Source organism: Anomaloglossus baeobatrachus, chromosome 6 (genome assembly GCF_048569485.1).
Source record: "Anomaloglossus baeobatrachus isolate aAnoBae1 chromosome 6, aAnoBae1.hap1, whole genome shotgun sequence".
Taxonomy (NCBI): Eukaryota; Metazoa; Chordata; class Amphibia; order Anura; family Aromobatidae; genus Anomaloglossus; species Anomaloglossus baeobatrachus.
The window spans coordinates 581,864,892-582,009,070 of NC_134358.1; the positions used below are offsets into that span (position 1 = coordinate 581,864,892).

Below are 144,179 nucleotides of genomic sequence, written 5' to 3' on the forward strand. Positions count from 1 at the left end.
ACAGCCGTACAACTGGCAGAACTCGTGGAACACCTCTGCTTCAAAAGCCGGGCCTTGGTCAGTAAGCACCTTTTTGGGATATCCATGCGGTCGGCAGAAATAAGCCTGGAACGCTCGAGCGGCTGTTCGACCAGTTAGGTCCTTGACGGGGACAACCACCATGAATCTTGAATAGTGGACTACGATGGTCAACGCGTAGGCGTACCCACTTCGGCTGGGGGTGAGCTTGACATGGTCTAAGGCGACCAGTTCCAGCGGCTGATGTGTGATGATCGGGTGTAGGGGCACCCTCTGGCTGGTCTCGTCCTTCCTCCTCAGCATGCAAGGACCACACTCCCGGCACCAGGCTTCTACCGACTCCCGCATCCCACTCCAGTAGAACCGCTCTCTCAACAGCATCTCCAGCTTTTTCCACCCGAAGTGCCCGGCACCATCATGGTATGCCCGCAAAACAGTAGCTACATCAGCTTGGGGAATAACCAACTGGCAGATTTTCTCATGAGTCTTCGGGTTGATCAGCTCACGGTACAGCTTCCCTTGATGTAGATACAGCCATTTTCGTTCTTTCCACAAGCGCTGGGCTTCAGCTGGGGCGGCAGGGTCCATTCCAACAGCACCTTGTTCCACCAGGGTCTTGACGAGGCGGACAGCCGGCGCCTGGTTTTGAGCTTCCTGCCACTCTTGACTGGGCCGTGGGTCCAAGTCCACCCGTTGTTGGTGTACCTGTACCTTCTCAGTTGATGGCTGGTGAAATGCAGGCAACTCGATCTCCTCGAGGTCGTCATCCTCGCACCCTTCCTCCGACAAATGGGGCATTCGGGAGAGTGCATCAGCATTGATGTTCACACGACCAGCACGGTACTTGATGGTGAAGTCATAGTTGGCTAGCCGGGCCACCCACCGCTGCTCCAACGCGCCCAACTTGGCCGTTTCTAGGTGAGTCAACGGATTGTTGTCCGTGAAAGCGGTGAATTTTGCTGCAGCCAAGTAGTGGCGGAACCTCTCTGTGATAGCCCATACCAATGCCAGGAGCTCGAGCTTGAAGGAGCTGTAGTTTTCAGGGTTCCTTTCAGTTGGCCGAAGCTTCCGGCTAGCATAAGTAATCACTTTCTCCTTCCCATCCTGGACCTGGGACAGGACTGCTCCTAGTCCCACATTGCTGGCGTCAGTGTAGAGGATGAACGGACAGCCATAGTCAGGATACGCTAGGACCTCTTCTCCGGTCAAGGCCGCTTTCAGCTGGCAGAAGGATTCCTCATGCTTTTCTTCCCACACCAGTGGGGCTCCGATGGGTCTACCACCTTTGGTCTGTCCCACGAGGAGATCTTGCATGGGGGCAGCCATCTTCGTGTACCCTTTGATAAAGCGCCGGTAGTACCCCACCAGACCCAGAAACTGCCTTACTTCCCTCACAGTGGTTGGTCTCGGCCAGCCCTGGATGGCAGTGATCTTCTCAGGGTCGGGGGCGACACCTTCTGCACTTACTACGTGCCCCAGGTACTGCACTCTGGGTTTCAGCAGGTGACACTTAGAGGGCTTCAGCTTCATCCCATATTTGGCAAGGGACGCGAACACCTCGGCCAGGTGCTCCAGATGGGCTTCATACGTCTGGGAGTAAAAAATCACATCATCCAAGTACAATAGGACGGTCTAGAAGTTTAGGTGTCCCAGACAGCACTCCATCAGCCGTTGGAAGGTTCCTGGGGCATTGCACAGCCCGAACGGCATACTATTGAATTCACAGAGCCCCATCGGGGTGGTGAAGGCGGTTTTCTCCCGGTCTTCTGGGGCCACGGCCACTTGCCAGTACCCACTGGTGAGGTCAAGTGTAGAGAAGTAATTTGCAGTTCTCAGTGCGGCCAAAGACTCTTCAATACGGGGCAGTGGGTAGGCATCTTTATGGGTTATTTGATTAATCTTCCGGTAGTCCACACACATCCGCATGGTACCATCCTTCTTCTTGCCCAGTACCAACGGAGTGGCCCAGGGACTACAGCTGTCCCGAATAACCCCTGCCTCCTTCATATTCCTCAACATATCTTTGGCACACTGGTAATGTGCAGGGGGAATAGGCCTGTACCTCTCTTTGATAGGGGGGTGTTCCCCGGTGGGGATATGGTGTTGGACCCCCTTGATCTGCCCAAAGTCTAGTGGATGTTTGCTGAAAACCTGTTCATACTCCCGCACCACCCTGTATACCCCTGCTTTGTGATGTGTAGGGGTATCATCAGTGCCCACGTGTAGCTGTTGGTGCCACTCATTTACCTCCCCTTGAGGTGGGGAAGTGCTGGTAGTAGGTGGGGAGACTGAAGGACTGGCTTCGTGGATGGTGTGGGGATCCAGGGTGAGGAGCTTGGCTATGGTGGCATACCGGGGAAGCCTGACTTCTTCCTCCCCACAGTTCAGCACCCTTACGGGCACTCTCCCCTTCTTCACGTCTACCACCCCTCGGGCGGCCATTACAGTGGGCCAGTGCTCGGAGGGTATGGGCTCCATCATGGCAGGGTAGTCACGCCCCTGAGGCCCTACTGCTGCCCTACACCAAATCATCATCTCACTCCTAGGGGGCACAAGCAACGGAGCAACATCCATCACCCTCACTCCACCAATCTCTCCTCCTGTTGAGTTTACATGCTGGCGGTACATCAAGGCTCGGATCTCACGCTGCACAGCTCTCTGTTGGCTCCCCGCCGCCGTGGCGGCCAGCTGTTGCAGTAGGGCCAACACATCACCCATACAGTGCTCCATCACATTGGTTCCTAGCACTATCTTCGGGTTATGATCACTGGGTTCATTCATGATCACAATCATACCCTGGTGTTGCAGTTCAGCTTGCCCTACTGTCATAGCCACCTGTTTATACCCCACTTGGGTCAATGGGAGTCCATTGGCAGCAATTAGCGTTATACTAGTATCTGGGGGTGCCAGCTCGTCTATCCCCCAATACCGCTGGTACAATGTGTATGGTATGGTGGTTACCTGTGATCCAGTGTCCAAGAGAGCCATCACCGGTATGCCGTCCACAGCCACGGGGATGATGGGCCGGGCCCCGATATACCGGTCCCGCCAGTCCGAGGGGCCACGGGGTTCTACTCCTGAGGATTGGCCCAGGGCCCCAGGGGTTGCTCGTTTAACGGGCACTCTTGGATGTAATGCCCAGGCTTACGGCACTTGTAGCAGGTGGGAGGTCTGCTCCGCGGGTTGCTATTACTTCTCCGCTGCATCCAAGGGACATCCTCAGGGCTGTCGGCAAGCTGTATCTCTGCTGAAGGCTGAGATCTGGTCAAAGGTTGGAGTGCAGCAAGAATCTTGGCGAGGTCTCCGTCCATGCGACGGACCTGGGCTGCTAGTTCCTCCATAGTGCTGCTTGGGGCTGCAGGTGTTGGAGAGGTTGGTAGGGCAGGGACCACCACCACGGGGGCTGTCTCAATGGGCCACGGGGCTGGCTCCAGGACTTCTGAGGCTGGGGGCTGTAGTGCTTTAATGGCCCGTTCCTTTAACACAGCAAAGTCCACATCAGGGTGTTCCAGGGCCCACAGCCGGAGTTGTTTGCGATCCTCAGGGGATCTCATCCCCTGCACAAATTGCTCTACTAACATCTTGTTGCTGTCCGCCTCATTGATAGGATTCACCCGCTTTAGCGTGCAGAGGGCGGTTTGCAGACGTAAAGCATAGTCCCGAATGCTATCCACAGCCCGTTGCCGGCACTGGTAAAACTGCATCCTCAGCTCAGCTTCAGTCCGGGTCTCAAAGGCAGTCTGTAGCTTCTCAAAGATGGTGGCTACAGAGAGCCGGTCCCCCTCGGCCCAGGTCTCCGCCTCCTGCTCAGCCGCACCGGTTAACTGGCCCAGCACTAAAGCCCGCTACACAAGCTTCAATATATCTCACAATCCGTCGTTGGGGTCAAGTTGTAAGTGACGCACATCCGGCATCGTTTGTGACGTATCTGCGTGTGACAGCTACATGCGATCAGGATTGAACGCAAAACCGTTGATCGCAAACACATCGTATCATTCTCTAGAATTGAGCGTTTTGTTGCAAGAACCTAGTCAATTGTAACGTGTGACATCCCTCATACGATTTTGTTGTCTGATGCTATGTGCGCAGGTGTGCGCTCTGCACTGCAGCTTAAAAAAGGTCTGCTTCAGAGCGCAGCTGAAAAGCTGCGTTCTGAAGCGCCTCACAATGTCTGTCATGCACTAATCTCTGTCGGTCCGTCACTATCTCTGTCCCTCACTCTCAGTCCATGTCAGTCTATCCCCCTCTCTCATATACTCACCGATCCCCGATCCCCGGCGCTGCACGGCATTCACACTGCTCCGGCGGCTTTTACTGTTTTGAAAAAGCCGGCCGCCCATTAAACAATTTCGTATTCCCTGCTTTCCCCGCCCACCAGCGCCTATGATTGGTTACAGTGAGACACGCCCCCACTCTGAGTGACAGGTGTCACACTGCACCCAATCACAGCAGCCGGTGGGCGTGTCTATACTGTGTAGTGAAATAAATAATTAAATAATTTAAAAAAACGGCGTGCGGTTCCCCCCATTTTTAAAACCAGCCAGATAAAGCCATACGGCTGAAGGCTGGTATTCTCAGGATGGGGAGCTCCACGTTATGGGATGCAGCGGTGGCCGCGGGTAACCTCAGTGACAGCAGCTGATCGCGCGGCTGTCTTCATTTGTTGTGTGGAGGTGACCGGAGCGGCTGTGTCTGCTGCGGCTCCGGTCACCTCCATGCAGCTGCGGTGGAAGCGACGCTGGATCATCCTGGATTACGCCGGACAAGGAGGGCTTTTTGGGGCTGATTAAAGTGGTGAACCAGGGTATATGTGTGTGTTTTTATTTCTAATAAAGGATTTTTTCGGGTGTGTGTTTATTTACTGTAACTTACAGATTAATCATGGAAGGTGTCTCATAGACGCCTGACATGATTAATCTAGGACTTATTGGCAGCTATGGGCTGCCAATAACTCCTTATTACCCCGATTTGCCAACGCACCAGGGCAAATCGGGAAGAGCCGGGTACAGTCCCAGAACTGTCGCATCTAATGTATGCGGCAATTCTGGGCGGCTGTTGGCTGATATTGTTAGGGTGGGGGGCTCCCCATAACGTGGAGCTCCCCATCCTGAGAATACCAGCCTTCAGCCGTATGGCTTTATCTGGCTGGTTTTAAAAATGGGGGGAACCGCACGACGTTTTTTTTAATTATTTAATTATTTATTTCACTACACAGTATAGACACGCCCACCGGCTGCTGTGATTGGGTGCAGTGTGACACCTGTCACTCAGAGTGGGGGCGTGTCTCACTGTAACCAATCATAGGCGCTGGTGGGCGGGGAAAGCAGGGAATACGAAATTGTTTAATGGGCGGCCGGCTTTTTCAAAACAATAAAAGCCGCCGGAGCAGTGAGAAAGCCGTGCAGCGCCGGGGATCGGGGATTGGTGAGTATATGAGAGAGGGCTGCTAACTTCAGTTACTCAGGAGATTAGCGGTCACCGGTGAGTCTTCACTGGTGACCGCTAATCAGGACGCGACACAGACAGAGCCGCAGCATCACAATGAAGTCGGGTGAAGTTCACCCGAGTTCATTCTGACAGTGCGGCTCTGTCTGTGTCTGCTGTCATCTGCCATTCAGCTCTGCTACATGGCTGTCTGTGTCTGCTGTTAGCGGCCATGTAGCAGAGCTGAATGGCAGATGACATAGTAAAAACGCATCCCTACACATTACACACGCTTGGCAAGTCAATAAATAAAAAAAAAAAAAAAGGTGCCCAATGCATACGTCACAGAACACATGAATTAAAGGATCGCACACAATAATTGACCAATTTAACATAGACTACTAACGCTCGTGTGACAGCAAATGAACGACCAACGTGAAATCTCATAGATCCCGTATGCAACCTGGGCGTGTCACATCGCAAATGCGATTGTACAACTAATTGCAACGTGTAAAGTGGGCTTAACGCTGCACGTTGCTTATCGGTAAGGGGGTACAGCTCTAGCAACGGGTTAAGCTTTTTCCGGAAGACCTGCAAAGCATCAGGTTTCCCGTCATACTGCGGTAGCCAGGCAGCTCCGGGCGCATAGGGCAAGGAGAACGGCATCACCTGAGCGAGCGCGGGGGCCGTGGCACCTCCCGCCAGCGCGGCCGGGACCTGGGCAGGCCCATTCCCATCCGCGGGTGCCACTGCGGCTGCGACCGCCGCTCCTCCAGCGGCTCCGTCGGGCGCAGACATCTTGTTTCCGTCCCCCTTAGCTTCTTTCCGCTCCTCCTCTATTGGGGAGAAGTTTTGGCCTTCGCGCCTCTGCTACTCGAGAAGACGCTCGAGCGGGAACTTTTCACGCCAAAGATGGCGACTTCCGAAATTTTTCAGCCGGATACCTCCGGCGGTCACAAGGCGCACCTCTACCCAACGACAGAGCGGTAAGATCCTGTTCGTGACGCCAAGTTGTCGCGGGCGGAGGAGGGGACGCCGCGCTCTCCCTTCTGCTCGGGTCCGGCTGGCACCGCGGCCTGCTGCTGCCGCTGCTCGGTGGCTCGAGCGATGGCCCGGATCCCGGGGACTCGAGCGGCGCTCCTCGCCCGTGAGTGAAAAAGGGGGTTTTTTGGGTGTGGGGATTGTTTATTGTCCGTGACGCCACCCACGGTTGTGGTGATTTGTTAGCACCACCGCTGCTCTGTATGGGGATCCCGGGAAGGATGGTATGGAGCAGCCAGTTGTTGTGTTGCCCCTCCGTGGGTAGGGGTTGGTGATCCCGGGGCCCAGTGATGAGTTGGGAGGTGCAGGGCTTGGTGGGCGCAGGGACGCGGAGGCAGCGCTGTGCCTGGCGGCACTGTGGTACTCACTCAGCCTGAGACGATGACACAGTTCTCGGTAAAACACACGGCTGGAAAGACGGTTCCCACGGACGGCTGCACTTGCTTTCCCCGGTAGGTGACGGTCCCTCTGTCCTGCACCTATGATGATAGTGGTTGCGATGGGTTCCCACCGGTAACCCGCTCCCCGGCTTGGATATGGGCCGGAGGAGCCCTACTTTGCCCGCAGGCGCTGGCCCTGAGAAACTGGTGCCCTGGCGGTGGCGGCGTCTCTCCTCAATGGTTGGACTGTTGCCTTCAATCGGGACATGGTTGTTTGGAGACAGACGTCCCCTTCACTGACGGATTTGGCAAATTTACGGCGACTCCTAGCCTTGCCTGGGTCCGAGAGGCCCCTGCCCTGGTGCTGACTGTTCTTCGTATACTGCTCCAGACCGCCGGGTCACTACCCGTCCGCGGTCCTTCCAGCAACCTCCGAGCAGTCCCCCTCCAGACTGTCACCGCCGTTTGCTAACCTTGCTGACACTGTCCAGGCACACAGCCGGACCAACTTCAGGCTTTCTTACTGACACTTTTGCTTTTTTCTTCTGCTCCTCTACTACTTCACTTCCACTTTACTCCTTTACCACTAACTTGCTTCCTCTCACTCTTACTCCCCTCACTTGACTCTAGTCTGGCTTCAACTGCCTGCTTCCTCCCGCCTCCAGGACTGTTAACTCCTCGATGGGCGGAGCCAACCGCCTGGCCCACCCCCTGGTGTGAACATCAGCCCCTGGAGGAAGGCAACAAGGATTTTGGTAGCCTTGGTGTTCCTAACTGGGGTGTAGGGTGTGGTGGGTGATGACCTGTGACCCCTGGCTTGCCCAGGGCGTCACACACACACCCAGCAGCACTGAAGACACGTTCTGAGACAACGCTAGCAGCTGGACACGACAAGATCTCCAAGGCGTAAGTGGAGAGCTCTGGCCATTTTTCAAGATTTGAAGCCCAAAATGAGCAAGGCTCTATTTGCAAAGTCATGGCATCGATGTTCATTTGGAGATACTCCTGTATCATCCTCTCCAGCCGTTGACTATGTGTCAGACTTGTTGTCTCTGGTGGCCTTGCAAAGGATGGTCTAAAAAAATTATGAAACGATTCAATAAAATTGCTGTTCCCAGCAACAGATACGGTGCTACTGGTACGGGTAGACTGTTGATGATGACGAGACCGTCCCATGTTTGTCAAGTTACAACTGGGAGATTCACTCCGTGCACCACGGTTGTTTGGTGGAAAAGCCGAGCTAAGATCGAGTAACAGCTTCTGCTGATACTCCTGCATACGTGCGTCCCTTTCTATGGCTGGAATTATGTCACAAAATTTGGACTTGTACCGGGGATCTAATAGTGTGGCAAGCCAGTAGTCATCATCACTTCTAATTCAGACAATCCGAGGGTCATGTTGGAGGTAGTGCAGCAAGAAGGCGCTCATGTGTCTTGCACAGCCATGCGGACCAAGTCCGTGCTGTGTTTGTGGCATAAAGGTGCTAACCGTTCTTTCTTCCTCTGACATCTCCCCCCCAACCTCTGTCAACTGAAATTTGACCAAGGTCTCCCTCATCCGCTGAGTCTTCCATGTCCATGGACAGTTCGTCGTAGCCAAGAGCTTACAGAGGGATAAAGTCAACCTCTTAGCTTTGTCATGGGTCGCAGGAAATGGCCTTTTATTTGTGCACATCTGAGGGACAGAGATCTGGCTACTGTGTTTAGACGGTGGTGAGTAGGGTGTCCCTGGAAAAATGCAGGTTTGTGAGGAAAGTGCAGGCGTAGACATGATGTTGCCTTCATCCAACATTGGTGCTATCGATGTCTGAGAGAGCTGTACACACGCACTTGTTTCCCCTTCCAAACCAACTGACGACCTACCAAGTAAACTGCCTGTTGCGGTTACAGTGGTGGAAGGTGTGCATGTAAAACCAGGTGTGACAGCTGTCCCCACAGTCCTAGAAGATGAAGAGCGCGCGGATGCACTGGAAGGGGCAGGCGGTGGACGGTCCGCTCCGCTAGGCTGCATTGCAGCACGGTGAGCTTCCCACTGGGACATATGATATTTATTCATGTGACGATTCATGGAAGAAGTTGTCAAACTGCTGAGGTTTTTGCCTCTACTAACAGATTCCTCACATATTTTACAGATCGCATGATTTGGGCGATCCTTTGCAAGGTCAAAAAAGGACCAGGCTAGGCAAGGCTTAGAGCACATGCGACCTGCTGAGCCACCCCGACTAGTGCTCAGAGGCAGAGTGGTGGCTGAGGATGCAGTTGTAGACGTGCTACCAGTACTCCGACTCTGTCCAGGAAGGCGCAAGGTAACTTCGTCGTCAGTTGCATCCTCCTCCACCGCCTCTGTTGACCTCCTCGAGTGCCTGACTGTGGGTTGACAGTAGGTGGGATCTAGAACTTCCTCATCAATTGTTGTGTTTGCACTCCCCTCATCCTCAGACCTAGCCTCTTCCTGCCCTAACCGAATATTTAAGTTCTCATCCCAATCTGGTATCTGCGTCTCATCGTCATCAGTATGTTCCTCATTGTCTCTACCAACAGGTGTTACAGTTTGTGAATAAGGGTCAACATTATGCTCAGAAACTTGTTCATCACGGCCTGAATCTGAGTCACAAAGGTTCTGGGCATCACTGCAGACCATTTCCTGGTCTGTACTCACTGTAGCTTGGGAGCAGACCTCTGATTCCCAGGCTATAGTGTGACTGAACAGCTCTGCAGACTCAGCCATCTCTGTTCCACCATACTGTGCAGCGCGGATGGAGACTTGAGAGCTGGGAGAAAGCAAGTGTGATTGGGATGACAACTCAGAGGACTGGGTTTTTTTGGATGCGGTAGTTGAGGTGGAGGAGAGGGCACTTGTTGGAGCACTTGAGATCCATTCAAGCATGTGCTTTTTTTGTGCATCATCTACCTTTGTTCCAAATGTTCGGGTCCGTAAGAAAGGGAGCACATCGGATTGTCCACGGAAAGTAGTAGACAACTTACTTTTGCGGGTAGATGGCCTATCTTCAGCAGATGTTAATGTAGCTTTGCCACCTTCCCCACGGATAAAAACTTTTTTTCCTTTTGGAACACGCCTCTTCCCCTTTCCACCAGCATCTGTCATTTTGCCACTCATTTTGATAGCGACAAGATTGTCCACTTAAAATGTGGTAGTAAAAATTGAGAGGTGGTGTAGATTGCAGAGGTGGTCTAGCTTTATTGACAACAGAAGAAACAACACTGACTATCCCTGACAATGCAACTATGACTCTTAAACTGGCAGCACAGTTTGCTATTATAATGGCTTAGTAAAAATGAGCTTGAGGGTGCAATGCAGAGGTGCTGGAAATTGCTTGGCACCAGTGGGACACTAATGGAGTCCAACAGCCACTTTTTAGATGCCACTAAGTTTCCTCAGTGTTTGCTATTATAATGGCTTAGTAAAAATGAGCTTGAGGGTGGAATGCAGAGGTGCTGGAAATTGCTTGGCACCAGTGGGACACTAATGGAGTCCAACAGCCACTTTTTGGATGCCACTAAGTTTCCTCAGTGTTTGCTATTATAATGGCTTAGAAAAAATGAGCTTGAGGGTGCAATGCAGAGGTGCTTGAAATTGCTTGGCACCAGTGGGACACTAATGAAGTCCAACAGCCACTTTTAGGATGCAACTAAGTTTCCTCAGTGTTTGCTAGTATAATGGCTTAGTAAAAATGAGCTTGAGGGTGCAATGCAGAGGTGCTTGAAATTGCTTGGCACCAGTGGGACACTAATGAAGTCCAACAGCCACTTTGTGGATGCCACTAAGTTTCCTCAGTGTTTGCTATTATAATGGCTTAGTAAAAATGAGCTTGAGGTTGCAATGCAGAGGTGCTGGAAATAGCTTGACACCAGTGGGACACTAATGGAGAACAACAGCCACTTTTTGGATGCCACTAAGTTTCCTCAGTGTTTGCTATTATAATGGCTTAGTAAAAATGAGCTTGAGGGTGCAATGCAGAGGTGCTTGAAATTGCTTGGCACCAGTGGGACACTAAAGGAGTCCAACAACCATTTTTTTGGATGCCACTAAGTTTCCTCAGTGTTTGCTATTATAATGGCTTAGTAAAAATGAGCCTGAGGGTGCAATGCAGAGGTGCTGGAAATTGCTTGGCACCAGTGGGTCACTAAAGGCTGCTTTACACCAGACAATCTATCGTGCGATAGATCGTTGGGGTCACGGTTTTTGTGACGCACATCCGGCATCGCTGGCGATGCCGGCCTGTGTGACACCTCCTAGCGACGCAGTATCACTCAGAAATCGTGAGTCGTGTACTGGTCGCTAGGTTCCATAATATCGGTTCTGAAATCGGGCGCCGGTTGTTCATCGTTCCCGTGGCATCACACGTCGCTCCGTGTGACACCACGGGAGTGATGAACATCGCGTACCTGCCTCCCGCATCAGCCACCGGCTCTATGTGGAAGGAAGGAGGTGGGCGGGATGTTTACATCCTGCTCATCTCTGCCCCTCCGCTTCTATTGGCCGGCGGTCGTGTGACGTCGCTGTGACGCCGAACGTCTCTCCCACTCCAGGAAGTGGACGTTTGCCGCCCACAGCGTGGTCGCACGAGAGGTAAGTATGTGTGACGGGGGTTACCGACTTTGTGCGCCACGGGCAGCAATTTGCCCGTGACGCAAAAAGGACGGCAGCGGGTACGATCGATTGTGAAATCGCACAATCGGTCGTACCATGTAAAGCAGCCTTCATGGAGTCCAACAGACACTTTTAGGATGCCACTAAGTTTCCTCAGTGTTTGCTATTATAATGGCTTAGTAAGAATGAGCTTGAGGGTGCAATGCAGAGGTGCTGGAAATTGCTTGACACCAGTGGGACACTAATGGAGTCCAACAGCCACTTTTAACCCTAATGCCACTAACTGGCAGCTCTTTTAAATTAAAATGGCTTTGCAAAAATGTGCAGGAGGGGAGAATGCAGAGGTGGTGGGACTTGCTTGCCACAAGTGGCACAATAATGGAGGACAGCAGCCACTCTTTGGATGGCACTAACTGGCAGCACTCTGCAATTAAAATGGCTTTGCAAAAAAGGGCAGGAGGGTACAGTGGCCGGGTTGTGGGTCAGTGTAGAGGAAAGGAAGCCTCACTTTCTATCCCTCCTAATGGTGAAATGCAGCAAGGAATTCCCTGAGCTCAGCTACACAGACGCTATTATCTGAAGCTGTAAAAAGCGTTTCCACGGACCTGACTGTCACCTATGGCTCTGAGCCAGCTGTAATTAGCCCTTAAAAGGGCTGAAATAAACTTCTGTCCCTAATCTGTAGAGCGCTGTGTGTATAGCGTATACAGCAGGATCGGCGACAGGAGCTGCATGAGCGGTGACTGACACCCAGACGCAGAAGGCAGATAATGGCGTGCTGGAAAAAAATGTCCATTTTTATAATGCAAGGACATGTGACATGGACAGCCTATGACACATGCCCCTGCTTCTCTGGCAAAAAGTCCACTTAGCCGTGTGTGTGTCTGGGATTGGCTGACATGCTGGCCCGCCCCACTACACGGGCGCTTAGGGAAGGAAGAAAAAAAAAAATGGCGATCGCCATTATCCCAGCAGCAGTGATCTGAACGTGCTGTCCCCGCACACTATACACTGAAATTTCATAATAGTGTGAGTCACAGAGTGGCTTTTTGCTGATAGAACCGTTCTCGAACGTAACTCGAGCTAACGAACTTTTAGCAAAAAGCTCGAGTTCTAGTTCGATCTAGAACAGCCCCCAAAATCACTCGAACCGCGAACTGGAGAACCACGAACCTAGAACCGCGCTCAACTCTAGTAAGGATGTTACATGGTGGTGATGTCAGAGTCTGCAAATTTAATATGATTGAAGTGATTAATCGGAGGAGGATGAGAGGTGGTGATTGGGATCGCCTATTATTACAGAAAGAGGCAAGGTGGATTCACAGACTATAAACTGTAAACCCAAATGGGCTAAATGAACAGCTCAATTTCGGGTGTTTTCTGTGACTCCCTGTTAGGGGCCATTTTGGCCTTCCCTAAGTGTTTTGGTTACTTGATCTTGTCCTTTTTGGACCTGCCCGTCTGTCCCCACTGTTCCATATGTTTTTGGGTTTATGTATATTAGGCCACCGAACATAGTAGTTAAGCATGTTCCATCATCTTATTTATGTATGTCCATTTTGGAATATGTCTGTTTTTAGGATCATGCTGTATAATAGGGCTATTTTGACCTAAAATTCAAAATTCTTTTCAAAATTTCTATCTATTTTTGTATTACTACAATTTGTAGTAATTAGCTCACTCTAAGCGTGCATATACCGTATTTTTCAGACTAAGACACACTTTTTTCCCCCCAAATGTTGGGGGAAAGGAGGGGGTGCGTCTTATAGTCTGAATGTAGGGATGCGGGGAATGAGGGTGCTGTGGTGGAGCGGGTCATCGGCGGCACGAGCAGGCTGTAGCAGGCTGCCGTGGCCACGTGGACGCGTTCATTTAATATCCCGCCCATCATCCCGCCCATCATCTCTCAGCGCTGAAGCTGGCGCTGACAGGTGGGCGGGGAATGCGCGCATATTAAACAGCCTGCCCACATGATCACCCCTGGCAACTACAGCCTGGAGTGATCACGTGCAGCTGTATTCACTGCCCCCGCGCATCATCATCAGCGCGGGGTGCAGTGAATCAGTATACTCACCGGTCACGATCCCTGCAGCACCGCGATGTCCTCCTGTCTGTGCCAGCGGCGGCTGTGTGGAGACAAGCAGTGCGCACAGCGATGACGTCATCGCTGTGCGCACTGTCCACACGCAGCCGGCACAGACAGGACATCACGAGGCTGCAGGCACAGACGGGAGGAGGAGCGATGCTGCAGGGAGTGAGGTAAGGTGACTATGAACGTTTATTTTTTTTATGTGCCACAGTATGCGGGCCGTTTACTAGGATGGGGGTATATAGCAGGATGGGGGTGTATAGCAGGATGAGGGCATATAGTAGGATGGGGGTATATTATGAGCAGAATGGGGGTATATGAGCAGGATGGGGGTATATGAGCAGGATTGGGGATATATGAGCAGGATGGGGGTATATAGCAGGATGGAGGTATATAGCAGGATGAGGCCATATGCCAGAATGGGTTATATAACAGGATGGGGCCATATGCCAGGATGGGTTATATAGCAGGATGGGGCTATATGCCAGGATGGGGTATATAGCAGGATGCACCATATGCCAGGATGACGGTATATAGCAGGATGGGGGTATACCAGGATGAGGGACATATACTGTATATACAAGGCAGGAGGATCATTACCAGGATGGGGTACCTTAGTAGAGAATTTGGGGACATTACCCCCATAACAGTGTCAGCAGCAGATCCTCGCCCCATAACAGTGTGTCATGACCATATTTTTTGCTTAAAATTTTATTTTCCTCCTCTAAAACCAGGGTGCGTCTTATGGTCCGGTGTATCTTATAATCCAAAAAATACGGTATATCAATAAGATAACGATTGTACAATATATAAGGTCTGTTGGTATATCTGGTTTGTTATCAACTTTATTATTGTTATTATACTAAGCATAATTATGAGGCTGGAATTTTCATGCTGATTAGTGGATAGAACTGGAAGCGATGTGTGTTTCCAGTTCAGTGGCAGCATCTCGATGCTCTGTGCTGAGCCCTTGGACTGTGGATGGACGTAGTATGCGCGTTAGTCTAGGGTATGGGCGTACCTCTTGGTGTCTGCATTCTAATTGGCCCACCCTGGCATGTGATCCTGACTATGAGGAAGTAGGATGAGATTGGGCGGGCACGGCGCATGTGTCACTTGGGAACGCAGGCGGACCACTGATTGAGGGGTAGTCCGTTCCTACCATATGATCTGTACTTTGAGGAAATAGGAAGTGAACGCTGCCTCCACGTGGGTTTACAGAGACCGGGAACGCTCCAAGTATTGCTAGGAGCCCGGGCTATAGGCTGTGTACATGTGAGTAATGTTTCATTTAGTGGGATGTCCCAGCCTTTTATATTAACTGTGGAACCATATATGATGTTTATGGGACCTTTCTGTACCTTCCAGTATGTGGATTTGAGGAATTGATTGGACCGGATATATTCAGCACTTGTCTTCTGGAGGGGTATGATATATATTTGAACGCTATATAAAATTCCTTGTGGCGCTCAATCGGTGCAATATTAATTGTATTGCTTTTTCCATAGGACCTTAGTTCATTTTTCTGCATTGTCAGAGTTTACTTACAAGGAGTTCTGAATGGACAGGTCCAGTGGCGTAACTACCGCGGTCGCAGCGGTCGCGATCGCGACCGGGCCCGGGAGGCTAGGGGCCCGGCGGCCGCCAGGCAGATCAGCAGCCAGCTCCTGTCAGTGTAAGAGGAGCTGCGCTGATCTGCCGCAGACCACGCGGCCGCTATTTGACCCGCTGCCGCCAACACCGGGCCCCCAAGCCTGGTGTCAGCGGCAGCATCGGGGCCCCCTGCCTGGTGTCAGTGGCTGCGGCGTCTCCCCCGTCACCGCACACAGTAATGATGAAGCATAGCGTGGCCGGTGCCGTGCTATGCATCACCATTCTCCCCCTGTGCGGTGACGTCATTCCTGCGCGACTGCTGTGCTGAGTTCACAGAGTGCAGGACGGGAGGACGCCGACCGCACCGCAGCACCGGGAGAACGAGCAGCGGGGAGGACGAGCAGCGGTGGAAGAGGAAAGTGGTGAGGACAGAGCAGCGGCTGGGGATCGAGAAGAGCGGTGAGGACAGCAGCGGTGGAAGGAAGAGAGAAGGTGAAGACTTGTTGTTGTTTTTTTTTTTTTTTTTAATACAAATTAGTGAGTAAACGGTGGCCAGAGGCTTGGGAAGGCAGTTCTGGGGAAGCTGCATTATTATACATGGAAGCCTGAAGAGGCTGCTTTATACATGGAGGTCTGAGGAGGTTGCTTTATACATGGAGGTCTGGGGAGGCTGCATTATTATACATGGAGGCCTGGAGAGGCTGTATTATACATGGAGGCCTGGAGATACTGCATTATACATGGAGGCCTGGGGAGGCTGGGTGCATTGTTATACATGGAGGCCTGGAGAGGCTGGTTGCTATATTATACATGGAGGCCTGAGGAGGCTGGGTGCATTGTTATACATGGAGGCCTGGAGAAGCTGGCTGCTACATTATACATGGAGGCCTGAGGAGGCTGGGTGCATTGTTATACATGGAGGCCTGGAGAGGCTGGCTGCATTATTATACATGGAGGCCTGGAGAGGCTGGCTGCATTATTATATATGGAGGCTACCTTATACATGGACTATGGGGGTGCATTATAAAACATTGGGGACTATGTGGTGCAGTATAATATATGGAGAACTATGGGGTGAATTATAATATATGGAGAACTATGAGAAATTCATTATAATAATTGGAGGGCTACTTTATGCATGGAGGATTATGGGGGTGCATTATAATACATGGAGGACTATGGAAGTGTATTCTAATATATGAAGGGTTATGTGGGACCCTTTATACTATTTGGAAGGCTATGTAGGGGCCATTATTGTATTTGGAGATCTATATACAAGGGGGGACAAAGATACAAGCAGGGGATGGGAACGTTTTGTGCTGAGGGAAAAAGGCTCTTTCCCTCAGCACCCAGCTTTCCCATGCTCTGCTGTACATCTCTCAGCACCCAGCTTTCCCATGCTCTGCTATACATCTTCTCTCAGCACCCAGCTTTCCCATGCTCTGCTATACATCATTTCTCAGCACCCAGCTTTCCCATGCTCTGATATGGGAAAGCTGGGTGCTGAGGGAAAGATGTATAGCAGAGCATGGGGAAGCAGTGTGCCGAGGACAAGATGGATATCAGAACATAGGAAAGCTGGGTGCTGATAGAGGGAATTCAGATCATGGGAAACCTGGGTGCTGTGGGTAAGAGCCAAGTGTCAGCATCATTATCCTGTACCCCGAGTGTCGGTGTATGTGGAGGGGGGGCCCAGATCTGAACTTTGCACCGGGGCCCATCAAACTCTAGTTACGCCCCTGGACAGGTCATAAATAGGTATAGCTATTGGTTATATGTGCACTTTGGTGTTCTTTTTCTGAGGTGATGGCCTTTGATGTGTGGATTTGCTTGTACCCTCTGGAGGTTCATTTCTTTATTAATGTGCCTTGGTTGATTATTGAGTGACTCTGTTTGAAGATTTTTTGTAATTATACCTGAGAACATGGGCTTTATGGAACAAATTTTAATTTTACAGGTGGCATCGTCATCCATTCTGAATCTGCAATTTTGCTCCAGGCGTGATGACAAACAACGTAAGGAGAATTAAATAAGTTGCTCCGTGACATCTATATCTGTATTTTATGAAATTCTGCATCAACTGGCAACGTGGGATATTAAAGATATGATATAGCCAGAGGATACTACATTAACCATATTTATTCCTGCTATATAGTTTGAGGATAATTTGTGTATTTTATTTATCATTTGTATACTGCCTTCATTCTGTTTACAAACGGCCCCTGAAGAATCTCCTGTGGGGAGGGGAAACGCGTTGGGTCGACTAGGGGTATATAGGTTGACAATGGTACAACCTCCTCTTCTATATGGTAATCATCAACAATTTCAGAATTACATCCCAATGTAGAATCAAAGGTTATGGTAATGTGTTGTCCTTAGGGACCTTGACATTAGGACTCTTGACTATTGGACTGATTAGGGGTAATTCAGTAATGCTTGATTGACATTTGAGTATCACTAGGGTCCCCCTCGTGGACTTATAATGTGTTTATATCAATCTAAATGATCAAAACCCTTTCTTGTAGGAGAACAGAGTTATTTATGATACGTTCCTGAACTTGGGGGATTATATAGAGCAATTATTTTAGGGGGGGATACATGGTTCTATTGTGTAGTTGCACAAATTCTATTGGTTGCAATATATTGTGGAAGTATTGAGTATTTATTTGCTTCTGTTAGTAAAACTTATTTCTATATAACAAAGGCGTTCTTAGTCTGTGAATCGGTCCATGATGATTCACTCTCCAAGTGTTCTTTTTCACCGCTCCAAATGCAAACAGCAGCATGATAAGGGGGGGGTGACCCGTCACCAACAAACCCCCAACGTAGGCTATGGGTGTGGCAACAGAGTATGTAATGACCACCTCTTGGTTCTTTGGCCACACCAAACGGGTTCTAACTTTGTGGTCTGTTAATTCTGCTAGGGAGCACTGTAACCAGCGCTAACTATTTACAACAAGTTCAGTTGTTCACCGTCCACAACCTAACAGTCCTTAAAATGTTTATGGGTCAACATTTCTGATTCAATAATTTTTACAGGATTCTACACAACATATTTACACATTTTACACCTTACAAATTAGGCTGGTTTCACACTACGTCTTTTTAACATCCGTTGAAAACGTTATTTTAGCGGAAGTACGGATCCAGTGCAAATGCGTTTTCATTTCAATGCATTTGCAATGGACTCGCGTCCACCTGCGTTCACCTGCGTTTGCGTGCGTTATAGTGCGGATCCGGTGACTTGCAGTTTTTTAACATGTTTCAAAAACGCTACTTGTAGCGTTTTTGAGCTGCGTCAAAATACTGCAAGTCACCGGATCCGCACTATAACGCACGCGAACGCAGGTGAACGCTGGCGTGCTGATAGACAGGATCCTGCTTTTGTACTGAGCATGCCCAGAAAGTACTGAGCATGCCCAGAACCAGTCTCGCGTGATCTGTCTCTCTCTCCTCCTCCCTCCCTCACCCTCTCTCTCTCTATCTCTGTCTTTCCCCCTTCCTCCCTCCCTCCCTCTCCCCCACCTGAGAGCTGCGGACACTCGTAACCAAGGTAAATATCGCGTAACCACTTCTCTTAGTTACCCGATGTTTACGTTGGTTACGCGTGCAGGCAGCCCTGCTCCTAGCAGCTGCAGACACTCGTAACCAAGATAAATATCGGGTATCCAAGGCCGATGTTTACCTTGGTTACCAGTGTCTGCAGCTGTCAGATGCCGGCTCCCAGTCTAGCTCCCCTCACTCCCGATCACATGACTCCAATGCCCGCCCCTAAACATCCAGTGCAGGATCCTGCAAAATAACATATGCGTTTGCATACGTTATTTGCTGTAAAAGCAGGATCCGTACTTCCGCTTAAAAAACGTTTTCAACGGATGTTAAAAAGACGTAGTGTGAAACCAGCCTTAGCAACAGCCACCTACTCATGGTTAGGAACTTCTAAAGCACATTTCTTAATTGGATATGTGATATTCAACAATATATTTAAGAATAATATACCCAAGTGTAGGACAGGACTATTAAGGGCAAATCGCTATTAATTAACTAAAACCACCAAAGACAGAACGATCAAGTGCCCATTGAAAGAATTTGCAGATTTTATTATGTAAATACAAAGGACAACATGAAAAGGGTGGAGAGAAATAGTGCAGGAAATTCATTCACCCCAAGAGGTCACGGGACCCCTCCATATCTAATGCATATAACCACTGAGATGGTAATTACCCAGTATATACACACAATACCCACTAGATGTCATTATACATCCATATATAGTTCCCAATACCTGCGACCATTAGAATTAAAGTCGGCAAGATAACCACTAGATGTATAATGAATCCGTGATTGGACTACTTACATGGGCACAGGTCAGATGCTGGATGCAAGGAGAGGGGGGGTTCCGTAGGCCGCCCCACGGCTGTTTCGTTAATGCTAGGTTACCTTCATCAGGGGGCGTGGTTAAAAAGGGGCCAGGATAGGAGGTTTATAAATATCACACACCCAATTGCAGGGCACCACCTGCAAGAATTGGTTTCTTCTCTGATATATGGTTAAACCAATATTTTTCCCTGAATTCCAAAGACCAGTGCTTCGCTCAACCCTGGGCCTTCAGCTTTGTCTATGCGTTCCCACCAATTCCACTGCTAGCCAAAACGCTACAGAAAATCAGAGTGGACAAAGTAATTACCATCATAGTAGCTCCGCTGTGGGCCAAGAGAAGTTGGTGCGGCGCTCTAACAAGTCTAATCCAGGGGAGTCCCCTGATGTTACATCAAATCAGCAACCTTCTACATCAGGACCAATTCATTAACCCAACATACAGAAACTGAATCTGGCTGCTGAGACTGTGATCCTGAGAAATAGAGAACTTTTGGATAGTGTCATCAAAACACTTCAGAAAAGGAGAAAGCCTGTTACTAATGCTATATACAGCAAGATTTATAGAGTCTTCACAACTTGGTGTAGGTCCAACCCTCCGGACCCATTCCACCCAAATGTGGCCCAAATTCTGAATTTTCTCCAGAGTGGACTAGAAAAGGGCCTGGAACCAAATACCCTTAAGGTTCAAATCTCTGCACTTGGTCATTCTTTGCTCTAGATCTTGCGGGTCATCACTGGATGAGAAGGTTTATGGCAGCAGCTACCAGGCTTCAACCCAGGCAATCCATCTTGGTTCCTCACTGGGATCTGAATATTGTCCTCAAGGGGCTAACATTGCCACCAATTGAACGCATCGCTTCTATAAGCCTGGAGAAACTGGTGTGGAAAACTGCTTTTCTAGTGGCAATTACTACAGCCAGGAGAATGGGCAAAATTCAAGCTCTTTCTATCAGGGAACCAAACCTGAAGATCCCGGATGACAGGATTATTCTTCGCCTAGACCCTGCATTTTTGCCTAAGATAGTCTCAGACTTCCATATGTCTCAGGATATTATTCTACCGTCGTTCTACCAGAATCCATCAAATGCAAAAGAGGGTGAGTTTCACTCCCTTGATGTATGCAAAGCCTAAGGCTATGTTCACATTTCCGTTTTTTTGCATCAGTCACCTGCGTTGCTTAACGCTTGTGACTGATGCGTTGTACAATGGGTGACAAGAAATGGATCTCTCTGATCGCTCTCAAAAGCTGATCAGCTGATCGCTCTGAAAAGCCGGCCACCGGGCGATCATTCCAGTTTAAAACCTGCTGGGGGGAGGGACGGGAAGAGAGAGAGAGAGGAACTGATTTTACATGATTTCGGACATTTTGCTGGACATGCTAGGCATGCTCAGTAAAACGTGATGGATGCCTGCACTAGATTCTGTCGCGTGACACAGGATAACGGAATCCTGCACCATAGACTTACATTATGCCTCCTGACGGATTTCAACGGAATCCTGCGGGGTGTGTTCTTTTGGCGCAACAAAAAACGTTGCATGCTGCGTCCCTCCCGCCCAACGGTCAGTCAGTAAACGACTGATGCGCCTCGCGGCGGATGCAACGCAGGGTCATCAGTCACAATCTGCCGCTCATACAAGTCTATGGGAAACAGCAGAATCCCCCAAACGGATTGCGTTGTTTATCAGAGCAGCGAATTGTGACTGATCCTAAACAACGGAAATGTGAACATAGCCTAACTACAGTACCTTCAACACGAGGTCGTTTTCGGAAGGAACAAAATCTCTTTGTACAGATATTAGGTCAGAACAAGAGCAAAAAAACCTTCAAAAAATACCATCGCCAACTGGATCAGGAGTGCTATCTGCACGACATATATAAACCAACATCTGCTACCTCGTTAAAATCTAAAAGCCCACTCAACCCGATCAGTTTCGGTCTCCTGAGCCGAAAGAGCAATTGAGCAGATCTGCAGAGCTGCCACCTGGTCCTCTGTCCACACGTTTATTAAGCATTATAGATTAGATCTGAACTCTAACAAAGATTTAGCGTTCGGTCCAATAGTACTCCAAGCTATTGTCCCCCCTGAGGATTTCATTGGTATTCCTCCTGTTGTGCTGTCGTGGAAGTTGATTTGAGAAAATAGAATTATTCTTACCGTTAATTGAGTTTCTAAGAACCCTCCACAACAGCACAGATTTTCTCTCCCTACTTTGCGTCATTATACTTTATCGTAATTTCTTAAATAAAAAATAATTGAGCATTCATACCGGTGTGGTACTTGGAAAAGACACTAGAGATGAGGGGCAAGAGGGGCCATTAAACCTCTTTGTGTTTCCTGTCCCTATTAGGGCGGGGAGTCATCCTCCTGTGGTGCTGTCGTGGAGGTTCTTAGACACCGAATTAACGGTAACAATAATTCTATTTTCTGCCAGGAGAGGCCAGTCTGTGAACTCAGTGAGAGGTCACCTTGGGTCAGGTTACCTGCGATCACAAGTGGAGGGCCATGGGAACCTCCAGCTATGACAGTAACTAACCAGAGTGACGTCACTGCTCATTGCGGCTCAGTCTTTACCTGAACCTCACAGCGTTCGGTCATGTTCCATGATCGCGTGCTGTGCCTTCAGTAATGTAGCAGAGCTGGAATCTTGTGTGGATTACGTCGGACCTGCAGGGGTGTTTTGGGTTTTGGCGGTTAATGGTGAAAGAGGGTGTTTTTTTGCTTTTTATTTCAAATAAAGGATTTTTTCAGTGTTTATTTACTTTCACTTACAGATTAGTAATGGGTGGATCTCTGTAACGCCTGCCTGGATCCACAGACTCAGACGGGCTGTAATGGACAGGATAGAGGAAAGCCACTCACCAAGCAGGACCCCTAGAACCCTGAAACCCTTTAACCCCTATACAGGGATTTGGAATTATACAGGGCCCAAAGTGATCACTACCTGTGGAAGGCTGCAGTTTGATGAGAGTAGTCAACAGGCAGGGTCAAACCAGGAATTGCAGAACAGGGACAGAATCGTCAGGCAATGACGTAAACAGAACACAAAGCAGAGGTCAAATCCGGATCTGGCAGCGAGGTACATAAACAGCAGGGAGAAGGGTAGTCAGGAAACAAGCAGAAGTCAGAACACTAGAATAACTAAACAGAACAGGGCAGAACAGGAGCCAGGAAATCAGAACTATCTCTGGCAGTGGTCAGCAGACAGGAGGGGAAATAAGAAGGGTGTGGTGTCTTCCCATTGGTTGTAGCAATGATGGTACTTCAGTTGGAAGATTCACGCCACCTACAGTCAGCCAGTGGTACTGCTGATCCCAAGGAAACCCAGCACACTGGATGAGCAGAGCCAGCGCCCACCAGCACCACTGACATCAACTCCTCTCCCAACACCAGCACTATCCATGGCAGGGACAAGGCGTCGCCTGGTGTTCGAAGTAGAAGTTGCTGGAGCGGACTCCGGTGGGGACGTAACAGTCTTTTAGACAGCTCCCATTACTAATCTATTGCTTAGTGGCAGCTGTGAGCAGTCATTAACCCCTGATATTACCCTGATTTCCCCCACACCAGGGCAATCGGAAAGAGCCAGGTAAAGTGCCGGGATTGTCTCATCTAATGGATGCAACAATCCTGGGCTGCTGCAGGCTGCTATTTTTAGACTGAGGGCCATGGGCCTCCCCAGTCTGAGAATACCAGCCTCCAGCTGTTGGGCTTTATCTTGGCTGGGTATCAAAATAGGGGGGACCGCATGCCGTTTTTTAAAATGATTTTTTTTTTTAAAAAAAGAATTATTTAAATAAAACACATGCAGTCCCTCCTATTTTGCTACACAGCTAAGATAAGCACATGGCTGGGGGCTGGAGCCTGAAGCCCAGGCTTTAAAAGTGCCTGTATCGATACAGGGGGACCCTATACCACTTGTTTTATTTATATTATACGACGCTATTGACCCACACAAAGCGCCTGTGATTCCAACAAATCACAGACGCTGTCTGGGAGCAGGGTCTTAGTGCAGCCAATCAGAGCCACCGGTGGGCAGAGAAAGCAATGAATATGCATTAGGTATAATTATAGGACCCGGAAATAGCTTTGCAGCATGGTAAGTCTGTACTGCTTTAACCCCTCTCTTCCTTTTTTTTTTACAGTGGCCAATCACAGTCGTGCCAATACTTGACATGGCTGTGATGGGCAGGGAGAGGATGATTTTTGAGATTCGATAATTTACCGATCTTTGGCAAGATCGACGACTTTTGCAATAAATGATCGGATGTTGGATCCCAATCCGATCCCACCAAATATTGTGCGATTTTAACATTTTCCGATCTTTGCAAATCAGGATCGCTCATCTCTATTCACAACCCCAGATCAGAAACAGTGAGGGCATCACAACCCTGTATCAGACCTCATGGGACCATCCCAATGGCAAGTCAGACCTCATGGGGGACAACAATCCTAGACCAGATCTCGTGGGGGCACCACAACTAAGGATCTAGGGTCATCACAACCCTGAACCAAACCTCAATAAAGGAACAATAAAACTTTCAAATCCTAATCTATGAACTACACCACTATTTACGGCCACAGATGTTTCTGCCTCATTGATAGTTCTGCTTCACATCACTGGTCTCATTACTGTACTATTTTTTGTCTTGCTGTGTATATGGACACTTCAGATTATGTTATACTCGGCCAGATGAAGAGACCAGAGGAGTCTCCACATCTGTGTCTCCTCTTCCCAAACTGATGGTTCTGCTCCTCGTCTTATTTACTGCTCTATTCTATGTCGTCCTGTGTATAATATGGTCTCTTCAGATTATGTTATACTCGACCTGATGAAGAGGTCATGTGGTGCCCGTGAGGCTCCAGTTGCCACAGAGGTACTGCACCTCAGCCAGAGGTGTGGTATCCCATTCCCGGGTAAGGAGGGGGTCACAAATCGGTATACAGAAACACAGACACTCTTGTAGAGCCCCTGAACACCTCAGGGGGCTACAATGTTCTGCCTCCCCACCAGGATGCCAGGCCTACCCCCGTAGATACCCAGAACCCCAGTGCCTTTGCCAACAAAAACCCAGGTAATACTAGTTTTTCCAACAATCCCCCATACAATGGTACTTAGCTAGGGTGGGACCAATGGATGGCGGTGGAGCCACTCCAGTCCACTAGTTGACCAGGTGGGAGGGGCAGACTGTGGAGAGTAGTCAGGACACAGGAAGACAGTAGAGAGAAGGGAGTCTGCAGTGAAAGAGAGCAGACATAGTCAGAACAGAGTTGACAGCAGGAGTGTGAAGGTGTGACTGAGCAATGCCCTGACTCGGGTTAACAGTGGCCTGGTACCCAGGAAAGGTGGTTGCCAGTGGAGTACTCCCGGAACTACTCACCGACTGGGTACAGGACATTAGGACAGGAAAGAGCTTCAAGCCGACCTATTAATACCTGCACAGCAAAGGGGACCATCAAGGACCTTGCTGACCCTAAAGAATCCGAAGACTCCTTAGCAAAGGGAGAACTGGGCACAAGACCAGAGACTTCATCCCCACAGGGTTCACGCTACCGTCAGGCGGACAGAGGTGGACAAACCACAAACCGGGGACCCCGAGTGTTCCATACCACGGGGACCCACTTACCAGAGACAGGTGCAGGGGAAGAAGGTACCAGAGAACCAGACTGGCACTGGGACGAAGGGGACCTGGAGGCGAAACCAGCCGGCCTCGGGCAACCAGTTAACACCCGAAAAGTGAGTAAACCAGTTGCACTGAATACCTGTCTGGACTCCTTCTTCCGACGTCTACTGCACCATACACCTGCTGGGGCAATACCCTACTTGCAGAGGGACTACCATACTAGCTGCAATACCATCAGCCCCAGTAGAGACATTCTGCAGCGGCAGCTCCCTACACTTAGCCGCAACACCGCAAGTGGCGTCACGAATAACTCTATTCAAATATCCCCATTACAAAAAGGGCCCAGGACGTACACTACCCGGAGCTGAGTAACCCATATCCCTGGGTGCTACACTCTTATTTAGCAACACTGCACTAGACCATGGTTAGGGCAAGTTGCACTTTTGATAGTGCCATAGGAACGCACAGTTCGAAGCCTGCCTGGGGGTGGAGTCTAGTTAGTGGGAGCAGACTGTAGAATGTGCGCCAGTTGGAAGCGGACGTGGAGGAAAGCGGTCCTGGGAATGAGGGCTGGATCAGCTCGTCTCAGTATCATGGTAAAGAAGGGGTCCTAGTGTCACAGGAAGTGTGCCATACACCCGTGAACTAATATCCACACTGGCATACTGGTGTGAAGGGACTTGGCTGCATAGGGGACCGACCCCTCATTTAGTGGAGAACTTTAAGGGGTACTTTACACGTTGCGACATCGCTAGCATCGGCTAGTGATGCTGAGCGCGATAGTACCCGCCCCCGTCGCACATGCGATATGTGGTGATTGCTGCCATAGCGAACATTATCGCTACGGCAGCTTCACACGCACATACCTGGTCGGCGATGTCGCTGTGACTGCCGAAATATCCCTCCTTCAAGGGGGAGGTGCGTTCGGCGTCACAGCGACGTCACTGCAATGTCACTAATCGGCCAATAGAAGCGGAGGGGCGGAGATGAGCGGGACATAACATCCCGCCCACCTCCTTCCTTCCGCATTGCCGTCGGGACGCAGGTAAGGAGATGTTTGTCGCTCCTGCGGGTTTACACACAGCGATGTGTGGAGCTGCAGGAACGACAAACAACATAGTACTTGCGGTCGACCCGACATTATGAAAATGACTGACGCTACACAGATCACCGATTTTCGACGCATTTGCGATCGTTTATCGTCACACAAAGGATTTACACGTTGCGATGTCACTACCGGCACCGGATGTGCGTCACTAATGTCGTGACCCCGACGATATTTCGGATGCGATGTCGCAGCGTGTAAAGTACTCCTAAGACTCAGCTAGCAAATCGGAGGCTAAGGCAAGTACTGGAGCCACATCCACACACATCTAGTGAAAAGGTGACCACATAAGGCCAAGGGATAGAGCTTCAAGCCACCCGACAGGGTCCGCGGACACTGGCTCGGGGTTCCAAGTGTGCAGGCGCGGGACAGGCGGGAGAGGTCAGCGCAGGAAGACAACCAGGAAATGACACTGAAGGGTGTACCGCGTTGTGCCTCCGAACTATCCGGGGATCGGCTGGGGTCCATCACAGCAGGACTCAGCACTCCGAGGGTAGCCTCTGACTAGTCGTGGTAAGCTGGAACTCTGAACTGTGAGTAAAGACCTTGTGATTGCATTCCTGTGTTGCCCAGTTATTCCCTACGCCTCCAGCCCTGCACCACACCATTACTCACCAACACTATCTTCAGCCCTGGGGACTCTGCTCTATCTGTGGAGAGCTATACCAACTCAGCTGCATCACCATCGATCCCCAGGGGAAACTGAAAAGCAGCGATGGCATCCATGTTGCCGCATACCACAGGTGGCGTCACTAACTATCATCCCCTGTAAATAATTCCCCCATCGTCATCTTTATTAAACGACACTACCGGGCCCTGTCGCCGTGACATCCACCAAGCAGAACAGAGCCGGCCCAGTAACGAGTAACCCCCAGACCCCGGTGCGGGCGTGTCAGTCGGAGGAATCTCCACAGCTATGTCTCCTCTGATGGTTCTGCTCCTCGTCTAAGGGGGCTTTACACGTTGCGACATTGCTACCGATATATCGTCGGGGTCACGTCGTGAGTGACGCACATCCGGCGTCGGTAGCGACATCGCAACGTGTAAATCCTAGGTGCGACGATGAACGAGCACAGAAGCGTACGATATCGCTGATCTGTGTAACATCGATCATTTTCATAATGTCGGGTCGACCGCAGGTACGATGTTGTTTGTCGTTCCAGCAGCTCCACACATCGCTGTGTGTAAAGCCGAAGAAGCGAAAAACATCTTCTTACCTGCGTCCCTACGGCAATGCGGGTGGGCGGGATGTTACGTCCTGCTCATCTCTGCCCCTCCGCTTCTATTGGCCGGCCGATTAGTGACGCCGCGGTGACGTCGCTGTGATGCCGAACTCACCTCCCCCTTGAAGGAGGGATATTTCGGCAATCACAGCGACGTCGCCGACCAGGTATGTGCGTGTGACGCTGCCGTAGCGATAATGTTCACTACGGCAGCAATCACCAAATATCGCATGTGCGACGGGGGCGGGGGCTATCACGCTCGGCATCGCTAGCAATTACTAGCGATGTCGCAACGTGTAAAGCCCGCCTTATTTACTGCTCTATTCTAGGTCTTCCTGTGTATAAAATGGATTCTTCAGATTTTGGGTTATTGTCAGCCTGATGAAGGGACCGGTGGAGTCTCCCTAGGTGCTATTTGTTGCCATCTTTTCAATTTGCCATTAAAAGGCATCAACCACCCAGGATTTTCAACCATTTTGTATCTACTGTCTCCATTCCAGGATATGGAAGTTGAGAAAACTGCAGAGCAAATCTCATAGACTTGAATGGAACGATCGACTTGTGTAAGAAATCACCTGTCTGGACTGTTGGGATTTTATTTAATTACAGTGGAAAACAATGTACTGAGACCACCAGTAATGACCAGGTTGGTTCTTTATTTGTGTGATTTATTGGTAAAATGTCCCAGAAGGCTCAGCTTGGCCTACTTCTTGGTGATGTCCTTTCCAGGTAGATGCTTAGGTCTTGAGGATCTATGGCTTGTATTTACACACATACGGATGAGCCAGGTTACAGTTAGCATCATTCCACATTAGAAACTCTGAAAAAGACAAGGGTGACAGACATGAGGACCCTACAAGCCACTTGTGACCTAATTGTGTATATAAAAGGCAGATCAGACACATCAGTGTACAGAAAGTGCAATGCAGAAGACGATTAACATAAAAAAGCGCAATGACTTCCAACAAGAGCAACCCCCCCCTTCCTCCACTATGAGATCTTGAGAAGTTTCATGTAATGGCAAATGCACTTGTAGGCCGGGGTTAGTCCCAGACTGCGTTCTGTAGATCTGGGTTTCCCCCATAGTGCTGTCTATAATCCTGCTGGCCGGGGTTACTCTACAGTGTGGTCCCTCTACACTGCGGCCCACGGAGCGGCCTCACTCCCCAGTTCGGCCTGCAGAGCGGCCTCACTCTACAGTGTGGCCTGCGGAGCGGCCTCACTTTACAGTGCGGCCCGCGGAGCAGCCTCATTCTACAGTGTGGTCCCTCTACAGTGCAGCCCGCAGAACGGCCTCACTCTACAGTGCGGCCCGCGGAGCAGCCTCATTCTACAGTGTGGTCCCTCTACAGTGCAGCCCGCAGAACGGCCTCACTCTACAGTGTGGCCCGCGGAGCAGCCTCATTCTACAGTGCGGCCCGCGGAGCGGCCTCACTCTACAGTGTGGTCCTTCTACAGTGCAGCCCGCGGAACGGCCTCACTCTACAGTGCAGCCCGCGGAGCAGCCTCACTCTACAGTGCGGCCCACGGAGCGGCCTCACTCCCCAGTTCGGCCTGCGGAGCGGCCTCACTTTACAGTGCGGTCCCTCTACAGTGCAGCCCGCGGAACGGCCTCACTCTACAGTGCGGCCCGCGGAGCAGCCTCATTCTACAGTGCGGCCCGCGGAGCAGCCTCATTCTACAGTGTGGTCCCTCTACAGTGCAGCCCGCGGAACGGCCTCACTCTACAGTGCGGCCCGCGGAGCAGCCTCATTCTACAGTGTGACCCGCGGAGCAGCCTCACTCTACAGTATGGTCTGTGGACGGGGGTCCCTCTGCAGTGTGGTCTGTGGACAGAAGTCCCTCTGCAGTGTGGTCTATGGACGGAAGTCCCTCTGCAGTGTGGTCTGTGGACATTTATCACGGTGCAGTGTGTCGCCCGTGGACTTGTATCACAGAAGGATTGTACCCTACATCCTTCTATATAATGCATTCTCGGACCACCCACATCAGGGGGATTTCTACCTGAAGATATATAGATAAGCGGTAGCACAATACTGGATGCGAGTGGTGTACATACGTGTATATCTGCCATGGGAAGAAAACCACACATCTCATTTCCCAGTGCATGTCTAGGGGAAATATTAGAATTTCATTATCGTTTCTCCTGGCTTCCACGTTGCTTATGGCTGGAAATGGTCGTTGTCATTCTTCAATTGTCGCAATATATTCACCAATAATTGCTCCTCTTTGTGTTAGTGTACAGCCATCAGTGATGTGCTTCCTTTGTTCGGTCCACCCCACATCTCACGTCGTCTGGTACCACCCAGGGCTCTGATTGTTTATACTGCACTACATGACAGACTTGTCGAAGTTGTCGTCAGCCTCTCACATCCATCTTTTTGTATTGTTTTTATGTGGTAGTGTTTTTTGTGTTTTCAGTAAGTATAAATATCCCTGCTCTACATCAGTGTTGCTGAAAAGAAGATAATATGTGATTTTATTAATTATACTGCTAAATCCAAAAATCACATCCGTTTCCTCCAGTCACCTCTAGCATTTCTGCAAAACGTTGTTTACTAAGAAACTTTTACAGTAAAAAAGATACATTATATATAATTCTATTATTTAGATATGCTGAATACGCAAAAAGACATGCTGACTATGTAACCGGTATAACTAATAGGAAGACTGCTTACTAAGCAGCTAAAAACTGTCAATGTCAGAATTTTATGGCCATATAAGAGGCGTGAAAACCAACAGCAGCATTCAGTCATTCAAGAGGCTTACAAGTTGCAGCAAACTTAACTCTGATAAAAAGTTTTTGTTTCACTAAGACATCAGAACCATGAGCATACATATCAAGACAGAAGGGGCAGACACATAATGGCCGACTACTGCTGCAGTTTACTGCATGACAACCCTGATCATAACTATTCTAGAGCATCGAAAGAGAAAAAATTCCCCCCAACAATTAAAATGGACATAACTTATGCTCTCTTGGTTAGATGATAGCCTTGTGTTTTGTATGTGCTATCACGTCTTCAGAATCTCTTATTAACCCTAATATTCAACTTGAAACCCTTCAAATCAAAACATTTCCCATTTGTGAAAAAAAAATTGCCGTATTGCATACACAATATCTGGAATCAGCACATTTCATTTGGGTAAAATCTGCAAAATGACTTGGGTCAGCAGAATGTTTATTCAGATATAGCCCTGTGTAATCTGCGAGAATGTGTTTTTGTGTTCCGTTAGGGTGTTGTGTAGCTTATTACATAGTTACATAGTTACATAGTTACTTAGGTTGAAAAAAGACCTAGGTCCATCTAGTTCAACCTTCCTCCACCAGTTCTACATTTAGTCATTAAGTCATTTATAACCAACAATGTTGTGTACTGAGGAAATCATCCAGCCCTTTTTTAAAAGCTGTTATAGTATCTGCCATTACTACCTCTTGTGGTAGGGCATTCCACAGTCTGACCGCTCTAACTGTAAAGAACCCTTTCCTATTTAGGTGTCGGAATCGCTTTTCTTCCACTCGCAGTGAGTGCCCCCTGGTCCTTAGTATTGTTTTCGGAACAAATAAGTTATGTGCCAGTCCTTTATATTGACCACACATGTATTTATACATATAAATGAGATCTCCTCTGAGACGTCTTTTTTCTAAGCTAAACATATCTAACTTTTTCAATCTGCCATCATACTGGCGGCCTCTATTCCTCCTCATACAGGCGGCCTCCATTCCTTGTAATAGTCTAGTTGCCCGCCTTTGAACTGACTAACTTCTGAATGTCCTTTTTAAAATGTGGAGCCCAAAACTGGATCCCGTATTCCAGATGTGGCCTTACAAGTGATTTATAGATGGGTAACAATACGTTGGGATCACGGGATCTAATCTCTCTTTTTATACACCCTAGAATCTTGTTTGCTTTAGCAGCTGCTGCCTGACATTGAGTGCTGCTGCTCAGCTTATTTGTAATGAGAATACCCAAGTCCTTCTCCTGTTCTGTAGTCCCGAGTTTACTTCCATTTAATGTATACGCAGCTATAGGATTACTCCGTCCTAGGTGCATTACTTTACATTTATCAACATTAAATCTCATTTGCCAAGTATCTGCCCAATCTGACATCTTATCCAGATCTTTTTGTAATATTGTACTATCCAGGTCAGTTTTTAATATCCTACATAGTTTGGTGTCATCGGCAAAGACTGACACTGTACTATCAATCCCATCCACAAGGTCAATAATATAGAGAGTAAAAAGAATTGGTCCTAGCACAGATCCCTGCGGCACCCCACTGCTGACTATAGCCCATTTAGAGAATGTACCATTTATGACTACTCTTTGTTTCCTATCTTTTAGCCAATTCCTTACCCAGTTGCATATAGTTTCCCCCTAGTCCTTGCTTCTGGAGCTTTAGTATAAGGCTATTATGTGGTACAGTATCAAATGCCTTTGCAAAGTCCAAATAAATCACATCAGCTGCATTACCAATATCCAGGTTTGCACTTACCCCCTCATAGAACCCCAACAGGTTGGTTAGACACGACTTATCTTTCATGAATCCATGCTGTTTGTCAGTTATCATATTATTTTCTGCAATATATTTTTGCATGTCATCCCTTAAAATGCCCTCAAAAACTTTGCATACTACTGATGTCAGGCTTACTGGACGGTAGTTGCCTGGATCTACCCTCTTACCTTTCTTAAATATCGGTACCACATCAGCAATCCTCCAATCCTGAGGCACCAACCCTGTTACAAGTGAGTCTAAAAAGATGAGATACAGCGGTCTGTCGATTACGGAGCTCAATTCCCTCAATATTCGTGGATGAATGCCATCTGGCCCTGGGGATTTGTCAATGTTTAATTTACTCAGACGTAGGCGTACTTCATCTTGTGTTAAATTAATTATATCGGGTGGTGGACTTTGATTTTTCACTTGTTGAATGATCCCTGGTACAGTCAGTTCCTTGGTGAATACAGATGAGAAATGCCTATTTAATATCTCAGTCTTTTGTTTGTCCTCTATAACTAACTTGTTATTATATTTTAAGGGTCCGATACTATCCTTTGTTTTCCTTTTGGCATTAATGTATTTATAAAAGATTTTGGGATTTATTTTAATGTCATTGGCGATTTTTGTTTCAGTAGCTAGTTTTGCTTGTTTGATTTCTTTTTTCATTGCCTATTGATATCTTTATACTCCTGCAATGCTATTTCTGTATTCTCAGCCTTTAAGATGTTAAACGCCCTTTGTTTTTGTTTTATTATACTTTGTACAGTCTTATTTATCCATAGTGGTTTCTTTTTATTCCTGGACATTTTATTACCAGAGGGTATAAGTTTTTTACAGGACTCTAGCAGTATATCCTTAAACTTACCCCATTTATGTTCGGTATCCCCAGTTACCATGACTCTGTCCCAATCTACACATTTAAGCTCTTCCCTTAATTTGATCGACATAAATATATGATGGGGAATTCTGCAAGTGTCTTCTCTATTTGAACCCTTCCAACATGTCCTACTGAGTGAGCTAGATATCCAGAAGAGCTGTCACGCTCCCGGGATCCCGATGCCGCCCGTCACTCACCGATCCGGTCCCTGGGCGCCCTGGCCGTGGCTGCTGCCCCCACTCTCCCTCCTGTGCCTCCTCCGTGCTCCCCACCCGTCGGCCCCGGCGTCCCGCTGCGGTCCGGGACCCAGCTTCTGGCCCCCCTGCATCTCCTCCGCTCTCTCCCCTGCGTCCTGTGCTTATCTCCAGCGCTCGGGCCTCGCGCATGCGCACTAGGGTGCGGGCGCAATTACTCACCTCTTGTTAAAGGGCCAGCATCACTGAAACAGGATATAGCTGATTACAGGTACAAGGTATATAAGACTTCCTTTTTCTTGTGGGCGGTGCCTGTTCAACGTGTTCTTGTAGTTTATCTCTTGCACTAGATGTTCAGGTCCCTCTGTGCTTTGTACACAGGTTAACCCTATCTCTGCCCACAGTGTCCGACGGCCAATCTGAGTGTGTCCAGCCTACCGCTTCCCAGGAGTCGCCCCGGTGACTATCAGCTGTGGATCCCGTCATCTTCCGTCAGCCTGTACCCGTCCCCGGTTCTGAATTCCATCTGGCCACATCAGCCTGCACTCCTCGCCGGACCCGTACTCCGACTGCTGTTTCCACTTGGCACGTGTACCCGGTTCCTGTCATCCGTCCTGCCCACGGCTACTGTTGGACTAGTCGCCATATCCTGTACGGACATCTGAAGGACGCGAAACCCGAACTCGCTTGTGTCCCGGCTGCTGTGCATCTAGACCCTCTGGGGAGGCCGCCAGACAGTCCCTGTATAGGGGTTCGCTCCTGGTTGTCTCTCTGGGGGAGTCCGGTGCACGGTCCCGTGGATCCACCTCTGGACTGAACGTTACAAGAGCACTACCATTCACAGCTCACCTACATAGAACCAGTCTAGGACCATACATGATAGAAGGGGACACAGGCAAAACTCACAAAAACCCATCATGACCCAAACATCAGCCAGACAAAAGTGGAAATCAAGATTCTTACTCAATTGCCAGGCACACGTCAGATCTGTTAGATCTCCTCCTCGATCTGCTCCATTGTAGAAGAGGAACTCAACTTCCTACAATCGGCAAAGAGCACGGCCCTATCCTTCATAATGGATTTGGCATAATACTATGGAAGGATAGATGTTTTTTATGACCTTTGTTAGTTTTGTAGTTTCAGTGGACAGTTTCTACAGCTCATTAAGCTTTGTTTTACTAATCCTCTCCAGTGTAAGGGGTGCTTCACACATAGCGAGATCGCTGCTGAGATTGCTGCTACGGCACGGTTTTGGTGACGCAACAGTGACCTCATTAGCGATCTCGCTGTGTGTGACACTGAGCAGCGATCTGGCCCCTGCTGCGAGATCGCTGCTCGTTACACACAGCCCTGGTTCCTTTTCTTCAAAGGCGCTCTCCCGCTGTGACACACAGATCGCTGTGTGTGATAGCAAGAGAGCGACGAAATGAAGCGAGCATTAGCCCGATATTTACCTTAGTTACCAGCCTCCGCAGCTCTCACGCTGCCTGTGCTGCCGGCTCCTGCTCTCTGCACATGTAGCTGCAGTACACATCGGGTTAATTAACCCGATGTGTACTGTAGCTAGGAGAGCAAGGAGCCAGCGCTAAGCAGTGTGCGCGGCTCCCTGCTCTCTGCACATGTAGCTGCAGTACACATCGGGTTAATTAACCCGATGTGTACTGTAGCTAGGAGAGCAAGGAGCCAGCGCTAAGCAGTGTGCGCGGCTCCCTGCTCTCGCGGTTATGATCGCTGCTTCGGCTGCTGTGTTTGACAGCTAAGTAGCGATCATAACAGCGACTTACAAGGTCGCTGTTACGTCACAGAAAATGGTGACGTAACAGCGACCTCGTTGTCGCTGTCGCTTAGTGTGAACCAGCCCTAACTTGTGCAGAAGACACAGTGGGAATGGCAGATAACATGTATATTAATGAGCTGTGAGGGTCACTTACTTTCTTTACATGTGAGCTCTCCACAATATTCTAATCCATTATGATTATCTGGTTGTTGGGGTGACCACGAGCGGTAGTTGTACATGGATCCATCATTCCACTTCCAGCGACGATTCTGAAACATAACGGTAGTGTTATAGGTGACAAGTCCTGTACACAGTTCTGCCTGTATTCTGCCAAACTGGACACTGAGACATGGAGACATCACTTCATACTGGGAGCACTCCCCTCCATCACCCCGACCCACATACTGATGATCGCCGGGTGTAATTGTAAGGGGGTGTAGGGCTTGGCCTACCCCAGACCTGCAAACCAGTTATATACCAAGTGTATTATATTACAGTGAAACCTCGGATTACGAGTAACCCAGTTTGCGAGCGTTCCACTAAGCTTTTCATAAATTTGTAACTCTGTTTGCGAGCAGGAACTCACAATACGAGCAAATGTTCACTGCGCACACTTCCGGTTCCATCCTGTCACTGCACTCTGATCCGCCCCGGCTCTATGTAAACCTGGAGGTAGCTCTTTGTCTATACAGTACAGTACATCTATGCCTGGGTCAGCTGTCACTGAGCCTTTGCGGTACTGTATTCCCTCTCATGGTTCTAGGTTGTGAGGGCTTATTCCTTGCTGCCTGGCTCTGATGGGCAGGCCACTATATCCTGTCGCTGCACCTCCGGTGCTTTGCCAGTGATATTTCCGGCTCAGCTGCATGATCTATGCTCTGCCCTGTCCCATCCTGACCTCTGTCTTCCCAAGAACCAATCTGACCTCTGTCTCCCTCTGGCCCCGACCTGACCTGTGTCTCCCATCTTCTCCTCTCCTCTTCTGTTCCGGCTAGCTGACTTCTCTATTGCCCTCTAATGGTCTTGCCTGCTTACTGCGCTCTTAGGTAAGCTTCAGTGCTTCTCTTCAGGCAGAGATACATTCGACCAGGTTTGTTTTACTACCCTATCGCACCCTAGGGGTTGCTCTGCTAACTACTCCCTTAGTTAGCTCTAGTTTCTCCTCGGTATAACATTACAATTCCATTGTACAGTACTGTATAGTATGCACACTATACAGTACAGTATTTTGTATAGTGTACTGCACTGTATGTCAATTTGCATTTGTGGATACAGTACAGTACTTGGGTTGTGGAATGAATTGTCTGAATTTCAATTATTTCCTATGGGAAAATTCGCTTTGATATAAGAGTAAATTGGTTTAAGAGCACACTCCCGGAACCAATTATGCCCATAAACCAAAGTTCCACTGTATATTCATGTGTAATGTGTGTGTGTGTGTGTGTGTGTGTGTGTGTGTGTGTGTGTGTGTGTGTGTGTGTGTGCGCGCGTGTGTATTCGGCCACTAGGTGGCCACCCTGTGTAAAGCCACTTCCCTGGTGCCTACCAGGCAGGAAAGGGTTAGTGTGGGAGGAGATTCCCCAAGGAGTTTGAACAGCGAAGAAGCCCCAATCTACATAGAATAAATCTGACCCACTGGGGCCCTGGTCAGAGTTGGGCTGAGCGAACCACATCCTAAAAGTGTGAAGTCCGGATGGCCTGGATGTTAGCCACCCCCGGCAGATACCCAAAGACCCCTCTCTATCGGCTGAAGGTCAGTTGGCTCCCACGGTGAGAGTAGGTCCTGGCAAACCGGAACCAGAGGATTCCTGTCCCAAAAGATCTCATCATAGCTTATAGCTAACGCCCTGTGGGTGGGACGTTGGGACCCCTGCAGGAATTCTTGTATCTGCGTTGAAAGACAGAAGCATAGGTTTTAATGTGGTTGGCTGCTGTTACCTTTTTAGGGGACAAGTGTTATGCGGGGGCCTATCTGTGACTACCTGGCTAGTCCAGGGCGTCACACAGGATAGAGGGGATGAGGGGCTCGAAGGCCCGAGTGCCTGGGAAGTGGCTGGCAGGCAAATTGAAAGCAATAACTATTGGAAACCTCAATGGGAAACAAGAGTACACTGTGAAGGTATTACTGAAGAGAAGTTGTATGTCTCCAGTAACATTCAAGATGTGTGCCCCCCTATGGTGAGATGAAGTACTGCATGTGACACTGAATGTTGCCAGTAAAGATCTGTTGTTGTTTAAGGAAAAAGACTGTGCGTATAGTGTGAGGGCACTGTGACCTGCTGCAAGTCCCAGCAAGCCTTCCCCTGCATTAGAGGTGCGGTGGCAGTGCAAAGAACTGACCCAGGGCTGCACTGCAGCAAGACAGCAGTATCTGGCACTACTACACCCTCACCCAACTGCCCATCTAACATAATCACATCCTCGGAGACACTGATACATGGAAACATCACTTCTTACAGGGAGCACTCCTAACCCCCCCATCACTCCCACCCAAATAGTGATGATCGCCGGGTGTAATCACCTGCTCGCGGTCGTGACGTCCTATCTATAGTGGTATATACTGGGGACTGATACATGGAGATATGACCTCTTACAGGGAGCACTCCCACCCATCACCACCACCCACAAAGTGATGATAGCCAGGTGTAAATGTGGCACCCATGAGGCTTCAGTCGCCATAGTGTTTTGCACCTGATTTAAGGTGTAATGCTGCACCTGGATCCTGAGGAGGTCGGTACCGGTTTCACCACTTACACACTCAAATACAACACCAGGTTGCCCTCCCCAATGGCGACCGGGCTAGGGTAGGGTCTAAAGGTAGCCACTAGTAACGGGACCCAGGGAGGAGCAGCCACCAGGGGGAGTTAGGAGCCAACACAACAGTTAGGGGGAGATCTTCAGCGGGAGAGGAAAGGAGCAGACGTGTCTTACCGGTGCTGCGGTGGGACAGAGGAGTTGTTCTTGTGGTTGCCGAAGTGTGAGCTTAAACACTCCCTCGGAACCAGCGCCATGCCAGGTGCAGGACCCTAGGGAAGATTACACTCCCCTCATCATCCTTCCCGGGACCCGCTCCACCTGTGGGGAGCGACACCATCTCTGTTGCTACTACCATCCACCCCGGAGGACAGCGACAGCAGCGGGGGCTAAATCCATGGCCACATACCACAGGTGGCGTCAAGACATTCATCCTAACACTACCCCCATCATCTTCCCTCCTTATTGGTGTACACCTCGGGGCACGAAGCCGGGCAGGCCACCGCGACATCCCAGATCATCACACCAGCCAGGTGACGAGTAACTCAGGTACGAGATTCCCCGTGCCTGACAACCCCTTTCCCCTGGGTGCTCCATAATCACCTGCTCGGGGTCGTGGCGTCCTATCCATAGTGGTATATATTGGGGACTGATACATGGAGGAGACATCACTTCTTACAGGGAACACTCCCACCCATCACCCTCACCCTCATAGTTATGATCGCCGGGTGTAATCACCTGCTCGGGGTCGTGACATCCTATCCATAGTGGTATATACTGGGGACATCATTTCTTACAGGGAGCATTTCCCCCCCATCACCACCACCCACATAGTGATGATCACCTGCTCGGGGTCGTGAAGTCCTATCCACACTGGCTGGTTCTTCTGATAGGCCGATATGTGGGAGGCAATGATGTCAGCTTCTGCAGAATCCATGATCGACGCTAGATGAGCTCCGTGGCCATAAGCTTGGCAGTCAAACTGTGGGGAGATGTTGGACACAAGGTTTGTTACTTAAATGTGGAGCACTGTAGAATACATTGGACTGCACTATGGGATCATCTGCCCGGACAGACGGATGTTGTGACCATTTATCAGCCACGTGTTCTGCTTCTACATCAAGAATTCCCCCAGGTCACAATTAGAGGGGAAAGTCACCCAGCATTTTCATATCTGTATGTTATGACCTGGGCGTCCAGTGCCTGATGCTGGAGTATGCGCCCATCATCATTTCATGGAGACATGACACTGATTATTAACTATAAGAAACTAAACTGTTAGTAAGAGGCGGAGCTTCAGTGTGGGAGGAGCCATTCATAGACTACCTGTCACTGAGGGGGCAGCTCCCATCGTTCACTGAAGGCCGCCACCTATTTGTGCTAGATCGGTTGTTAACGACTTCATTATCCCTATGAATATTTATGATGCACCACCTCAACCTCATTTATATCACACACTATAAAGAAAAAGACATGGATGAGGTTCTTTGCTACCATTCTGATCAGACTGTATTAAGCCCACTGCCACGTCACGGCGAACCTCTTGAGTGGGTCCCTATTCTAAACCTTATAGTGTGGCACTGTGCACTAACCGCCGCTGCAGTGACAAAGCACCAGCAAGGCAGGTGACCTGGTGCCTCACAGCTCCCATGCTGCAAGGCGAAGCCCCCATGGCTCCAGGCCCCACCGCCCCACTGACACGAAACCACCACTTTATAGTGTGTTATACAACCTAATTTATATTTTTGCTATGAAAACTTGAGTAAATGTTTTTCTAAAAGGAGGATTGGTGAGGAAATATTTCACAACTCAGTAGGTTGTGTTTAATGAAGGTGCCTGTGCGGACCATTGACATGGGCTGGTTCTGATAAGGATACTGACTTGGACCCATTTATCACGTTTGTTTTGGTTGCGACTCCTTGGCTTGGATTCTCAAGACTGGTCAAGCGTGCAGGACAATGGTTCCCGGTGGCTGGACAGGATCCACTCATCTGGACCGTTTCATTGAATTCTGGGGTACCCTTTTTTTCTCATGGAGAGCAGCACAACCCCCGGTTCTCATGTTTCTCTTACCTCGGCTTCAGACCAGGGTAGTGCATAGCGGAAGTAGCCATAGCAGTTTGCCTTGTAGTAGAACCAGCCATTGGGGCAGCTGGAGCGAGCTTTACCACCTGAAAATAAGATGCAATGGTGAAATAGTGAGGCCTGGCACAGATTCTACCTGACAGAGGGCGATGTCCCCAGGTCCTCAGTCCGTGTGTTGGTGGCTATGACCTTGTCTCCATCTTTACTTCTATGTGTGTAAGGGAAGGAAGTACAGTGCCATGTTCTGGAGACATCTACACAAGAGAACCTGGAGCAAGGAGGGCAGAGGAGCCAGTGGGAGACTGTGGGATGGGATGTGAGGGTAATGTGCTGGACGCAGGCAGAAGATTGGCCTCTATAGAAGCGTCACATTGAACCCTCTTCACAGAAGACTTGCACATCCTTCGTGTCTCCTAACGTCTCCGGGACAGGTTGGACCTACATCCAACAGTGATGGGATATTGTACCTTCAGCGACCTGTGTGACTGCCAGGGATCCCAGAAGAACGAGGGCGCACCAGGTGACGGCCATGATACCTGCAGAACAGACATGGAGTGTCATTAGCTTCTAGACATTATGCAGTCAGACGGACCAGGATTTGGCCCTCAACCCTTTACGCTTGCCAGTCTTGTAAACCCCCCACTACAGAACATCAGCCATCTACCTGTGGAGATCAGTTCTGGGAGCCATGAATGCCCTTCTTACACAGAACATTCTGTGCTCAGATATAGATAATATGTACAGGGTGGGCCATACGTATGTGTGGAGCCCGCCAGCTGCAGGGGCTCACCCCAGCGACACCGCTCCACCTCCAGGGACGCCGCAGGGCCTTCACGTGTTGGTATCTTTTCTGGCAACAGGCATGTCGGTTATTTACTTCTAAGTCGTGACGCCACTCTCGGTTTGCGGTCAGGGTTATAGGTGACCGCCACTGCAGTTTTAACGAGCATCTGGGGCTGATGGAATCTGCAGTCAGATGGGGTGGCTTCCCGAGAGTGAGGCTGGCCCCAGGGGCTCGGGTGTATGTGTGTGTGGAACCACAGGTTGCAGAATAACTCAGGCACAGTCCAGGGTGTCTTTTAACTTGTTTACTCACGTTCAGGTGGTGTTCTGAGATAACCCGGGCGATACTGAGATGAACCAAGAGGAACAAGGTATCCTTCAGGCTGGTCGAAGGCGGGCTTTGCACGTTGCGACATCGCAAGCCGATGCTGCGATGTCGCACGCGATAGTCCCCGCCCCCTTCGCAGGTACGCTATCGTGTGATAGCTGGCGTAGCGAAAATTATCGCTACGCCAGCTTCACATGCACTCACCTGCCCTGCGACCGTCGCTCTGGCCGGCGACCCGCCTCTTTCCTAAGGGGGCGGGTTGTGCGGCGTCATAGCGACGTCACACGGCAGGCGGCCAATAGCGGCGGAGATGAGCAGGATGTAAACATCCTGCCCACCTCCTTCCTTCCGCATATCCTACGGAAGCCGCGGTGACGCCGGTAGGAGATGTTCATCGCTCCTGCGACTTCACACACAGCGATGTGTGCTGCTGCAGGAGCGAGGAACAACATTGTACCGTCGCGTCAGCGTAATTATGGATTACGCCGATGCTGCACCGATGATACGATTACGACGATTTTGCGCTCGTTAATCGTATCATCTAGGCTTTACACACTACGATGTCGCATGCGATGCCGGATGTGCGTCACTTTCAATTTTACCCCACCGACATCGCACCTGCGATGTCGTAGTGTGCAAAGCCCGCCTAAGGGTAACCGTTAACTTGCCTTCTTAGCACTTTCTTGTTTCAGACAGTCCCTGACTTGAAGTACTGTGGGACTCATCCAGGGAAGTCGCTGCTGCCTTTTCTCCCCTTTTTGGCCCATTTGCTGGCAGCATGGACCAAGGTGGATAGCTTCAGGCTCAATCCTCCTTATGGGCCCCCTCGTTGCTGCAGATGCTCGGACTCTAGTTGGTTGGTGTGGGACTTGTGGTCCCCACACTGGCAGGTTTAGTAGATAGTTAAACTTGAGCCTACTTCGGGAACCTGTTTTCTCTGCGTCCCTAGCCCCCAGAAGTCTCCGTACACGCCAGCCGACTTCCTCAGTGTCTTTCTGTCCAACTTCTGGTGACCGTTCTCCCTCGCCAACGGCTACTACACGGGCAGGGTCTGACTAGCGTGTCTGCGTGCCCGCTCTCCCGCTTTAGACTGACGTGTCCTCCTCTACTACTTTTTCCTGACTGCCACTGCCACCTAGCTTCCAGCCTCTCCACCACCACTAGCTGAGATGTGGAGGCCACGCCCCCTCTTGGGTCTGCCCAAGGGTCCCCTCTAAGGTGTGTGTGAGACCTGGTTACTATGTGTCTGTACGTACACACCCTATTTCAGCCTTTGGATTTACCTAAAGGTACTGACCCAGCAGTAACCAGTGGCGCCTGACCAGGTCAGGGGCGCCACATTTGGATACACCCTGATAAAATGGAAGTGGTTGCTGATATCACCTTACCGTTTGTGGCATATTAGTACATGGGAGGGGCCAAACATTTCAGGCCGGGTGACACCCATGGCGGCCATCTGCAAAGCCGTCATTTTGACTTCAACTTTAATTTTTTCAATGGGAAGGGGGTCATGTGACACATTAAACACATAGAGAATTGCACAAGGAAAACAATGGTGTGCTCATTTTTAACGTAGCTTTATTCATTATCAAGTGCTGTCCATTGAAATGAATTGTCAAAGCAATTCTCTTCTCCCACTCTCGACACACCGAGAGCAATACCACAGATCCAGGACCCAGGATGTGGGGCACCTGAAACAACGGATACAGGAGGCCTGTGGTAGCATTTCTTTTGTGGTATTGCTCTCGGTGTGTCAAGAGTGTGATAGACAGAGATGAGGAGGAGATGTACTGCAGAGCAGAGCTGTGGAGAGGACGTGTAGGTGATAAACAGATGAGGAGATGTAGGGCGGTGCAGATCTGTGGAGAGGATGTGTAGGTGATAGACAGATGAGGAGGAGATGTAGGGCGGTGCAGCACTGTGGAGAGGATGGGTAGGTGATAGACAGAGATGAGGAGGAGATGTACTGCAGAGCAGAGCTGTGGAGAGGACGTGTAGGTGATAAACAGATGAGGAGATGTAGGGCAGTGCAGATCTGTGGAGAGGATGTGTAGGTGATAGACAGATGAGGAGGAGATGTAGGGCGGTGCAGCACTGTGGAGAGGACAGGTAGGTGATAGACAGAGATGAGGGAGGAGATGTAGGGGGCTGAAGTACTGTGAAGAGGATGGATAGGTGATAAACAGAGATGAGGAGATGTAGGGCGGTGCAGCACTGTGGAGAGGACAGGTAGGTGATAGACAGAGATGAGGAGGAGATGTGGGTGGCTGTAGAACTGTGGAGAAGATGGGTAGGTGATAGACACATATGAGGAGGAGATGTAGAGCAGTGCAGCACTGTGGAGAGGACAGGTAGGTGATACACAAAGATGAGGGAGGAGATGTAGGTGGGTGCAGAACTGTGGAGAGGATGGGTAGGTGATACACAGACATAAGGGAGGAGATGTAGGGCAGTGCAGAACTGTGGAGAGCTTGTGGGTGACAGTGATAAGTTTATATTGGATTCTGTAGCGGATAGGCAATTGGTGCAATGACTGGAATGGCGCAGAGGCATTAGTGAAGCAGTTGGAGAGGAGTATGATCCTGGCTGCAGTATTCAGGATGGATTGGAGAGGGGAGAGTTTAGTAACATACAGACCAATTAGTAAAGAATTACAGTAATCCAGGCGAGAATGAATAAGAGCAACAGTAAGGGGTACATTACACGTTGCGAAATCGCTAGCATCAGCTACCGATGCCGAGCGCGATAGTACCTGCCCCCGTCGCACATGCGATATGTGGTGATTGCTGCCGTAGCGAACATTATCGCTACGGCAGCTTCACACGCACATACCTGCTCGGCGACGTCGCTGTGACTGCCGAACTATCCCTCCTTCAAGGGAGAGGTGCAATCAGCGTCACCGCAACGTCACTAATCGGCCGGCCAATAGAAGTGGAGGGGCGGAGATAAGCGGGACATAACATCCTGCCCACCTTCTCCCTTCCGCATTGCCGTCGGTACGCAGGTAAGGAGATGTTTGTTCCTCCTGCGGGTTTACACACAGCGATTTGTGGTGCTGCAGGAACGAAAAACAACATCGTACCTGTGGTTGACCCGACATTATGGAAATAACCGACGCTACACAGATCACCGATTTTCGACGCTTTTGCGATCGTTTATCGTCGCACCTAGGATTTACACGTTGCGATGTCGCTACCGGCGCCGGATGTGCGTCACTAACGATGTGACACCGACGATATTTCGGAAGCGATGTCGCAACGTGTAAAGCCCCCCTAAGAGTTTTTCCAGAGTCAATGGTAAGAAAAGTTCGAATTCTAGAGATGTTTTTGAGGTGGAGATGACATGGCTGAGTGAGTGAACGAAGGTGGGGAGTGAAGGAGAGATCGGAGTCAAATATAACCCCAAGACAGCGGGCGCGCTGCTGGGGAGTAATGGTAGAGCCACACACAGAAATGGTACAGTAATAGTACTAGTAATAGTAATATCGATTGAAGCAGAGAGATCCAGGAAAATCAGCCGGGAGCAGGGACCATTAGATTTAGCTGTTAGTAGATCATTACAGACTTTAGTAAGAGCAGTTTCAGTAGAGTGTAAGGACCCGAAACCAGATTGTAGAGCAGAGGTCTCAAACACGCGGCCCGCGGGCCACATGTTGCCCCTGAGGCTGCTTTTTGTGGCCCGATGACACCTAGACCCCGTGAGATTGCTGCCCGGTACATACACGGGGCCGCTGCTGTCAGCATTTTCCTTCCGGCGAGTATAAACTGCGGCACTGCGCAGAGAAGCCTCTACACAACTTTACTAATGGCAGCTGCCACCGGCCAATCAGAGGCCAGCAGCTAACATGGGTGCATTCTGATTGGCCGGCGTGGCTGCCATTAGTAAAGATATGGGCAGAGCAGTGCCACAAATCGTTCTCCAGTAGGAAAACGATGATGGCGGCGGCCCCGTGTACCAGACAGCAATCGTCATGGCCCTCACGGGCTCTAGGTGCCTGCAGGCTGTAAGAAGCAGGTAAGGAGGACATTGGGAATAGAGGACAGGTGAGAAAAATCTTTTTTTTCTATGTGAGCAACATCATAACAGGATATTACTACAAGGGGCAATATGTGCACAATACTACAGGGGACAATTTGGGCTCAGTACTACAAGATGGGAACAATATGGACACATAACTACAAGATGGGAACAATATGGGCTCAGTACTACAAGATGGGAACAATATGGACACATTACTACAAGATGGGAACAATATGGACACATTACTACAAGATGGGAACAATATGGGCACATTACTACAAGATGGGAACAATATGGACACATTACTACAAGATGGGAACAATATGGACACATTACTACAAGATGGGAACAATATGGGCACATTACTACAAGATGGGAACAATATGGGCACATTACTACAAGATGGGAACAATATGGACACATTACTACAAGATGGGAACAATATGGACACATTACTACAAGATGGGAACAATATGGACACATTACTACAAGATGGGAACAATATGGGCTCAGTACTACAAGATGGGAACAATATGGGCTCAGTACTACAAGATGGGAACAATATGGACACATTACTACAAGATGGGAACAATATGGACACATTACTACAAGATGGGAACAATATGGACACATTACTACAAGATGGGAACAATATGGACACATTACTACAAGATGGGAACAATATGGACACATTACTACAAGATGGGAACAATATGGGCTCAGTACTACAAGATGGGAACAATATGGACACATTACTACAAGATGGGAACAATATGGACACATTACTACAAGATGGGAACAATATGGACACGTTACTACAAGATGGGAACAATATGGGCACATTACTACAAGATGGGAACAATATGGACACATTACTACAAGATGGGAACAATATGGACACATTACTACAAGATGGGAACAATATGGGCACATTACTACAAGATGGGAACAATATGGGCTCAGTACTACAAGATGGGAACAATATGGACACATTACTACAAGATGGGAACAATATGGGCACATTACTACAAGATGGGAACAATATGGGCACATTACTACAAGATGGGAACAATATGGGCTCAGTACTACAAGATGGGAACAATATGGGCTCAGTACTACAAGATGGGAACAATATGGACACATTACTACAAGATGGGAACAATATGGACACATTACTACAAGATGGGAACAATATGGACACATTACTACAAGATGGGAACAATATGGGCACATTACTACAAGATGGGAACAATATGGACACATTACTACAAGATGGGAACAATATGGGCACATTACTACAAGATGGGAACAATATGGGCACATTACTACAAGATGGGAACAATATGGACACATTACTACAAGATGGGAACAATATGGGCTCAGTACTACAAGATGGGAACAATATGGACACATTACTACAAGATGGGAACAATATGGGCACATTACTACAAGATGGGGGACACTACTAAAAGATGAGGACCAGGATGGACACATAACTACAAAGTGCTGGCCAAAATTACTATGTGGTGCTAATTATAAAACAATATTACTTACAAGATGGGAATAAAATGTAAAAAAAATTAAAATAAAGAATGTTTTTTTTCCCATAAAAAGAATTTTTAATATATAAACTAAACTAAAAAAGTGCACATTTATTATAATAAACAGGCAAAATTTTTTCAAAAAACATGATTTAAAAGGTATATAGAAAAAAATATGCAATCATTAAAGATGTCAGTGGGTCCAGCAAAGAATGCGACCCCCAAATATTTTTTTTTTCTATGTGCAGCCCTTATACTCAGCCGAGTTTGAGACCCCTGTTGTAGAGGGTCAAGGAGAGAGTTATCTGACAGATAGCGGATTAGACGGGAGTGGACCTGACGTTCCAGGAGTTTGGAGATGAAGGGGAAATTAGAGACTGGTCTGTAGTTTTGGTCCAGGGATGGTTTAAGTAATGGGTGTATGCTGGCGTGTGTGAAGGATGAGGGAAAAACCAGAGGAGATAGAGATTGAATATTTTAGTTAGGTGAGTGGTGACAGCTGGGGTGACAGATTTAAGGAGATGTGAGGGCATAGGGTCACTGGTGCTGGTAGTAGGGCGAGGAGATACGAGGAGCCTGGTGACTTCTTCTGTGACCGGATCAAAGAGTGAAAGTCAGCTAGATGAAGTGTAGGAGGGCAGACAATGTGCGGTGTTATGAGGCTGTGACAAAATTTCCTGGCGTATATGGTCAATTTTTTCTTTAAAATAATTGGCTAGGTCGTCTGCGCTGAGGTTGGTGGTTGGGTCCAGAACTCTTGGTCCGAGGAGGGAATGGAAAGTATCAAAGAGTCGTTTAGGATTGTTGGCAGTGAGGTGATGAGGGTGCTGAAGTCGCTGGTTTAGAGAGGTGAAGGGCAGCATTGTATGTTTTGAGCATAAACTTATACAGTAATGGATGAAATCTTCACCTAGATTGGATTTTCTCCACAGACGTTCAGCGCACCTAGAGCACCGCTGGAGAAAACATGTTTGCAATGTGTGCCAGGGCTGCTGCCATCTGTGCAGAGTGGCTCTGTGTATAGCAGGAGCAGCGTCATCCAGGGCTGCCGCCATCTGTGCAGAGTGGCTCTGTGTGTAGCAGGAGCAGCTTCATCCAGGGCTGCCGCCATCTGTGCAGAGTGGCTCTGTGTGTAGCAGGAGCAGCGTCATCCAGGGCTGCCGCCATCTGTTTAGAGTGGCTCTGTGTGTAGCAGGAGCAGCGTCATCCAGGGCTGCCACCATCTGTGCAGAGTGGCTCTGTGTGTAGCAGGTGCAGCTTCATCCAGGGCTGCCGCCATCTGTGCAGAGTGGCTCTGTGTGTAGCAGGAGCAGCTTCATCCAGGGCTGCCGCCATCTGTGCAGAGTGGCTCTGTGTGTAGCAGGAGCAGCGTCATCCAGGGCTGCCGCCATCTGTTTAGAGTGGCTCTGTGTGTAGCAGGTGCAGCTTCATCCAGGGCTGCCGCCATCTGTGCAGAGTGGCTCTGTGTGTAGCAGGAGCAGCTTCATCCAGGGCTGCTGCCATCTGTGCAGAGTGGCTCTGTGTGTAGCAGGGGCAGCTTCATCCAGGGCTGCTGCCATCTGTGCAGAGTGGCTCTGTGTGTAGCAGGTGCAGCTTCATCCAGGGCTGCTGCCATCTGTGCAGAGTGGCTCTGTGTGTAGCAGGTGCAGCTTCATCCAGGGCTGCCGCCATCTGTGCAGAGTGGCTCTGTGTGTAGCAGGAGCAGCGTCATCCAGGGCTGCCGCCATCTGTTTAGAGTGGCTCTGTGTGTAGCAGGAGCAGCGTCATCCAGGGCTGCCACCATCTGTGCAGAGTGGCTCTGTGTGTAGCAGGTGCAGCTTCATCCAGGGCTGCCGCCATCTGTTTAGAGTGGCTCTGTGTGTAGCAGGAGCAGCGTCATCCAGGGCTGCCGCCATCTGTGCAGAGTGGCTCTGTGTGTAGCAGGAGCAGCTTCATCCAGGGCTGCTGTCGTCTGTGCAGAGTGGCTCTGTGTGTAGCAGGAGCAGCTTCATCCAGGGCTGCTGCCATCTGTGCGGAGTGGCTCTGTGTGTAGCAGGGGCAGCTTCATCCAGGGCTGCTGCCATCTGTGCAGAGTGGCTCTGTGTGTAGCAGGTGCAGCTTCATCCAGGGCTGCTGCCATCTGTGCAGAGTGGCTCTGTGTGTAGCAGGTGCAGCTTCATCCAGGGCTGCCGCCATCTGTGCAGAGTGGCTCTGTGTGTAGCAGGTGCAGCTTCATCCAGGGCTGCTGCCGTCTGTGCAGAGTGGCTCTGTGTGTAGCAGGAGCAGCTTCATCCAGGGCTGCTGCTATCTGTGCAGAGTGGCTCTGTGTGTAGCAGGTGCAGCTTCATCCAGGGCTGCTGCCATCTGTGCAGAGTGGCTCTGTGTGTAGCAGGAGCAGCGTCATCCAGGGCTGCCGCCATCTGTGCAGAGTGGCTCTGTGTGTAGCAGGAGCAGCTTCATCCAGGGCTGCTGCTATCTGTGCAGAGTGGCTCTGTGTGTAGCAGGTGCAGCTTCATCCAGGGCTGCTGCCATCTGTGCAGAGTGGCTCTGTGTGTAGCAGATGCGGCTTCATCCAGGGCTGCCGCTGTCTGTGCAGAGTGGCTCTGTGTGTAGCAGGTGCAGCTTCATCCAGGGCTGCCGCTGTCTGTGCAGAGTGGCTCTGTGTGTAGCAGGTGCAGCTTTATCCAGGGCTGCCGCTGTCTGTGCAGAGTGGCTCTGTGTGTAGCAGGTGCAGCTTCATCCAGGGCTGCTGCCATCTGTGCAGAGTGGCTCTGTGTGTAGCAGATGCGGCTTCATCCAGGGCTGCCGCTGTCTGTGCAGAGTGGCTCTGTGTGTAGCAGGTGCAGCTTCATCCAGGGCTGCCGCTGTCTGTGCAGAGTGGCTCTGTGTGTAGCAGGAGCAGCTTCATCCAGGGCTGCTGCCATCTGTGCAGAGTGGCTCTGTGTGTAGCAGGTGCAGCTTCATCCAGGGCTGCTGCCATCTGTACAGAGTGGCTCTGTGTGTAGCAGGAGCAGCGTCATCCAGGGCTACTGCCATCTGTGCAGAGTAGCTCTGTGTGTAGCAGGAGCAGCTTCATCCAGGGCTGCCGCTGTCTGTGCAGAGTGGCTCTGTGTGTAGCAGGAGCAGCGTCATCCAGGGCTGCCGCTGTCTGTGCAGAGTGGCTCTGTGTGTAGCAGGTGCGGCTTCATCCAGGGCTGCCGCTGTCTGTGCAGAGTGGCTATGTGTGTAGCAGGTGCAGCTTCATCCAGGGCTGCCGCTGTCTGTGCAGAGTGGCTCTGTGTGTAGCAGGTGCAGCTTCATCCAGGGCTGCCGCTGTCTGTGCAGAGTGGCTCTGTGTGTAGCAGGTGCAGCTTCATCCAGGGCTGCCGCCATCTGTGCAGAGTGGCTCTGTGTGTAGCAGGAGCAGCTTCATCCAGGGCTGCCGCCATCTGTGCAGAGTGGCTCTGCGTGTAGCAGGAGCAGCGTCATCCAGGGCTGTTGCCATCTGTACAGAGTGGCTCTTTGTGTAGCAGGTTCAGCTTCATCCAGGGCTGCTGTCATCTGTACAGAGTGGCTCTGTGTGTAGCAGATGCAGCTTCATCCTGGGCTGCTGCCATCTGTGCAGCGTGGCTCTGTGTGTAGCAGGTCCAGCTTCATCCAGGGCTGCTGCCATCTGTGCAGAGTGGCTCTGTGTGTACCAGGTCCAGCTTCATCCAGGGCTGCTGCTATCTGTGCAGAGTGGTTGTGTGTGTAGCAGGTCCAGCTTCATCCAGGGCCGCCGCCGTCTGTGCAGAGTGGCTCTGTGTGTAGCAGGAGCAGCTTCATCCAGGGCTGCTGCCGTCTGTGCAGAGTGGCTCTGTGTGTAGCAGGTGCAGCTTCATCCAGGGCTTTTGCCATCTGTACAGAGTGGCTCTGTGTGTAGCACGTGCAGCTTCATCCAGGGCTGCTGCCATCTGTACAGAGTGGCTCTTTGTGTAGCAGGTGCAGCTTCATCCAGGGCTGCTGCCGTCTGTGCAGAGTGGCTCTGTGTGTAGCAGGTGCAGCTTCATCCAGGGCTTTTGCCATCTGTACAGAGTGGCTCTGTGTGTAGCACGTGCAGCTTCATCCAGGGCTGCTGCCATCTGTACAGAGTGGCTCTTTGTGTAGCAGGTGCAGCTTCATCCAGGGCTTTTGCCATCTGTTTAGAGTGGCTCTGTGTGTAGCAGGTGCAGCTTCATCCAGGGCTGCTGCCATCTGTGCAGAGTGGCTCTGTGTGTAGCAGGAGCAGCTTCATCCAGGGCTGCCGCCATCTGTGTAGAGTGGCTCTGTGTGTAGCAGGTGCAGCTTCATCCAGGGCTGCCGCCATCTGTGCAGAGTGGCTTTGTGTGTAGCAGGTGCAGGCTCATCCAGGGCTGCTGCCGTCTGTGCAGAGTGGCTTTGTGTGTAGGAGGTCCAGCTTCATCCAGGGCTGCTGCTATCTGTACAGAGTGGCTCTCTGTGTGTAGCAGGTGCAGCTTCATCCAGGGCTGCTGCCGTCTGTGCAGAGGGGCTTTGTGTGTAGCAGGTGCAGCTTCATCCAGGGCTGCTGCCGTCTGTGCAGAGTTGCTCTGTGTGTAGCAGATGCAGCTTCATCCAGGGCTGCTGCCATCTGTGCAGAGTGGCTCTTTGTGTAGCAGGTGCAGCTTCATCCAGGGCTTTTGCCATCTGTGCAGAGTGTCTTTGTGTGTAGCAGATGCAGCTTCATCCAGGGCTTTTGCCATCTGTGCAGAGTGGCTCTGTGTGTAGCAGGAGCAGCTTCATCCAGGGCTGCCGCCATCTGTGCAGAGTGGCTCTGTGTGTAGCAGGAGCAGCTTCATCCAGGGCTGCTGCCATCTGTGTAGAGTGGCTCTGTGTGTAGCAGGAGCAGCTTCATCCAGGGCTGCCGCCATCTGTGTAGAGTGGCTCTGTGTGTAGCAGGTGCGGCTACATCCAGGGCGCTTTGCAGTGTTTCATTATAATGTTTTAGAGCAGAGTCAGGACATGAGATTGGAGAATTGATGACTAACTTCTTCAGACGTTTCTGGGTGTCAATGGTGTGTATATATGGGTGGTAAGTGGGGGTGTCCTGAGTGGGGGGACAGTGCTTTATCAAGAATGAAAGAAGGTTGTGGTCAGAGAGTGGGAGGGGGGGTTAGTAAAATCATGCACTGAGCAAAGACGGGAGAAGAAAAGGTCCAGCGTATTCCCACCTTCATGTGTAGGAGAGTTAGTTAATTGTGTAAGGCCAAGAGAGAAGGTTAGAGATAAAAGATGAGCGGCAGCTGGGGAGAGCGGACCATCAATAGGGATGGTAAAGTCCCACATGACAAGAGTGGGGAGGTCATAGGCTAGAAAAATGTCAAAGCCAGGTGGCAAAATGATCCAAGAACTGACTGATTGGGCCTGGAGGGCAATACACAACTGCAACTCGCATAGAGAAGGGTTTGTAAAGCCTGACAGTGTGGACCTCAAAAGAAGGGAAGATAAGTGAGGGACAGGAGGGATGACTTGAAAAGTCCAGTTTGGAGAAAGCAGCAGACCAACACCTCCACCTGATCTGTTCTCAAGTCTAGGGGCATGAGAGAATTGTAGGCCACCATATGAGAGAGCAGCAGCTGCGGTGGTGATTAACTGCTGGATCCAGGTCTCAGTAACAGCCAGGAGGTGAAGGAAATTGAAAAGGAAAAAGTCATGGATGCAGGAGAGTTTGTTACACGCTGAGCGTGGGTTCCAGAGGGCACAGTAAAAGGAGACAGAAGGCATGCAAGGCATAGTAATAAGATTTATGGGTTTTCTGAGTATACTAGGGAAGGAATTGAACTTACTATTATAAGAAGGACCTGGATTAGGTGCAATATCTCCTGCTGCAAGTAAAATATAAGCAGAAGGATCGGCACTCACAAAAAAATTCATTATAGTTGCAGTATTTATTCCATATCTTTCTATCTATTTTCATTCCATTTTCTTTCAAAAATTAAATGCAAGATGACACACTTTTCCGTCTAAAGATGCAGACCTTTTTCAAATCATATACATAAAACATGAATATCGCCAACTTTAAATAGTATTTTACAAATGCAACACCACTGAGACCAATTAATGAACAAGAAACTCACCCAACCATCAACCATCAGGTTTGCTGAGGGTGACTCAGACGAAATCCAAAAACCTGTGTAGTTCACGCAAAGAGCCAAAAAGGCCAAATTATATATATATATATATATATATATATATATATATATATATGTATATGTATATGCAAAGCGGAGGGCAGCCAGCACTGCTTATGAATGGCATGCAACAATGAAAAAATAAAAAGTGTAATATTCACAAATTCATTCCTACTGTAACAATTCAATGAGATTTTTTGCAAATGATTGATCAATGATTTGAGCCCCCTTGCCCTGTCACGGCAAATCTCTATAGGGGGGTCCCTAATGCTATATTATAAATTAATATTGTACCATAAGGTCTCATATAATGAGCAGGACCATATGAAAACACCACCTCCCCGAGACATGTCTGAACCGCCCCATGCTGCAAGGACTGACAACCGCGAATAAAGGCAGCCCAGGTGCCAGTATGTGTGGCAGAACCACACACACCAGCACAATGTCAGGACTGACCCACCACCCCTCTCCCCATCAGCCGCTGCACCCTTCATCCGCTACCGCTCTCCCCATCAGCCGCTGCCCGATCTGCTGCCCACTCTCTCCCACCTCTCACCCTCCTCCATCTGGTGTGAGCCTGCTGTCTAGATCCATCCTGTAAGGTAGCCATCCCCAATCTCACCTTCCACACTCCCTTCCCCCCTCACCCCTCGCCAATGGAGGGGGCGGCAAATTTGACGATCGCCCCGGGCAGCAAAAGCAGTTGCTATGCCACTGCCGAGTCTCCTCCTAAAACAGACACCTATCCATGTCATACTTGTGTCCATTCTTCAGGAGTCATTCCGGGGGGATTATTTCACCACCCTAGCACTGGGGAGACATTTCAAGGAATATTTGACTTGTGATAGTAATTTTGTGGTGTATATCTTGAAGTGTCCATGCGGACTGGTATACCGTACGTAGGTGAAACGACTGAAGGAGAGATTATCTAAGCATAAATACACGATTCGACAAGAGACTCTCTTGCACCCCTGCACCCCTGCACCTCTGCACCCCTGCACCCGCCGCACTTTGAGAAATAGAAACATAATAAGCCGCAATTGTGATATCAAATTTTGGAACAAATTAAACAGCCGCGTAGAGGGGGAATCGTATAACAATTATAAAGCCGCGAGAGGCATTGTGGATCGATCGTTTACAATCATTAAAGCCCATGGAACTGATCGGGACTTTGATATATCGGGTTTTTTATGAAAATTATAAATTTGTGGATTTGTGATTATTTAGTATATTATTGTTGGAAAAATGTTTATATGTGGATTTACTGTAGCAAAATTTTGATATAATGTTGAAAGATATGTAACCATATATGATATTTATATATTTTAATTAACCTTACATATATGTAATCACACGAAATCCTGTAATTTAATAGTTTTTGATCGTAGGATATCCCAGTTTGTTATACCGGCTTCTATGAAGTTCATATGAGGATCTTATTAATCTGAATCGCAGTACTGCCCCCCCCCCGAGGAAGCAACGCAGCGAAACGCGTTGGACTTCTTTCCCCACCAGACATCTACCTCAGCACAGGCACTTTACATGGGTGAGCAATAACTCCTAGGATGATTTCCATGCTCATGATCTATTATTGTTTGCAATAATGTTGTTATATATTATTAGATCAACACGGTACCAGTTTAATGGAGGCTGCTTTAGTTCCCTCTTTGATGAATCTTATGTAGATGTCCATGGTTAGGGATATTTTTCTCTGTTTCGGTACCTGACTTCTGTATGGACTTTTTTATTTTTGTACCATAGTCCTAACAGTGCCCTTGTATTATTACTGGAATAAAATTATTTACATGTATACTTTTTCAAGGTGCATTCTTTATATAACTTTCACAATGAATGGCCGTTTAGCACTCATTTTCTTCCTTATACGATTCATGTATCAATTGAGTGGCCGACAACGTTATAGAATTGTACGATTTCCATCTGTTACCCAGAATTGTGTCTCATCTTATTATTCTGAGTTCAATTTTAGTTCATATGATGTTGAAAAGAGTTCATGGAAGAATTTCTACCCGATTGTCATTTACAGTAATCTCTGGAATAAATGGACTTATCATCATACATCACCGGATTGAAGAGCGATAGGAGTGGAGTTTTCATCATACATCACCGGAGTGAAGAGCGAGAAGAGTGCAGTTATCATCATACATCACCGGAGTGAAGAGCGAGAGGAGTGCAGTTCTCATCATACATCACCGGAGTGAAGAGCGAGAGGAGTGCAGTTATCATCATACATCACCAGAGTGAAGAGCGAGAGGAGTGGAGTTTTCATCATACATCACCGGAGTGAAGAGCGAGAGGAGTGGAGTTTTCATCATACATCACCGGAGTGAAGAGCGAGAGCAGTGGAGTTTTCAACATACATCACCGGAGTGAAGAGCGAGAGCAGTGGAGTTTTCATCATACATCACCGGAGTGAAGAGCGAGAGGAGTGCAGTTATCATCATACATCACCAGAGTGAAGAGCGAGAGGAGTGGAGTTTTCATCATACATCACCGGAGTGAAGAGCGAGAGGAGTGGAGTTTTCATCATACATCACCGGAGTGAAGAGCGAGAGCAGTGGAGTTTTCAACATACATCACCGGAGTGAAGAGCGAGAGCAGTGGAGTTTTCATCATACATCACCGGAGTGAAGAGCGAGAGGAGTGGAGTTTTCATCATACATCACCGGAGTGAAGAGCAGTGGAGTTCTCATCATACATCACCGGAGTGAAGAGCAACAGCAGTGGAGTTTTCATCATACATCACCGGAGTGAAGAGCGAGAGCAGTGGAGTTTTCATCATACATCACCGGAGTGAAGAGCGAGAGGAGTGGAGTTTTCATCATACATCACCGGAGTGAAGAGCGAGAGGAGTGCAGTTCTCATCATACATCACCGGAGTGAAGAGCAGTGGAGTTCTCATCATACATCACCGGAGTGAAGAGCGAGAGCAGTGGAGTTTTCATCATACATCACCGGAGTGAAGAGCGAGAGCAGTGGAGTTTTCATCATACATCACCGGAGTGAAGAGCGAGAGCAGTGGAGTTTTCATCATACATCACCGGAGTGAAGAGTGAGAGGAGTGGAGTTTTCATCATACATCACCGGAGTGAAGAGCAAGAGCAGTGGAGTTCTCATCATACATCACCAGAGTGAAGAGCGAGAGGAGTGGAGTTCTCATCATACATCATCGGAGTGAAGAGCGAGAGGAGTGGAGTTCTCATCATACATCATCGGAGTGAAGAGCGAGAGGAGTGGAGTTCTCATCATACATCATCACCGGAGTGAAGAGCGAGAGGAGTGGAGTTCTCATCATACATCATCGGAGTGAAGAGCGAGAGGAGTGGAGTTCTCATCATACATCACCGGAGTGAAGAGCGAGAGGAGTGGAGTTCTCATCATACATCACCGGAGTGAAGAGCGAGGGGAGTGCAGTTCTCATCATACATCACCAGAGTGAAGAGCGAGAAGAGTGCAGTTCTCATCATACATCACCGGAGTGAAGAGCGAGAGGAGTGGAGTTCTCATCATACATCATCGGAGTGAAGAGCGAGAGGAGTGGAGTTCTCATCATACATCACCGGAGTGAAGAGCGAGAGGAGTGGAGTTCTCATCATACATCACCGGAGTGAAGAGCGAGAGGAGTGGAGTTCTCATCATACATCACCGGAGTGAAGAGCGAGAGGAGTGGAGTTCTCATCATACATCACCGGAGTGAAGAGCGAGAAGAGTGGAGTTCTCATCATACATCACCGGAGTGAAGAGCGAGAGGAGTGCAGTTTTCGCTGAAGGCCGTTCACACAGATCCTCTGGGATAAATGGACTATTTCTACCATTGTTGAAGATTGAAGATTCTGGACCTCCATGTACATCTGAATGTGAATCAAGTCTGTTCCCATGGGATGAATGAAGTTCTGTTCTCCATTTTGTAGGATCTCAACTGTTTTTTTCTGATCATAATGAATTTTATGACATCTATTTTTATTTGTAAAAAAATCTTTTCAAGTTATAGGTTTTTTTAGGATTACAGTTGTGTTGATATGAAAGATTAAGATGTAATAATGGCATCTGGTGTAAATTTTGAAACAAATTTATCAATAATATGACAAAAATATGTGACTCCCTGGCCTATCAGGTCGTCACAGGGTATTGTGCAATTTGCCCTTCTGCACGGTATCCACCCTCCTTGGTTACAGATCCCGGTCCTTTGGTGTTGCTAACAGCTTAGCCAGTCAAAATCCTAGGAACACTTTACACTGAACCTACCAGACACACCATTGGGGGGCCTGAAGGGAATAGGGCCGCTCACATGAGGGATTGGTAGGGAGAAGTGATAAAGTGACAGAGAAGTGAAATAGGAGTGAAAGGAGTAGGAGGAGGACAGTGACTCTCTGGGAGAGGGAGGTCACTGGCCTGGAGCAGGGCTCCTGAAGTTTATTTACTAGGTGGCAGACGTTGGTCTGGGCCTGGTAGGGGCTGGAACCCCGGTCGCAGGGGATAGTGTCAGGGGGCACAGACTGTCGAGGAGGGCAGCCGTCGGCCTTGAGCCATCACCGGGCAGGGGCTAGGGCACGACGGGGTACGTGGACCCTAGGCCGGGAAGTAGCTTCACGCGTCCCGGTAATTTACCCGACGGGGGTGAAGACTTCATGAATCATCCTCAACCCGCTCCAAAATCGGGGTACTAGCGCACCGATGGGATAGGACTTTCGAAAATACAGTCCAAAGAAATCCTACCCGTGAACCCTGAGAGCAAGCTCACTCAGTTACCTATACGGGTGAGCGGGACCTGAAAGGTTTCAAGCTTGAGGGTCCAACTAGTGAGAAGGTGCCACGGAAAAGGCCACAAGCTAACAGCAACACCAAGGGCACGGATCCACGTGTGCTGCCTCCATGCTGCAGCGGTGCTCAGAATTCTAGTTTACAAGCTGTCGGAGTTGTTATTCTTGGACTGAGTGAGTACACTGAAAAGCCCCTTTTCCTCTACCCAATGGCACCCCACTCTCCAACACCCAACAGGCCCAGGGGCACAAACCCCCTATCCACGGAGGGGTTAAACATCCTGCTGCTACATCATCTCCACCGGGCTCCCCAACAGCAGCGGTGGTCTCCTACATTACCACTCACCATGGGTGGCGTCACGAACTTACACATCCCCTGTACATATCTATCCCCTCTCTATTAAATTCGAGAGTCCGCGCGAACCCCCGGGTCCGGAGACCCCTCGAGCCACCGCGGCTCCGGACCTGAGCGGCTCGGCCGTTGGCACGGGGCGGTATAAATATATTGAAGATTGTGGAAGTCTTTCTATAGTATGGAGTTCTGAAATCATCTTGAAAAAGTTTTTTCATAAAATAACCTTTTTCAAAAAATGTTTTACCAAATGTTTATTGTACTTGTTGTGGGTGGCTCATTACCCTTCTAATTATATATATATATATATATATATATATATATATATATATATATATATATATATATATATATATATATATATATATTGTAAGGATGCAATGTGGTAGATGGCCGGTATGTGTCACAGAGTGGGAAATCCTCTGTGATCTGAACCTGGAATGTTTCTCTGGGACTTGTAGTTCCATGAGGATTGTTGTACACATTCAGGGCTGGGTTCATGGGATGGTCAGAAGTGATGGGCGGGACTGACCATCCACATACCCCCCATACGTAGGTGTGTCTCATGGGATTTAATGGAGCTGTCGTTTGTCACATGATCTCTGTGTGCTGGTGGGAGCCATCTTGGTTGGAGCACATGTGCAGGAGATCCTGTGCACACAGAGCTGGTGAGGGCTCTGAAATGTCAGGGAGATGCAGAATCCACTGAGGCTGTGAGGAATTGGAACGTGTACAAGGGCCGGGATGTTGAGCCCAGTGTGAGAGTCTCCCTGGACTGGATGGAGGCAGACTGACAGCCTGCAAACCTACTGGCAGGTAACACCCCACAAAGGTGGACTTTACTGGCTGATGCCAGAGAATGAACTGTATGAACATTCAGCAGTTTAAACAGACCGTGAGACATTGTCCTGCGGGAAAGTGGCTGTGGCCCATTACACTGCGTGGTTTATGAGGATGTAAATAAATCACCGAGATTCTTTAAGTGACAAAGTGCTCCTGTGTGTCTTGATCCCGCTGCCAGACGTGTGCCCCAAGACGTTCAGGGCCCAGGTCGTCACATTATGGTGGAGAACGCGGGCATATGGCCTGGTTGCTAGGGGCAACACAGCCTGGTTGCTAGGGGCAACGCAGCCTGGTTGCTAGGGGCAACGGCCTAGGACATATTCTTCTGGATACGGACTGCTTGCTGTGGATCGGCGGGTCCACGAAAAAATTTTTTTTGAAGCGGTTTGCGGTGGATCGGCGGGTCCACGAAAACTGACGGCGCACTCAAGCAGCTTGCGGTGGATCGGCGGGTCCACGAAGTTCCGGGAAAGCTGAGCGACCATGAGTGGAGCCGCAAGCCTGGACGTTATGGAGGAGCTGTACCAGTTCCTTGTGTGTGGACAGCAGGAGCTGTCAGTGCGCAGAGATGTGGCAGCAGTGGACCAGTTTGTGAGTTCCCTTCTGGGGCCAGTACGGGCACAGGGTACCCAGGGAGATAAAGGGGAACGGTGTGAACTGGGATCTAAGGACACTGCAAGGAAGCCACAGAAAGCCCATAAGGGGGTGGTTGCCCATAAGGGGGTGGTTGCCCATAAGGGGGTGGAGTCCCATAAAGGGGTGGTTGCCCATAAGGGGATGGAGTCCCATAAAGGGGTGGATGCCCAAAAGGGGGAGGAGTCCCAGAAAGCGGTGGTCCCCCAAAATGGTGCAGAGCATCCCAAATCCAAGGGTGAAGTGGCGCAGATGGACTGTAGCCAGGGACAACAGTGTTCATGCCACAAGTGTCCGGTTTGCGGTATAGACCACCCATCCGACGAGAAGCCACGTCTGTGTTCCGTGGAAGTGGATGGGGAATCTGTAACAGGGGTCGTAGACTCAAGGAGCTTGGTGACCCTGGTGAGGGCCACTTCTGATGTCAACTTGATTCCTGGAAGGAAGATCCACGTCGGCTGCACCCACAACAATGAGACAGAATACCCGGTATCCAGCGTGGTCATTAAGACAGCCAGGGACAGTGGTTCTCATGATGTTGGTGTAGTCTCAGATTTACTGCACCCAATTATTATAGGTTGGGACTCTAAATTATTTGTGCACTTGTGGAAGCAGGGGGACGTATCCGGTTGCTTGTGTAAGAGCCAGAACAGCCCAAAGGAAACCCTACCACATTCGGAGGTGAAACGGGGTCCTGGTTGTGGAGTTATGTGTGGTAAGGAGGAGATAGTACCTTCTAAAATTGACTGTCCTAAGTTAGGGGTGACCAAAGAAAATGGACGGACCCAACTTAGTGACATAAGGACTAAGGGACTAACCAATAGTGTGACCGTTAAAAACGGGGTAGCTCCAGAAAGGGAGGCAGATATCTGGTTAAGTGGGGACATGATAGTCCAGGACGCCAGGGGGAGTGACGATGACTCCAGAATGGACACTGACTCTTATAAAAGGACAAGAGAGTGCAGTGAGGTACAGACAATTGAGAAGGGTAAAACCTCCTCCAGACGCCGGAGACGTAATAAGCGCCAAAAGCTCGTGCAAGGTATACCGTCTGAGGGTGCAGAGAAAGTGAAGTACCTGGTCGAGGAAAACACATTGCCAGTAGCAACTGCTAAGGTAGAGTCAGACAGCGATGTCCTACACAAGAAAGAGGTATCAGAAACTGAACTGACACATTGTAACGACAGACATCAGCAGGGTGAAATTTCAAAAAATGAGCCAACCAAAGCAGTAATGGTGGTGTCTCCTATAGATTCCAAGCATGAAGCAGAAGGTCTGTCGGACGAGAGCACTGTAGGAGGTGAAATCCTAGAGGGTAATACAGGACAAGGAATCCTGGAGAAAGTTGGTGAAGTACAAATCCATAGAGGTCATGGTGAGCAGACCGGTAAATTACCCAGTGTTGGGGTGATGAAGGGTGAAAACGGGGCCAAAGGTCTAAGAGGAACAGAGTACCACGCTGAAGGGTGTGACACCCTTGCAGAAAAAAAAAGGACTGAAGGTGACACTGCAGAGACCCGCAAGGAAGTTGAAGGTAACGCAGTGAAGACCCAAGAGACAGCTGGTGCTGCAAAAGTGAAAAGAGTCTCTGATGAGGTGAAGTCTGGACCAGAGGTCTTATCAGGAACTGATAGCCTGAGTGACCTGCCTGGTAAGACCAAGATGGAAGACATAGAGATGGTCTTGGTTAAGAACAATAGCAAACCCAAAGGCTCTGAGGCTGGAGCTGAACCGGAAGAGTGTGTAACTCAAGAGGTGGAGCCGTGCATGAGAGAAAAAGATAGATGCAAGAGACCAAAGGAATGGTCTAATTTCCTTGAAGGTCAAGAAACCTGTCCATTCTTTAAGTGCATGGTAGATGTGCCCGAAGACCTAAGAAAAGCCTGTGCCCATAAGTCGATGCATGAGACGTTTAAGAAGGCTGTAGGGGCCTGTGAAGTGTACTTTGCCCCAGAGACTTGTCAGTTGGTGGTGTGCTCTGCCAGTAATGTCACAAAGAAGCGGGTGGCTATCCTGAGTGACATGCACCTGCAGTGTCTTCGCACGAAATGGCTCATCTCGGCACAGATGGAAGAAGACACCAGGCGCTTGGAGTGTATGAAGCAGCTCACTGCAGAATTTCATGAAGTTGTGGTGGTGAAGAAATCATTAATTGGGCTCGCATTAAGAGCGCTGAGAAGTAACATTCAGCAAGCCAGGAAAGTTCCAGTTATTACAGCTGTTGAATTAGAAGAACACAGTCGAACATTCCAAATCTATGGGAAGACTGAAGAAGCAGTGAAAACAGCTCGAAAGCTGTTGGACTTTGTGGAAGAGGTCACACAAGTGCCCAGAGAACTTGTCAAGAAACTGATTGGCAGAAATGCAGGAGATGGTTGATACATCCGGTGTGACGAGAGTAAGACTTAAGGTTTATCATAAAGCCAGGTTACCCTGTGAAGTTGGTATGGTTCCATGTGTCATGGCGGGAACAAAGGAGTGTGTTGAAAATGTACGAGTTCTCCTAGAATACCGCCTGGGATACCTGGAAGAACTAAAGCAAATGGATCTTGAAAGACAGAAGATTGCAGAGAAACTTTGTCAAGTGAGTTTGAGGTCACGACCGCTTTCGGGCCAAGGCCCAGAGAAGAAGTGTGGTCCACCTGATGAACGTGTTGCCTTCACTGGCAAGGAAAGTAGGTCCTGTAGGGAAAGGAGCCTAGGTCATAGAAGACCTACGTATAAATCAGGCTATGGCACAGACTCTGAAGGGTCCAAGCCCTCTAAGACAAAATCTAAAAGAAAAGACGGAGGGAGTGACTGGTCCATAGCCAAAAGTGGTGGTGGGAAAAGGCGGAGATGGAAAGGTGACCTAAGACGTCATGAGAGAAGAGGCCATAGTAGATTGGCAAACAGAGTGTGCAGGGTCTAGTTGTGGGAGATCTCCTGTCGGCTCGGTTGTGAGGTACCTGGACAAGAGCCCCTCTAGTGGACTGGTTAGCGCAGAGTCAGGCCGCACGGTAGTTTTGACTGATGGGGTGTCTCACTACCACACTGACCGTTGGAGACAGTTATGGAACGATATGTCGGACCGGCGGACGTGTCTGAGAAGAGGGTTCACTGAGGAGGGTTTGTTGACAGTGGCAGATGGTCGGTCAGGAGCAGAAACTCAAAGTTTTCGTAGAGGGCCCATTCGACTGGTAGGGTATGGTTTCCCTAATGCCCTGTCTCAGGGTCACTGTAGGTTGTCGAGTGTTCCACCCTACAAGTTGGAACAGAGGGGGGGGGGATATGTAAGGATGCAATGTGGTAGATGGCCGGTATGTGTCACAGAGGGGGAAATCCTCTGTGATCTGAACCTGGAATGTTTCTCTGGGACTTGTAGTTCCATGAGGATTGTTGTACACATTCAGGGCTGGGTTCATGGGATGGTCAGAAGTGATGGGCGGGACTGACCATCCACATACCTCCCATACGTAGGTGTGTCTCATGGGATTTAATGGAGCTGTCGTTTGTCACATGATCTCTGTGTGCTGGTGGGAGCCATCTTGGTTGGAGCACATGTGCAGGAGATCCTGTGCACACAGAGCTGGTGAGGGCTCTGAAATGTCAGGGAGATGCAGAATCCACTGAGGCTGTGAGGAATTGGAACGTGTACAAGGGCCGGGATGTTGAGCCCAGTGTGAGAGTCTCCCTGGACTGGATGGAGGCAGACTGACAGCCTGCAAACCTACTGGCAGGTAACACCCCACAAAGGTGGACTTTACTGGCTGATGCCAGAGAATGAACTGTATGAACATTCAGCAGTTTAAACAGACCGTGAGACATTGTCCTGAGGGAAAGTGGCTGTGGCCCATTACACTGCGTGGTTTGAGGATGTAAATAAATCACCGAGATTCTTTAAGTGACAAAGTGCTCGTGTGTGTCTTGATCCCGCTGCCAGACGTGTGCCCCAAGACGTTCAGGGCCCAGGTCGTCACAATATATATATATACACACATATATTATATATCCATCCATATCCACATACATATATATGTAGATGGAAGTATATTTCTGACAGGGAAGCATGTTAAGGTGAAGTTTGTTCTTTTTTTTTTTTTTAATATATATATATACATACTGGGCCGCTATCAGGGCATTACTACTGTGCCTGGTGTACCTAGCCCGGTGAAGAGAAGGGGCCCAGACAGGCCTGGGGTTATTACTTAGGTTTGTTAAGCCGGCCCGCCTCTTCACCGGGCCCCAGTCACAGCCACAGCAGAGGGGCCCGGCCGTGTCGTTTCAACCACTGCACACACGGCTAAATTGCAGGCAAAGCCCTTCTAGGGCATCGCATGCAAATTAGCCATGTGGCGAGTGGAGCAGGGAGGCAGCACATCATCCCACAGCCCAATGTGATGAGGTTATCACTCTGCGCCTCATCACAGTGGGCAAGGCGGAGGTGGCGAGGACGCGGCATCCGGCCTGGAAACGTAGGCGCTCGGTGAGCTGAACATCGCCGTGGGTGGTGGGGGGCACCCCTGTCTTGCTTTAGCTCAGGTATTGGAATCGCGGGCCTGTAATTAGTTTTTCTGCAGCCACGGGCAGATTCCCAGGGGCCGCAATGCTTACACTTACAAATGTGGTCAGGACCTGCTGTGTGCCTGGGGTCCGTCCCCCGGTGTTGTGTGCCTGCTCTCCAGTGCTGTCTAGCCCCCCACAGTGCTGTGTGCAGCCCCCCCCACAGTGCTGTGTGCAGCCCCCCCCCACAGTGCTGTGTGCAGCCCCCCCCACAGTGCTGTGTGCAGCCCCCCCACAGTGCTGTGTGCAGCCCCCTCCAGTGCTGTGTGCAGCCCCCTCCAGTGCTGTGTGCAGCCCCCTCCAGTGCTGTGTGCAGCCCCCTCCAGTGCTGTGTGCAGCCCCCCACAATGCTGTGTGCAGCTCCTCCATTGCTGTGTGCAGCCCCCACAGTGCTGTGTGCAGCCCCCCACAGTGCTGTGTGCAGCCCCCCACAGTGCTGTGTGCAGCCCCCCACAGTGCTGTGTGCAGCCACCCAGTGCTGTGTGCAACCCCCCACAGTGCTGTATCCAGCACACTCCAGTGCTGTTTATCACCCCCAGTGTTGTGTTCCCTCTAATGCTGTGTATCACCCCCAGTGATGTTTGCCCCCCTAGTGATGTCTGTGCTCCGCAATTGCTGTCCATGCCACCCAGTGCTGTTCGTGCCTCCCTAGTGATGGGTGTGCCCCCTAGTGCTGTCCGTGCCCTCCTAGGGATGTCTGTGCCCCCTAGTGATGTCTGTGCGCCCCCCTAGCGATGTCTGTGCGCCCCCCTAGCGATGTCTGAAATGTAATTTTTTGAGGGAAAGACTTCTTCTGGAACAACTTCAAGGGTGCTAACGCTTTTGGCCGTGTGTGGTTGTGTATATATATGTGTGTGTGTGTGTGTGTGTCTACATTTTATTTATTTATTTATATATATATATATATATATATATATATATATATATATATATATATATATATATATATATATATATATATATATATATATATATATATATATATAATCTCTCATACACTGGCTGAAGTACCCAGCGCGTTGCCTGGGATAGTAACTGTCTCTCTGTCTCTCCCACTGTCCCTCTCTCCCAGCCTCTGTCTGTCTGCCTGTTTCCCTGTCTATCTCTTCCCTTTGTGTCTGTCTCTGTGTGTCTGTCTTTTTCCCTGATTGTCTCTTTTCCTGTTTGTCCCTTTCTGTCTCTTTCCCTGTGTTTGTCTCTGCCTCTTTCCCAGTCTGCCTCTTTCCCAGTCTGCCTCTTTCCCAGTCTGCCTCTTTCCCAGTCTGCCTCTTTCCCAGTCTGCCTCTTTCCCAGTCTGCCTCTTTCCCAGTCTGCCTCTTTCCCAGTCTGCCTCTTTCCCAGTCTGCCTCTTTCTGTTTGTCTCTTTTCCTGTCTGTCTGGCTGTCTGTCTCTGTCTCTCAATCTGTCTGTCTCTGTGTCTTTCTCTGTCTCTTTCTCCGTCTGTCTCTTTCTCTGGTTGGGTGAGTTTCTTGTTCATTAATTGGTCTCAGTGGTGTTGCATTTGTAAAACACTATTTAAAGTTGGCGATATTCATGTTTTATGTATATGATTTGAAAAAGGTCTGCATCTCTAGACCAAAACGTGCGTCATCTTTCATTTAATTTTTGAAAGAAAATGGAATGAAAATGGATTGAAAGATGTGGAATAAATTAAATTCTGCAACTATAAATGTTTTTGTGAGTGCCGATCCTTCTGCTTATATTGTTGTTTGCAGCCCATCCTGGATTTCATGCACCACAACTGACACGTGTCCACCTTGTCTTGTGTATAATACTGCTACAAGGAGAGGGAGACTAGAGAGAGTGAGCATGTGATTAAGAGATTTATGACAGTGTCTCTTATGTTGCATGGTGGGAGTGAATGGTTCTGGATGGTTTGGAGCTGTACATAGGAGAGGGGAAGAGAGAGGGACATATGGATGGAGAATGTGAGCTGTACATGGGGAGGGGAGGAGAGAGGGACTGATATGGATGGAGAATGTGAGCTGTCCTTGGGGGAGGGGAAGAGAGAGGGACTGATATGGATGGAGAATGAGAGCTGTACATGGAGGAGGAGAGAGGGACAGATATGGAAGGAGAATGTGAGCTGTATGTGGCGCCCTGGACAAGCCAGGTCGTCACAGGTACTACAACAACACACCCCACACCCCGGCTAGGCACATCTAGGTCAGACAAAAATCCTTGTTGCCTCCCTCCATGGGCTGATGTCCACATCAGGGGTGGAGCCAGGTGGTTGGCCCCACTGTGAGGTAAATCCGGAGATATGACGATAAATCATGACATTCAAGTCATGTCAGGAAGCCCTCTCCTGGTGTCACTACCCCCTTCCCTTCACACAACTGGTTTAGCAACAAATCCATGGCCATGTCCTGTGATATGGAAATTAGGTGGCTTTAGGACAATGGATACAGGATGACTCCCTGCCGTCACCCTGTAGTAGGAGCTGCTAGCTAGTTAGCAAGGCTATGGAAATAGCCAGACAGAACGACTCCAGTAAAAAATGGTTCATATCTCGCAAGCCATATCTCCGATAAATATGGCAACCATAACAATGGTGTCTCCGCATGTGGACGATGCTGGCACACCCTTTTTATGGAAGTAGGACATTGGGAAACACACCAAACGTGATATCAGCCATATGGGAACTCGTAGACAGGTCATGAGTCCCCTCGTTCTGCAGCTAAATTCATAACTGTCACAATGAGAGCATTGGCGTCCGCCTACGACGCTCCCAGGCAAAGTTATGGCCAAAATCCCCTTTTCTGGATAATTCTGATCCATGCAGGGGGAGTGGCAGTGCTTCCCTGTGAGGTCACTAAGGTAGGAGGAGACCTGGATTTGCCCAGGTTGATAACCCTACTTCGGCCATTTTCCAGCGTTCTTCTCGCTGGGGGCACGTGCAGGAAACATCTGTGGGAGTTCCTGGAAACCTGGTCTACAGCGCCCCCCTGTGGCCAGACGCAACAAGGTAACTGCTGGAACTGTGTATGCCTGTTTGTAACCCATGCTTTGATTGTAACTGTACTCTGACATATGTATATTCTGTAGATTCCCTATTGTATATATTGTAGTTTCTAGTGTGCTTTAGGCTGATTAAATTATATAATTAATCTTGGGCTGTTCTGTTATCTCGATCTTGAATCCCACGTCTGTGTGTTCGGCTAATAGTTACCGTAAATCGGTTGGTGGCAGCGAATTGTGCCAAGGATTATTGTGGGGAGGCCAGTGAGATTCGGGGAGATTTTATATATTCCGCCCGCGGAGGTCGGGGGAATATATACCTTACTCACACCGGGGACCCTTCAATAATCGGCATAAGTAGTATAGCGGCCTCCTTGCTTATTGTCGGGCAATTCCATAATTGGCCTGACTATAAGAGGGGCGCTAGAGAGCGCGTCACGCGCTCTGTCTGTCGGTCGGGAGGTATAAAGGAGGGGTGACCCCACTTGTTACCCCCCGATTGTGACGTACTGGTAGCCAGCGCGGGGGATTTCTGAGTGACCCCCCCGGTGGTTTGTGACATATTGGTGGCAAGCGGTGGGATCGAGATAATAGTGTGTGTGAGTGTGAGACCCATACTCCCAGACACTAAAGACTGCCTGCAGCAGCTGTGGCTGCTGGGGTCTTCAGACCAGCTCAACACTAGAGTGTCAGAGTGCAGATACTGTAAGGTGTGTGGAGGCATCAGGTGTCAGTTCTGTGTCAGTGACCAAAGTCTGCAACAATGGCTGATAGCACCAGGAGCAAAGCCAAAGGAATGGCCGATGCTCAGGCCAGAGACGATGAGGAGGTTGTCCACGAGCCCTCCAGGAGCCCGACGCCAGAGAACAGCTCTGCAGAGGACATCGCACAACCTGGGACTGCTGGACAAGATGAGGAGGAGCTCGCCCAAGGTTCCTCAACGAGCCAGATGCCAGCCCTCCGCTCTGCAATGGACAGTGAAGCACCAGGCTCCGCAGCGGGCCGCAGATCACCACGTGCCATTCCACCGAGCCTGGGAGGCTCGGATAGCCTTCTTCAAATGGCTATGGCCCTTCTCCAGGCTGGAGACCGGGATACCTACGAGATACTCATGGCAGAGCGCAGGGCAGAGCGGCAGGCAGCGCGTGAAGAGCGCCAGGCAGAGCGTGACTACCAGCTGCAGCTAGCTCAGCTCCGGCCCTCATCAGCCACACGTGACCTTCAAGACACCAAACTTCCAAAGGTCCGTGTTGAGGACTTCCCAGTGCTGGAGAAGGATGGAGACTTGGACTCTTTCTTGACTGCTTTTGAGCGGACTTGCTTGCAGCACCATCTGAACAAGGACCAGTGGGCCAAATACCTGACCCCCCGTTTAAGGGGTAAGGCCCTGGATATCCTTGGGGACTTGCCTGCTGAGGCAGATCAGGGCTACGACACCATCAAGCGGGCCCTGATCCAACAGTACAACCTCACCCCGGAGTCCTACCGCAAGAAGTTCCGGACGCTGCAGAAGGGACCAAAGGACTCCTGGGCTGACCACCGGCGGGCCCTTGCCCGAGCTGCCGACCACTGGACCCAAGGCCTGCAGCTTTCCACCGGACCGGAGATCCTGGACTTGTTCATCACGGAGCAACTCTTGTGGAACTGCCCTGAGGATCTCCGCCAGTTCATCCGAGACCAGAAGCCAAAGGGGTCCACGGCTACAGCTGCCCTTGCCGATGACTACACCAACAACCGGGCCCCTGAGGCCAGGAGAGCGGCCACCAGCAGCACCTGGAGAGGGGGTAAGATGAACTCTGCGACTGCCCCACCTGCCCCTAGACTGCAGGGGGTGTCCCCCTCAACTCCCCTCTCCAGGCCCGTGGCAGAACCAAGACGGTGCCACCAGTGCAACCTACCTGGACACTTCAAGGCCATGTGCCCTCAGCGTCCCAAGGCCCCGGCTCCGTCCCCGTCCCAAGGGCCGCCCAAGGTGTATTGTGTGGGTGGGGGTGGTGGTAGGTCCCTGGACAGCTTCCAACCTGTCACCGTCGGCCAGTCTGTGACCATAGGACTGCGAGACAGCGCCTCGGAGGTGACTCTGGTGCGGCCTGAGATGGTGTCCCCCCAAGACTTGATCCCTGGAAAAACCCTCGCTGTCTCCGGGATTGGAGGCATTGACCCGGCGCTGCCTGTTGCTGACATTTATGTGGACTGGGGCGCGGGGCGAGGGGTGAGGGAGGTGGGGGTAACTGATCGGATCCCTGCAAACGTACTACTTGGGACAGATTTGGGGCAAATAACCTCCCAGTTTGGCCCCGCCCCAAAGGCTGAACCTTCAGCCAGTGCTGACGTGCCTCCGGACAATGTTAATGTGTTATCTATGAATGATGTAAGGGAGGAGGGAGTGAACTCTGATATTTCTGCTTGCATAGACACCATAGACACACACTCAGCTGCAGCTGTGACAGGGGAGGGGGTCAGAGGAAGGTGTGACCATGCCTCTACAAGTAACCAGCCTGTGAGCTGGGATCTGTTGCCCTCTGCAGGGATAAGCAGAGAGCAGGGTGCTGCAGGGGGAGGACCAGTGTGTGGGGTGGGGGCTACCACAGCAAATGTGGGGTCCCCAGAGATTTCACACCGGGGTTCTGTTGCTGCAGGAGGGGAACAGGCAGGTGAGATTGGGGCCGGTCCAGGAGCGGAAGTGCTCCCAGGTAAGATCTCGGTGCAGGGTTCCCCCACAACCGGGGTGTCAGGAAGCCAGGTAGGTCTGCCTGAACCGGCGACTTGGTCAGGAACGGAGGAGGAGCAGGCACGACCCACGGTCGCAGCGGCTGTGGCCGCTGTCACCCGCAGTGGGAGTGCTGGAAGCCAAGGGGCCTCCCGGAGGTCCGATAGCTCTTCCCCTTCTGACCAAGTGGCAGCCGAGTCAGGTGGAGGCCAGGACACAGGTCCCGGGGTACTGACCGAAGATGTGACAGTCTCGTCGATTCTGGCCACATCTGGTCAGGGGTTTCAGGCAGCGTTAGAAGCTGACGACAGCCTGAAAGCTCTAAAGGAGCAGGCGGCACAGCCTCCCTCGGACTCGGACCCGGAGCGAGTGGTCTGGGACCAAGGACGGCTGTACCGGGCCACGGTCCAGCAGGGTTCACCGGAGGCGTGGCCCAGGGACCGACAGTTGGTGGTACCCTATCCGTTCCGGACGGAGTTGTTGCGGATCGCACATGAGATTCCGATGGCCGGACACCTAGGGATCGCTAAGACCAAGGCCAGGTTAAACCAGCATTTCTACTGGCCAAAAATGGGGGCCGATGTGGCTGCCTACTGCCGTTCGTGTGAAACCTGTCAGAGAGTGGGGAAGGCGGGGCCACACCCCAAAGCCCCACTAGTATCTCTGCCAATCATCGATGAGCCTTTCAGGAGGGTGGCTGTGGATCTGGTCGGCCCGCTGGCCATCCCCAGCAGCTCCGGGAAACGCTTCATACTGACGGTAGTGGACTATGCCACCCGGTACCCAGAAGCAGTGGCCTTGTCGTCCATTCGGGCTGACAAGGTGGCCACCGCATTGCTGGAGATTTTCTCCCGAGTGGGTTTTCCCCAGGAAATGCTCACTGACCGGGGGACCCAATTCATGTCCCAGCTGATGGAGACCCTCTGTAAGCAAGTCCAGGTGCGACATCTGGTGGCCAGCCCGTACCATCCACAGACTAATGGCCTGTGCGAGCGGTTCAATGGCACCTTAAAGCAGATGCTTAAGATGTTGGTCGACTCCCATGGGCGTGACTGGGAGCGGTATCTCCCACACCTGTTATTTGCTTACCGGGAGGTTCCACAGGCCTCAACAGGATTCTCACCGTTTGAGCTCCTGTACGGGCGACGTGTGCGGGGCCCCCTGGCTCTGGTGAAAGAGGCTTGGGAAGGGGATTTGGCCACCCCTGGAGTGTCGGTTATCGAGTATGTCATGCGCTTCCGGGACAAAATGCAGGCCTTGACGCAACTGGTACACGACAATATGGCTCAAGCCCAGGCCGATCAGAAGCGTTGGTACGACCAGAACGCTTGTGAGAGGACCTACCAAGTGGGTCAAGAGGTGTGGGTACTGGTCCCCGTACCACAGGACAAGCTTCAGGCAGCCTGGGAAGGCCCATACCTCGTGTACCAGCAGCTCAACCCTGTGACGTACCTGGTCACCCTGGACCCTGCCCGTGGAAGGCGGAAGCCCTTCCATGTGAACATGATGAAGGCACATCATGAGCGGGAGGCATGTGCGCTCCCCGTGTGCAACCTGCCCGAGGAGGGAGAAGCGGAAACCCTCTTGGATATGCTAGCCCAGGTTAGGGCAGGCGGATCCATTGAGGATGTGGAGGTTGGCCACCAGCTCTTGGAGGACCAACGGTCCCAGCTGTGGGCCACCCTACACCCCTTCCGGGGGTTGTTTACCAACCAGCCCGGAAGGACTGACTTGGCTGTCCATCACGTGGACACTGGGGATCATCCCCCGATCCGGCGTTCAGCATATCGGGTCTCCCTGGAGGTGCAGCAACACATGCGCCAGGAGATTGACGAGATGCTGGAGCTGGGGGTGATCCAGGCATCCAACAGCGCTTGGGCCTCGCCTGTAGTCCTCGTCCCTAAGAAGGACCGAACCACTCGGTTCTGCGTGGACTACAGGGGGCTCAATGCGGTCACGGTCGCCGATGCGTACCCAATGCCACGCATCGATGACCTGCTCGATCAGTTGGCCGGGGCTCAGTACCTGACCATCATGGACCTGAGCCGGGGATATTGGCAGATCCCCCTGACTCGCAAGGCCAGGGAACGCTCTGCCTTTATTACCCCATTTGGACTGTACGAGTCCACGGTGATGCCATTCGGGATGAGGAATGCCCCTGCCACTTTCCAGCGGATGGTCAACACCCTGCTCAAGGGACTTGAAGGGTACGCGGCCGCGTACCTGGATGACATTGCCGTCTTCAGTCCCACCTGGGAAGATCACCTAGAGCATCTAGCACAGGTGCTCAGGCGGATCCACCGGGCAGGTTTGACCATCAAGCCGGGAAAGTGTCAGCTGGCCATGAGCGAGGTCCAGTACCTCGGTCACCGGGTAGGTGGGGGAACGCTGAAGCCCGAGCCTGAGAAAGTGGAGGCCATCGCATCCTGGCCCACCCCCAGGACCAAGAAGCAGGTGATGTCCTTCTTGGGGACCGCTGGGTACTATAGGAGGTTTGTTCCATGCTATAGTAGCCTGGCAAAGCCCTTGACGGACCTCACCAAGAAGAAGCTGCCCTCTGCAGTCGATTGGACAATGGACTGCGAGACAGCCTTCCGGGCCCTAAAGGACGCCCTGTCCAGCCCGCCCGTGCTACAGGCAGCCGACTTCACGCGGCCGTTTGTAGTACAGACCGACGCCAGTGACTTCGGCCTCGGTGCGGTGCTCAGCCAGGTGGACTCTGCGAGCCAAGAGCACCCAGTCTTGTACCTGAGCAGGAAGCTGTTACCAAGGGAAGTTGCCTATTCCACGATGGAGAAGGAGTGCCTGGCCATAGTGTGGGCCCTGCAGCGTCTGCAACCCTATCTATACGGGCGCCACTTCATCGTGGAGACGGACCACAATCCCCTCAGCTGGTTGCACACCGTCTCTGGGACGAATGGGCGATTGTTGCGATGGAGCCTTGCGCTCCAGCAATACAACTTCACCATTCGCCACAAAAGGGGCCGTGACCACGGTAACGCAGACGGGCTGTCCCGACAAGGAGAGGTCGCGGACGGGCGCACGGGGGAACACCGGAGTGTGCTGCCCCCTAGCGCCCTCAAAAGGGGGGAGGTGTGAGGTAAATCCGGAGATATGACGATAAATCATGACATTCAAGTCATGTCAGGAAGCCCTCTCCTGGTGTCACTACCCCCTTCCCTTCACACAACTGGTTTAGCAACAAATCCATGGCCATGTCCTGTGATATGGAAATTAGGTGGCTTTAGGACAATGGATACAGGATGACTCCCTGCCGTCACCCTGTAGTAGGAGCTGCTAGCTAGTTAGCAAGGCTATGGAAATAGCCAGACAGAACGACTCCAGTAAAAAATGGTTCATATCTCGCAAGCCATATCTCCGATAAATATGGCAACCATAACAATGGTGTCTCCGCATGTGGACGATGCTGGCACACCCTTTTTATGGAAGTAGGACATTGGGAAACACACCAAACGTGATATCAGCCATATGGGAACTCGTAGACAGGTCATGAGTCCCCTCGTTCTGCAGCTAAATTCATAACTGTCACAATGAGAGCATTGGCGTCCGCCTACGACGCTCCCAGGCAAAGTTATGGCCAAAATCCCCTTTTCTGGATAATTCTGATCCATGCAGGGGGAGTGGCAGTGCTTCCCTGTGAGGTCACTAAGGTAGGAGGAGACCTGGATTTGCCCAGGTTGATAACCCTACTTCGGCCATTTTCCAGCGTTCTTCTCGCTGGGGGCACGTGCAGGAAACATCTGTGGGAGTTCCTGGAAACCTGGTCTACAGCGCCCCCCTGTGGCCAGACGCAACAAGGTAACTGCTGGAACTGTGTATGCCTGTTTGTAACCCATGCTTTGATTGTAACTGTACTCTGACATATGTATATTCTGTAGATTCCCTATTGTATATATTGTAGTTTCTAGTGTGCTTTAGGCTGATTAAATTATATAATTAATCTTGGGCTGTTCTGTTATCTCGATCTTGAATCCCACGTCTGTGTGTTCGGCTAATAGTTACCGTAAATCGGTTGGTGGCAGCGAATTGTGCCAAGGATTATTGTGGGGAGGCCAGTGAGATTCGGGGAGATTTTATATATTCCGCCCGCGGAGGTCGGGGGAATATATACCTTACTCACACCGGGGACCCTTCAATAATCGGCATAAGTAGTATAGCGGCCTCCTTGCTTATTGTCGGGCAATTCCATAATTGGCCTGACTATAAGAGGGGCGCTAGAGAGCGCGTCACGCGCTCTGTCTGTCGGTCGGGAGGTATAAAGGAGGGGTGACCCCACTTGTTACCCCCCGATTGTGACGTACTGGTAGCCAGCGCGGGGGATTTCTGAGTGACCCCCCCGGTGGTTTGTGACACCCACCCACTGAGGAGTTCACAGTCCTGGAGGCGGGAAAAGGAGTGGAGTTCAGTTTTGAAGTGGAAGAGTGAAGTGGTAGTGGAGCAGACTGACCGTGTCCGGGTGCGTGGCCCGGGCACATACAGCAAGGTTGGCAGACGGTGGTGACCGTCTGCAGGAGGGGCTGATTGACGTGAACCATAAGGATCAGGGACGGGCGGTGGCCCGCCGGTACCGGATCGGGGAGCGAACAGAAGCCAGCACCATTCGGCAGGGCCTACGGATCCCGACCAGGCTAGGAGTTGCCGTAAAACCGGTCAAATCCGTTAGCGATGGGAACCTCCAGGGTTTCCCAGCAGTCAAGACCCGATTGAAGGCAACAGCTCAAACCGTGAGGGGAAATACAGTCACCGCCAAGGCTACAGTTCCCAGGGCCAGAGCCTGCGGGCAAAAGGGGCTCCCTCAGCATCCATCCAAGCTGAGGAGCGGGTTACCGGTGGGAAGCCACCAGAACCGAGAACATAACACAGGTGCAGGGAAAGGCAGTCACCGCCAACCTACCGGGAGAAGAACCACCGCAGCCGTCTGTGGGACCCGTCCATCCAGCCGTTTGTTTTACCGGAGACTTTGCATTCATTATTGGCTGAGTGAGTACCACCGTGCCGTGCGGCACCGCGCTGCCCCCGCGACCCTGCACCTCACCAGGCCCTATAACCCACCTGCCATTCCTCCCTCACCGGGCCCCGGGACAACCAACCCCCCCCTACCCACGGAGGGGAAAAACAACATCCAGGCTGCTCCCTGTCATCGCTCCCGGGATCCCCGTCCAGAGCAGCGGTGATGTCATAACCTCACCACAACCGTGGGTGGCGTCACTGACAATAAATCCCCAAAACCATTCCCCTTTTCACTCACGGGCGAGGAGCGCCGCTCGAGTCCCCAGGATCCAGCCCACCGCTCGAGCCACCACCGAGCAGCAAGCGAAGCAGCAGCAGCCGGACCCGAGCAGTGGGTGAGTGCAGTGTCCCCTCCCCGCCCGCGACAACTTGGCGTCACGAACAGGATCTTACCGCTCTGCCATCTGGTAGAGGTGCGCCTTGTGACCGCCGGAGGTGTCCGGCCGAAAATTTTGAGAAGCCGCCATTTTGGGCGCGAAAAGTCCCCGCTCGAGCGTCTCCTCGAGCAGTGGAGGCGCGAAAGCCGAAACCCCGCCCCTGTAGAGGAGGAGCCAGAAAAAGACTAAGGGGGACGGATGGCATCTGGCCGCATGTAGCGCGCGGCTATAAAGGCAGGGATGCCAGGACTCTGCAGCGATACTGGGTTCCTGGAAAGCACCATGGCCGACATGCACAGTCCAACCAACAACCCCGTAGTCCCCGCGCCAGGCACCGCGGCGTGGGTGAAGGACCAGACCGCCCCGCTGAGTAACCGTCTGCAGGCCCGCATGCAGCTCCTCCTGGAGGAGTGGGAGGCCGACATGGCGGACGGGTTAGCTGCTATGCGGAGACGCGAGGTGGAGGAAGATTTGGAGGAGCGGGTAAGGGACCCACGCCCCTGTATTCCCGAGGGATCGGCCACTGCGGCTGGGGGGCCCGGCCTGCACCCGCTCACCCTGCCGCCTCCCCCGCTACCCGCGTTAGTCGCTGCCGCCCCGCCACTAGGCCCGCTACCCGCCCAACCGGTAGCGGTACCCTGCCAATCCGCCTCGGCGGACCGACCGGCTGCAGACGCTCGGGGCCGCCCTGAACCGCTCCTCTGGGAGCCGCCAGGGCCGCGGCTGTTATGATCCGGAACCATGGAAGATCACCACAAATCATTGGCAAAAAGGTGACAAGAACCTTGGCAACTAATCTGGCCGCCATCCCCTTACTAACCAACACAACTAGAAGTAGCCGAGGGGTGAAGTAACATCCTATGCACTAACTATCCTAAAGGTAGGAAAGATGAATAACTCTCTGCCTCAGAAAATAGACAAGAATAGCAAGCCCCCCACATTCAAAGACTGCGGTGATATAGGAAAAACACAATACACAGGTAGATGACAGGATTAGCAAAAGGTGAGGCCCCCGCTGACTAAAATAGGAAAAGACAGGAAAGGGACTGATGGTAGTCAGAGAAAAACCCTGCAAAATACCAACTTCCTGATAGTACAAAAAGGCCCTCAGATCGCTCGATCTGAACTCCGTCCTATACCAGGCGCTCTTGTCATACCAATGAACAGAAAACAAGAATTATAACAAATTCAACAAGCCACAAACACATGGACTCAAAGGAGCTATACTCCACACAGAACTGCAGGGAGTTCCTCAACAATCCACTGAGGGGAAAAATCCCTGCAAGCAAATAAACTGAAACCAACCACAGCAAATGACAAACCCAGATAAGCAAAAGAACCAGACAATAAATAAAGAGCAAGAACTTATCTGGAGTGGATGAAATGTAGAGTAGGATTAAGCAGGCTAGAGATACAAAGAACAACTGATATCCGGCAACAGCCTGCAATCAGACCAGGACTTAAATAAGCAGAGAGTTAGGATAGGAAACACCCACTGCACAACCCACCTGGTCTCTGTCCAAACCCTTCCTGGCCACCAGAGGGAGCCTCCCAGCAGCCAAGACATAACTAACATTCACAACAGTACCCCCCCCTTGAGAAGGGGTCACCGAACCCTCACCCACGCCACCGGGTCGCTCGGGATGAGCATGATGGAAGGCGCGAACCAACCTGTCCGCATGAATGTCAGAAGCCACAACCCAAGAGTTGTCCTCCTGCCCATAACCCTTCCATTTCACAAGGTACTGAAGCTGACACCTACTGCGACGGGAATCCAGAATTTTTTCAACCTCATACTCCAGATCCCCTTGCACCAAAACAGGGTCAGGAGGCGCTGCTGCAGGAACTGCCGGCTCCACATGTTTCTTCAACAAGGACTTATGGAAGACATTGTGAATCTTAAATGACGCAGGCAGAGTCAAACGGAAAGATACAGGATTAATAATCTCCGAAATCTTATAAGGTCCAATAAATCTGGGCTTAAATTTAGGAGACGGAACTCTCATAGGAATATTTTTAGAGGACAACCACACCATGTCCCCTACTTTAAACCGGGGACCAACAGTCCGACGCCGGTTGGCAAAGTTTTGGGCAGTTTCTTGGGACTGAAACAATTTATCCACTACCTGCCCCCAAATCTGCTGCATTCTGTTGACCACCGAATCCACCCCCGGACAGTCAGACGCCTCAAGCTGCCCTGAGAGGAACCTAGGGTGATACCCAAAATTCCAGAAAAAGGGAGACACCAATGTGGTAGAGCTAGCCCTATTGTTAAGGGCAAATTCAGCCAAAGGCAAAAACGAAACCCAGTCATCCTGATCTGCAGAAACAAAACACCGTAAATAGGTCTCCAGGGTCTGGTTAGCCCTTTCAGTCTGACCGTTGGTCTGAGGATGAAACGCCGAGGAGAAAGACAGCTGAACACCCAATTTGGAGCAAAAAATCCTCCAAAACCTGGATACAAACTGCACCCCTCTGTCAGAAACAATGTTTTCGGGAATACCATGCAAACGGACAACATGTTGCAAAAACAAAGGCACCAACTCTGATGAAGACGGCAACTTAGATAGAGGAACCAAGTGGACCATCTTGGAGAATCTGCCACAGATCACCCAAATCACAGTCATTTTCTGAGAGACGGGAAGCTCTGAAATAAAATCCATAGAGATGTGCGTCCAAGGTTTCTTAGGTACAGGCAAAGGCAATAATAGCCCACTAGAACGTGAACAACAGGGCTTGGACCTAGAACAAACTCCACACGACTGCACAAAACGACGGACATCTCGAGACAGGGAAGGCCACCAAAAAGAGCGTCTCACTAGATCCCGAGTACCAAAAATGCCAGGATGACCCGCCAAAACAGAGCAATGAACCTCAGAGACAACTCAGTCTCTCCATTGGTCTGGGACAAACAGTTTCCCTGTAGGACATCTCAGGTTTATCCCCCTGAAATTCCGCCAGTGCCAACCGCAGATCAGGCGAAATAGCCGAGAAAACTACACCATCATTCAGGATAGTAGACGGTTCGACAACCTCCAAAGAGTCAGCGCAGAAACTCCTGGAAAGGGCATCGGCCTTAACATTCTTGGTGCCCGGCAAAAAAGAGACCACAAAATTAAACCGGGTAAAAAAACAAAGCCCACCTGGCCTGCCGAGGATTCAACCTCTTGGCCGATTCCAGATAGATGAGATTCTTGTGGTCCGTAAGCACCACAACTTGATGCCTAGCCCCCTCCAACCAATGCCTCCACTCTTCAAATGCCCACTTCATAGCCAATAATTCCCGGTTCCCCCCATCATAATTCCGTTCAGAAGGAGCAAATTTCCGAGAGAAAAAGGCACAGGGCTTAAGTTTACCCGAAGTAGCGTCTCGTTGAGACAGAACAGCTCCTGCTCCGATCTCTGAGGCATCGATCTCAACTTGAAATGGGCGAGACACATCAGGTTGCTGCAAGACTGGGGCAGAAGTGAATTGCCTTTTAAGCTCCTGGAAGGCCACAATAGCCTCAGGGGTCCAATGCTCAGCATCAGCTCCCTTCTTTGTCAAATCTGTCAGAGGTTTGACAATGGCAGAAAAATTGGCTATAAATTTTTACGGTAAAAATTAGCAAACCCCAAAAACCGCTGCAGGGATTTTAGAGAAGTCTGTTGCACCCAGTCGTAAATAGCCTGAACCTTAACCGGGTCCATTTCAATAGCGGAGGGAGACAGGATGAAGCCCAAAAAGGAAATCCTTTGCACCCCAAAGAGGCACTTTGACCCCTTAACGTACAGTGCATTATCCTTAAGTATCTGAAAAACCTCCCGTACTTACCCCACATGAGAGTCCTAATCAGAAAAAATCAAGATGTCATCCAAATAAACAATCAAAAATTTACCAATAAGGTCCCGAAAAATATCATTCATGAAGGCCTGGAAGACGGAGGGTGCATTAGTGAGCCCAAAAGGCTCACTAGGTACTCAAAATGCCCCTCAGGAGTATTAAAAGCCGTCTTCCATTCATCACCCTCCTTAATACGGATGAGATTATACGCACCCTTGAGATCCAGTTTCGTAAACCATTTGGCACTCTTCACTCTAGAGAACAGATCAGACATCAGAGGCAAAGGGTACTGATATTTGACTGTAATTTTATTAAGAAGACGGTAATCAATACAAGGCCTCAACGACCCATCTTTCTTAGCAACAAAGAAGAAGCCGGCACCCAAAGGAGAAGATGAGGGCCGAATGTGCCCCTTCTCCAATGATTCCCTGATGTATGACCGCATGGCATCATGTTCGGGCACAGACAAGTTGAAAATCCGCCCCTTGGGAAATTTACAACCGGGCACCAACTCAATGGCACAGTCACAGTCCCGGTGTGGGGGCAGAGAATCAGATTCCTGGTCATTAAATACATCACGGAAATCAGACAAGAAAGCCGGAACATCAACTGCCTGAGCAGACGTGGATGACACGGAAAGGTCCTGATGCACACCTTGACAACCCCAACTAGCTACCGACAAGGATCTCCAGTCAAGAACCGGATTATGGGTCTGCAACCACGGAAATCCCAGTACCAAGGTATCCTGTAGATTATGCAATACTAAAAATGTACAAGTTTCCTGATGCGCTGGTGCAACTCTCATAGGCACCTGGGTCCAAAATTGGGGTTTATGTTCTGCCAAAGGGGTAGCATCAATACCCCTTAAAGGAATAGGAGTTTGCAAAGGAACCATGGGAAAACCACAATCCCTAGCAAACCCAAAATCCATCAAATTGAGTGCTGCCCCTGAGTCCACAAAGGCAAATGCAGAAAATAAAGACAATGAGCAAATCAATGTGACAGACAAAAGAAACTTTGGTTGCAAAGAACCCACAGTAACAGAAGTAGCCAATCTCCTTTCACGTTTAGGGCAGACAGAGATGTTATGAAAAGAGTCTCCACGATAGAAGCACAGTCTATTCTTCCGTCTGAACCCCTGCCGACTAGCATGAGAAAGGACCCCATCACACTCCATAGGCTCCAAAGGCTGTTCCACAGGCACAAAACCAGCAGGTATCTTCCTGCGCTCACGTAAACGCCTATCAATCTGAATGGCCAAGGTCATAGAGGCATCAAGACCAGAAGGGACGGGAAATCCCACCATTACATCCTTCACAGCATCCGCAATACCCTTGCGAAAAAGAGCCGCAAGCGCATCATCATTCCATTTGGTAAGGACCGCCCACTTACGAAATTTCTGACAAAACGTTTCTGCAGAATCCAAACCCTGAGTTAAGGACAACAAGACCTTTTCAGCTTGGTCCACAATATTGGGTTCGTCATATAATAATCCCAAGGCTTGAAAAAAGGAGTCCACATCACTGAGAATCGGATCATCAGACGCTAAAGAGAAGGCCCAGTCCTGAGGGTCACCACGCAGCAAGGAGATGACAATCTTAACCTGCTGTATGGGATTCCCTGAGGACTTAGGGTGCAGGTCAAAAAATAATTTACAATTATTCCTGAAGCTCAAAAATCTCGACCTATCTCCCGAAAAAAATTCAGGAACGGGAATTTTAGACTCTGCAAGGGGAGTCTGTGCAAGATAAGACTCTATACGACGAACCTTAGCATCAAGATGAGCAACACGCTCACCCAATTCATCCATGCTAGATAAAAGAAATCTTCCACAGAACCCAAAGAAGAAGAGGAAAAACACCAAAAAAAAAAATAAAATTTCTCAGCAGCTTTTTTTTTTTTTTCCTTCTTAAGAGTACCCTTTAAATTTGTTTGGCCGGTTCTACTGTTATGATCCGGAACCATGGAAGATCACCACAAATCATTGGCAAAAAGGTGACAAGAGCCTTGGCAACTAATCTGGCCGCCATCCCCTTACTAACCAACACAACTAGAAGTAGCCGAGGGGTGAACTAACATCCTGTGCACCGCGAACCCAGCCGGAGAACTAACTATCCTAAAGGAAGGAAAGATGAATAACTCTCTGCCTCAGAAAATAGACAAGAATAGCAAGCCCCCCCACATTCAAAGACTGCGGTGATATAGGAAAACACAATACACAGGTAGATGACAGGATTTGCAAAAGGTGAGGCCCCCGCTGACTAAAATAGGAAAGGACAGGAAAGGGACTGATGGTGGCCAGAGAAAAACCCTGCAAAATACCAACTTCCTGATAATACAAAAAGGCCCTCAGATCGCTCGATCTGAACTCCGTCCTATACCAGGTGCCCTTGTCATACCAATGAACAGAAAACAAGAATTATAACAAATTCAACAAGCCACAAACACATGGACTCAAAGGAGCTATACTCCACACAGAACTGCAGGGAGTTCCCCAACAATCCACTGAGGGGGAAAATCCCTGGAAGGAAATAAACTGAAACCAACCACAGCAAATGACAAACCCAGATAAGCAAAAGAACCAGACAATAAATAAAGAGCAAGCACTTATCTGGGGAAGATGTTGAGTAGAGCAGGATTAAGCAGGCTGGAGATACAAAGAACAACTGATATCCGGCAACAGCCTGCAATCAGACCAGGACTTAAATAAGCAGAGAGTTAGGAAAGGAAACACCCACTGCACAACCCACCTGGTCTCTGTCCAAACCCTTCCTGGCCACCAGAGGGAGCCTCCCAGCAGCCAAGACATAACTAACATTCACAACACGCGGCCCCTTAACAAAGATGTATCAGAGGCCCCGACAGGGATCGCGCCAGGTTCTGTGCCCAAGTCCGAGACCGTGGCGTGGATGAAAGCCAGAGTAATTGAATTCAACCAACGCCAACAGAATCAGATATACCTCATGATGGAGCAGTGGGCCAATGAGGTGGAAAAGCTGGTTGCGACTACCCCGATGTATGAGATGGGAGCCGACGTGATGGAGCCGGCGAGTGACCCACGCCTCCATGTCCCACAGGGATCGGCCACTGCGGCTGGGGGGCCCGGTCCGATCTCGGCCCTCATATCGTCCCTGTCATTACCCATGGGGCGCCTCAGTGTTGACCGACCTGACCTGCTGCCCCGTGCTACCACAGTAGAACCTGACGTGCTGAGTGCCGGAAACCCGGAGACTGCGGCAGCTGGCGGCAACCCGCCTGGCGCAGTGACAATTGATAATGACTCCGGCCCCGGCGCCGAGCCCACCTCTGAGTTCAAGAAGGCGAGTGAGCGTCTCCGCTACGAAGGAGGGCCGGTGGTTCTCTATAGCCCGCGCACCGGTGGAAATGGATACCGGGCACCCCTCTCCCAACAGGCCTGTCACTGCATGTTCGAAATGTTAGTAGCAGAGGATGAGGCCACTTCAGCGGAAGAGTCAGAGTGATGGCAGCGGGGCCCCGCTGCAAGTTGTCCCCGTTGGGACCACCAGTAGAGTTAAAGAAGTTTGAATGATAAGATTGATCAACCGAAGTTTATCTGATTGGAACCGTGATTGAACCGGCCGTTGCCGGCAACTAGTCCCCGTAGGGACTTTCTGCAACCGTTGCGTAAGGAACTTCTTACGGACATGCCCGAGAACTTGCAGGGCAACCACAAACTAGTGGCATGTAAATAATTGTTGGCTTGACACCGTTACCGCCTCCGGAGAGGCTGATTTGGGAGGATGAGCCTGGAGGAAAGGGATGGCCCAGGCCCGCCACTACCGTAAACGGTGGCGATCCTCCGGGGGTTTAGGGGTCCCCATAGATGCGGGTCCCCTGAAAGAGACAGTACCCGCTCGGGCAGCTTGGTTCTGGACTGGGGTCAAGGGGTGCTGCCCACTTCTTAGGGGCAGCATCAGGGCCAGGTTGTTTGGGTGGGAGAAGAGCGGAAGCCGTACCGTTGTGAAATGTTGTGATTTTACATGTTTTTACCATTTTCTATCTTTTGCAGTTTAAAAGAAAATAAAACCGGTGATGGACGGGCAGCCCGGGGACGGTCTGCATTTTACTAAGGGGGAATGTGGTGCCCTGGACAAGCCAGGTCGTCACAGGTACTATAACAACACACCCCACACCCCGGCTAGGCACATCTAGGTCAGACAAAAATTCTTGTTGCCTCCCTCCAGGGGCTGATGTCCACACCAGGGGATGGAGCCAGGCGGTTGGCCCCACCCACCGAGGAGTTCACAGTCCTGGAGGCGGGAAAAGGAGTGGAGTTCAGGTTTGAAGTGGAAGAGTGAAGTGGTAGTGGAGCAGACTGACCGTGTCCGGGTGCGTGGCCTGGGCACATACAGCAAGGTTGGCAGACGGTGGTGACCGTCTGCAGGAGGGGCTGATTGACGTGAACCGTAAGGACCGGGGACGGGCGGTGGCCCACCGGTACCGGATCGGGGAGCGAACAGAAGCCAGCACCATTCGGCAGGGCCTACGGACCCCGACCAGGCTAGGAGTTGCCGTAAAACCGGTCAAATCCGTTAGCGAAGGGAACCTCGGGGGTTTCCCAGCAGTCAAGACCCGATTGAAGGCAACAGCTCAAACCGTGAGGGGAAATACAGTCACCGCCAAGGCTACAGTTCCCAGGGCCAGAGCCTGCGGGCAAAAGGGGCTCCCTCAGCATCCATCCAAGCTGGGGAGCGGGTTACCGGTGGGAAGCCACCAGAACCGAGAACATAACACAGGTGCAGGGAAAGGCAGTCACCGCCAACCTACCGGGAGAAGAACCACCGCAGCCGTCTGTGGGACCCGTCCATCCAGCCATTTGTTTTACCGGAGACTTTGCATTCATTATTGGCTGAGTGAGTACCACCGTGCTGTGCGGCACCGTGCTGTCCCCGCAACCCTGCACCTCACCAGGCCCCGTAACCCACCTGCCATTCCTCCCTCACCGGGCCCCGGGACAACCAACCCCCCCTACCCACGGAGGGGAAAAAGAACATCCAAGCTGCTCCCTGTCATCGCTCCCGGGATCCCCGTCCAGAGCAGCGGTGGTGTCACAACCTCACCACAACCGTGGGTGGCGTCACCGACAATAAATCCCCAAAACCATTCCCCTTTTCACTCACGGGCGAGGAGCGCCGCTCGAGTCCCCGGGATCCGGCCCACCGCTCGAGCCACCACCGAGCAGAAAGCGAAGCAGCAGCAGCAGCCGGACCCGAGCAGCGGGTGAGCGCAGCGTCCCCTCCTCGACCGCGACATGTACATGGAGGAGGGGAGGAGAGAGGGACTGATATAGATGGAGAATGTGAGCTGTACATGGGGGAGAGGAGAATAGAGGGACTGATATGGATGGAGAATGTGAACTGTACATAGGAGAGGGGTGGAGAGAGGGACTGATATAGATGGAGAATGTGAGCTGTACATGGGGGAGGGGAGGAGAGAGGGACAGATATGGATGGAGAATGTGAGCTGTACATGGGAGAGGGGAGGAGAGAGGGACAGATATGGATGGGGAATGTGAGGTGTACATGGGAGAGGGGAGGAGAGATGGACTGATATAGATGGAGAATGTGAACTGTACATGGGAGAGGGGAGGAGAAAGGGACTGATATGGATGGAGAATGTGAGCTGTACATGGGAGTGGGGAGGAGAGAGGGACTAATATGGATGGAGAATGTGAGCTGTACATGGGAGAGGGGAGGAGAGAGGGACTGAAATGGATGGAGAATGTGAGCTGTACACAGGAGAGGGGAGGAGAGAGGGACTGATATGGATGGAGAATGTGAGCTGTACATAGGAGAGGGGAGGAGAAAGGGACTGATATGGATGGAGAATGTGAGCTGTACATGGGAGAGGGGAGGAGAGAGGGACTGATATGGATGGAAAATGTGAGCTGTACACAGGAGAGGGGAGGAGAAAGGGACTAATATGGATGGAGAATGTGAGCTGTACATAGGAGAGGGGAAGAGAAAGGGACTGATATGGATGGAGAATGTGAGCTGTACATGGGGGAGGGGAGGAGAGAGGGACTGATATGGATGGAGAATGTGAGCTCTATATGGGGGAGGGGAGGAGAGAGGGGCTGATATAGATGAAGAATGTGAGCTGTATATGGGGTGGGGAGAATAGAGGGACTGATATGGATGGAGAATGTGAACTGTACATAGGAGAGGGGAGGAGAGAGGGACTGATATGGATGGAGAATGTGAGCTGTACATGGGGGAGCGGAGGAGAGAGGGACAGATATGGATGGAGAAAGTGAGCTGTACATGGGGGAGGGGTGGAGAGAGGGACTGATATAGATGGAGAATGTGAGCTGTACATGGGGGAGGGGAGGAGAGAGGGACAGATATGGATGGCGAATGTGAGCTGTATATGGGAGAGGGGAGGAGAGAGGGACAGATATGGATGGAGAAAGTGAGATGTACATGGGAGAGGGGGAGAGAGAGGGACTGATATGGATGGAGAATGTGAGCTGTACATGGGGGAGGGGAGGAGAGAGGGACTGATATGGATGGAGAATGTGAGCTGTACATGGGGGAGGGGAAGAGAGAGGGACTGATATGGATGGAGAATGTGAGCTGTACATAGGAGAGGGGAGGAGAGAGGGACTGATATAGATGGAGAATGTTAGCTGTACATGGGGGAGGGGAGGAGAGAGGGACTGATATAGATGGAGAATGTGAGCTGTACGTGGGGGAGGGGAGGAGAGAGGGACTGATATAGATGGAGAATGTGAGCTGTACATGGGGGAGGGGAGGAGAGAGGGACTGATATGGATGGAGAATGTGAGCTGTACATGGGGGAGGGGAGGAGAGAGGGACTGATATGGATGGAGAATGTGAGCTGTACATGGGGGAGGGGAGGAGAGAGGGACTGATATGGATGGAGAATGTGAGCTGTACATTGAGGAGGGGAGGAGAGAGGGACTGATATGGATAGAGAATGTGAGCTGTACATAGGAGAGGGGAGGAGAGAGGGACTGATATAGATGGAGAATGTTAGCTGTACATGGGGGAGGGGAGGAGAGAGGGACTGATATGGATGGAGATTGTGAGCTGTACATGGAGGAGGGGAGGAGAGAGGGACTGATATGGATAGAGAATGTGAGCTGTACATAGGAGAGGGGAGGAGAGAGGGACTGATATGGATGGAGAATGTTAGCTGTACATGGGGGAAGGGGAGGAGAGAGGGACTGATATGGATGGAGAATGTGAGCTGTACATGGAGGAGGGGAGGAGAGAGGGACAGATGGATGGAGAATGTGAGCGGTACATGGAGGAGGGGAGGAGAGAGGGACTGATATAGATGGAGAATGTGAGCTGTACATGGAGGAGGGGAGGAGAGAGGGACTGATATGGATGGAGAATGTGAGCTGTACATAGGAGAGGGGAGGAGAGAGGGACAGATATGGATGGAGAATGTGAGCTGTACATGGAGGAGGGGAGGAGAGAGGGACTGATATAGATGGAGAATGTGAGCTGTACATGGAGGAGGGGAGGAGAGAGGGACTGATATGGATGGAGAATGTGAGCTGTACATGGAGGAGGGGAGGAGAGAGGGACTGATATGGATGGAGAATGTGAGCTGTACATGGAGGAGGGGAGGAGAGAGGGACTGATATGGATGGAGAATGTGAGCTGTACATAGGAGAGGGGAGGAGAGAGGGACAGATATGGATGGAGAATGTGAGCTGTACATGGAGGAGGGGAGGAGAGAGGGACTGATATAGATGGAGAATGTGAGCTGTACATGGAGTAGGGGAGGAGAGAGGGACTGATATGGATGGAGAATGTGAGCTGTACATGGAGTAGGGGAGGAGAGAGGGACTGATATGGATGGAGAATGTGAGCTGTACATGGAGGAGGGGAGGAGAGAGGGACTGATATGGATGGAGAAGAATGTAAGCTGTACATGGAGGAGGGGAGGAGAGAGGGACTGATATAGATGGAGAATGTGAGCTGTACATGGAGGAGGGGAGGAGAGAGGGACTGATATGGATGGAGAATGTGAGCTGTACATAGGAGAGGGGAGGAGAGAGGGACTGATATAGATGGAGAATGTGAGCTGTACATGGGGGAGGGGAGGAGAGAGGGACTGATATGGATGGAGAATGTTAGCTGTACATGGGGGAGGGGAGGAGAGAGGGACTGATATGGATGGAGAATGTTAGCTGTACATGGGGGAGAGGAGGAGAGAGGGACTGATATGGATGGAGAATGTGAGCTGTACATGAGGGAGGGGAGAAGAGAGGGACTGATATAGATGGAGAATGTGAGCTGTACATGGGGGAGGGGTGGAGAGAGGGACTGATATGGATGGAGAATGTGAGCTGTACATGGGGAGGGGAGGAGAGAGGGACTGATATAGATGGAGAATGTGAGGTGTACATGGGGGAGGGGAGGAGAGAGGGGCTGATATGGATGGAGAATGTGAGCTGTACATGGGGGAGGGGAGGAGAGAGGGGCTGATATGGATGGAGTGCACTGGGTGTGTGAAAGAGCGGGAGATATGTGGGATTGGATCAGCTAGCAAACAGTCAAACAAATGCATATTGTGAAAACATTTAGCAGCATAGATGAAGTTGCCGCAGGTTTGTTTGATTGTCTTACATGACTTATCTATCTCCTGCCCTGTACAACTGCCATGTGTAACTGCCATGTGTAACTGCCATGTGTAACTGCCATGTGTAACTGCCATGTACAACTGCCATGTACAACTGCCATGTGTAACTGCCATGTACAACTGCCATGTGTAACTGCCATGTGTAACTGCCATGTGTAACTGCCATGTGTAACTGCTATGTGTAACTGCCATGTGTAACTGCCATGTGTAACTGCTATGTGTAACTGCCATGTGTAACTGCCATGTGTAACTGCAGGGCACTTATAAAAATCAGCGCTTGGATAAAATCTGCACAAATGCCCCCCGCACAAATGCCCCCCGCACAAATGCTTCCCCTTAAGGCCCCTTTACATACTGCAGCATCACTAGTGATATCGCTGTAACGTCACTGGTTTTGTGAGGTAATAGCGACCTCCCCAGCGACATTGCAGTGTGTGACACGCATCAGTACCTGGCCCCCGCTGTGAGGTCGCTGATCGCTACAAATCTTTCAGGACCATTTTTTGGTCCTTTGTTTCCCGCTGTGCAGCATGCATCTGTGTGTTTGACACCGTTACAACGACATCGTTAGCGACTCAGCCCATAGGCGTGCTAGCGTTCCCTACCAGCGAGGTCGTTCTGCAGGTCCGCATCGCTGCTGCGTCGTTGGCCAGATCTGCCTGTTTGACAGCTCACCAGCGACTTTCCAGCGGTCCCGGCCAGGTCGGATCGCTAGTAAGTCTCAGTGTGTAAAGGGGCCTTTAGTGAGGCCTAAATTTAAACTTGTTAATCAATCAATCAGCTAAATTAAGACAACAGGAGGCAATAAGTTGCAAACAACAAACATGCATCACACTAAGGCCCCTTTCACACGTCAGTGATTCTGGGACGTATAAGGCCCCTTTCACACGTCAGTGATTCTGGGACGTATAAGGCCCCTTTCACACGTCAGTGATTCTGGGACGTATAAGGCCCCTTTCACACGTCAGTGATTCTGGGACGTATAAGGCCCCTTTCACACGTCAGTGATTCTGGTGCGTGTAAGGCCCCTTTCACACGTCAGTGATTCTGGTGCGTGTAAGGCCCCTTTCACACGTCAGTGATTCTGGGACGTATAAGGCCCCTTTCACACGTCAGTGATTCTGGTGCGTGTAAGGCCCCTTTCACACGTCAGTGATTCTGGTGCGTGTAAGGCCCCTTTCACACGTCAGTGATTCTGGTTTGTGCTTTTTTTTTAAACGTACCAGAATCACTGACATACGCAGACGCATTATAATGAAGGGTCTGCGCACACATCAGTGATTTTTCGCTGCACGTGTCTCCGTGCAGGGTTCACGCGTGTGCGTGATTGCCGCACGGAGACATGTCGATTTTTTTCTGACATCACTGATGTCCCACGGACCACGCAGTGGTGTGGTCCGTGAAACACGTGCCAGAAAAAAATGTGATTTTAAAATAAAAAACATTTTTACTCACCCGGCTTCAGCGGCGCTCTCTGCAGCCCGTGCAGCCTGCTGCTTCTGAGCCGGCTCATTACTGTCGCGCATATTCATGATGCACGACACAGCCGACCCGGAAGCAGCTGCTGCAGGGGTCAGGGCCGGCCGGATGCTGCACCGCGGGAGCGATCAGCACCATGGAGAGCAGGAGCGGGTGCAGGTGAGTTGATTTCTAAGTGCAATCACGGGCCACGGAGAACGGAGCCTGGATTGCACTTAGACAACCCACGTGTGCCGTGAATCACGGCACACGGAGGGACATGTGCGTGTTTTACACGCCAGTGAAAAACGTCACTGTTTTTCACTGACGTGTGAAACGGGCCTAAGGGGCACTTTGCACACTATGACATCGCAAGCCGATGCTGCGATGCCGAGTGCGATAGTCCCCGCCCCCGACGCAGGTGCGATATCTTGTGATAGCTGGCGTAGTGAACATTATCGCTACGGCAGCTTCACATGCACTCACCTGCCCTGCATCGTCACTCTGACCGGCGACCTGCCTCCTTATTAAGGGGCGGGTCGTGTGGCGTCACAGCGGCATCACACGGCAGGCGGCCAATAGAAGCGGAGGGGTGGAGATGAGCGGGACGTAAACATCCTGCCCACCTCCTTCCTTCCGCATTGCAGCCGGGACGCAGGTAAGGCGATGTTCCTCGCTCCTGCGGCTTCATACTGTCATACACAGCAATGTCATACACAGCAATGTCATACACAGCAATGTCACACACAGCAATGTCACACACAGCGATGTCACACACAGCAATGTCATACACAGCAATGTCACACACAGCGATGTCATACACAGCAATGTCATACACAGCAATGTCATACACAGCAATGTCATACACAGCAATGTCACACACAGCGATGTCACACACAGCAATGTCACACACAGCGATGTCACACACAGCGATGTCACACACAGCAATGTCACACACAGCGATGTCACACACAGCAATGTCACACACAGCAATGTCATACACAGCAATGTCATACACAGCAATGTCATACACAGCGATGCCACACACAGCGATGTCACACACAGCGATGTCACACACAGCAATGTCACACACAGCGATGTCACACACAGCGATGTCACACACAGCGATGTCACACACAGCGATGTCACACACAGCGATGTCACACACAGCGATGTCACACACAGCGATGTGCGCTGCCGCAGGAACAAGGAACAACATCGTAACATCGGTCATTTCCAAATTACGGAAATGACCGAGGCTGCACCGATGAAACGATTACGACGATTTTGCGCTTGTTAAGCGTATCAAAAAGGCTTTACACACTACGATATCGCCTGCGACGCCGGATGTGCGGCACTTTCAATTTGACCCCACCGACATCGCACCTCCAATATCGTAGTGTGCAAAGTGCCTCTAACATGGATCACACAACCCATGAACAAGTGACAGGAGATCCAGCATCCAAAACAAGCTCAGTATAATGACAGGAATAATATATATATACCTATAGACTGGAGTGTCAGTAAGTGTAGATTAGGTGGAGATGAGAGTGTGTTTGTAAGGGGTGATGAGCATGTGTCAGCAAGTGGAGATGGAGATGAGAGTGTGTCAGTAAGTGGAGATGGAGATGAGAATGTGTCAGTAAGTGGAGATGGAGATGAGAATGTGTCAGTAAGTGGAGATGGAGATGAGAATGTGTCAGTAAGTGGAGATATAGATGAGAGTGTGTCAGTAAGTGGAGATGGAGATGAGAATGTGTCAGTAAGTGGAGATGGAGATGAGAATGTGTCAGTAAGTGGAGATGGAGATGAGAATGTGTCAGTAAGTGGAGATGGAGATGAGAGTGTGTCAGTAAGTGGAGATGGAGATGAGAGTGTGTCAGTAAGTGGAGATGGAGATGAGAATGTGTCAGTAAGTGGAGATGGAGATGAGAGTGTGTCAGTAACTGGAGATGGAGATGAGAATGTGTCAGTAACTGGAGATGGAGATGAGAATGTGTCAGTAAGTGGAGATGGAGATGAGTGTGTCAGTAAGTGGAGATGGAGATGAGAGTGTGTCAGTAAGTGGAGATGGAGATGAGAGTGTGTCAGTAAGTGGAGATGGAGATGAGAATGTGTCAGTAAGTGGAGATGGAGATGAGAGTGTGTCAGTAAGTGGAGATGGAGATGAGAGTGTGTCAGTAAGTGGAGATGGAGATGAGAGTGTGTCAGTAAGTGGAGATGGAGATGAGAGTGTGTCAGTAAGTGGAGATGGAGATGAGAGTGTGTCAGTAAGTGGAGATGGAGATGAGAGTGTGTCAGTAAGTGGAGATATAGATGAGAGTGTGTCAGTAAGTGGAGATGGAGATGAGAATGTGTCAGTAAGTGGAGATGGAGATGAGAATGTGTCAGTAAGTGGAGATGGAGATGAGAATGTGTCAGTAAGTGGAGATGGAGATGAGAATGTGTCAGTAAGTGGAGATGGAGATGAGAATGTGTCAGTAAGTGGAGATGGAGATGAGAGTGTGTCAGTAAGTGGAGATGGAGATGAGTGTGTCAGTAAGTGGAGATGGAGATGAGAATGTGTCAGTAAGTGGAGATGGAGATGAGAATGTGTCAGTAACTGGAGATGGAGATGAGAATGTGTCAGTAACTGGAGATGGAGATGAGAATGTGTCAGTAAGTGGAGATGGAGATGAGAATGTGTCAGTAAGTGGAGATGGAGATGAGAATGTGTCAGTAAGTGGAGATATAGATGAGAGTGTGTCAGTAAGTGGAGATATAGATGAGAGTGTGTCAGTAAGTGGAGATGGAGATGAGTGTGTCAGTAAGTGGAGATGGAGATGAGAGTGTGTCAGTAAGTGGAGATATAGATGAGAGTGTGTCAGTAAGTGGAGATGGAGATGAGAATGTGTCAGTAAGTGGAGATATAGATGAGAGTGTGTCAGTAAGTGGAGATGGAGATGAGAGTGTGTCAGTAAGTGGAGATGGAGATGAGAATGTGTCAGTAACTGGAGATGGAGATGAGAATGTGTCAGTAACTGGAGATGGAGATGAGAATGTGTCAGTAACTGGAGATGGAGATGAGAATGTGTCAGTAACTGGAGATGGAGATGAGAATGTGTCAGTAACTGGAGATGGAGATGAGAATGTGTCAGTAACTGGAGATGGAGATGAGAATGTGTCAGTAACTGGAGATGGAGATGAGAATGTGTCAGTAAGTGGAGATGGAGATGAGAGTGTGTCAGTAACTGGAGATGGAGATGAGAGTGTGTCAGTAAGTGGAGATGGAGATGAGAGTGTGTCAGTAAGTGGAGATGGAGATGAGAGTGTGTCAGTAAGTGGAGATGGAGATGAGAGTGTGTCAGTAAGTGGAGATGGAGATGAGAGTGTGTCAGTAACTGGAGATGGAGATGAGAGTGTGTCAGTAAGTGGAGATGGAGATGAGAGTGTGTCAGTAAGTGGAGATGGAGATGAGAATGTGTCAGTAACTGGAGATGGAGATGAGAGTGTGTCAGTAAGTGGAGATGAGAATGTGTCAGTAACTGGAGATGGAGATGAGTGTGTCAGTAAGTGGAGATGGAGATGAGAATGTGTCAGTAAGTGGAGATGGAGATGAGAGTGTGTCAGTAAGTGGAGATGGAGATGAGAATGTGTCAGTAAGTGGAGATGGAGATGAGTGTGTCAGTAACTGGAGATGGAGATGAGAATGTGTCAGTAACTGGAGATGGAGATGAGAATGTGTCAGTAAGTGGAGATGGAGATGAGAGTGTGTCAGTAAGTGGAGATGGAGATGAGAGTGTGTCAGTAAGTGGAGATGGAGATGAGAATGTGTCAGTAAGTGGAGATGGAGATGAGTGTGTCAGTAACTGGAGATGGAGATGAGAGTGTGTCAGTAAGTGGAGATGGAGATGAGAATGTGTCAGTAAGTGGAGATGGAGATGAGTGTGTCAGTAACTGGAGATGGAGATGAGAGTGTGTCAGTAAGTGGAGATGGAGATGAGAGTGTGTCAGTAACTGGAGATGGAGATGAGAATGTGTCAGTAAGTGGAGATGGAGATGAGAGTGTGTCAGTAAGTGGAGATGGAGATGAGAGTGTGTCAGTAAGTGGAGATGGAGATGAGAATGTGTCAGTAAGTGGAGTGTGCAGTGAGGTGTGAAAAGGTGACAGTAATGCTGTAGGCACCATCTTACCAGTCTGACGGGGCGAGGGTGCAGAGCGTTGTGTAGAGGCGGGTGCTGCTCTCCTTTATAGCCATCTACAGGGCAAGGACTTGTTTGTGGTCATCATAAATCTTTATTGCTGTGTGTCGCGTGTGATATCTGGAGGATCCGCACCCAGTGATGGCCTCACACCATACTGGTGCCACCACCCAGTAATATAACACTGATAAGTGATTATGAGGAGACTGCTGGGGCCGGGACCCTGCTGTTATGGGAGAGGATAGGCTGCTCCTTAGCCATTAGGTGGTGTCATAGATCCCGGGAGAAGAGTCCGCTCTACCCGGGTGTAGAGTCATCTCCAAAGGACAAGGTCTACAAGTCAGATCATCGGCTTCAGCCGCCCATCATCCCTCATCATGGACGCCCTCAGATGCAACCGTCTCCAGGAGCCACAGGTAGAGATGTCTCCAGGGTCAAAGGTAGAACTGTCTCCAGGGGCCACAGGTAGAGATGTCTCCAGGGTCAAAGGTAGAACCGTCTCCAGGAGCCACAGGTAGAACCTTTCCCAGGGGCCATATGTAGAATCGTCTCCATGTGGAACCGTATTCAGGGGCCACAGGTGAAACCATCTTCAGGGTCCACAGTAGGAGTGTCTCCAGGAGCCACAGGTAAAACCATCTCCAAGGGCCACAGGTAGAACAGTACCTATAGACTACAAGTAGAACCGTCTCCAAAGCCTCAGGAAGAAGTGTATCCAGAGGTCACAGGTAGAACCATATCTAGAAGCCACAAAGAGAACCATCTCCAGGGGCCACAGGTAGATCTGTATCCAGGAGCCACTGAGAAAACATCTCCTGAGGCCACAGGCAGAACCATCTCTCCAGGCCACAGATAGAAGTGTCTCCAGGGGCATATCTCTGTATACAGGGAGCGCCCCCTAGTGGTGACTGCAGGCAGAATGTCATCATGTACAGTACAGACCAAATGTTTGGACACACCTTCTCATTCAAAGAGTTGTCTTTATTTTCATGACTCTGAAAATTGTAGATTCACATTGAAGGCATCAAAACTATGAATTATCACATGTGGAGTGAAATACTTAACCTATTATCTACCAATGTCCTTTTTTTGGGACGCCTAATCTTTTGCTTCTAGCAACTAAGATTTTATAATTAGGTCCAATTGTTTGAGTTGAGTTTGTAAAAAGAATGTTCTCAAAGCAGGAAATCATGTCATTGTCATTTTTAATTGAATATTCTTCCACCCAGAGAGCTTCAAAACACCTATTTTCGAGGTTTTTTCAAAATTTTGCAAATTATGCTTCTGATTCATTAGGACCCAAATCATTAAAAATCTGTCATTTAATAAAAAAATGAAAATTGCTAATTTGGCAAGTAATGGGTTAACAAAAAAGTGTGAAACAACTGAAAATATGTCTTATATTCTAGGTTCTTCACAGTCGCCACCTTTTGCTTTGATTACTGCTTTGCACACTCTTGGCATTCTCTTGATGAGCTTCAAGAGGTAGTCACCGGAAATGGTTTTCCAACAGTCTTGAAGGACTTCCCAGAGATGCTTAGCACTTGTTGGCCCTTTTGCCTTCCCTCTGCGGTCCAGCTCACGCCAAACCATCTGGATTGGGTTCAGGTCTGGTGACTGTGGAGGCCAGGTCATCTGGCGTAGCCCCCATCACTCTCCTTCTTAGTCAGATAGCCCTTACACAGCCTGGAGGTGTGTTTGGGGTCATTGTCCTGTTGAAAAATAAATGATGGTCCAACTAAACACAAACCGGATGGGATAGCACGCCGCTGCAAGATGCTGTGGTAGCCATGCTGGTTCTGTATGCCTTCAATTTTGAATAAATCCCCAACAGTGTCATCAGCAAAGCACCCCCACACCATCACACCTCCTCCTCCACGCTTCACTGTGGGAACCAGGCATGCAGAGTCCATTCGTTCACCTTTTCTATGTTGCACAAAGACACGGTGGTTGGATCCAAAGATCTCAAATTTGGACTCATCAGACCAAAGCAGAGATTTCCACTGGTCTAATGTCCATTCCTTGTGTTCTTTAGCCCAAACAAGTCTCTTCTGCTTGTTGCCTGTCCTTAGCAATGGTTTCCTAGCAGCTATTTTACCATGAAGGCCTGCTGCACAAAGTCTCCTCCTAACAGTTGTTCTAGAGATGTGTCTGCTGCTAGAACTCTGTGTGGCATTGACCTGGTCTCTAATCTGAGCTGCTGTTAACCTGCGATTTCTGAGGCTGGTGACTCGGATAAACTTATCCTCCGCAGCAGAGGTGACTCTTGGTCTTCCTTTCCTGGGGCGGTCCTCATGTGAGCCAGTTTCTTTGTAGCGTTTGATAGTTTTTGCCACTGCACTTGGAGACACTTTCAAAGTTTTCCCAATTGTTCAGACTGACTGACCTTTATTTCTTAAAGTAATGATGGCCACTCATTTTTCTTTACTTAGAATTTGTATTATGGCAAGAAAAAAGCAGCTAACAGTCTATTTAGTAGGACTATAAGCTGTGTATCCACCAGACTTCTGCACAACACAACTGATGGTACCATCCCCATTTATAAGGCAAGAAATCCCACTTATTAAACCTGGCAGGGCGCACCTGTGAAGTGAAAACCATTTCCGGTGACTACCTCTTGAAGCTCATCAAGAGAATGCCAAGAGTGTGCAAAGCAGTAATCAAAGCACAAGGTGACTACTTTGAAGAACCTAGAATATAAGACATATTTTCAGTTGTTTCACCCTTTTTTGTTAAGTATTTCATTCCACATGTGATAATTCATAGTTTTGATGCCTTCAATGTGAATATACAATTTTCAGAGTCATGAAAATAAAGAAAACTCTTTGAATGAGAATGTGTGTCCAAATTTTTGGTCTGTACTGTATATCTGTATACAGGGAGCTCCCGCTAGTGGAGACTGCAGATAGGATCTTATCATGTATCTCTGTATACAGGGAGCTCCTCCTAGTGGTGGCTACAGATAGGATCTTTGTCATGGTCATCTCCCTCTGACAGGCTCAGGCCAAGAGTGTCTTATTACCATATTCGCTGTATCCGCTGATAACCACTCCCAACCTACATAAATACCCTCTGCTTCCAGCAGAGGGTGTTGGTTATTTAGAATTCATTGTGGAGCTTGGCCAGAAGCGTGAAGGTTGTGTTTGAGCTGCTGTCTGTTGTAAGTTGTATGAAATTTACCGTCATTTGTAACTTCTCTCCTTCCTTATTTACCTCCTGTTTATTATTTGTGTTTTCCCTTGTGTGTGTAGAAGTGGTGTATTGTACTTTAATTGTACTGCACCCCACTTTGGTGTGTCCATTGTGGGGTTGTGACTACTGACGCTGTCTGTCTGTTTGGGTGGTGCGTGTGGAGGGAGTTACACCAGGGCCTATATAGGAGATAGGGAAATGCTGGGGGCACAGACCTCCCTACTATCACGTGTACGTCTGGGTTGAGAGTCAACTCAGGAGTCCCTTTCCCATCACATCCTATCTTCCGGCATGACATAATAACCGGCCAATACCCTTTTTATGTGCCCTTATGGCTCAAGCTACAGATTTGGCATATCTGTTGCAGACCCTCATGCAGGAGTATGGGCATCTGCACACTCAGGTGGTGTAGCAGCTGCAGCACATCTTGGGCCTGTTACTTGCAGCCCAGTCCCATCCTGAACCTCAAGTTGCGCTCCCTGATAGGTTTTCTGGAGCTTGGGCTAGGTTCAGGGTTTTTGAGGACTCTGTCCCCATTCTTCGGGGAATGAGTGTGGATCGTTGTCTCCAGTCTTGGGCTTTCTGTCTACCAACTGATTCTCGGGCAATTCGGTCAGTAGATGAGTTTTTTCGTGGCCTTGGTCTACGGCAACTCTGATGGCATCTCTCTGGCGGATTCCAATGTTCATAATCTCCAGCAGGGGGCACAGCCGATGGAGGAGTACTGCTCTCAGGTTAGGAGATGGGCCACAGACACCAAATAGAACGATCCGGCTCTCAGGGGTCAGTTTGTCAGAGGCTTGTCTGCTCGGCTTTAGTCCTTCTTCAGGAGTAGGTCCCCCAGGACTATGTGGACAAACCCATGCAGGTGGGGGGGTCATCTCTCATGTTATGTTGCCTGTCATTTGCTGTGGGATAGTGGCCTGTTTTTATTGGGGACTTGTGGGTCACTTTATTGGGGTTTGGTCATCTCGCTCCAAACAGGTTTCTCCTCCCAAGAAGATGCGCTCCCCTGGTCGTTTGGAGGAAGGCGATCAGAGCGTTTATATTTTCTACATATTTCCCTCTGTGCTGACGACTATGCCTATGGCGGTACAACATTGGTATACCTTTCCCTCTCCTCAGGTGTGCCTGAGTGTACGAATCAAAAGCCAGTTTTTCTGAGTTTTCTAAATGCAGTACTTTATCTGAAAAACATCCCCTCCCAGACCGTGTTGACGAATACGGTCCAGGTGTAATGATTTCCTCCATTTGTGAAACAAACGGAGATAGTTTTCCCTCTTCGCAGGTAAATCTTAGACTTCGGTGTTGCACCTGGAAAGGTGGTTGGAAGAGGGCGGCCATGATTCCTGAGTTCAAGGCTATACATTTGGGTAGTGATACCTCTGTAGTCAGTCCTTCTAGGGAGTTACCCAGTTCCAGCCTATGCATACATGGTCATTAACGTCCAGGTCCAGACCTGAGTGTGAATGACTATGTGTGCTTGTCCTCTAATAACTCCAAGTTGAGGGCCACATGAGGAGTCCCGGGCTCAGGGTTCCACGGTCCTTACCGAGTTGCAGACATTGTGGATCCTAAGGCCCTACGGCTGGAGCCACCCCCAGTGCTTAACGCCCACAGCATTAATCATAGGTAATCGCTTTGGAGATGCGTTTTTAGGCCCATGTAGTTACCTCTGTCTCCTGCCTATGCTCCGGGTAACCACGCAGGACTCTTCAGATGGGATGTGATTGCCTGTGCTTTCCACCATTCTATTTTTGGAGTTTTTCATTATGCATTGGGGTGTGGTCTTAAGAGTTCTGAGGCCTCTCATTAAAGGGGAGGTACTGTTATGGTTGTCTCTCTTTGACAGGCTCAAGCCCAAAGTCTCTTACTACCATCTGAGGCCACACACATTAACCCCTTCACAACTGAGAACGTATTGGTATCTAAATCATGAAGGGGTAATCACCACCGGCTGCTGCGGTGAGCCGGCGGTGATCCATGCACTACTGCTGATTTGACCAGCAGACATGTGCGGCCATCAGGCACGGTTGGATCCATGATCCACCTGCACCTGTTAACGCCTTAGATTGCACTGTCAAATACTGACAGTGCAATTTAAATCGCCGCAGCAACGAACACGCCTTTCCCTGCCGCCATTGGAGGCACCGTGACATGATCATGGGGAGCCGATGGTTTCCATGGTAGCAACGGGTCATGTGATGCCTCATGTTGCCATAGCAGGGACTAAAACTTAACATTTAATTACATAGTATCATAGTATCATAGTTTTAAGGTTGAAGGGAGACTCTAAGTCCATCTAGTTCAACCCGTAGCCTAACATGTTGATCCAGAGGAAGGCAAAAAAAACCCAATGTGTCAAATAAGCTCCAATGGGGAAAAAAATTCCTTCCTGACTCCACATACGGCAATCAGACTAGTTCCCTGGATCAACACCCTGTCATAAAATCCAATATACATAACTGGTAATATTATATTTTTCAATTAATGCGATCAGGCTCTGCTTAAATTTTACTTGTGAATCCCTCAATACAGCATCATACGGCAGAGAGCTCCATAGTCTCACTGCTCGTACAGTAAAGAATCCTCATCTGTGATTATGATTAAACATTCTTTCCTCAAGACGTAGCGGATGCCCCCGTGTTCCAGTCGCAGGCCTAGGTGTAAAGAGATCTTTGGAAAGGTCTCTGTACTGTCCCCTCATATATTTATACATTGTGATTAGATCCCCCTAAGCCTTTGTTTTTCCTAACTAACTAACCCCAAGTTTAATAACCTTTCTTGGTGTTGCAGCCCCCCCATTCCTCTAATAATCTTGGTCGCTCTTCTATCTACCTGTAAGATTATGCTATTTATAACCTTCTATACTTTTGCTAACAAGAAATGCATCCATTCCTCTCTTAAATTCATTCAGTGAGTTGGCCATCACCACTTCCTCAGGAAGAGAGTTCCAGAGCCTCACTGCTCTTACCGTGAAGAACCCTCTTCTATGCTGATGTAGGAATTTTCTTTCCTCCAATCGAAAAGAATGCCCCCTTGTTCTTGTCATAGTCCTTGGTACAAACAGATCATGGGAGAGATCTCTATATGGCCCTCTGATATATTTGTACATATTTATTAGGTCTCCCCTAAGTCTTCTCTTTTCTAGAGTAAATAGACCTAATTTTGATAACCTTTCCGTGTATTGTAATGCACCCATTCCATTTATTATTTTAGTAGCCCGCCTCTGAACCCTTTCAAGTTCAGTAATGTCTTTCTTCAGCACCGGCGCCCAAAATTGCACACAATACTCCAAGTGTGGTCTGACTAGTGATTTGTACAGAGGGAGAATGATGTTTTCATCTCGTGCCCCCAGACCTCTTCTAATGCATCCCATCACCCTATTTGCTTTGGTGGCTGCTGCCTGACACTGGGCACTCCAATTTAGCTTCTTATTCACTAAGATGCCTAAGTCTTTTTCCATGTCTGATTTCCCCAGCAGTTTCCCATTTAGTAAGTAATCGTAGCATCTGTTTCTCCTTCCCATGTGCATAACCTTACACTTATCTGTGTTAAACCTCATTTGCCATTTTTCAGCCCAATTCTCCAATTTACTCAAGTCCATCTGTAGTTGCAAACTGTCCTCCTTTGTGTTAACTACCTTACATAGTTTTGTATCATCTGCAAATACTGATATTTTACTCTGTAAACCATCCACCAGATCATTAATAAATATATTAAATAGTAGGGGGCCCAATACAGACCCCTGTGGCACCCCACTAGTAACCCTGGCCCAATCTGAGTATGCACCATTAATAACCACTCTTTGTTTTCTACCACTAAGCCAGCTACCTACCCATCTACACACATTTTCCCCGAGCCCAAGCTTTCTCATTTTACTTAGCAGTCTTTTATGTGGGACAGTGTCAAATGCTTTACCGAAGTCGAGATAAATGACATCCAATGATTCTCCTCGGTCCATGTGAGAGCTTACATCCTCATAGAAGCTGATCAGGATAGTGTGACAGGAGCGATCCTTCATAAATCCATGTTGATATGGAGTTAAACAGTTATTAACATTGAGACATTCCATAATAGTATCCCTTAAAAACCCTTCAAACATTTTACCCACAACAGATGTTAAGCTTACCGGCCTATAGTTTCCAGGTTCCCTTTTGCACCCTTTTTTGAATATTGGTACCACATTTACTAGCCGCCAATCCAGTGGAACAGACCCAGTTTCTATAGAGTCTTTAAATAAAAGGAATAGAGGCCTGTCTATCACATTACTTAACTCCCTTAATACCCGAGGGTGAATGCCATCAGGGCCTGGTGATTTGTCAATTTTAATGTTACTAAGTCGGTTCTGCACTTCTTCCTGGGTTAGGCAGGTCATACTTAATGGGGCATTTACATGATCACTCTGCATTTCCCCTGGCATATGCTTTTCCTGTGTGAACACAGTTGAGAAAAAAGTATTTAAAACATTTCCTTTTCCCACATCGCTTTCTATGATTTTACCCTCATTATTCTTTAAAGGGCCAACACCATCAATTTTAATCTTTTTTCTGTTTATATAGTTAAAGAATAGTTTGGGATTTGTTTTGCTTTCCTTAGCAATGAGTCTCTCAGTTTCTACTTTTGCTAAATATATTTGTTTTTTACACATTTTATTTTTTTCTCTATATATTTTTAATGCTTCCTCGCTGCCTTCTTGTTTTAGCTTTTTAAATGCCTTTTTCTTATTATTCATTGCCCCTTTTACATCCTTATTAAGCCACATTGGTTTTCTCCTGTTCCTAGCCCTTTTATTTCTGTATGTTATTACAAATATTAAAATAGTATTAAAGTGCAGTGCATAATACAAACAACAAAGTGCCAAAAAAGACAACAAGGAACAATCTCACCCGATCTTTCTCCACAGATACCGGAAGTGATCTCAGACGCAATAGTGTCAGGCACTCAAGGAGGTCAACCGAGGCGGTGGAGGAGGATGCAACTGACGACGAAGTTACCTTGCGCCTTCCTGGACAGAGTCGGAGTACTGGTAGCACGTCTACAACTGCATCCTCAGACACCACTCTGCCTCTGAGCACTAGTCATGGTGGCTCAGCAGGTCGCATTCCCTCTAAGCCTTGCCTAGCCTGGTCCTTTTTTGACATAGCAAAAGATCGCCCAAATCATGTGATCTGTAAAATTTGTCGTGATTCTGTTAGTAGAGGGCAAAACCTCAGCAGTTTGACAACTCCTTCCATGAATCGTCACATGAATAAATATCATATGTCCCAGTGGGAAGCTCACCGTGCTGCAATGCGGCCTAGCGGAGCGGACCATCCACCGCCTGCCCCTTCCAGTGCATCCGCGCGCTCTTCATCTTCTAGGACTGTGGGGACAGCTGTCACACCTGGTTTTCCACGCACAACTTCCACCACTGTAACCGCAACAGGCAGTTTGCTTGGTAGGTCGTCAGTTGGTTTGGAAGGGGAAACAAGTGTGGGTGTACAGCTCTCTCAGACATCGATAGCACCAACGTTGGATGAAGGCAACATCATGTCTATGCCTGCACTTTCCTCACAAACCTGCATTTTTCCAGGGACACCCTACTCACCACCGTCTACACACAGCAGCCAGATCTCTGTCCCTCAGATGTGGACAAATAAAAGGCCATTTCCTGTGACCCATGACAAAGCTAAGAGGTTGACTTTATCCCTCTGTAAGCTCTTGGCTACCGAAATGCTGCCTTTCCGCCTGGTGGACACACGGGATTTTAGAGACCTTATGTCTGTCGCTGTGCCCCAGTACCAGATGCCCAGTCGCCACTACTTCTCTAAGAAAGGTGTGCCTGCGCTACACCAGCATGTCGCACACAACATCACCACTTCCTTGAGAAACTCTGTGTGTGAACGGGTGCATTTCACCACCGATACTTGGACCAGTAAGCATGGACAGAGACGTTACATGTCGCTGACTGGGCACTGGGTAACTATGGTGATAGATGGTGAAGGGTCTGCTGCACAAGTCTTGCCGTCCCCACGACTTGTGTGTCAATCCTCTGTCTGTCCAAGTTCCGCCACTGCTTCTGCTTCCTCCACCTCGTCTGGGTCCTCCACCTCCGCCCCAAGCCTGCCTGGTCAGCCCACCAGCGTTCTCACTGCGCAGAAGGAATCACACACCCCTCATTACTATGCTGGCAGCAGAGCGCAACGGCATCAGGCGGTCTTTAGCTTGAAATGTCTTGGAACTAAGAGTCACACAGCGGCTGAGTTGTGGGCAGCTCTGGAGACTGAGTTTGGTAAATGGTTGTCTCCACTCAACCTGCAGCCTGGTAAGGCCGTGTGCGACAATGCTGCAAACCTGGGTGCGGCCCTTCGCCTGGGCAATGTGACACACGTGCCTTGTATGGCTCACGTGTTGAACCTTGTTGTCCGGCAATTTTTAACACACTATCCTGGCCTAGATGGCCTTCCGAACAGGGCACGAAAACTGTCTGCTCACTTTCGCCGTTCAACCGCCGCTGCTGAGCGACTTGCATCGCTCAAGAAGTCTTTCGGCCTGCCGGTTCATCGCCTGAAATGCGATGTGCCGACACGCTGGAATTCGACTCTCCACATGTTACAGCGACTGTGGCAGCACCGTCGAGCCCTGGTGCAATACGTCATGACGTATAGCCTGGGCCAACGAGATGCAGAGGTGGGGCAGATCACCCTGATGGAGTGGTCTCAGATCAAGGACCTATGCACCCTTCTGCACAGTTTCGACATGGTGACGAATATGTTTAGCGCTGACAATGCCATTATCAGCATGACAATTCCAGTCATTTACATGCTGGAGCACACGCTAAACACTATTCGGAGTCAGGGGGTGGGACAACAGGAAGGGGAGGAACTACAGGAGGATTCATATGCGCAAGAGACAACAACATCACCAAGGTCCAGACGTTCATCATCACCAACGCGGCAGGCATGGGACCATGGGGGACAGGGATCAACAAGGGCGCATGGTAGCAGGCGAAATGTTGAGGAAGGTGCAGGAGAACATGAAGAAATGGAGGACGAACTGTCCATGGACATGGAAGACTCAACGGATGAGGTAGACCTTGGTCAAATTTCAGTTGAAAGAGGTTGGGGGGAGATGTCAGAGGAAGAAAGAACAGTTAGCACCTCTATGCCACAAACACAGCGTGGACTTGGTCCGCATGGCTGCGCCAGACACATGAGCGCCTTCTTGCTGCACTACCTCCAACATGACCCTCGTATTGTCAAAATTAGAAGTGATGATGACTACTGGATTGCCACACTATTAGATCCCCGGTACAAGTCCAAATTTTGTGACATAATTCCAGGGATAGAAAGGGACGCACGTATGCAGGAGTATCAGCAGAAACTGTTACTCAATCTTAGCTCGGCTTTTCCACCAAACACCAGTGGTGCACGGAGTGAATCTCCCAGTTGTAACTTGACAAACATGGGACGGTCTCGTCATCTTCAGCAGTCTACCCGTACCAGTAGCACCGTATCTGGTGCTGGTAACAGCAATTTTATGGAATCTTTTCATAATTTTTTTAGACCATCCTTTGCAAGGCCAGCAGAGACAACAAGTCTGACACATAGTCACCGGCTGGAGAGGATGATACAGGAGTATCTCCAAATGAACATCGATGCCATGACTTTGCAAATGCAGCCTTGCTGATTTTGGGCTTCAAATCTTGAAAAATGGCCAGAGCTCTCCACTTACGCCTTGGAGATTTTGTCGTGTCCAGCTGCCAGCGTTGTCTCTGAACGTGTCTTCAGTGCTGCTGGGTGTGTGCTGACAGATAAGCGCACGCGTCTGTCCAGTGACAATGTGGACAGACTGACGTTCATCAAAATGAACAAGTCATGGATCCACCAGGAATTTACTACCCCTGTGTCATCCTGGGGAGAGTAAAGGCTTGTGGATTTGGAATGTGCTTGATGCAAATCTATCTGTGAAGTGTACAACTGGGGCACAAGTGCTGCCACTGAAGGGTTGGGTGTGTGTGGGGCCCAATTTTTGGAAAAAAGGGAGACTCCGCTTGCAGTAACCCTTGCTTACATTGTTTTTAAAAAGAAGCCAAGATGAACAGAGCTGGGATCAGGAAAGACTTAGCTACCTCTCCCGGTGTCATCCTGGGGACGGTTAAGTATGGCGTATTTTTGAATGTGCTTGATGCAAATCTACCTGTGAAGTGTACAACTGGGGCACAAGTGCTGCCACTGAAGGGGTGAGTGTCTGTGTGGCCCAATTTTTGGAAAAAAGGGAGACTCTGCTTGGAGTAACCTTGCAGTGTTTTACATGATTTTAGAAGGGCATGCCATGCCTATATCTGTGTCTCCTCCTCTTTTCCTTGTAACGCTGTTTTGTTTTCGCATGAGAATTTGTCCTTGTCACTTTCCCATGTGTTTGTGTTGTGTTGTGAGTTGTTTGTCACCTTTTGGACACCTTTGATGGTGTTTTCTAGGTGTTTTTATGTGTTTGTGATTGCCTCCCATTGTTTCCTATGCGGTTCGAGCGGTTCGCCGAACCGAACTCGAACGAGACCTCCGTTCGGCGAACTGAACTCGAGCCGAACCACGGCCGGTTCGCTCATCTCTAATCATGACGTATTTACTGTTGGTATGGGGAGATGTGCATACCTTATCTCCCCATAGTGATGTTTTTTTAGGTTTTTGCACCCAGTTCAGACATAGAATGGAGTTCCAAACGTTATTTCTTATTTGTAATTACTGTTGGAGCCGACAGAGCAGCGACTGTAACAGGCACACAGCATTTCTGCTGAACAGAATTGTGCAGCTCTGATCATCAGAAATGAATAAGCAATCAGACTGCTGATCCTTATGGTCCTCTAGGGGACAAGTAAAATAAAAAAAAATAAAAAAAAGTTTGAAAAAAAAATAAAACTAAAAGTTCAAATCACCCCCATTTCCTGCCATTGAAAATTAAACTGATAAAAAAACCCTAAACAATATAGACATTTGGTATCGGAATCAGAAATGCCGGATCGATCAAAATATAAAATCTATTAATCTGATCGGTAAACGGCGTAGTGGCAAAAAAATTCCAAAAGCAAAAATGACATTGCTTGGTCGCCTCAAATTTTGCACAAAATGCAATAACAGACAATCAAAATGTAGTATCTGTGCAAAAAAGAACCATTAAAATTGTCAGCTCGAGATGCAAAAAATAAGCCACCACTGAGCCATAGATCCCGAAAAATTAGAATGCTGCAGATTCAGAAAATGGCGCAAAACATGCGCCACTTCTTTGGACAAACTTCTGAATTTGTTTTAACCCCTTAGATAAACGTAAACCTATATATGTTTAGTGTCTATGAACTCGTAACAACCTGAGGCATCACATTGGTACATCAGGTTTACCATGTAATGAACACGTTGAATAAAATACCCCCAAAACAATCCTGCAATCGCACTTTTTTGCAATTTTTCTGCACTTGGAATTTTATTACCTTTTTCCAGTAAAACTTCTGTATATGGTAAAACTTATGGTTTTGTTTAAAAGTACAGCTCATCCCACAAAAAACAAGCCCTCATATGGCAAGATTGACAGAAAACTAAAAAAGTTATGGCTCTAGGAAGATGGGGAGGAAAAAAGAAATACGGAAAATTGTGTGTACGTATGTCCGTGTGTGTGTTCAGCATGTGCTGTCGGTGTGCTAACCATGTGACCTCCGCATAGCATACAGACAGTATGAACTTCTATACTCATCTGTCCTCAGCGCTGCTGTCTCCAGTTTTGCTGATTCCGGGTCCACGGTGCAGTGAATATTCATGAGCATAATGAGTGGGCCCAGAAATAAGTGGTAGCTGCGCCGAAGACATATGAGTTTAGGAAATCATATTATTTCAAAGACACGTGTTTCCAGTACATGTCACACTGATGTCACACGGATCACATCAGTGTGTGGGCCGTTGACATCTGTGCTGCCGGAGAAAAACGGACATGTCGCCGTGTGGAGCACACGGACACGCATCTGCTGAACACGAACACACATTCCATGTGAAACCACGGAGATGTCCACAATCCCATTGATTTTAATAGGTGTGTGTCCGTGTCTCCATTACGTGTGAAAATGGACATCACACGTACCGGAAACACGGACGTGTGAAAGAGACATCATTTTTTTTTTTACTTTTGGCATTCATGGGGTTAATATCAGTTTTACTTGCCAGCAGCAAGCTCATTACCTCTGCTCAGGTGTTTCCGCTGATAACCACTCCCAATGATTGTGGTTGTGTTTGAGCTGCTGTCTGTTGTAAGTTGTATGACGCTTGCCAGGTAATTTCTAGCTTTCTCTATTTACCTCCTCTTTATGGCTTGTGGTTACTCTTGTGTGTTTGGAAGTGGTGTACTTTAGTTGTACTGCACTCCTCTCTTGGTGTGTCCATTGTAAGGTTGTGACTACTGTCCTGATCTGTTCCTTTGGGTGGTGGGTGTCAGGGTCAGCTCAAGGCCCCCTGACGAAGGCAACCCGGTATTGCTGAAATGGCCGTTGGGTGGGTCGCGGTTCCCTCTCCTTTCCTCTGACATCCAGCGTTTGACCCGTGGGCATCTTCATTGGTAATTATACAATTGGTTACGTCCATTGTCTGACTCTCCCTGCTCATGTAAATTTCCATGTGCATGTAGGGTCATGCTATCTGTGTTAGAGTGACACCTTTTCTGATATATCCCTGGTGAAGGTGTAAATCTATATTGTATGTATTGCATGACTATATGAAGGTTCTGTGACCTCTTTTGGGGCTTTTTTAAGTCCTGCATTGAATCTGCTCCACTTTCTTCATGTGCACTTTAATAAAAAATAAATTATTATATTATAAATCATCTGGGGGTTTGATCGTTTTCTTTTCTTGTTGCTAGGATCTTATCATGTATTTCTGTATACAGGGAGCTCCCCCTAGTGGTGGCTGCAGACAGAATCTTATCATGTATCTCTGTATACAGGGAGCTCCCCCTAGTGGTGGCTGCAGACAGGATCTTATCATGTATCTCTGTATACAGGGAGCTCCCCCTAGTGGTGGCTGCAGACAGGATCTTATCATGTATCTCTGTATACAGGGAGCTCCCCCTAGTGGTGGCTGCAGACAGAATCTTATCATGTATCGCTGTATACAGGGAGCTCCCCCTAGTGGTGGCTGCAGACAGGATCTTATCATGTATCTCTGTATACAGGGAGCTCCCCCTAGTGGTGGCTGCAGACAGAATCTTATCATGTATCTCTCTGTATACAGGGAGCTCCCCCTAGTGGTGGCTGCAGACAAAATCTTATGTATCTCTGTATACAGGGAGCTCCCCCTAGTGGTGGCTGCAGACAGGATCTTATCATGTATCTCTGTATACAGGGAGCTCCCCCTAGTAGTGGCTGCAGACAGGATCTTATCATGTATCTCTGTATACAGGGAGCTCCCCCTAGTGGTGGCTGCAGACAGGATCTTATCATGTATTTCTGTATACAGGGAGCTCCCCCTAGTGGTGGCTGCAGACAGAATCTTATCATGCATTTCTGTATACAGGGAGCTCCCCCTAGTGGTGGCTGCAGACAGAATCTTATCATGTATCTCGGTATACAGGGAGCTCCCCCTAGTGGTGGCTGCAGACAGGATCTTATCATGTATCTCTGTATACAGGGAGCTCCTCCTTGTGGTGGCTGTATGCAGAATCTTGTGTATCTCTATATACAGAGAACTCCCCCTAGTGTCGGCTGTAAACAGAATCTTTTTTTTTTTTTTGAGCTCTGTTTATTCCTTGTTGCTTTACATGTGAAAAAGGGTCATACAGTGCTGGGCAAAAGTATTGGCACCCCCGCAATTCTGTCAGATAATACTCAGTTTCTTCCTGAAAATGATTGCAATCACAAATTCTTTGGTATTATTACCTTCATTTATTTTGCTTGCAATGAAAAAACACAAAAGAGAATGAAACAAAAATCAAATCATTGATCATTTCACACAAAACTCCAAAAATGGGCCAGACAAAAGTATTGGCACCCTTAGCCTAATACTTGGCTGCACAACCTTTAGCCAAAATAATTGCGCACAACCGCTTCCGGTAACCATCAATGAGTTTCTTACAATGCTCTGCTGGAATTTTAGACCATTCTTCTTTGGCAAACTGCTCCAGGTCCCTGAGATGTGAAGGGGCCTTCTCCAAACTGCCATTTTGAGATCTCTCCACAGGTCTTCTATGGGATTCAGGTTTGGACTCATTGCTTGCCACTTTAGTAGTCTCCAGTGCTTTCTCTCAAACTATTTTCTAGTGCTTGTTGAAGTGTGTTTTGGGTCATTCTCCTGCTGGAAGACCCATGACCTCTGAGGGAGACCCAGCTTTCTCACACTGGGCCCCTACATTATGCTGCAAAATTTGTTGGTAGTCTTCAGACTTCACAATGCCATGCACACAGTCAAGCAGTCCAGTGCCAGAGGCAGCAAAGCAACCCCAAAACATCAGGGAACCTCCGCCATGTTTGACTGTAGGGACCGTGTTCTTTTCTTTGAATGCCTCTTTTTTTTCCTGTAAACTCTATGTTGATGGCTTTTCCCAAAAAGCTCTACTTTTGTCTCATCTGACCACAGAACATTCTTCCAAAACGTTTTAGGCTTTCTCAGGTAGGTTTTGGCAAACTCCAGCCTGGCTTTTTTATGTCTCGGGGTAAGAAGTGGGGTCTTCCTGGGTATCCTACCATACAGTCCCTTTTCATTCAGACGCCTACGGATAGTACGAGTTGACACTGCTGTACCCTCGGACTGCAGGGCAGCTTGAACTTGTTTGGATGTTAGTCGAGGTTCTTTATCCACCATCCGCACAATCTTGCGTTGAAATCTCTCGTCAATTTTTCTTTTCCTTCCACATCTAGGGAGGTTAGCCACAGTGGCATGGGCTTTACACTTCTTGATGACACTGCGCACCGTAGACACAGGACCTTTCAGGTCTTTGGAGATGGACTTGTAGCCTTGAGATTGCTCATGCTTCCTCACAATTTGGATTCTCAAGTCCTCAGACAGTTCTTTGGTCTTCTTTCTTTTCTCCATGCTCAATGTGGTACACACAAGGACACAGGACAGAGGTGGAGTCAACTTTAATCCATGTCAACTGACTGCAAGTGTGATTTAGTTATTGCCAACACCTGTTAGGTGCCACAGGTAAGTTACAGGTGCTGTTAATTACACAAATTAGAGAAGCATCACATGATTTTTCAAACAGTGCTAATACTTTTGTCCACCCCCTTTTTATGTTTGGTGTGGAATTATATCCAATATTTGGCTTTATGACAATTTTTTTTTTCTTCATTGAAGACAAATTAAATGAAGATAACATCAAAGAATTTGTGATTGCAATCATTTTCAGGAACAAACTGAGTATTCTCTGACAGAATTGCAGGGGTGCCAATACTTTTCACCAGCACTGTACATAATAGAGACAAGAACAATACAAGGTACAGACTGGTACAGGAGAGAGGATCCTGCCTGCGAGGCCTCAGTCTACAAGGGATGAGTGAGAGTACAGGAGGAGAGAGGACCCTGCCCGTGAGGACTCAGTCTAGAGGGGATGGGTGAGGGGACAGGAGGATAGAGGACCCTGCCTGTGAGGGCTCACAGTCTACATGAGATGGGTAAGGGTACAGTAGGTGAGGACAGAGCTGGTTGCGCAGTGGTGTACTGGTCTGAGGGTTACTGCAGGTTGTAGATTTGTCGGAAGAGGTGGGCTTTCAGGTTTCTTTTGAAGATTTCCACGGCAGATGAGCATCTGATATGATGGGGCAGAGTTCCAGAGTATGGGGGAGGCACGGGAGAAATGTTATATGCAATTGTGGGAAGAGGAGATAAGAGGGGAGAAGAGAAAAAGATGTTGCGAGGATCAGAGGTTATGTGCAGGTAAGTAACGGAAAAATAGATCACAGATGTATGGAGGAAACATGACATGGCTTTGTATGTCATGTTTAGGGTTCTGAATCTGAGTCTTTGCCAATCCTTCACTGGCTTCCCATTGCCCAGACAGGAGAGGCCAGGGAATAGTGGGAGGACAGGGGTATTAGTTGGGCGGCAGAGTTTAGGATACATTGTAGGGGTGCGAGACTGTTAGAGGGGATGCCACAGAGAAGGAGGTTGTAGTAGTCTAAGTGGGAGATCATGAGGGCATGCATGGTTTTTGCAGATTCTTGGTCAAGGAATGTACAGATTACTTGACCAAGGTATCCAGGTAATATTTTTGAGTTGGAGGCAGCAGGAGGAGGAAACGTCTTGAATATGTGGCATGAAAGAGAGAGTAGAGTCGAGAGTTACTGTGTGGCAGCGAGCATGTGGGATTGTGAAGAGTGAGCAGCTATTGACTTTGATGGATAGGTCTGGTGGAGTGGTAGAACGAAATGGCGTAAAGATTAATTCTGTTCTGTCCATGTTCAGTTTTAGAAATCAAGCAGAAAAGAAAGATGAAATAGCAGACAGACATTATGGGATTTTGGTTAGTAAGGAGATGATGTCAGGTCCAGAGACGTAGTTCTGTGTATCATCAGCGTAGAGGTGATACTGAAAGCCGTGGGACTCTATGAAATGTCCCAGGCCGAAGATGTAGATTGAGAAGACCATGGGTCCTAGAACTGAACCTTGGAGGACACCATGGAGGCAGTGTGCCAGAGAAAGATACTGAAATTTTGGTTCGTTAGATTTGAAGTGATCCAGGATAGGGCCAAGTCTTTGATGCCCAGGGATGAGAGCATCTGTAGTAGGATGGAGTGTTCCACTGTGTCAAAGGCAAAAGACAGGTCTAGAAGGAGGACAGAGTACTGTAGCTTGGCTTTACCGGTTAGTAGGCCATTGGTAACCTTAGTTAAGGCATTTTGGTTGAATGATGTGGTTGGAAGCCAGATTGGAACTGGTCAAAGAGGGAACAAGAGGAAAGGTGGGAGGACAGTTCAAAATAGACATGCTGTTCCAGTAGTTTTGAGGCATAAGAGAGAAGTGATATGAGGTGATAGCTAGACACAGAGGAAAGGTCAAGGGAGGGCTTTTTGAGGATGGGTGTGATTAAAGCATGAGGGGATGACAGCAATTGTTAGTGATAGGTTGAAGAGATGGGTTAGGGGTGGGATGAGAGCAGGTCAAGTGCACAGGTGCTGAGATGTGCTTTTGAGAGAAGTGAGGAGATGTTATTTTTTGACATGGTGCAGAAGCTGGTTATGGAGGAAGTGGGCTCAGTAGTTCTGGGGAGGTGTTGTGGGGACTGTGAGCCACAGCTTTCTCTGATGTTTTCGATCTTCTGCTTTAAGAATGAGGCAAAGTCTTCAGCTGAGATAAGAGAGGTGCTGGGAGACAGAGGAGAGAATTGAAATTGTTGAATAGATTTTTAGGTTTGTGGGACAGGGAGGATATCAGACATGAGAAGTAGGTTTGTTTTGCGATAGTGAGTGAGGACTTGAAATTGGCAAGGAAATGCTTATATGCAGTTAAGGTGGAATTGGATCTTTTTCATCTCTGTTTAGCAACACTGGAGGCCCTCCACAGTTCTTTAGTCAGGCTTGTGTACCATGGTTGTCTGTTTTGTGCGGGTTTTGGTATGTATGATGGAGGCTGCCAAATCAAGAGCTGTAGTTATTATGGTGTTATATAAAGGGGCAACAGCATCTTCGTTATTTAAGGAAGCTATGTCTGTGAGAGAGAGAGAGAGAAGGGACTCTGAATGCAAATCATGGTGTTTGAGCTTTCTGCGAAGGAGTGTAAGTTTGTGGAGTGGGGGTTAAGTGATAAGTGAGGACAGTAAAGAGAATGTAAGTAGGTTGTGGTCAGACAGTGCAAAACAGGGGAGGTAGAGAGGTTAGATAAGCAACAGAGGTGGGTGAAGATGAGATCGAGTGTGTGGTCATCTTTGTTAGTAGCTGTGGGGGACCATTTAGCGAGACCAAAGAAGGATGTGAGTGTTAGAAGCTTAGAGACAGATGAGTGGGAGGTGTAAATGGGGGGATGTTAAAGTCACCCATGATGATTGTGGGGATGTCAGCAGAAATGTAAATTAAGTAGCCAGGTGGTGAAGTGGTCAAAAAAGGAGGTGGCTGGCCCTGGGGGGCAGTAAATGACAGCCAGTTGAAGGTTGGAAAGGAAGTATATTGGGGCAGAGTGCACCTCAAAAGAAGGGAGAATAACGGAGGGTGGCAATGGATTTGGGATGAAAGAGCAGTTATCTGACAGGAGAAAGAGAGGAGGAGAGGCAGTGCCAGAGGGGTTGAGTCAGGTGTCCGTGATGCCGAGGAAGGAGAGTTTGTTAGTGATGAAGAGGTCATGGATGTAGGAAAGTTTGTTGCAGACAGAGCGAGCGTTCCATAGTGCCCCTGTTAGAGGGACTGGGGGAGTGGGGCTGGGTGAATGGGTATTAGGTTAGTAAGGGGGGAATTTGTGATAGTCACTTTTAACCCACATCGATGATCTATGGGGATATGGTGAGGAGGGCCAGGATTTGGAGGCAACACCCAACAGTTTGCCAAACATTGTAAAAGTCACAGTGGTGGACACACCATTTGATTGTTGGCCACAAAGGCACGTGTTAGTAACATCAAAAGCCACGACAAATGTGTCACAGACAGCAATAATGCGAGATCAATGCAGTACACTGAAAACTCCACCGTCGCCTGGTCTGAACAGTCTGCGCCTGTGGTGGAAAAGTCATTCGAGATCCATGATTTGTTCATCTTGATGAAAGTTAGGTGGTCTATGCTTTCAGGGGACAGCCGGATGTGCGTATCCATCAGGACATCACCAGCAGCGCTGAAGGCACGTTCTGAGAGAATGATGGCTGCCAAGCATGACAAGACGTCTAAGGTGTTACTGACCAGCTCAGGCCATTCTTCCATTTTTTTGAAGACCAAATTTCAAAGGGGACCAGCTCACCCCTTATGGCATCGATATTGACCTCCAGATACTCCTGCATTGTCCTCTCCAGTCGTTCACTATGTGTCAGACTTTTACTCTGATCTGCTGGTGCATGGGATAAAAAATGTGTAAAGAATGTGTGCCACAACCACAGAAATTGCTTCTGCCACTTAAACTGCTGTTGCTAATGTTTCTTCCCTGACAAAGCCGCAGTTGCGGCGATACGTGTGGAGCTTTGCCATATGATCCACCCCTACTCCTCTCTCCACAGGTTACATCTCCTTATGTGAGAACAGCTATTGGTCGGGTAGTGGGATACACATTCTTGTTGCAGCCTCCTGAGACCGGACTGACCAGCCTTTTTCAGCATTTATATTTGGTCTTACTTCCTGCTGATAGGCAATTTCCCAGTTCATTGTATGGGATCTTATTAAAAAGGGGGTATTTACAGAGGAAATAGATATAGTTCGTGACGCCACCCGTGGTGTATGGTAATTGGGAGGACCGCCACTGCCGTTGAGAGTAACCGGGGCGATGGAGTGGGGCAGCAAGATGACGTTACCCTCCACAGGTAGGGGTAGGCCCCGGGTCTCTGAATGGTGATTCGGGCTGCAGTGCGGGGGTCAGTCGGGTACTCACTCAGCAATGAATCAAATGCGGACAACAGGGTAAACCAAGTCTCTGAATGCCGCTGTCTCCTGAGGGGAGCTCGTCCGGGTCCCGTCCCCTGCAGCACTGCGTGGTGGTCCGTGACCTGCCTCCTGGCACACATTTAGAGTGCCCTTTGTGCCCCGTTAGCTTGAAGCTTTCCGGGTCCCGCTCCCCACTATGGCTAAGTGAGGGAGCCTGCTCTCAGGGGCTCATGCTTGGGATGTTAGTGGGCTGCTTGTATGGAAAGCCCTATCCCCCTCGTTGCGCTAGTGCCCCCGATGTCTAAGCTCATGGAAATGAGTCACCCACCGCTGCAGCGGTCGCCTCAGGGACACCGCCCTACCTCCAGGGACGCCGCTGGGTGGCTTCTCTTTGGGATCTTCTCTGGCAACAGGTATGTCAGGTTATTTACTTCTGAGTCATGACGCCACTCTCGGTTTGCGGTCAGGGTTATAGGTGACCGCCACTGCAGTTTAACAAGCGTCTGGGGCTGATGGAATCTGCAGTTCGGTGGTGTGGCCTCCCGAGAGTGAGGCTGGCCCCAGGGGCTCGGGTGTATGTGTGTGGAACCACAGGTCACAGAATAACTCAGTCACAGTCCAAGGTGTCTTTCAACTGGTTTACTCACGTTCAGCTGGTGTTGTGAGGTAACCTGGGCGATACTGAGATAAACCAAGTGGAACCAGGTATCCTTCAGGCTGGTCTAAGGGTAACCATTAACTTGCCTTCCTAGCACTTCTTGTTTCGGATAGCACCTGACCCGAAGTACCGTGGGAGTCATCCAGGGAAGTCGTTACTGACTTTTCTCCCCTTTTTGGCCTGTTTGCTGGCAGCGTGGACCAAGGTGGATAGCTTCAGGCTCGATCCACCTTTATAGGCCCCCTCGTTGCTGCGGATGCTTGGACTCTAGTTGGTTGGTGTGGGACTTGTGGTCCCCACACGGGCAGGTTTAGTAGGTAGTTAAACTTGAGCCTACTTCGGGAACCTGTTTCCCTTGCATGCCTAGCCCCCAGAAGTCTCCATACACGACCAGCCGACTTCTTTAATGTCTCTCTGACCAACTGACTTCCTCGGCGCCTTTCTGTCCAACTTCTGGTGAGCGTTCTCCCCCGCCAACGGCTACTACACGTGCAGGGTCTGAGTAGCATGTCTGCGCCTCTCACTCTTCATGCGACCACACTCTGCGCTCTCCACTATCAGACTGGCTACCTCCAGCTCCTTTTCTCATCTGCCAGTGCAATCTAGCTTCCGGCGTCTCCACCACCACTAGCTGAGATGTGGAGGCCACGCCCCCTCTTGGGTCTGCCTTAGGGTCCCCTCTAAGGTGTGTATGAGACCTGCTTACTATGTGTCTGTGCATACACACCCTATTTCAGCCTTTGGATTACCTGAAGGTACTGACCCTGTCAAGGGAGGAATTTGTGTTGAAGACTGCTAATGGAGTCCTCATTTGGGATATCCAGAGACGGTGCCATATTAGCTGTATATCAGTGCCAACATATATCAATGTATATAAGACAAAGAACACAGACATGCTCTCTTTTCAGCCAGCGTCATCAACTGACTCATTTATTCTGATAGATCCAATTATACAGTAAGCATGAATAACCTTGAAGCTAACCAGGGAGGGCTTCACTCCCAATTTCTCACAGCACACTGCCTGCCTCCCGTACATTCCTTCTGTGTGAAAGCTACTGATAAGACTTTCGCAGCTTCACATTCTGGCTTCATTATCTTTTGTTAACTCCTTCATGACTATACAACTTTGAATTATACTATGGATCTATGTGATGGCTACATAGACAGACAGATAATTATGCAACTACATCTACATTTTGACTATTTACATACACAAATATTCTTATTACGTTTGAACAAACAAGCTATAGCTCAGACGACCTCCACAGTCCCCCCTTAATAAAATATCTGTGAATATTATTATCTTAAATTTTAAAATTTTCCCCATTTAGCCCATCTTTTTAAAGCGGATCAATACTGTTCTCCACTTTGGAAAATGGTGTCATCAGTGCCTGGGGACATTGGGAGATGGGGTTCCATTAAGGGCCAAAAACTGTCTCCTGCTTTTACTTTGGTGAGATTAACAAGGTCCTTCCGGGCAGCTGAATACAACTGGTGGACCTGTAGTATCTTCCTATAAAATCGCATAGGGTTAATTTTGGGATCTGGCAGGCAGGGGATTAATGCCTCTGACTGGATGGGGTTGAAAGGGACATATTTAAATGAGGGCTGTTCCTCGTCAGGTTCGGGGTAAAACTCATTATATGTCCTAGGGGAAAAAGGGGGATCCAAGGGGAGGGGATTGGTAACTGGGGAGTGTGATATTAGATTGGCCGGTGAGGGGAGAGATGGCATTGCAGGTATGGGAGGGACCAGGGGTATGGGTGTGGAAAGAGTTAAGGAATGCTGTCTAGTGGGTGGGACTGCAGCATCTATGAGCAGCTCCGGGACAGGGGGAATAGAATGGGGATCAGGTTGTGGGACAGCAACAAAACAACCTGCCGGAGGACCCTCAGATCTGTCCTTAGACTCGGGTAACATATAGTAAAACACAACATCCTCTTGCTCATCTTCATCTTCAACCTCAGTATATCTTTCTGATGGCAATATCTGCGTTATTCTGTTAAACAATTCAGCATCAATCAACAATCTCTTGTTACCTTCAGACCTTTCAACTTTCTGTCCAAACATTTTTGCTGTCTTGGTGGTGTCTGGATTACACTAATATATCACTATGCGGTGTGCGTTACAGCCCGGCCGGAACTTATACTAGCTGGCAACTCCTCAGCTATATAGTAATAAGGGTATCCCGCGTCACGGATGAGGGGAACAAAATGTATTCCCTCCGGACTTGATCAGCTGCACCAATATTTTTTATTGTCCTAACTCACTATTTTCGGTAACATGAAAATCTTCCATGTCACGGAGGAGGTCGTACAAGAATGCATATGCACATACAAACAAGTCTCGGCCTCCGGACTTGGTCAGCTGTACCAATATTTAAACATCCTAACTCGCTATCTTCGGTCTCGGGAACCCCCCCGCATCTTTAATTACAGACCGGGTCAGTCTAACTAGCTATATCCAGCCACCACCATCTTTCCTGCCCTAACAACCATCCTCTGGATCCTGTGTGACACTTGATCCACACCTCAGGGCTGGGATCGTGCTCTGAGCTCCAGCGGGCACTACCCCTGAGTCACAATCAGGAACCTTTTAACACCGATAAGGACACACAGCCCGTCACTCCCTCCTCTCCAAGAACAACCACAACGGCAGTGAATACAAAATATGTAACACTCACCGAGGGTTGTAGGGGATCAGCCTGGTTGGAGCGGAGGGAGGTCTCAGTCCGTGACATCCAAACGATCGGTATTTGCAGGTCGGTAATGCGTCCTTGAAGGAGCTCCACGGTGGTGCGCCAAACTGTCAAGGGAGGAATCTGCATTGAAGACTGGTAATGGAGTCCTCATTTGGGATATCCAGAGACGGTGCCATATTAGCTGTATATCAGTGCCAATATATATAAATGTATATAAGACAAAGAACACAGACATGCTCTCTTTTCAGCCAGCGTCATCAACTGACTCATTTATTCTGATAGATCCAATTATACAGTAAGCATGAATAACCTTGAAGCTAACCAGGGAGGGCTTCACTCCCAATTTCTCACAGCACACTTCCTGCCTCCCGTACATTCCTTCTGTGTGAAAGCTACTGATAAGACTTTCGCAGCTTCACATTCTGACTTCATTATTTTTGGTTAACTCCTTCATGACTATACAACTTTGAATTATACTATGGATCTATGTGATGGCTACATAGACAGACAGATAATTATGCAACTACATCTACATTTTGACTATTTACATACACAGATATTCTTATTACGTTTGAACAAACAAGCTATAGCTCAGATGACCTCCACAACCCAGCATGGGTGCAGTACCCAGTGGTGCCTGACCAGGTCAGGGGTGCCACAGGAACAGTCCATAAAGGCCCTGTCCTCCATAGGTTAATTACCGGGTCGCCTGACGTTTCTCCCCGACCTAGGGTCCATGTACCCCGATGTGCCTTTGGTCCCGGACCAGTGATTAGGCCCAGGCTGCTGACCGTCCTCCAAGACAGGTCCCATGCACCTAGCCTCAATTCCCTGTGACCGGGGGTTCGACTCCTCTAGGTCCAGACCACCGTCTGCGACCTAGTCTGCTTCTCCCCTGGGAGCTACAACTCCCAGCTTCCTTACAGCTCGAGGGCTACCACTGAACTCACTTGACACCTCCCACCTCCCTGCCTGACCCCTAGGGGGGCGGCCCTATTCCTGCTTAAGCAGCCCACTGGTGTGCCTGACAGGTGTGGTGCAAGGTGTATCTAGGATTTGTGAATGCTGGGGGAGAGTAAAGGTCTCTCTCTCTCTCATTACCTCACACATAAGCTTCCTATACTAAAAATGTCCTTTGTTCCTATAGCAACCAATCAGATTCTTTTAATTACCTGCAGCTCGCAACTCCATTGACTTGTAATGCCTGCCTAGATCCACAGACTCAGATGGGCTGTAACGGGGAGGCTAGAGGGAAGTCACTCACCAAGTAGGACCCCCAGAACCCTGAAACCCTTTAACCCCTATACAGGGATTTGGAATTACACGGGGAACTGGAGATCACTACCTGTGGAAAGCTGTAGTCCGATGAGAGTAGTCGTCAGGCAGGATCAAACCAGGAATAGCGGAACAGGGACAGAATCGGCAGGCAGTGACGTAGTCAGCAAACGTAGCAGAGGTCAGATCCGGGTCGGGCAGCAAGGTACAAAAACAGTAGGCAGAAGGGTAGTAAAAAACACGCAGAAGTCAACACACAGGAATCACCAACAGAATAGGATGTAACAGGAGCCAGGAAAATCAGAACTATATCTGGCAGTAATCATGTGACACAAGGGGAAATAAGAAGGGTGTGGTGTCTTCCCATTGGCTGTAGCTGAACGCTGGCAACTTCAGCTGGAAGACACATGCCACCCACAGTCAGCCAGCGGTACTGCAGATCCCAAGCTAACCCAGCCCAGTGGATGATCGGAGCCTGCACCCACTGGTGCTGCTGGCATCAACTTCTCTCCCATCACCAGCACCATCTACGGCAGGAACACGGCGTCGCCTGGCGATCAGAGCAGAAGTCGCTAGAGCAGACTCCGGCGGTGACGTAACATGACTTTAATGGAGGCAGTTTTTTTTGGAGAGTAACTGTAAAGCGCAGGGTTAAATTTTCCCGTCAAAACATAGTCTATGACATTCCCTGAGTCACTTGGAGTGTCTGTGCATAATTTCGTGATTGTAAATGCGACGGTGCAGATTCCTTTAGTGGACATAAGGGTGCTTTACAAGCTGCGACATCGCTAGCGATCTCGTTAGCGATGTAACACGCCAGATCGCATATACGATTTGCCGAGATCGCACATGTGACCGGCGCGAAAAAAAAAATGACCTATATGCGATGTCGGCAAATCTTATCTGCGATCTGGCGTGTCACATCGCTAACGAGATCGCTAGCGATGTCGCAGCGTGTAAAGTACCCTATACACACACATACATACATACATACATACATTCACTCAGCTTTATACATATATACTAGCTGTAGTACCTGGGCGTTGCACGGGATAGTAAGTGTCTCTCTGTCTCTTTCCCAGTCTGTCTGTCTCTGTGTCTGTCTGTAAGAGGCTATGTGCGCACGTGTGCGCTCTGCACCGCACCGAAAATGTGCGCTTCAGAGCGCAGCTGAAAAGCTGCGTTCTGAAGCGCATGGTGCCGGCAGATTCGTGCGCTCTGCATGCTGCCTCTCCCTATAGACAGCATGCAGAACGCACGAAAGAAGTGACATGTCACTTCTTAGAACGCAGCGATTCGGCAAGCAGCCGAATCGCTGCGTTCTAACATGCCACGTGCGCACGGCCCCTGCACAATCTCCATAGATTGTGCAGGGGACGCAGGACGCATGCAGTTACGCTGCGGTGCAGAACGCAGCGTAACTGCATGTAATACGCACACATGCGCACATACCCTCAGTCTTTCTGTCTGTCTCTGGATCAGTGTCTCTGTATCAGCCTCTGTCTCTCTCTATCTGTGTCTGTCTGTGAGTCTCGTTCCCCATCTGCCTCGTTCCCCGTCTGCCTCGTTCCCCGTCTTCCTGTCTCTCAGTCTGTGTCTGTCTCCCCACTGACATCATATTACCTCACACATAAGCTTCTTATACTATGAATGTCCTTTGTTCCTATAGCAACCAATCACAACTGCTATTAATAAATTGCAGCTCCATTCAGTTTAATGGAGGCAGGATTTTTAAAGAGTAACTGTAAAGCGTGGGGTTAAATTTTCTGGTCAAAACAGTCTATGACGTTCCCTGAGTCACATGAGGCGTCTGTGCAAAATGTTGTGATTGTAAATGCGACGGTGCGGATTCCTTTAGCGGACACCACACACACAAACACATGCGCACACACACACACACACAGCTTTATATAATATATATTTTTCAAGCACATTCCTAGCTATGAGATATATTTTCTTCACCTTCATCATCCATTACCTTTTTGGGGTGCTGGATGTGTTGCCATGCCATGTTTGGATTTTAAGGCTATGTGCGCACGTTGCGTACTAGCCCTGCAGAAATTTCTGCAGCGATCTGAAGAGCACACGTGCGCTTCAAATCGCTGCAGAAAATGTCCGTAGAGAAAAAAAAAAGCCGATTCCATGCGCTCTGCCTGCAGCTCCTGCCATAGACAGAGCAGGAGCTGCCGGCAAAGCGCACGGAAGAAGTGACATGTCACTTCTTGAACGCAGCGCTTCGGGCAGCAGCCGAAGCGCTGCGCTCTAAGACGCCACGTGCGCACGGCCCCTGCACAGTCTCCATAGACTGTGCAGGGGACGCAGGACGCATGCAGTTACGCTGCGCTACAAAGCGCAGCGTAACTGCATGTATTTACGCAACGTGCGCACATAGCCTAAGTGTTTAAGGTGTTTGTTTTATTGTGGTTAGCACTGCAGTCTTGCAGCGCTGGATTCCTGGGTTCAATTCCCACCAAGGACACCATCTGCAAGGAGTTTGTATGTTCTCCCCGTGTTTGCGTGAGTTTACTCCGGGTACTCCGGTTTCCTCACATACTCATAGGGACTTTAGATTGTGAGCCCCAACGGGGACAGTGTTGCCAATGTATGTAAAACGCTGTGGAATTAACAGCGCTATATAAATGAATAAATATTATTATTATATCGTATACTATAGTTATGCTGCTTTTTCCATGTGCGATATCTGTTTCTTCTTGTCGATGGGCTAATGTTTCTTCAATGATGACTCAACATTCCCGGGGTTGGAAGTGTAGAAAGGTGATTTGTGCCTCACTCTTGCCTTGTGGTAAATCCACTCTTAAAAGGGAACTTGTCACCACTTTTTTGGCGTATAAGCTGCGGCCACCACCACCACCAGGCTCTTATAAACAGTATTCTAACGTGCTGTATATAAGAGCCCAGGCCGCTGTGAGAACATAAACACTTTATAATACTTACCTAACAATGGTGCGGTTGGCCATATGGGAGTCTCCGTTGTCCGGTGCCGGCGCCGCCTCTTTCGGCCATCTTCGTCCTCTTTCTGAAGCCTGTGTGCATGACGCGTCTATGACATACACACTTGCCGATCCTGCGCAGGTGCACTACAATACTTGGATCTGCCCTGCTCAGGGCAGATCAAAGTGCGCCTGCTCAGGACCTGATTGTGGATGACGTCTGGCGCGTCATGCACCGCGCCTAGAGAAGGAGGACGAAGATGGACGTAAGAGGCGGCGCCGGCATCGGAGAACGGAGACGCCCATATGGCCCACCGCACGACCGTTAGGTAAGTACTATAAAGTGTTTTTTATGTTCTCACAGCGGCCTGGGCTCATATACAGCATTCTAACATGCTGTATATATAAGAGTCTGGTGGTGATGGCTGTAGCTTTACGCCAAAAAAGTGGCAATAGGTTCCCTTTAAAACGGTCTAAAAGCTTGATACTCCCAACATCCGCGGGCCCCTTTCCAGTGGGGGAATCATCTGGCAAATTTGACTCTTGTAACGTGGCTCTTACAGAATGACTGTGACGAGGTATGCGACAGAGCAGGCAAGGACCCCAGGCCGAAGAACAATCCAACAAGATTTATTGAGGCCAGGAGCATAGAATATCCAATTTCAAAATGGTTCTTTAGAGTCCTCAATGAGTCCACACAAAGGAAACAGATCCGGGGGCGCCACCCAGCAATCCGACGCCAAGGAAAATACATCCACAGTCCTTAGATGAGTTCCTTAAATCCAGTAGCGTGGCTGAGACAACACAATCCCACGTAGCAGCTGATATTCAATGTCCCATAGTCCATACACGGGCACCAGGACCTGGCCTCCTCAACAGATCCTAGCCCTTCACCCAACAAAGCATCAACTAACTCCAAACATGTGGCTGAATCTTCCACCTCTCCTTAGATCCACCCCCTGGATGGGAAAGGGTTCACACCCACTTTTAAGTATGTTGCTTTATATGGAGAAGTTTCCAGAACTACAGGCTGGTATTGGATGAGTCCCATGCGCAGAAGAACAAAGACAGTCGCCCACTAGATGTTGACCTAGCCCTGATTACATTAAAGTCCAGACACATAGGCCAGGGAGGGACACACTGTTACAATACTGCTGGAGGCTTGATTACATTATGGTGCAAGCTGGGGGGACACACTTACAATTGGCAACCCAGTAATCAGCACTATTTCTAATACTAACGATATGGACATCATATTGCAAATAATGCAGCAAGAAGGCGCTCATGTGTCGGACCCTTCCATGATGTACAAGTCCATGTTGTGTTGGTGGTGGGGTAATGTTCAAGCTTGCCTCCTCCATCCCTCCCACCAACCATGGACAACAGAGACTGGACCAATATCTTCTTCATATCTGGACTGTTGTGCACCCATCACTTCTTCCTCCATTTGTTCCTCCGTTACTGCCCCTTATCTGTTTGTCTGGTACCATGAGCCCACCTCTATCACTGTACAACAGCAGCCCATGCCACCCACCTATGCGATGACAGTCTGGACCTTAGAGATATTGGTCTCCTCCTCTTCCTCTTGGAACCCCACCTCCTACCGCAGACTATTCAAAGTCTGCTCCAGCATGTAGATGACCGGAATAGTCATGCTGTTGATGGCATCGTCAGTGCTAACCATCTTTGTAGCCATTTCGAAACTCTGCAGAAGGATGCCCACTCCACAAGCGTGATTTTCCCCACGACTGGACCATGTTAGCCAAGGCTATGCATCATGACATACTGCACCAGGGCTTCCTGCTGCTGCCACAGTCACTGCATGTGCAGAGTGGCATTCCACTGTGTTAGCACGTTGCATATCAACCAGTTAACCGGTAGGCCAAAAGACTTCTGTAGCGATGCAAGTCGGTTAGCCGCAGGGTGTGAACAGCAGAAGTGAACACATGGCAACCATGGCTTCTGCAGCAGTGCATCCAGACCGGTATAATGGCCAAGAAATTCCTGTACAACCAGGTTGGGAACGTGAGCCATGCAAGGCGCATGTGTGATGTGCACCAGGCGTAGGGCTGCCACCAGGTTTGCACCATTATTGCATGCAGTCTTCCCTAGCTCCATGTTCAGTGGAGACAGCCATTGATCAAACTCAGCCTGGATAGTGGTCCACAACTCTTCAGATGTGTGACTGCGTTCTCCGATGCAGTTAAAATTCACTACTGCCTGATTGCGTTGAGCCCTGGCTGAGCTGTACAGAGGTGGGGGGATTCTCTTTACACTCTGAATGCATGTGACATTAATAGAGAGGTTGGGTTGAGGGCGCAGGTGGAGGAGGCAGAAGCAGTGGAGAAAGTGAGAGAGATATATATATATATATATATATAAAATATTATTCCACAGGCAATGCTAATTAAGCACCATTCTTGGATCTGGTCCGCCTTTATCAATGGTTGCTGTCTGGCACTGGGAGGGTCAGTTCTGATATAGTCCTGGTATGTGTAGAGCTTGCTCCACATGCTGGGACCTGGGCTGGCCTCTATCCACAATTGCCTTTTTTGCAACATGGAAGCGGCTATATACAGGTTACAGGTATGTGTGCTCCATTATGGTTCTGCTTTTAACTTTATCTAGGAGGCCGCATGGCACATGAAATACAGAATATAGTGTAGGACCCCCCTATTGAGATTTGCCGTGACGTTGGCAGGGGTGGCTCAAAAAATTGATCAATTATTTGCTAAAAATCTCATTTATATTGCAGTACAGTTGGAATAAATCTGTGAATTTTCACTTTTTATATGATGCATGCCAATTTCAGATCGTGCTGGCTCCTCTTTCTCTGTTATGACTGTAGTTATGCTACAATTCTGGTGACTGACCATCACCATACCATGCACGCCTGATTTTGGTTTGCAATGTATTCCTCCTGTTGGTAGCTGTTCAGATTCAGTTACCTCACCCCTTTCCACAGGCAATGCTAATTAAGCACCATTCTTAGATCTGATCCGCCTTTATCAATGGTTGCTGTCTGGCACTGGGAGGGTCAGTTCTGATATAGTCCTGGTATGTGTAGAGCTTGCGCCACATGCTGGGACCTGGGCTGGTCTCTATCCACAAGTGCCTTTTTTGCAACATAGAAGCGGTTATATACAGGTTACAGGTATGTGTGCTCCATTATGGTTCTGCTTTTAACTTTATCTAGGAGGCCGCATGGCACATGAAATACGTAATATAGGTTAGGACCCCCCTATTGAGATTTGCCGTGACGTTGACAGGGGTGGCTCAAAGAATTGATCAATTATTTGCTAAAAATCTCATTTTTTTTTATTATAGTACAGTTGGAATAAATCTGTGCATTTTCACTTTTTATATGATGCATGCCAATTTCAGATCGTGCTGGCTCCTTTTTTTCTCTTATATATAATATTATGTAGCACCCAGGGATATGGTGTACTCGGTTCCGGGCAGTGTCTCTATTGGGAATGTTACGATGGTGGCTGTTACCCGGTTCTTTGCCCTGGGCCCTTTTTGTAATGGGGATATTTTACAGGGGATTTGTGAATAAAGTTATTCGTGACGCCATTTGCGGTGTTGTGGCTAAAGGTAGGGAGCCGCAGCTGCAGAATGTCTCTACTGGGGCTGATGATATTGCAGCTAGTATTGGAGTCTCTCCGCAAGTAGGGTATTGCCCCAGCAATGGTATGGTGTATGGTGCGGTGGGCGTCGGAAGAAGGAGTCCAGACAGGTATTCAGTGCAACTGGTTTACTCACTTTTCGGGTTAATTGGTTGCCTGAGACTGGCTGGTTTCGCCTCCAGGTCCCCTTCATCCCAGTGCCAGTCAGCTTGAAGCTCTTAACTGTCCTAGGGTCCTGTACCCCGTCGGTGAATAGTTTCAGGAGTACTCCACTGGCAACCACCTCTCCTGGGTACCAGGTCACCATCAACCCGCGTCAAGGAGTTACTTCACTTCCACCTTTACACATCTACAGTCACTGCCGTTTAGACTTAGTTAGACTGATTGTGTCTGCTCCCTTTCACTGCAGACTTTCTTCTCCTACTGACTTCCTGTGTTCCTGACTACTCTCCAGTCTGCCCCTCCCACCTGGTCAACTAGTGGATTGGAGTGGCTCCACCTCTAGGCGGCCATCCATGGTCCCACCCTAGCTGGGTACCATTGTATGGGGGATTGTTGGGGAAACTGGGATTACCTGTGTTTTTGGTGTTACCGGCACTGAGGTTCTGGGTCCCTAAGGGGGTAGTCCCTGCATCCTGGTGGGGATGCAGAACCTTGTAGCACCCTGAGGGCTTCAGGGACGCTACATGTTGCGGACAGGGGACAGACCACTGCAGAGTGGTAGCCAGATCCGGGGCTCACAACTAAATAAAAGGGGTTATTTACAGGGGAGAGTTTGTCAGTGACTCCACCCGTGGGTTGCAGAGATGATTGGTAACACCGCCGCTGCCTTGGTATGGGACGCCCGGTTCTGATGGAGCGGGGCAGCAGGATGGTATCCCCTCCACGAGTAGGGGAAGTGTTGTCCCGGGGCCCAGGTGTATGGGGAAGGATGCTGAGGAGCGTATTCTGCAGGGTTGGACCGGGTGGTATTGGTGTACCCACAGTTCTAGAAGAATTCACACAGAGTCCAAATGGTAAACCAAATTGCCAGTGACTGGTGACCTCCGGCGGATGTATTCGGGTCCCACACCCTGGTTCAGCAAACAGGGGTCCCTTCCTCCTGCATTTAGTGTTTGTGTCCTTAGTTTGACTACTCCGCTTGAAACTGGGAAGTCCACTCCCAGTGATTTTTGTGTGTAGGGAGCTGTGGCTCGCGAGAACTGACCCGTGGGATCTTAGCAGGCAGTTGCGGAGCCCTATCCCCCTCGTTGGGCTTCCGTCTCACTCTATCTGGGCCTCCTGTGGGACAAGACTTGGAATCTTGTCCCGGCTGGTCAATTAGAAAGGTGCTTGAAGCTGTCCTTGCTCTGGGTCCAGGTACCCCGACTGTGCAAGGCCTCTGGACCGGATTCCCGCTGTCGATACCGGTGGGCTACAACCCTGCCCCGGTCCACCTAAGGTCTCCCGCAACCAGATCTCCGTCGCCTGTAGCCCTGTCTGCCGACTGCCACCTAGTCAGTAGTCTGGTAATCCAGGAGCTCCAACCCTTGACTACCCTGTCACTTCACACTCATCTCACTTACTCTTCCTAAGCTTGACTGTCTTGTTCCCTCCCAGAACACCGCAGGACCCCTAGGGGTGGGCGTCACCATCTGCTTGTCCCCACCCACTGGTGTGTCCCTAGTGTCATGGGGGGATGACTAGGCTTTGCTGGCTGATGTTGTGTACCTTGGTGTGGGTTTGTGTTGGTATGCCAAGGAGGATGGAGTCCTGCACCTGGAAGATTTGTGCAGTCTCTGTGACAACCTGGTTTTGCCAGGGCGTCACACTCCCCCTTGGTAGAATACAGCCCGTCCTCTGGCTGTCTGGCCACTGACGTTTATTTTTTAACTGCATCTGAAAAATGTAAAAGCATAACATGGTAAAACCTAAAACATTTCAACATTTCTTCCCTTACAGGGAGGCACATTTTCTTAAACGTTGCAAAACATTTCCTTCTCCCTTCCACCCACCACCCAAAACACCTGAAACCCTGGTGCCACCGCTTACTCTGGTGTCACACCACCCCAAGTTCCTGACGGTGTCCTTGGTGACAGAATTGAAGTTCCTTACCCACCAGTCCACCCCAAAGAGTCCTAAAGTTCCGGAACCCTCTGGCCGTCAAAACTGTGGGCCAGTGTTCTGAAGGCAGGGGCTCCACCACTGCCTGATAATCTTGTCCATGGGTACCTACTGCTGCTCTACACCAAATCATCATCTCACTTCGCGGAGGCACTACCAGGGGAGCTACATCCATCACTCGCACACCACCAATCTCTCCACCAGACAGATTCACCTGTTGCCGCTGCAGGAGGGCCCGGATTTCACATTGCAGGACCATCTGCCGGCCCACTCCTGCCGTGGCAGACAGCTGCTCAAGTAACTACAATACTTCTCCCATACAATTTTCGATGACATTGGTTCCTAGGACCATTTTCGAGTTACGATCACTAGGGTCATGCTGCACCACTATGAGCCCTTGATGCTCTAACTCCACTCGCCCCACTTTAAGAGTCACTTCTTTAAATCCCACTTGGGTCATTGGAAGCCCATTGGCTGCAATAATTGTAAGGCCAGAATCTGGCGGGGTAAGGTCATCATCAGACCAGTAACACTTATACAGTACATAGGGTATAGTGGTTACCTGCGAGCCAGTGTCCAGAAGTGCAAACGTGGGGATCCCATCTATGGTGAGGGAGATAATGGGGCAGCCTCCAACATACCGCTGACTCCAATCGGCTGGACCTTGTTGATCTATTCCTGAGGATTGGCCCTTTGCCTCAGCCTCAGGGGTTGCTCGTTTAAAGGACACCGACGGGCGTAATGGCCGGTCTTGTTGCACCTGTAACAAACGGGTTGTCCATACCGGTTGCTGCTCCTTCTCTGCATCCAAGGGATGTCATCAGGGCTGTCAGCGAGCTGGATCTTCTCCGCCGGCTTGGTCTTTGGATGAAGCTGCATGGCCTCAAGGATCCTGGCGACGTCCTTGCTCAGCTGTTGAACTTGGGATGACAGATCACCGGGGGCTCCAGGGGGTGCTGCTGGCACTGCAGGTGCTGGTAAAGCTAATAGAGATGGTTTTACCAGCAGGTGAGAGGTATCAGCTGGCCAGGATGATGGTACAGAGTCATTAGCCTCAGAGGTCTGTAAAGCCTTTATGGCCCGGTCCTTTAAAACTGAAAAATTTAAGTCCGGATGCTCCAGGGCCCACAGACGCAGCTGCTTGCGATCTTCTGCTGACCCCAGCCCCTCCAGGAACTGCTCTACTAGCATCTTATTGCTCTCTGGTTCACTGATAGACTATTAGCCTAAAGGGTACTTTACACACTGCGACATCGCTAGCAATCTCGTTAGCGATGTGAAATTCTAGATCGCAAGTGCGATCTTTCGAGATCGCACATAGGTCATTTTACGCATGTGCGATCTCGAAAGATTGCACTTGCGATCTAGAATTTCACATCGCTAACGAGATCGCTAGCGATGTCGCAGTGTGTAAAGTACCCTTTAGGGTGCGTAGGGCGGTTTGTAGCCTCAGGGCATAGTCTCTAATGCTGCCCTGGGGATGCTGCCTGCAGTTATAAAATTGCATCCTTAGCTCCGCCTCCGTGCGGGTGTCAAAGGCTACTTGCAGTTTATCAAATATGGCGGGTACCGAGGCCAGATCCTCATCAGTCCATGTCTCTACCTCCTTCTCAGCTGCGCCTGTCAGCTGTCCGAGCACCACGGATGTGCGCTGCTTGCCAGTCATTGCATACATGTCGAGAACAGTACATATCTTTTTATTAAATACCCGCAGGGCATCAGGTCGGCCATCATACTGGGGCAGCCAGGCAGCACCGGGCACGTAAGGCAGAGTAATCGGCATAACTTGCGTGACCGCCGGGACCGCAGGGTCCACCACTCTTGCGACCGGAGCGGGACCCGCCGCTTCTCCGTAAGCCTGCACTGCTGCGGGAGCCGCGGCTTTTCCATCACCATCGGGCGCCGGCATCCTTCTGGTTTTTCCCCCTTGGTTTTCGACAGCAGTCTCGCGAGACCCACTGTCCTTTGCAACTTCCTGTTCTGGGGCTCACCGGGTTCCGCCCACGCTCTTAGGGGGCGTGACTTAGGACTCACGCTCTTTTCGGGGAAGAAGATGGTGAGGTTGTTGTTTTTGGCGCCAAAATGGTGGGCAAGATGGCGGCTGTCCGAAAATTTCAGCGTTTCACGGGTCAACAGTCCAGGAAAGGTGCACTTCACCCAGGTTAGTGGATGGGGTAAGAATCCTGTTCGTGACGCCAAGATTTTAGTTGTTGTGGACGGGAGACAGACCACTGCAGGGGGGCTGTTCGAGGCGATTGGATCTGGGATCGTGGCTGTGGCTCGAGTGGTAGCCGGATCAAGGGGCTCTTGCAGCCGTCCGTCCTCACACCTAAATAAAAGGGGTTATTTACAGGGGAGAGTTTGTCAGTGACGCCACCCGTGGGTTATGGTGATGATTGGTAACACCGCCGCTGCCTTGGTATGGGATGCCCAGGGCTGATGGAGCTAGGCAGCAGGATGGTATCCCCTCCACGGGTAGGGGAAGTGTTGTCCCGGGGCCCAGGTGTATGGGGAAGGATGTTGCGGAGCGTATTCTGCAGGGTTGGACCAGGTGGTATTGGTGTACTCACAGTTCTAGAAGAATTCACACAGAGTCCAAATGGTAAACCAAATTGCCAGTGACCGGTGACCTCTGGCGGATGTATTCGGGTCCCACACCCTGGTTCAGCAAACAGGGTTCCCTTCCTCCTGCATTTAGTGTTTGTGTCCTTAGTTTGACTACTCCGCTTGAAACGGGGAAGTCGACTCCCGGTGATTTTTGTGTGTAGGGAGCTGTGGCCCGCGAGAACTGACCCGTGGGATCTTAGCAGGCAGTTGCGGAGCCCTATCCCCCTCGTTGGGCTTCCGTCTCACTCTATCTGGGCCTCCTGTGGGACAAGATTTGGAATCTTGTCCCGGCTGGTCAATTAGAAAGGTGCTTGAAGCTGTCCTTGCTCTAGGGTCCAGGTACCCCCGACTGTGTACGGCCTCTGGACCGGATTCCCGCTGTCGGCACCGGCGGGCTACAACCCTGCCCCAGTCCACTTAAGATCTCCCGTGACCGGATCTCCGTCGCCTGTGACCCTTTCTGCCGACTGCCACCTAGTCAGTAGTCCAGAGGCTCCAACCCCTGACTACCCTGTCACTTCACACTCCTCTCACTTCCTCCTCTTAAGCTTGACTGTCTTGTTCCCTCCCAGAACACCTCAGGACCCCTAGGGGTGGGCGTCACCATCTGCTTGGCCCTGCCCACTGGTGTGTCCCTATTGTCATGGGGGGGTGACTAGGCTTTACTGGCTAATGTTGTGTACCTGGGTGTGGGTTTGTGTTGGTATGCCAAGGAGGATGGAGTCCTGCACCTGGAAGATTTGTGTAGTCTCTGTGACAACCTGGTTTTGCCAGGGCGTCACACTACATATATATGAAAAATTATATATTACAGAGGTTTGTCCCGCAAGCCTTGGGGATTGTTGTCTGCGATATGATGGTGTAGCGCAGGCACAGCTTTATTAGAGAAGTAATGGTGACTGGGTAACTGGTACTGGGGGACTGCGACGCCATCAAGTTTCAGAAACCGTCTATCCACCAGGCAGAAAGGCAGCATTTTCATGGCCATCAGTTTAGATATGGTGAAGTTCAAGCTCTTAGCTTTTGCATATGTAGGACGAAATAATCTTTTACGTGACTAAAACTGCAGAACCGAGGGCTGGCTGCTGTGTAAAGGGTACTTTACACGCTGCGACATCGCTAGCGATCCCATTAGCGATGTGAAATTCTAGATCGCACATACGTAAAATGACCTATGTGCGATCTCAAAAGATCGCACTTGCGATCTAGAATTTCACATCGCTAACGGGATCGCTAGCGATGTCGCAGCGTGTAAAGTACCCTTAAGGTGTAAATGACCGAGTGGTGGACTAAGGGTGGTGTCACATACAGCGACGACGACAACGACGTCGCTGCTACGTCACCATTTTCTGTGACGTTGCAGCGACGTCCCGTCGCTGTCGCTGTGTGTGACATCCAGCAACGACCTGGCCCCTGCTGTGAGGTCGCCGGTCATTGCTGAATGTCCAGCTTCATTTTTTGGTCGTCGCTCTCCCGCTGTGACGCACACATCGCTGTGTGCGACAGCGAGAGAGTGACAAAATTAAGCGAGCAGGGAGCAGGAGCCGGCATCTGGCAGCTGCCATAAGCTGTAACCAGGGTAAACATTGGATAACCAAGGGAAGACCTTTCCCTGGTTACCCGATATTTACCTTCGTTACCAGCGTCCGCCGCTCTCACGCTGCCAGTGCCGGCTCCCTGCTCTCTGCACATGTAGCTGCAGTACACAAATTAATTAATTAACCCGATGTGTACTGTAGCTAGGAGTACAGGGAGCCAGGTCTAAGCAGTGTGCGCGGCTCCCTGCTCTCTGCACATGTAGCACAGCGACGCGTGTCGTTATGATCGCTGCTGCGTCTGCTGTGTTTGACAGCTAAGCAGCAATCATAACAGCGACTTACAAGGTCGCTGTTGCGTCACAGAAAATGGTGACGTAACAGCGACGTCATTGTCGCTGTCGCTATGTGTGAACCCAGTTTAAGAGGGAGGTGTAGGGGTAGGTGTAATGCTGGATTGAGATGTGGTGTGCTCGGTGTCTCACCACATGTGTCACCACATGAATGTTGTGATATTAAAAGGCAACTTCAGATCACAGAGCCATCGAAGCACTAAGCACTTGTACCATGCCCCTCCCCCATCTCATTGTAGATTGTAAGCTCTCGCGAGCAGGGTTGCCTTTTTCCCCTTTAAATATTGTATCTTCTATACTTGTTACTTGTTTGTATATGTTTATGTATATGATAAGTATATGAGCCTCCTGAATTGTAAAGCACTGTGGAATATGTTGACGCTATAGAAATAAAGATTATTATTATTATTATTATTATTATCGAAGGGTCTGGGACTACAAATTCATTACAATGTTTAACTCTGTTTACACAGGATTCAACCTGTCAGGAGGATTTATGACACACTAGAAAATCTGAGGAGTCTGTCCAATTCATGCTAAGCTCAGTGTTTGTTTATTTAAATGCCCTTTTATTATGCGATCCCACTGCTCTGTGTATATATGTGTGTTTCTTCAGATATTTTGTCATACTGATGCACCCCAGGGCTTTGGAGTATTTGGTCCCGGGCTTTGTTTCGCTGGGAAGTGTCACGGGTGTAATGGACTGGATCGGTCCCACCCCAGGTGGCCATCCATTGGGTCTAATCCTAGCCTGTCACCTGTTTTGGGGAAGAGGAAAACGGGGGTTGTATGAGTATTTTGGTGTTATCGGCACTGGTCTTCTGGGTCCCTGGGGGTAGGCTCTGCATCTCTGACAGGATGCAGTTTCCTGTAACTCCTGATGGCTCAGGGGCACTACAATACCATGCCTGATGAAGAGACCTGAGATGTCTTGAAAGCTTGCTTTGTAACACCATTTTATTTTAGTTAGCCATTAAAAGGTATCACAAATACAAATTTTAATTTTGTTTCTCTCACTGAGAGCAATCAATCGGTGTCTCACAAAAACACTTCTGTAATAACTGACGGGCTCTCACTCACCCAAACTGTATCGATTAAACAAGTGGCGGTTTTGCAGGCGGAGGCCTGTGTGAAAAAACTTGCCACAGTGACTGAGGACGAAGAAGCATCAGATGCGGGGTATAGGGAGGCTGGTGGTTTCCCAGACCGGTAGACCACATTTTAGTACAATAGGCAAGTGTGCCGCCCCCGCGACAGCCGACAGGCTGCTTGGACCCGGATCCACAGTGGCTCGAGGGGTCTCCGGATCCGAGGCGGGGTCGCGCGGCCACCCGGAATAAACAGGGGGAATGTTTTGGGTGGTGAATGGGATAATGTTCGTGATGCCACCCACGGTGTGTGGTAACGTGAGGGACCACCGCTGCTGTTTAGGGAGGAGCCCGGGGACGATGGTGTGGCAGCTTGAGATGTTAACCCCTCTGCGTGGGCAGGGGGAGTGGGGTCCCGGGACTCAGTGATGGATGGAGTGGGGAACCCGTCGGGGATGAAGGGATATTGGGTACTCACATAGTCCAAAGTCACTGACGCTGACACCAGGTAAACCAAACTCTTGAATGCTCTGTCTCCTTTGGTGGAGCACGCTGGGTCCGTGCCCCTTTGGTGTTGCTGGTTGGCCTGAAGCCTTGTCCCTTGGCACTGTGTGTCCTTCGTATGGATCCCTTTCGCTTGGAACTACTCGGGTCCCGCTCACCTGCGTGGCTAGCAGGGTGAGCTTGCTCTCAGGGTTCACGCTTGGGATTTTCTGGACGGTTGTGGGAAGTCCTATCCCCCTCGTTGCGCTAGTACCCCGATTTAGAGCGAGTGGGGAATGGTTCTTGAAGACTCCGTTCCCGTCGGGTGAATTACTGGGCTGCGTAAAGCATCTTCCCAGCCTAGGGTCCGTGTACCCCGTCATACCCTGGCCCCTGCCCGGTTGTAGCACTAAGCAGCCGGCTTACTCACTGTAGCAGCACCATGCCCCCTGTCACTACCCCCTGCGACTGGGGTGCCAGCTCCTTCTGGCCAGGCCAACGTATGGCACCTGGGACGGGTACAGGAGCCAAGCTCCACAGCGTGACCTGTTCTGTCACCGCTGTCTCACTGCTCAACTGCTACTCAACTGACATCTCTTCCCTCCCTCTTCCATCCCTCCATCTGGGTGGCCCTATTCCCCTCAGGCTGACCAATGGGTGTTTGGTGGGTGTGGTGCAGAGTGTTCCTCAGGATTTAGATACACCTGTTGGTAGCAACACCAAATTGACAGGACCCGTAACCAAGGAGGAGCGGATACCATGCAGAAGGCCAGATTGCACGGCACCCTTGTGACTATCTGATAGGCCAGGGTGTCACACAAGCGCCTCAGGTATCAGTCTCATCATCATCACCACCCACGAGGCTTAACGTCTGGTGATCAGGCTCTGAATTCTGCTCAGACTCTACTTTGCCTGACCCCCAGATCAACTGACAAAGATTTTGTGCATTGGTGTAGATGCTTTCCACCTCTAGATTCTGTGATTCTTTAGAGGAGACTGGAGATACAAGGGTCAGTGGGTGCTCTCGTCCGCTGGCCTGGCTGTCTTTATAAACATCTCACGGTCCAGGCCTCATCCCACTAAAGCTCAGTCTCCTTCCTTGTGGGAAAAACACTACTCGGACAACACAGGGTGAGGGAACCACACATTGGTAAGACTTTATTGGTTCACCAACAGACAAAAGCATCATACATTACCAGCAAGAACACAAGATGGTACAAGCAACAGTCTCATCCTTCCGCTGGTCCACCAGTGATTAGAGTCTTTGGGGCTTCAGGGCCAACTATCCCAGTTTAGCAGCATCCTGTTTTTGGTGGGAACCCACTGAGAACAGATAACGGCAAGCTTATGTCGAGGGCGGAGAGGGTTTTCTGGGGAACGCCACTCGCCTGGGGGAATCTCTGGCGCTCGGGTCCGGTGCTTCTGCTGCTCGGTGGCTCGAGCACGGGGCCGGACCCGGGGCTCGAGCAGCGCCTCCTCGCCCACGAGTAAAAAGGGGGAGGTTTGGTGGTGGGATGTCGGTTGTGATGCCACCCATGGGGTTGTGGTGATAGTGGGTAACACCGCTGCTGGTGACGGCAGTTCCAAGGAGCGATGGCGGGGAGCAGCTGAGATGTTGGCCCCTCTGTGGGTAGGGGCTGTTGGTCCCGGGGCCCCGGTTGGGGGTTTGGGATTGGTTGGATGGATGTTGGTGGGTAGGGGCTAGGTGCGGGAGCCGACGCAGGGAGGCAGCGGGGCAGCGATACGGTGCAGCGCTGTGCCGGATGGCACTGGTGTACTCACTCAGGTAGTCAATAACAGAGTCTCTGGTAAACCAAACGGCTGGATGGACGGGGCCCGCAGTCGGCTGCGGCGTCTTCACTCTCCCCGGATGGGTTGATGGTGGCTGTCTTTCCCTGCACCTGTGTGTAAGTGTTTGACCCCTATGGATTCCCACGGGTGGTCCGCTCCCCGGCTTGTACGTGTCGGGAGAACCCGTTTTGCCCGCAGGCGCTGGCCCTTGGATCTTTGGTGGTGGCTCTTATCCGGACGGGTTGGGCTGTTGCCTTCTGACGGGACTTGGGTGGGAATGAACCCCTGAGGTCCAGACCGCAATCAGAGAATTTGACCGTTACGGCGGCTTCCGAGCCTAGTCGGGGTCTGAGTACCCTGCCTTGGTGCTTAGCTTCAATCCGCTCCCCGGTTCGGTACCAGCGGGCCACCGCCCGACCCCGGTCCTACGGTTCCGCAGACGTCCACTAACTCCTGCAGACGGCCACCACCGTCTGCCGACCTTGCTGTCGGTGCCTGGGCTCCAACCCAGTCACACACAGTCTCCATTTCCACTTCAATTCCTCCACTTGACCACTCTCACTAGACTGACTACTTTTCCCGCCTCCAGGCCTGTGAACTCTTCAGTGGGTGGGGCCAACCGCCTGGCTCCGCCCCACCTGGTGTGGACATCAGACCCTGGAGGGGGCAACAAGGGTTTTGTTTGACGGGTGTTTCCTACCAGGGAAGGGTGTGTGTGTGTGTGTTATTCAGTGACCCCTGGGGTCCAGGGCGTCACACTCCCCCTTGGTAAAACGCAGACCGTCCGCGGGCTGCCCGTCCACCACCGGTTTTATTTTTCTGAAAAATATAAAAACAAAACGGTATGCAGTTCAAATCTTCCCTTACGGGAGGCATGTCACTTAAACGTTGCAAACATGAATAATAAAAACATTTTTAATAATAACGAACGGGTGCCATTTCTTCTGCTTCTCCACCCAAACAACCTCAACCTTTATGCTGCCCCTAAGAAGCGGGCAGCACCCCTTTTCCACAGTCCGGAAAACAAAACCTGGTTCAGGTTGCCCAAGCGGGAATGGGTACGGTGTCTCGCACCCGACTGTCATTCAGGGGGCCCCACGTCCAGGGGACCCCTAACCCCGGAGGATGGTCACCGGTCCTGGTGGTGACCGGACCCCAGCCTGCTCTGCTGCGGGTCCCTCCTCCAACCTGCCTCTCCGGAGGCAGTCAAAGGAACTCCTGCCCACAATTATTTACAAACCCACTTTGTGGGTGGCCTGCGAGTTCTCGGCCGTGTTCATGAGTAGTTTCTCATGTGGGCATGGGTATTTAAAGAGACATGTGACTTAAGGTCTCAACGGGGGCCAAATTCTTTGTAGCCAACGGGCTACCAAACTGTGGGTCCCAACGAGGACTACTGGTGTTTTGAAAATCAGATGAGTGTCTGGTTAATTAGTTACTGGTTCATTCGACATATATACACAATCAACATACGGCACCCCTAGATGGCAGTTTCCCTATACCTAAGCGGGGGCCTACCTAGGTTGGGGCGTGTGGACCTCCTGGGCCCGATGACGTCATTGGGGGGCACTGGGACAGAGGAGACAACTGGTTCCTCTTCCCATCTGTCGGGTATAGCAGGTAGAGACCTATGGGGGCTTGGTATAGTTGCATCCCTGGGCACTGCTGGTTCAAGTGGTTCACTGGCGGTTATTTCCGTTTCCACTTCTTCCACGGGTTGTGGGAACATTATCACCGGAATAATCACCGCGCCGTTCTGCATAGGCCAGTCTACTGGAAAGTCGCCCATCACTGTGTGGATCACCTCTTTTTTTTCCCCGTTCGGTATGGGGACTGGGACTTCATTTGCCAATCGTAAGGGGTGTTGGCATCTCTTCAGGTGGTCCCTGGAAACTGTAGCCGTGGTTCTCCCCTGGTCGCGACTAATCAGATAAGTCTTCTCGTTCTCCCATCCAGTGGGCTGTATGACATACGGGGTTCTTTCCCACTGATCATCAAGCTTATGGGTTCTCCTCTTCCGTTTCAACACTACATCTCCTGGCTCAAAGGGAACAGCTGGGGCCCGTCTGTTGAAGCGCTGCTCTTGTTTTTCTCGGCTCTGACGCAGATTCTTTTCCACATATTCCTGGATTCGTCGGTACTACGCCTGCCGCTTGGTATCCCAGTTCGCAGTGGAGGGAAGAGCCTCTGAAGCGTCCAGGCCCATTTCCAGGTCCACTGGCAGCCGGCCTGGTCGGGCTCTCATCAGATACGCGGGTGTACACTTGGTAGAACCACAGGGAATGTTGTTGTACATGTCTACCAGGTCAGGCAACTTCTCGGGCCACAGGTTTTGTTCTTCCAACGGTAGTGTCTTGAGGAGACCCAGGACCAGGTGATTCATCTTTTCACACATCCCATTGGTTTGGGCATGGTATGGTGTGGTCCTGATTTTCTTGCACCCGTACAACTGGCAAAACTCCTGGAACACTTCTGCTTCAAAGGCCGGACCCCGATCCGTGAGCACCCTCTCCGGGTACCCATGCGGTTGACAGAAGTAGGCCTGGAATGCTCTAGCTGCGGTACGGCCTGTGAGATCTTTAACTGGAACAACCACCATGAACCGCGAGTAGTGGTCTACGATGGTCAGGGCATAGGTATACCCATTTTGGCTGGGTGTGAGCTTGACGTGGTCCAAGGCGACCAATTCCAGCGGTTGATGGGTGACAATCGGCTGTAGGGGGGCCATCTGGCTGGCTTCATCCCTTCTTCTCAGTGTACAGGGACCACACTCTCGACACCAGGCCTCCACAGACTCCCGCATCCCACTCCAATAGAACCGCTCTCTCAGCAACATCTCCAGCTTCTTCCAACCGAAGTGTCCAGCACCATCATGGTACGCCTGCAGGACTTTGTGCACGCTGGCCTGAGGAACCACCAGCTGGCGAACCTTCTCATGAGTTTTTGGGTTGATCAGCTCCCGATACAGCTTCCCTTGATGCAGGTATAGCCGGGCTCTTTCTTTACACAGCCGCTGGGCTTCAGCGGGAGCTGAGGGATCCATTTTGGAGGAGCCCTGTGCAATCATGGTCTTGACCAACTGGACAGCAGGCGCCTGGTCCTGGGCTTCTTGCCACCCCTGGCTGGGTAACGGGTCCAGGTTCACCTGTTGCTGATTGACAGAAAGTTTTTCGACCGGTGACCGGTGGAACGCCGGCAACTCGATTTCCTCGAGGTCGTCGTCTTCTGACCCCCCATCAGGCAGGTGTGGCATCCGCGATAACGCGTCCGCGTTGGTGTTCTTGCAGCCGGCTCTGTATTTGATAGTGAAGTCATAGTTGGACAGCCGAGCCACCCACCGCTGTTCTAGTGCACCTAGCTTGGCCGTATCCAGATGGGTCAACGGACTATTGTCCGTGTAGGCAGTGAATTTCGCCGCCGCGAGGTAATGCCTGAACCTTTCGGTGATTGCCCACACCAGTGCCAGGAATTCAAGCTTGAACGAGCTGTAACTCTCGGGGTTTCTTTCCGTGGGCCGGAGTTTTCTGCTGGTGTAGGCGATCACTTTCTCCTTCCCGTTTTGGACCTGGGACAAGACTGTCCCCAGGCCCACATTGCTGGCATCAGTGTAAAGGATGAACGGGAGGCTGTAGTCGGGATACGCCAGGATTTCCTCCCCTGTCAAGGCTGACTTCAGCTGGCGAAAGGACTCCTCATGCTTCTCTTCCCACACAAATGGGGGCCCAGGGGCCCTACCACCCTTGGTCTGTCCCACGAGGAGGTCTTGCATTGGTGCAGCCATCTTTGTGTACCCCTTGATGAAGCGGCGATAATAGCCTACCAGGCCCAGGAACTGCCTCACCTCCCTCACTGTGGTCGGCCGTGGCCAGTCCTGGATAGCGGTAATCTTCTCCGGATCGGGGGCGACACCTTCTGCACTCACCACATGTCCGAGGTACTGCACCTTAGGCATCAGCAGATGGCACTTGGAGGGTTTCAGCTTCATCCCATACTTGGCAAGGAACGCGAACAATTCTGCCAGGTGCTCCAAGTGAGCCTCGTACGTCTGGGAATACACAATCACATCATCCAGATACAGTAAGACGGTTTCGAAATTAAGATGTCTCAGGCGGCACTCCATAAGCCATTGGAAGGTCCCAGGGGCATTGCACAGCCCAAACGGCATGCTGTTGAACTCGCAGAGTCCCATAGGGGTGGTAAATGCAATCTTCTCACGATCTTCTGGTGCAACCGCCACCTGCCAGTATCCGCAGGTAAGGTCGAGGGTAGAGAAATATTTAGCAGTTTTCAGCGCAGCCAGCGACTCTTCAATACGGGGGAGAGGATAGGCATCTTTATGCGTTATTTGATTGATCTTCCTGTAATCCACACACATCCTCATGGTGCCATCCTTCTTCTTCACCAGTACCAGTGGGGCTGCCCAGGGACTACAACTATCCCTGATGACCCCTGCCTCCTTCATGTTCCTCAACATGTCCTTAGCGCATTGATAGTGTGCTGGTGGGATTGGCCTATACCTTTCCTTGATGGGTGGATGCATGCCCGTGGGGATATGATGTTGCACCCCTCTAATCCTCCCGAAGTCTAGCGGGTGTTTGCTGAAAACCTGCTCATACTCCTGCACTACCCTGTATACCCCCTTTTTGTGATGCGTGGGTGTAGTTTCTGTGCCTACATGTAAGTCCTGGCACCACTCCTCTAGTTGTTCGGGGGGTGTGCCGCTATCGGTGGGGGGTGCAGAGGTAGAGGGGGTGGCTTCGTGAATGGTGTGGGGGGTCTATGGTAAGCAGCTTGGCAATGGTAGCATAACGGGGAAGCCTAACTTCTTCCTCCCCACAATTCAGCACTCTCACAGGCACTCTCCCCTTCTTGACGTCAATCACCCCTCTGGCCGCCATCACCGTGGGCCAGTGTTCTGAAGGCGTGGGTTCCACCATCGCCAGGTAATCACGCCCCTGGGGTCCTACTGCTGCCCTGCACCAAATCATCATCTTGCTCCTCGGTGGCACCACCAAAGGGGCCACATCGATCACCCGCACTCCACCGATCTCTCCACCCGTCAAGTTCACTTGCTGCCGATGCAGGAGGGCCCGGATCTCACGCTGCACTGCCCTCTGTCGGCCTCCTCCCGCAGTTGGCGGACAACTGTTGCAACAGACTCAGCACTTTCCCCATACAATGCTCAATCACATTAGTCCCTAAAATTACTTTTGGGTTACGGTCACTGGATTCATTCAGCACCACAATCATCCCTTGGTGTTTTAACTCGGTACGTCCCACAGTCAGGGTCACTTCTTTAAAGCCCACCTGTGTCATAGGGAGCCCATTGGCCGCAATAATGGTCAGGCTGTCATCAGGAGGGGAAGTTCACTATCATCCCAATACCGCTGATACAACGTATATGGCATAGTGGTTACCTGTGATCCTGTGTCCAATAGGGCCATGGTCGGGATGCCGTCCACCACCAGGGGGATGATGGGGCGGCCTCCAACGTACCGGTCTCACCAATCGGTAGGGCCGTTAAAGTCTACTCCTGAGGATTGGCCCTTGGCTCCAGGGGTTGCTCGTTTAACGGGCATCGCCGGGAGTAGTGACCGGGCTTGCCGCACCTGTAACAGGTAGGGGGTCCATACCGCTGGTCGTTGATCTTTTTCCGCTGCATCCATGGGGAGTCCTCCGGGCTGTCGGCGAGCTGGATCTTCTCCGGGGGCTTGACTCTCGTCGGGAGCTGGAGTGCAGCGAGGATCCGAGCGAGGTCTCCATCCATGCGGTGGACTTGTGCGGCCAGCTCCTCTATCAGTCCACCGGGCGCTGCAGGGGCCTACCGGAGGGGAGGTGCTACTGAGACAGGAGCGGTTTCAGCCGGCCACGGGGCTGCATCAGGAGTGTCAGGGTTTGGGGTTTGCAGGGCCTTGATGGCCCACTCTTTCAATACGGTAAAGTCCAGATCGGGATGTTCCAGGGCCCACAGCCGCAGCTGCTTGCGGTTCTCCGTAGACCCCAGCCCCTGCAGGAATTGCTCCACGAGCATCTTATTGCTGTCCACATCGTTAATGGTGTCCACTCGTTTCAGTGTACGGAGGGCAGTCTGCAGGCGCAAGGCATAGTCTCTTATGTTATCTACAGGTCGCTGTCGGCATTGGTAAAACTGCATCCGCAATTCAGCTTCTGTGCGAGTCTCGAAAGCGGTCTGGAGTTTCTCAAAAATAGTAGTCACTGAGGCCCGGTCCGCGTCGGTCCAGGTCTCCGTCTCCTGCTCAGCCGCGCCGGTCAGCTGCCCTAGCACTACCGCCGCCCGTTGTCTGTCGGTCATGGCATACAGGTCAAGAACCGGGCTAATCTTTTTTCGGAACGCCTGCAAAGCATCAGGCCCCATCGTATTGCTGCAGCCAGGTAGCACCGCGCACATAGGGCAGGGAGATCGGCATTACCTGGGCGACCGCCGACCCGCGGCCCCCCCCGCGTCTGCGGCTGGAGCGAGGGCTGCCATATTACCATCTCCGGGCGCTGCCGCGACCGCGCCCGGCGCCCCTCCGACAGCCCCGTCAGGCGCAGACATCTTTTTCTCGCCCCCCCTTGGTTCTCTTCAGCACCTCCTTCAGGGGGCGGGGCTTCACTCTTCGCGCCTTCCCTGCTCGTGGAAGACAACTCGAGCGGGAACTTTTCGCGCCCAACATGGCGGACTTTCAAAATTTTCGGCCGGACACCACCGGCGGGGACTGCAAGGCGCACTTCTACTAGTAAGTAGATGGGTAGGATCCTGTTCGTGACGCCAAGTTGTCGAGGGCGGAGAGGGTTTTCTGGGGAACGCCGCTCGCCTGGGGGAATCTCTGGCGCTTGGGTCCGGTGCTTCTGCTCCTCGGTGGCTCAAGCACGGGGCCGGACCCGGGGCTCAAGCAGCGCCTCCTCGCCCACGAGTGAAAAGGGGGAGGTTTGGTGGTGGGATGTTGTGACGCCACCCACGGGGTTGTGGTGATAGTGGGCACCACCGATGCTGGTGACGGGGGTTCCTGGGAGCGATGGCGGGGAGCAGCTGAGATGTTGGCCCCTCCGTGGGTAGGGGCTGTTGGTCCCAGGGCCCCGGTTGGGGGTTTGGGATTGGTTGGATGGATGTTGGTGGGTTGGCGGCTAGGTGCGGGAGCCGACGCGGGGAGGCAGCACCGCAGCGATACAGTGCAGCGCTGTGCCGGATGGCACTGGTGTACTCATTCAGGTAGTCAATAACAGAGTTTCTGGTAAACCAAACGGCTGGATGGACGGGGCCTGCAGTCGGCTGCGGCGTCTTCACTCTTCCCAGACGGGTTGATGGCGGCTGTCTTTCCCTGCACCTGTGTGTAAGTGTTTGACCCCATGGATTCCCACTGGTGGTCCGCTTCCCTGGCTTGTACGTGTCGGGAGAGCCCGTTTTCCCCTCAGGCGCTGGCCCTTGGATCTCTGGCCGTTGGCGGTGGCTCTTATCCGGAGGGGTGGGGCTGTTGCCTTCTGACGCGACTTGGGTGGGAATGAACCCCTGAGGTCCAGACCGCAATCAGAGAATTTGACCGTTACGGCGGCTTTCGAGCCTAGTCGGGGTCTGAGTACCCTGCCTTGGTGCTTAGCTTCAATCCGCTCCCCGGTTCGGTACCGGTGGGCCACCGCCTACGGTTTCGCAGACGTCCACTAACTCCTGCAGACGGCCACCACCGTCTGCCGACCTTGCTCTCTCCACTTCCACTTCAACTCCTCCACTTGACCACTCTCACTAGACTGACTACTTTTCCCGCCTCCAGGCCTGTGAACTCCTCGGTGGGTGGGGCCAACCGCCTGGCTCCGCCCCACCTGGTGTGGACATCAGACCGTGGAGGGGGCAACAAGGGTTTTGTTTGACGAGTGTTTCCTACCAGCGAAGGGGGGGTGTATGTGTGTGTGTTATTCTGTGACCCCTGGGGTCCAGGGCGTCACACTTAGGAAGCAGTTCTGTGATTCCTCAGCTGCAACCAAAGTTCCTCGACTGACATCATGTAGAATCCTTTCTCTTAGTGCAGTTTTGTGAATCCCCAGCTGGAGCTGAAGTTCCTCAGCTGGAGGCATGTAGAATAATACACCGGTGACAGGAGCAAGGACCTTTTTATAGCTCTTATTTCTAAATTTGGGGTATTGGGTTTTATAGGATTGGTGGAGATGGCTGCTCTTTCATTTTTCACAAGTTCAATCCAACTGCTTAGTTTTTCTCTGAACTATCAGAAGGGCTAAGGCAATACACACTCATAGACAATAAGGGGAATAGCTCCTCTTCATATCCTCTTCATAGAAGAGGCAAACTCCTGTGTCGTAACACAGTCACCACAGACGTACTGCACCTCAGCCAGAGGTGTGGTATCCCATACTGGGTACGGAGATGGTCATCAACCGGTATGCACACAAAACACGCACAACACCTCAGCAGCTTTCCACTAAGTCAGGGTTAGGGCTTGGTTCCATTAATGCTATGTACAGCCACCACACTGCTGGTGATGGTTCCTCCCTCGCCCTAATCCGACAGGGCCTGGGGTGGAGTCTAGCGAGGTGGGAAGATTGTAGTGAGAGACAGGAGCAGTGGAGGAGTGAAGACCTGTGGCCTGGAGCTGGTACAGCTCGGCCTGGGCATAAGACAGAAGGGGTCCTAGAGACCACGGGAAGTGCAACATACTTCTGTGGCCTTGTTCCACATACAACCTTTGAGTGGAAGGACTTGGCTGCAGATCAGGGACTGGTCCCTAGACTAGGAGAAAAGAACCAACATGCTAAATGTAAAACCAGAGGCTGAGGACCATTTACCATGTTTTTCCAAAAATAAGATACTGTCTTATATTTTTTTTGCCCCCCCCCCCCCCCCCCCCCCCCAAAAAAAAGCACTAGGGCTTATTTTTGAAGGAGGTCTTATTCTTGGAGAAACACGGTTGGGGGTAAGTTTACCCCCCAAAAAAGCAGACCTCCCCCACTTCCCAGGAGACTCATACTCACCAGACCAGGACGTGTGCGTGGTTCCCAGGTCCTCCTGTGATCTCCGGTCGGTGCTGCACGCCGTCCTACCCTGCTGCTAGCTGACATACTGACACACACAGCAGATCGCAGACACACACAGCAGATCACACACACAAATACAGCAGATTACACACACACACACACACACACACACAGCAGATCGCAGGTACACACAGCCGATCACAGATACACACATCCGATCGCAGGCACACACACACAGCAGATCACACACACAGCAGATCACACACACACAGCAGATCACACACACACAGCAGATCGCAGATATACATAGCAGATCACAGACATCCGATCGCAGGCACACACAGCCGATCACAGATACACACATCCGATCACAGGCACACAGCCGATCACAGATACACACATCCGATCACAGATACACACATCCGATCACAGGCACACACAGCTGATCACAGGCACACACAGCCGATCACAGGCACACACAGCCGATCACAGGCACACACAGCCGATCACAGGCACACACA

The 144,179-nt window shown here is 50.1% G+C and overlaps 1 protein-coding gene and 1 pseudogene across 1 annotated transcript; one reads left to right on the forward strand and one right to left on the reverse strand.

Moving 5' to 3' along the window:
* Nucleotides 1–28,120: 28,120 nt before the first annotated feature.
* LOC142244661 (regenerating islet-derived protein 4-like) lies at nt 28,121–92,824 on the reverse strand. The gene is made up of 6 exons (XM_075316935.1): nt 92,793–92,824; nt 40,142–40,210; nt 39,663–39,760; nt 38,434–38,571; nt 34,990–35,104; nt 28,121–28,304 (listed from the first exon to the last, which is right to left on the reverse strand). The coding sequence occupies exons 2-6, from the start codon at nt 40,203–40,205 to the stop codon at nt 28,237–28,239; spliced, it is 483 nt and encodes a 160-aa protein (XP_075173050.1). The 5' UTR covers nt 40,206–40,210; nt 92,793–92,824; the 3' UTR covers nt 28,121–28,236.
* On the forward strand, nt 60,845–90,669 carry LOC142243994 (RNA-binding protein FXR1 pseudogene; annotated as a pseudogene).
* Nucleotides 92,825–144,179: the final 51,355 nt, after the last annotated feature.

Bases quoted from the DNA above. Each gene is read 5' to 3' on its own strand.
- LOC142244661 (XM_075316935.1), bottom strand. From the start codon at position 40,205: ATGGCCGTCACCTGGTGCGCCCTCGTTCTTCTGGGATCCCTGGCAGTC. The intron at 38,572-39,662 runs GTAAGAGAAACA...ATCTCCCCACAG, and splicing joins TACCCTGGTCTGAAGCCGAG to TTTGACTGCCAAGCTTATGG. The intron at 28,305-34,989 runs GTAAGTGACCCT...TGTCTTTTTCAG, and splicing joins AGAGCTCACATGTAAAGAAA to AGTTTCTAATGTGGAATGAT.